The sequence below is a fragment of the Notolabrus celidotus genome, chromosome 10, assembly GCF_009762535.1.
Source record: "Notolabrus celidotus isolate fNotCel1 chromosome 10, fNotCel1.pri, whole genome shotgun sequence".
Classification (NCBI taxonomy): domain Eukaryota; kingdom Metazoa; phylum Chordata; class Actinopteri; order Labriformes; family Labridae; genus Notolabrus; species Notolabrus celidotus.
The window spans coordinates 2,716,409-2,860,587 of NC_048281.1; the positions used below are offsets into that span (position 1 = coordinate 2,716,409).

General features: G+C 40.5%; 2 protein-coding genes across 3 annotated transcripts in view; one reads left to right on the forward strand and one right to left on the reverse strand.

Moving 5' to 3' along the window:
- The first annotated feature begins 4,159 nt into the window (after positions 1 to 4,159).
- Positions 4,160 to 84,055, forward strand: ube2f (ubiquitin-conjugating enzyme E2F (putative)). Its single transcript, XM_034694123.1, has 10 exons — positions 4,160 to 4,378; positions 9,812 to 9,998; positions 15,360 to 15,389; positions 19,914 to 19,979; positions 40,405 to 40,472; positions 49,714 to 49,784; positions 50,001 to 50,058; positions 59,364 to 59,396; positions 62,637 to 62,699; positions 83,163 to 84,055. Exons 2-10 carry the CDS (start codon positions 9,884 to 9,886, stop codon positions 83,211 to 83,213), a joined length of 555 nt encoding a protein of 184 aa, XP_034550014.1. The 5' UTR covers positions 4,160 to 4,378; positions 9,812 to 9,883; the 3' UTR covers positions 83,214 to 84,055.
- A 44,236-nt stretch (positions 84,056 to 128,291) lies between these two features.
- ramp1 (receptor activity modifying protein 1) overlaps positions 128,292 to 144,179 on the reverse strand; it is a 119,929-nt gene continuing 104,041 nt past the window's right edge. For both annotated transcript variants that reach the window (XM_034693288.1, XM_034693287.1), the window contains exon 3: positions 128,292 to 129,236. In XM_034693288.1, the coding sequence (XP_034549179.1) occupies positions 128,981 to 129,236 (256 nt within the window). In that variant the 3' untranslated portion in view covers positions 128,292 to 128,980. The remainder of the gene's footprint in view (positions 129,237 to 144,179) is intronic.

A 144,179-nucleotide genomic window follows, 5' to 3' on the forward strand; every position in this document is an offset into this window, starting at 1 on the left:
GACCTGGAGTATCTATACTTTGACTTAAAGCTGCTATGAGGAACTTTTGATTTATATCAATTTTGGCGCCCCATTGTGGACAAAGTGATACCTCTTATCTCTAGTTCTGTACATGAAAAAGTAGTGTTTTCAACAAAAACCTCACCCTGCTGTCTTTTAACAGCCAGGTGTACCACTCAATGTGATTATTTGCCATGAAAACAGCCGAAAAAGGGTGTTTCTAAAGCCAAATGTCAATCTTGTGGTCTGACACCTACCCCCTCTGAGTGGTTTAAGGCATTAAAAATGACAACAGAAAAGATATCAGTGTTGTTGTTTATGGTTTGGTTTGCTTTTGAAAGTCATAAAGGGGCATCAGTGTTGGTTTCAGTCTGTTTCTTAGCTGGTGAAAAACTCCTCATAGTGCCTTTAAGTAATGAAGATGTGTACTTTGTCCACCACTGGTTATATGCAGAAATCTGCTGTGTGCTATTTTCAGAGAAGTTTCCTTTCTCCCTCGAAATCTTGATTCCATCTGGATTTCTGTTCTTTGTTTTCCTTTCCTTAAAAAGACAGTCTTTCTTGTTTATTTATAAAAATCCATTTGTTAAGGTTTCCATTGAATTCAGTTGAGCAACATGTTATTTCAGCTGCTCGTTTTACTCCAAAACACTGTATACCTCTCACATCAATACATGCCAATATATCTTTTGTGCTCAGTCTAGGAGTGAATGAACATAACATAATCCACAGCAGAGCCCCTGATGGCCAACACCTGTCTAAACAGATGTAGCTAGTTAAAAAACAACACAATCAACTGTTCCAAGATCAATACCCTGATATTTTTGAAACCTCCATGTGACCGAGCAGGTCAATTGAGAACATGTTCTTGACAACCCCCATACCTCATGGGTCTCTTACAACTGGCAGAGTGAATCACGGCTGTGGAAACACACAGACTGTATCCTAACGTGTTCGTCTGGAGGTTAAACCAAAGTAACATCAGAAGACGTAAATCAGCCTCAGAGCAAAGTAACGGTCATGTTTTCAATGTTTCTAATGCTGTGCAGAGTCACTGAGTGTAGTTATACTTTTAATAAAGACTGATGTACGACGCACACGGTGTGCAGAGACACGGCCCCGGCTTCTTCATCACATCTTCATCACCTGCATGTGTTTACTGTGTTAATGAGAAAAGTGTGGAGTAAAGCCATGACCGGTTCTCACAGTTATTATCTTACATATCATAATCAGTCAAAGCGCAGGCCAAGCTGCCCTTGATGAAACCAGCACATTAAAACTTAAATCCACGGATCAAAATTCTGTCAGATAATATCAGAGAGGAGATCTCTGAAGGACGTGAGCTCTCTGTAGTGTGAAATAAAAGTGTGTGTCCTGTGAATATGAAACACTGCAGTGAGACCTGTGCGTAATGATGAATGATGGATGCTCTGGCAAAACAGGCAAAAACTGGTGCTTAGAAAAATTAGTTCTGTTCAACAATTAGGCATATTAGCACCCTTTCTAGGACCAGGACAGTATACATTTTGTTCTTAATATTCAAATGATTGTCTTGCATCCCATTCGATTGTAAAGAGCTCGTTTTGAACCTAAGGTATGGCCTGTCAAACATGCTGGGTGAAGATGGAGAATATCCTCTGGGCTCTATGGAAACGTGAACGTTGTTTTTTCTTGTAAGGCATATGTGTTATTGTGACACAGTTGAAAAATGAAAATAAAATAAATTATTATGCTGAAAAGTTTTCAATGTATGATTTTTTACAACTTGCAAAAAAAGAAATAATCTAGAACAGTGTGGAACTTACTGACTCGTATTGCATTCACATGAGAAAAAAATTCTGCTCTGTTTTTATAAATTAACGAGTGAATCATCTCAGAATTTCTGAATTAATGAGTTAATCATCTCAGAATTTCTGAATTAATGAGTTAATCATCTCAGAATTTATGAATTAATGAGTTAATCATCTCAGAATTATGAGAAAGGTGTTCTGTTTTGCTGAATTATAAAAAATCAATTTGCTTTCTTTTTCTGCCCCCGCTCACATGCAGGGGCGCCACTGATTCACGACCATATGATGGTGACTGATTCCAAACCGGTCCTCAGCACATGGTTTGTGTTTTGCACTACGGCAACTCATGTCTCACTCAGCGTAGGAAAACACCAAAACATTCTCATAGTGAAAGTTAAAAACACAAACAAACTTGAAATGTACGCTCTGCAGGAGGCGGGCAGAACGGCAGGACAGGATTTGATTGGTTTCATCATTTGGCTCTTGATGGCAGGGATTGGTTGGTGTTTTCCCAGGCTTACTCCGGCTGTAGATAGCAGCTTTTTTTACCTCTTTTTTAAGAACACATTATGTATTGATTACCATCGGGACATATAGATCATTTTAACCAGTATAACAAAAAGTGGATCTAAATCTTCTTCTTCTTCTAATGAGATTCCGGCAGGCTGTACACTGGGGAGTGTAATGCTGCCCTCCACAGGCTAGGTAAGAACCGTAGCACCGCCCGACAAACTAGCGGAGACTGCGCACCATCGGCAAATATGGTTCTACAGGAAAAGGGAGAGACCTCCAGGTCCGACAATTCTCTGTACAGAATCCGCCTTTCATGCCCATACCTTATACACGAGAAGAGTACATGCTGAACTGTTTCGGGCGTCCCGCACTGACATAACCCATCAGGATGTTTCCCTATGATTTTACGGTACTGGGCCAGCCCACAGTGCTCCAGTTTAAAGGTGACATATCATGCAAAATTGACTTTTTAATGGTTCTCTCCCTGAAATATGTTTCCCTGGCATGTCTACAAACCCCCCGAGAATGAAAAGAATCCATTCTGCCCCTGTTTTGATTTCTCCACCTTTCTGTAAATGTGTGCTGAAACGAGCCATTTCAGACTTCCGTGTTTTTGTTACGTAACAACAATATCCGGTCTGTCACGGAGTCAAAGCTCGGAGCTTGTTCAGCCCATAGACTGTATAAAATAATACTGAACCCCTCCTCCGTTTTTCATTACCTGCACAAATGTGTGCTAACAAGGAGCTTAGGAGGGAGGCATGCTAGTTGTAGGCTGTCTTAATAAACACAAAGGTCGGTTTTACTCCCCACGTCTGCAGATTTGAAGATCTAGTGGATGATTTTTATTCATCATGGATAAGTGCTAGCGCTAGTTAGCATAGCTACATAGCTACATGTTGTAGCTGTAGCTGTGTACCAAGACACACGTCAACATACTGACAAATAAAACAACAAAAAACACAGAATCTGTGACCAATCCTTCAGAAAAGGTCCCCCTGCCTTTCTGGCAGAGGTCGGTTTTACTCCCCACGTCTGCAGATTTGAAGATCTAGTGGATGATTTTGATTTGTCATGGATAAGTACTAGCGCTAATTGGCATAGCCACATAGCTACATGTTCATAGCTGTAGCTGTAGCTGTAGCTGTGTACCAAGACACACGTCTACATACTGATAAATAAAACAACAAGAAACACTAAATCTATGACCAATCGTTCAGAAAGGTCCTGCTGCAGGCGCCTCTCCGTCAGGATCAGATTCTGGATCAGATTCAGAGGGTTGAAGTAACGCGATCTCTGAGCAGCCGTGTATATTCAGCCAACATGTAAACATTGGATCAACGTGCTGGAGAGCCAAGGCACATCCACTTCCTGAGGGGGCGTGGTCAGAGGGAAAACAGAGTGTTCTGAGGAGGACTGAAGAAGAGGACTTTTCAGGCAGACCAAAATCTAATTTCAAAGTGTTTTTTTGAGCATAAACTTTAAAGACATGTTTTGGGGACCTCTTAGACCAATATATATTGATGAAAAAAGCGTGATATGTCCCCTTTAAGCCTGGTTAGGACCACCTCATCCCTCCACCCAGTCTTCAACCCCATCCTTTTCCATTTAATAGATGGCTGTACAGAGAAGATATCTAAATCTGACTACCAACCCCAGATTTAAGTCAGAAAAACAGAGCAGATTTTGTATTTATAAAAAAAAACAAAAAACCTTTTCTAATAATTCCCAGATAATTAACTCGTTCATTCAGAAAAACCGAGCAGAATTGTTGTTCTCACGTGAGCACAATACGCTTCAGTAGGAACTTTACTTCTGTGGAACTTTTTATCTGCCGCAATGTCGACCCGGACATGAATAACGACCGGCATTCACTGCGTTTCCGTTGCCCATGACACCGGAACGAAGTTCTGACAGCTGATTCTCCACTCAGTTTCTATCCACTCTGAGAGCCAGAAGAATCTTTCTAGAAGTGATTTACAGTTGGACCTGCCCCAGAGAAGAGCTGCAGAGCCCGGCTCACACAGGAGGACAGCAGAGTATGGTGTAGACCGGAGCTAGCTCTGAGACAGCAGGTAACAACAACGAGAACACACAGGCTAACATGGGCTAGCATGGAGACTTTCTTACCAACTTCTGAGAGCAACTCTGTGCTATTTAATAATGTGTTAGTGTTGGTGTACTCCTGTGTGAGGAACACGCCTGAGCTGGGAAGGAGCTGAAGCTTCCATAGTGTCTCTAGCTAGCTGTGTTCAGCAGTGTTAGCGCTTTATTAACACGGTTAGTTCACGAGTTAAAGTTAGTTTATTGACGAGGCTGTGACTCAACCTTCAAATATATAGAAGTTGGCAGTCGCTTCAATAATTCCCACTTGCTTTTAGCACCACAAGAAGTCTTATCTGGTGGTGAAAGCGCCTGCTTATATTTATTAAGAAGCCAAGTTAGCTGGACTCAGTGAGTTTTACTTGATCGGGAGATTTTAAAACCAAACACACTCTCTGTCCTGAACAGGGACACTTATACCATATCAGTTACTGTTTTAATACAGTCACACATCAGCTTGCTACACTAAGAAAACAATCCTGCTTATTCCAACAATAAGAACATATCAGATACTGTCTCCTTGTGCATATGACATTTCTCCACCAACTATAATGTGTGCTGCTGAATGGTTCTATGTCTGTTTGACTGCCATCCAGGTAGTGTGAGTGAGTGAGTGAGCAACGCCAGGGCGCAGTGACTGACAGCAGGGGCAGGTGTGTGAGAGTCAGACTCAGTGACACACATTTTAAGGGATCAGTGATACCAGACACCTTTTGGTCCCTGCTGCTGCTGCCCCCAACTGTGTCCCCTGAGTGCTCAGACTAGGCATAGATTGCACTGATGCTAGTGTACTGATCTCTAGGTGAGGTTATCTGCAGACCCTCTTCAATTGTACAACAAGGAACGTGTGTTATTAGACTTTGCCAGAGAACTAGGGGACACTGAGCAGTCTTAGAGCCTGAATGAACTGTATTTGATGAAGTTGTCTTGGGATGCTTCACCAGGCAAGGTGGTTGTGTTGAATTTTGTGAATGCTTGACTTGTTACATTTCTTGGTTTATGTCATGTATTTGTCTTTCTTATGACTGAAGTTTATGTTTAGAAAAGTTACTGATTTTTCTTCCACTGTTAACAACAAGCTCACTCTCTGTTGCAGAAATCTATAACATTAAATATGATGTAATTATAAAAAAACTCCTTTATAATAAATGCCTAATTGTCTTCAGTTAAAGGTAGGGATGTAAGGATATATCGCAAGACGGTGAAGAATCTATACAAATAAGAGTGGATTAAATCGAGTCAAAATTTGCATCTGGATATTATTTTTAAACAGTAGAAGGCGCTATCTGCATTATACTCCGCTTGTTCAACATCATGAAGTCTCTTGCTGCTCTCTCGTCACTCACTGAGTGGAGGTGTTTGAAGTTTAAAGCATGTTTCAGAATCAGCTGACTGAAGGTGTTGCTCACAGCGGAGACGCTCAGCTGGGGGCTGCAGCTGAGTGACAGGTCTCCACGAGCGCTTTTTTCTCCACCGCCACCGGACTGATTCTGACTCGGATGCACTCCCGGCTGACACCTGACCACGTTTAAATGCTTATTTTTCTCAATAAGAAGGAGAAAACTAGACACCGAGTCCAAAATCTGATCCTGTTCAGTTGTCCTGTTGCAGTAAATCCACATGTTGTAGTCTGAGTCTTCACTCTATGACCATGCGTCCACAGAGATTATTTATAAGCCTGCTCCTCATGTTGATATTCAGCGTGTTAACATGTTGAACACCTCAATATGATCTGTAGCTGTTTGATACCGTCAGTAATATACACTGCGTCATAAAGGAACATTTGATTCAGGGGAAAAAACACATTTGTCATTATTGTTGACATGGAAAAAATTCACATTTTTTTAATGATTAAACAATAATTGATCGTTAACATTTCCAAAGATCGATCACAGAAAATACTTGAAATGTACATCCCTAATTTAAAGAGATTGACCTTATTTGTTTTAATATTTAATACTTTTATTTGGGAATCGTTCACTTTCCATTTCTCTATAATTGTTCTGAAATTTTCCAACAAGGTATTTTTGTACGGTGATTTTAGAATTTTTTCAAGGTGCTGAAAAAAAGTGTGCAGTGGTTTTATTTGAGTTACAACACACCTTAAAAATGAAAAAGGATGACTTTGTTTACAAAGAAATATAAGAGAACAAACATATATTGCAGCTGTCCTTATCAGAGTATTGAAATAAAATAATAGTTATTTAAATTTTCAGTTCAATCCAGTTTTCTTGAACATCGTTAGAGAATCGTGAGTGAATTGTATCGTTAACCAAAAATCGGGATTCAAATCGAATCATGGATTGAGTGTATCCTTACATCCCTAGTTAAAGGTGAACATTGAACACAACAAACCCAAGGAGTAAATAAACAACAGCACATGCAAAAACCTCCTCCAGTGATGCACTGTGACAAAGCATGGACTATCACCAGATGATGTGTTTACAAGGAGTGAATGCATTTCTCTCTGAGTGTTACGCTGTTATATCATGGACAAGTGCTTCCTGCTGCAGCATCATTAGTAGGAGAGTTGGCAGTGGCAGGATGTTGGTGTTCTCTTGTCTTCTTGTAAGTTTGTTGAGTCTAATCAGCAGTTTTTTAGCGGTGCAAAAACATGGCTCTCTCTCACACTGAGGGTTGAAGCTCGTCTCTGTAGGATCTGTTTGCTACACTCACTTTGTCATAATTAAAACAGAGTAATGTGTGTTTGGGTGCCCCATTACTAAATAAGCACTAATGATAATCACAACAGATACTGTATTGTTTTGGCAGCTTTCAGCAGTGATTAATTAACTCATTAACTTCAATCTCTCAGACAGCAAGCCTGAACTAATTATGAATGTTTATGGTTGAAAGATGAAAGTTAGCCCTTTAGCTTTACATCACCTCAATCTGTCAACTGAACTTTCACTTAACGCTGAGAATAATAAGCCACTTCAAAGCCCCCTGCTAATTCAAGAAGGGTAGTCTTCTTTAGGGTTTACAAAGGGGTGGAGCATTTCCAGTACATTTCTGGAAAGTTTAAGTTTAAGTGCTTAACAATAACAGAATAAAAAGCAAGACACAGCAAGAACTACATACAATGAGACAAAATACTCAAACAGACAGGTCAAGCAAATTATTGTCTAAACAAATGGGTCTTAAACTTCTTTTTGACAACCTCCACAGTTCTAAACGTCCACAGGTCTCAGTTCCAGAGGAAAACTCTTCCAAAGTTGTGGAGCAACAAACTTGAAAGCAAAGTCACCTTTTGTTTTTAGGGAGAGCCAGCAAACCCTGATTAGAGGACCTCAGAGTCCTGCTGGAGTTGTTTGGCTTCAGCAGTTCTGGAGCCTGACCATGTGTTGCTTTACACAGAGTCACCAGAGTTTTGAACTGGATTCCAAACTTAATGGGGAGCCAATGCAGAGACTCTAGGATGGGTGTGACATGGGAGCATCTGGATGATTTTGTGAGGAGCTTAGCTGCAGCGTTTTGGACCACTTGTAGGCGGCTCAAAGACATGCTACTGAGACAATTGAATAAACGAATTACAATAGTCATGATGAAATAAAAACATGGAAATCAATTCGTATCATGATTCGTGGTTGCCGATACGATTTAAGTATGATATTGGTTAATTTAGAACGATACGATCTGAAACCTTTCAGTAACTTTTTAGCCAAAAATTCATCCAGTGTGACTGTGAAATAAATCCCTTGATACTGGACAGTCCTAGATTCCTGTTGTTGTCGTGATGATTTTGGGCTGAGCCCAGTTTTGTCCTAGTCTCTGACTAAACATGCTGGAGAGGCCTGAGGCTTCAGCAGAGCTGATGTTACCTTGATGAACGCTGCAAGAGGTGCCTGGACGGTCAGCGTTGTGTGACATCCCATGGTGCCTTAGTAGGTGGTTGGATAGATTAGTGGTCTTGCCATGGTACTTTACTTGACCTTTACATATCCTACAAACAGAGAGCGACTTATTTAGAACATCTCTGTCTTTGAAAAAGCCAAAGTGTTTCCACACACTGGACCGCAATGGTGGCTTGATCATTTCTGGCTCGCTGGCTTCTCCTTTGTCATCCGTCATGCTATGTTTTGTTGTCTGCTGGCGCGTGGCGATGATGTCACAGACAGGCAGCCTGAATTGAGTAACGCTTAACATCTTTATCATTAAAAGTGTAAAAAAAACACATCCATATAAAGTCTGCCGTGCTTAAATCCAATGTGTTATTTCCTAGTATGGATACAATCGATTTATTACCTTTTAAAACGATGTTAGATCCATGTATGTCGTCTGGAAGGCTAACTTGCCGAGCACAGATCGATGTAGTCGGATCATAGGAATATAAATTGATACATGGATGTAGTAGATGAATCATTAAACCCCTAATGGAAAATTATCTCAAGATCAACTTTGGACACAATGGGCCTGATTTATGCAATATTTCTAAATGGTGAAATGAGTTTAGGAAGAAGGACGAGCACTCTGTGAAGAAACTCATCCCATTACGCCCTGTACTGATACGTAACATAGCGCACCACATGACTTCTCATGTCCCCCACAGCCCAAGATAGATGGGACAGATGGGCAGCGACATCCAATGCATCACCAGGTTATCAAGAGGGCATCTCCCTTCATCTGTGTTTCATTAAGTTAGACCCACGACACAGAGGAGAGGCCCAGCAGTTAGCCCTGGCATCTCAGAGCCACCCCCGTCCCCCTCTGACACTTCTTGATTATTATGGTGTTATAACACAACCGGCATTGCCACTTAATCAACAGACACAGTCTCTGTTCATGATTCTACCTGCCCTATCACATGGCTCACAGTGGCCCTCACAACCTGAAACACAGCAATAAGGAGAGTGTGTATCAAAGAAGACAGGGTAGCCTGTTTGGGCTAGAGCTCCTCTGCTGGATTAGGCTGTTTGCTCTACTGATTTCATACTCTTCCATACTCTACAGTTTGCTCTTATTTTAGTTTTGCACCAGCACTGTCATCATTTCTTATCAGCTGACTTGTCTTGACTGCTTCGTCTGGAATAAACTTGGCTTAGAATTATATTTTTTCAAATATTGGATTAAGTATTATCAACGTGATCTGACAGAGCTGAGCTTTGGGTTCAAATAAAAATAACATTAACAGATCCTTCCTGTCGCCCCCCCTCTCATCCAACCAGCCTGTCATTATCTATATTTGCTTAAACTGCGTAGCAATGTGGGGGAGTAGAGACTGTTTGCAGCACACTGGGCTGAGCCGTCTAGACAGCCGACCGTTCACATTCACAGCTGCAAGAGTTTCAGAGTTGCAAGTTAGGGTTTGCATGAAGAGATGTGTCCAGTTCTGTGTGCGTTTTCCTTTTGCACTCCGGTATGATGACATTGGTTTTGACATTCTCTCTGGTCTGTGTGATCGTCAGGCATTCGAGCAGCAGTGCAGTCCAGCACAGTGCAGCGTGGGGCAGACCGAGGCAGACCACAGCAGCAGAGCCATGCTTACGTTGGCCAGTAAGCTGAAGAGGGAGGAAGGAGGAAAGACGGGCCGTGCCTCAGGAGCCTCAGACTCCACCCATAGGGTCTCCATCAGGGACCGCCTCCTTACCAAAGGTAACTGGACCTTAGTCCACTTCATCATCCTGTATTTCTTGTGTTCAGAGCATGTTTTTTATTTAGCAGTGAAACAAACTAGCAGAGTAGCAAACCAGAGACACGTTTTCTTTGTTTCCTCCTGATCTGTTCATACTCCTCTTCCTCATAGATGTTTTATCTTATCTTCCACTACTTTTCACACTTTCTACCCTCCTCTCTGTTCCCTCTTTTACCCTCTGCATTATTTCTGCGTCCTGGTCCTTTGTGTTGTTTAATGCCACCTTTCATTACCTTTTAGAGGCAGCTTCCAGACACCTGCCTCCTCTCTCCTTTGAATTTCAAGAAATGATTGAGTGCCCTCAAACTACTGTATTAATCCAACATGATGCAAAAACATATGAACACAGAAACATGCAAACAAAAAGTCAGCTATGGAAAGATCTGTCTTCTTCTCACCCGTTCCTTTTGCTATTTTCCAGAATTTTGTCTGCATTCTTATGTCCTTACCCTTTTGCTTGACTATTAAAGAATATATTTTAAATTGAGTAAAGGCATGCTTTAATGTGACTGGATCTACTCATGAACCTGGATTATTAGGCCTGCAGGTTCAGGTTGTAGCCTATGAGAATAGGACTTGAGTAATCCATAAATTATTTTAACAATTCTTACAAAAAACTATAAAAACAAGGCACTGTTGGCTTAGTGGTCTAATAGCAAAATTCCACCAGATCTGTCTCCGGTCCTTCTCCGATCCGTCCCAGCACCGGATCTGATAGGTTTCTATTCTAGTCAATGTGTTAACTTCCACTGGATCCGCTCCGTTGCGTTCCGGCTGCATCTCTGATCTGGCAGGTCGGAGTCCTCCGGATCAGATACACAAGACTTCTATTTTTGCCGGATGCCGGAGCACGACGCATCAATCTCAACAGAGCAGATGGAGCGGGACAGGAAGTCAGGTTTCACCAAAACAAAATGAAAACATCCGGTTAATTTTCAAAATAAAACACTCTATGTTATCACCAGATCTTATTTCACTTAACTACAACAACAAACCGTCATAATGAGCGGAGCCAGGCCTGGAGTCAACAGGTCAGAGGTTTTCAGAGGACCAGAAAGACAACATGGATGAGGAGAGGAGGAGGAGAATCCTTGATTTAGTAATTACTGTGGGAAAACCTCGGTCACATGACTCCGGCTGTCCGGAGGTCCTGCTCTGTGTTGCGTTCTGAAAAACACAACCGGTGGGTGTTGACGGACGAGAGAGCACAGAGCCGGACCACAGTGGATCGGAGATGGACAGGACACGGATCTGGTGGAAGTCCTGTGTAAGTGTGCGCGCCACATATACAGAGGCTATAGCCCTCGTCTCAGTGGTTGAAGGTCGATTCCAGCCTCGACCATTTGCTGCATTTCCTACCCCTCTCTCTGCTCCCCACATTTCCTGTCTCTCTTCAGATGTCCTGTCCATTAAAGGCAAAATGCCCAAAAATATATTAAACAAAATATACATAGGGGAGAACGGGGTTGGTTGTCACACTTTTTACTTTTTTGATGATTGCTCATCATCAAACCATCTTTCAATAGTCATTGCTACATTAAATTGAAGCTTAATATGTATCCCTCTCATTTTCCAACTCATTGTAACAAAGAGGCAATTAATTATCAAAGACACTCTGACACATTGTGACAACCAACCCCGTCACGGGGATGGTTGTCAAACACTATGGGGTTGGTTGACACACACTATGGGGATGGTTGTCACACACTATGGGGTTGGTTGACACACACTATGGGGATGGTTGTCACACACTATGGGGATGGTTGTCACACACTATGGGGTTGGTTGTCACACACTATGGGGTTGGTTGTCACACACTATGGGGTTAGTTGTCACAAACTATGGGGTTGGTTGTCACACACTATGGGGATGGTTGTCACACACTATGGGGATAGTTGTCACACACTATGGGGATGGTTGTCACACACTATGGGGTTGGTTGTCACACACTATGGGGATGGTTGTCACACACTATGGGGTTAGTTGTCACACACTATGAGGATGGTTGTCACACACTATGGGGTTGGTTGTCACACACTATGGGGATGGTTGTCACACACTATGGGGTTGGTTGTCACACACTATGGGGTTGGTTGTCACACACTATGGGGTTGGTTGTCACACACTATGGGGTTGGTTGTCACACACTATGGTGTTGGTTGTCACACACTATGGGGTTGGTTGTCACACACTATGGGGATGGTTGTCACACACTATGGGGTTGGTTGTCACACACTATGGGGTTGGTTGTCACACACTATGGGGTTGGTTGTCACACACTATGGGGTTGGTTGTCACACACTATGGGGTTGGTTGTCACACACTATGGGGTTGGTTGTCACACACTATGGGGTTGGTTGTCACAATGGTATTTCAATGGGAAAAATCTTTTAAAAAAGGCAAGAAGGCAGAACTAAATTTGAAAGTTTAATTGCACTGACAAGTGATAGGCCTAAATAACTTCATGCATTTTAACATAAAATGAGCAAGGAACATGAACAGGAAACACATCTTTAGGCCAGCCTATATATCAACATAAAGAACAAAACAAATAGACCGAACAATAATGGACTACTCAACTAGGCTACATGCAGTCACTGTCTGAGTTACAGTGATGGCAAATGTAGGGTCTGCACTCAACTCATTTCACCATGCATGATTTTGCCAACACATTGGCGAAGAGAATGTGACGACCAACCCCAACTGGGTTTTTTGCCAGCATCTAGGCTAACAATCATCTAACAACTAGTTAGCTAGCTAATAAAAATCTAAACCGCAATGGTGGCTTGATCATCTCTCGCTCGCCAGCTTCTCCTCTGCCATCCGCCATGCTATGTTTTGTTGTCTGCTGGCGTGTGGCGATGACGTCACAGACAGGCAGCCTGAACTGAGTAACATTTAACGTCTTTATCATTAAAAGTGTAAAAAAAACACATCCATATAAAGTCTGCCGTACTTAAATCCAATGTGTTATTTCCTAGTATGGATACAATCGATTTATTACCTTTTAAAACGATGTTAGATCAATATATGTCGTCCGGAAGGCCAACTTGTCGAGCACAGATCGATGTAGTTGGATGAATTGTTACACCACTAGTTAATAGTTTATAATAGTTATCCTCAAGGTTGGTGTACAAAATCATGTAAACACCTGTCAGTATAATGTCCCTGCAGTAAAATGTGTGAGAGACTGACTTCTCTCTGTCAGGGATTGTGAATTCTTTAAGTTTATTGTCTCTCCAGGCCCTGTAGTGTTGTCGTTATGCCAGATGAGCTGGCTAAGGACTCAGAGGACACAATGTTCTAACTGAGGTTGTCTGAGGTTCTTAAACTCATTTAGGACTTTAACTTGTTCCACATTGTTAATGGAAGAAAGCTCTTCCTTCATGATGTTTAATTATTAGCTGTATTTTTGTTCTTGCAGGGAAAGTGTGTTTTTTATTATCTTGTTCTGCCTCAACTGTCAACACTTATTGATTGCTATGTTCAAAGGAACAACATTACAACAGGTATTATCACTGTTCAACACCATCAGCCAGACATGCAGACTCTTACTAACTCCTCATCACTCGTATAAAATGTGGATTGGTTTTAGGGAGACATTTTTATTCGAATATGTGAAGAGCCCTGACATGAGGGCGTTTGAAAAGAGTACTTGATGTAATTAGAAGGAGTTGTTAGCCAAACAGTAACACTGTGCTAACTCTGAGAGAGCTGTTCAATAGCTGACCTTATGCTCTGACCTCCATGTGGAGGAGTAGACAATAAAGTAAGTACCTAACTATTACATCCTGCACATTTTAAAGAGTACCTCTGTATTATGGATGTATATTTCAAGTATTTTCTGTGATGGATCTTTGAAAATATTAACGATCAATTATCGAATAATCATTAAAAAACAGAATCGTATTTCAGACTCACAGTGTCCAGTTTTCTGTCTACTCCTTCTTATTGAGAAAAATAAGCGTGTGAACGTGGTCAGGTGTCAGCCGGGAGCAAAACCGGGTCAGAATCAGTCCAGCGGCGGAGAAAAAAAGCGCTCGTGGAGACCTGTCACTCAGCTGCAGCCCCAAGCTGAGCGTCTCCGCTGTGAGCAACACCTTCAGTCAGCTTATTCTGAAACATTCTTTAAACTTAAAACACCTCCCTGATAGCTGAACCAAATATGAGACCACATGATGTTTGTTCCACGTGATAGAAAATCAAAACAAATAAACGTGTTCGAGTAAGTTCTTAACAATCAATTAATCCATACTTGATTAATTGTTGACATCCCTACTCTGAATGCATCACTATGCAAAAATTGTGCATGACTCACCGGAACAACAAAGTGCCCAGAGAGACAGTCCCTTCCTCTCGCCTCTGTTTGTGAATTGTGAAAAAGCTGACTCAAATAAACAATGGAAAGTGTGTAAGTTTGAGAGAACTAAACTCAGGAATAGGTGCTTTAAAAAAACGTGTGCACACTTATGCCAGAAGCAATGCAAGCTAAACAACTCTCTACTGTTCATGTCAGTCTTTTGGTGCTCCCTCTCTCTCCCTCTTTCTTTTCCCTCCTCATTTTGTAACCCACAAGTACTCTCTTTCCCACTTCATCACATAAGACCGTTAATTTTACAACCAGCATTTAGAAATTATGTTTCCATGCAGAGGCAATTTTCTTAATTGATCAGGTGAAGGGTTGCAAAGGGTTGGAAAGTTTCCGGTAAATTTCCATGGGAAGTTAATCTGGAGAATTTTGGAAATATTCCAAATTGGGAACTTTCCATCGGAATTATGGGAATTAACTGGGAATTGAGGGTAATTTAATGGAAAGGTGTCATATCCAAGCATATTTGTTTTGTTACAAGCAGACATCCATCCAAAATAGAAATCATGTGTGCATGTGATGGAGGAATGCACAGTGCATGTAGGGGGCGTGGTCTCAATAGCCCTGCAGCAAGCAGTGTGCTATGTGCATGTGATTGAGGAATAGCAGAGATATTCAACTGTACTTGCATGAAATCTGGTTGTTTTTGTCAGGATTATGCTCAAATATATTTTCCCCAACTATATTTAAGTTCCTTACTGAGAACCAACCTTCAATTTAGTAAATTCCTGGTTTATTCCCATAAATTCCTGTTAATTCCCATGGACAAATTCCAACTTTGAAAATTCCCAGAGTTTTGCAACCCTAATCACGTTGCATTTCAGTGCCTGGTTTAATGATTGTGGCGGAGTCAGCTGTCGGTGTTTATGGATCTTGGTTATTTCTGGGCATGTGTGTGTGTGTGACTCTCTGTTAGTCCGTCGTTGTTTATTTTTCTCTTTCCTCTCAACAGAAGTTGCAGAACTTGAAGCCAACCTCCCTAGTAAGTATGCATCACTCTCCCACACACACTGATCTTATTCAGTTAGTTAAACCAGACTCTTGGAGTTCATTACTCTTTCCTTTTCCATGTTTGCATTGACTCGGCACCACTTCTTTTTTCCTGCCAAAACATCTTAAATTGGCTGAGTAACCTAATTATATTTCCATAAAGGCAAAACCTCTATTTGTCACAACACTTTAAACTGATTTTCAGCCAGACTCTTATTCTTTTACTCTCTGTCCTTTTTTTCCTTTTATGAGTCTGATATGCTATACATTTATGTTATTATGGGCTTTATTATGTTATGATATCCCCTAGTGTTGATGTTTGAATGCTGCTTCGTTAAGCTGGAAATGATTCATAATCCTGAGTATAAACAAATGCACTGTGAGCCTGGGATTAATGTCATGCTTGTTTTATGTCTTGCCTGGGGATTTAGTTATTCAAACAGTGAGCCTGACTGGTCTTGGTCCTGGCTTTAATGTTAAGAATTTAAACAACAGTATATTAGACCATTGTTTAGTAGTCATCTGGTTATTGTTATGCATGAGTAGAATCATTTTGATTGTTTGGCTGAATGAAGCATGCCCGTTTTGTGGTCTGATGAGTTTCTCCTCACAGCTGAGGACCATGATAGCCGGACAAAACAACTTAAAACACAGTGTTGACGAGAAGCTCAGCCAACTGGTCTGCTGGGAAATATTCAGTGTCACACATATACGAGAAGAAACAATCTTAAACAACTGATTGAACTTAAAACCTACACAGCAATAAAAAAAGAGGAGACATGAGTTTGTGTATATTCTGAAATCAAAGATGAAGTTTGCACAAGCGGTAACCTCCGGCCGCGAGAATGGAAGCCCATGCGGAAGTGTTAAAAACTGCAGTTCATCGACTGTCCACTTGAGGAAACCACATACACACCAATTCAAAGAAGACGATCTTTACAGCAGAAATAAACATGTTTACAGCCTGGTTCAAAAGATGAGTGTAGTCTGGATGGCTCATTTCTCTATCGGCACCATAGACTGTAAATAAAAATGGACAGCGTTGCTCCGCCTCTTCCCGTTGTACAGTTCTGAAGCCAAAAAATCCCGCTCCTGGGCGCAGCCATTGTGCAGCCAGAGCCTGTAAAGCCACTGTAACGAGCTCTACCCTACAGCGTAGCGTCATAAGACGCTGTGTGTCCTTTGAAGTTTCCCTCTACGGCAGCTGTCAATCAAAGTAAACCCGGATGTAAAACACTGTTTTTTAAACTCTAATAACTAACGAAAAAGAAACTTTTCAGAAAAAGAGGCCTTGAACACAAAACAGTCAAATACTAACTACATATCACCACAGCATACGGATGTGACAAACATTCGTACGACGTGTATTTATTTTTTAAAGTTTGACTGCTCCCCCATTCAAATGAATGGGGAGACAGATTTTTTTACCTATACTGCAGCCAGCCACCAGGGGGCAGACACACTGCTGAAAGCCTCACCACCAGCCACCGGAACCTCTCCCTTGATCGGCACACACTGTACGGGGGGTGAAATTTGTCATAACTTGGCAATTTCAAAGATATTGAGATTACGAGTCTTCCAATGAGAGGCAGAGCTGAGTTGATTGACAGGCGGGAACACTGTAGCTGTTGGCTAGTAGGCTCAAAGCCCGCCTCTTTACCTCGCAATCGCTCGACAGCAGCAATATGGCTCCCAACGACAATTGGCATCAAAACACTAAGCTAGTCGGTTAGTCTGAGTTTAAATTTCCACTTGAACAAGTAGGAAATAAGTTGACACAATGCAAACCCATAGACTGTATAAATAATGTACATAGTATCAGTGACGTCACCCATCTGTTTCTGAAGCGCTGTTTTGAGGCCAATCATCGGCGGGAGCCATATTGGAAATGTTGAACACAACATAACTTCTGTCGAGCGAGTGTGAGGTAAAGAGGCGGGGTTTAAGCCTCCAAGCCAACAGCTGCAGTGTTCCCGCCGGTCAATCAAGTCAGCTGTGTCTCTCATTGGAAGACTTGTAATCTCAATATCTTTGAAATCGCTGCCTTATGACAAAATTCACCCCCGTACAGTGTGTACTGATAGAGAAATGAGCTATCCAGACTACACTCGTCTTTTGAACCAGGCTGTAAACATGTTTATTTCTGCTGTAAAGATCAGCTTTTTCCCATTCATGTGTCTTTGACTTCCGGCACTTCCGGAGCCAGCCTCAAGCGGACAGTCGATGAACTGCAGTTTTTAACACTTCTGCATTGGCTTCAATTCTCGCGTCCCGGGTTACCGCTTGTGTATTTAGATCACTTGGGAGGAGCACCATCCTGTCATGATTACTTGACAACCGTTTATGTTGAGTGAGCTGGCCTGTGTGTTCGAGCAGAGTGCAGTGGGGCCATGTTGTGGGTTACAAGGTCTGCTGACAGATGGGTTGAAATCACCCTGTCTGTTATGTTTGGACTTGGCGTGCAGTCAGATTGGGTTTGATATATGATCCGGCAATCTGGCATCAGACAAACCATACTAAACGTCCAAATTTATATGTGATCGATATTCCCAATAAAGCTCCTTGACCCTGCAAAGTTTCTCTGCCTGAACAGAAACTAGGAGGGTGCTGGAGTATGACATCTAAATGTATGTTGTAAGGTCTGCCTGGTACAGAACTCACACAGCTTCATCTATAATGTGTAGGGATGTAAGGATATAATGCAAGACGGTAAAAAGTCCATACAAATAAGGGTGGATTAAAATCGATTCTACACCATTTGTATCTGGATATTATTTTTAAACAGTAGAGGGCGCTATCTGCATTATACTCCGCTTGTTCAACATCATGAAGTCTCTTGCTGCTCTCTGGTCACTCACTGAGTGGAGGTGTTTGAAGTTTAAAGCATGTTTCAGAATCAGCTGACTGAAGGTGTAGCTCACAGCGGAGACGCTCAGCTGGGGGCTGAGCTGAGTGACAGGTCTCCACAGGCGCTTTTTTTCTGTACAGGCTGTGCTCCCGGCTGACACCTGACCGCGTTTCAATGTTTATTTTTCTAAATAAGAAGGAGAAAACTGGACACTGAGTTCAAAATCTGATCCTCTTCAGTTGTCCTGTTGCAGTAAATCCACATGTTGTAGTCTGAGTCTTCACTCTATGACCATGCGTCTACAGAGATTATTTATAAGCCTGCTCCTCACGTTGATATTCAGAGTGTTAACATGTTGAACACCTCAATATGATCCAAAGCTGTTTGATACTGTCAGTAATATACACTGTCAGGAAGGAACATTTGATTCAGGGGGAAAAAAACACATTTGTCATTATTTTTGACATGGAAAACATTCATGTTTTTTTAATGATTAAACAATAATTGATCGTTAACATTTCCAAAGATCGATCATGGAAAATACTTGAAATTTACATCCCCAATTTAAAGAGATTGACCTTATTTGTTTTAATATTTAATACTTTGATTTGGGAATCGTTCACTTTCCATTTCTCTGTAATTGTTCTGAAATTTTCCAACAAGGTATTTTTGTACGGTGATTTTAGATTTTTTACAAGGTGCTGAAAAAAAGTGTGCAGTGGTTTTATTTGAGTTCCAACACACCTTAAAAATGAAAAAGGATGACTTTGTTTACAAAGAAATATAAGAGGAAAAAACGAAACAACTGTCCATATCTGAGAATTGAAATAAAATAATAGTTATTTACATTTTGAGTTCAATTCAGTTTTCTAGAAAATTGTTAGACAATCGTGAGTGAATCGTATCTTGAACCAAAAATCTGGATTTGAATTGCGGGTTGAGTTTATCCTTACATCCCTAATAATGTGTTTTTAACATTACATAGTTATACTTAGATTATCAGCTGTGACTTACTTGTGCTATTTTTAGTCTTTTTTCGTATGTGCCATGTTTTTGGGGGAGCATGATGCTTCTAACACATGATGAAGAATCTTAAATGTTTGCATTCACTCCATCTTTCATCAGTCCGGACCACGTCGGCATAAATCATCAAAGAGCTCGCTGGAGAGAGTTTGAAAAGGATGAATTCACTTTGTAAACTGATCATCAGTTAATTGTGGAGCACCGTTATGCCTGCAGATTATCATCTGCACTTGATATCAAAGCAGTTAAACTGCTGCTTTTGATTCAGTGTTATCACAGAAAGTACAAAAAGAATGAAACACTTAGTATGTTATTTCTTAGAAAAAAGTTTGAGTGATACTGAAACAGCTGATGTGATGTTACGCTTCAATTACAAGTTATTGTGTTGGTTAAAAAAATCTCAGGTGATGTCAGTCGTTTTGAGTGCAGTACGCTTCTGTGAACATCAGGGGGAAACGTGGTAACACAGGGAGTCCTGAGGCTGAACTCCTGTAGTCTAAAAGTGAAAGTATGAATAGAATTGAATGGCTTTATCTGAGCTACACTCAAGTTCTGAAATGCAACAGTAGAATCACATGCTGCTGCCTCTGACATCATCTTTTGACTACAATGACTCATACTTGTCCCCGATTTTGCCTCCATCAGGTACATGCAAAGCCAATTTCCCAGATGAGGATAAGCTGCATCATTTTCACCTGGCAGTGTCTCCCGGTAAGAGAGAAAAACCCTTTCTGTGTCTGTTCTTCTGTGATTGGTCCATTTTATGATGAAACACTTTAAAGAAAGGTCACAACTAATGTCATTTTAACTTCCAGCCTTTCAATACTAACAATGTACTCAGTTTTGTTGATTGCATCTCGCTTTCAACTCATTTGAGAAAACACTCAGGTAGTTTCTGAATAAAAGAATCACTGTTAACATTTGCTGCAGTAGTGTAAGAGATTCAGGCGGGGTTGTGATTTTATTGACTAGATATGAAAGCCTCAGGAAATACAGCAACTGAACAGCTGATGGAGTCTGCTTTAAAATTGTAATGGGGGTCAAGAGTCAGGGGGAGGCAGAAGAAAGAAAGGGCCTTCCGTTCACACTGATGTAGGGGTGTAAATTTCAAGTATTTTTCGTGACCGGTCTTTGGAAATGTTAACGATCAATTATTGATTAATCAAAACAAATGTAAATTGTCTAAAACAATGACACGTGTTTTTCCAAGGGGTGTAACGATTCTTTTTAACAAGGATTTGATTTGTATCACGATTCATGGTTGCGACTAAAGGGGAGCCGAGTTTTGTCCTAGTCTCTGACTAAACATGCTGGAGAGGCCTGAAGCTTCTGCAGAGCTGATGTTACCTTGATGAACGCTGCAAGAGGTGCCTGGACGGTCGGCGTTGTGTGAAATCCCATGGCGCCTTAGTAGGTGGTTGGATAGATTTGTGGTGTTGCCGTGGTAACTTTACTTGACCTTTACATATCCTACAAACAGAGAGCGACTTATTTAGAACATCTGCGTCTTTGCAAAAGCCAAAGTGTTTCCTCTCACTGGACCACAATGGTGGCTTGATCATTTCTGGCTCGCCGGCTTCTCCTCTGTCATCCGCCATGCTATGTTTTGTTGTCTGCTGGCGTGTGGTGATGATGTCACAGACAGGCAGCCTGAATTGAGCAACGTTTAACGTCTTTATCATTAAAAGTATAAAAAAACCACATCCATATAAAGTCTGCCGTGCTTAAATCCAATGTGTTATTTCCTAGTATGGATACAATCGATTAATTAACTAACTATGTTAGATTGATATATGTCGTCTGGAAGGCCAACTTGCTGAGCACAGATCGATGTAGTAGATGAATCGTTACACCCCTAGTTTTTCCTTATCCACACAATGTATTTAACTGACTGTATTGAATAGCTACAAATCGTATTGAGGTGTCCATAATGTTAAACGCTATGTGGAGTAGGCTCATAATCTCTGCGGACATACATCCATAAAAATGAAGGCTCAGAATCAGTCTGTGGCAGAGACAAAAAGCGCTCGTGGAGACCTGTCACTCAGCTGCAGCCCCCAGCTGAGCGTCTCCACTGTGAGCAACACCTTCAGTCAGCTGATTCTGAAACATGCTTTAAAGTTAAAACACCTCCCTGATAGCTGAACCAAATATGAGACCACATGATGTTTGTTCCACGTGATAGAAAATCCAAACAAATAATGTGTTCGAGTAAATTCTAAACAATCAATTAATCAATACTCGATTCATTGTTTACATCCTGCAAAAATGGATGATTATATTTCTTCAAAAGACAACAAACTTTGTGGTGGTTTTCTGCTCCTCTCCTGTATTCTCCAGACGTCGCTGTCCCCAGGGCTGTGCAGAAGCTACAGTACAGCAGGCTCTTGATTTTACAGTAGATGATGATGATGCACCTTATTACAGCATCAACTCTGTAAGCCTAATTCAGGGCCAGGCCGGATGCTTAGTGAGAAACACTCAAATTCAGATAGTGATCTTAACGTGACAATCTCAGCTCTCTAAATACAACGAGCAAATCAAACTGAGTCTTCACCTGCAGTTAGGATACACAGCCACCACCACCGCTCGCTCACAGCTGTCCTACTCCTGAAACATGCAGGGTTTGTATGAGTGGATGTTTGGTGATATGTTGAGTGTGATGAAATGGGGGACTGTGACTTTGAACGGCTCCAGTACGTGTGTCTCAAAGTGTTTCTTCAAAAAAAGTACTGCGGCCTTCAGAGTATCTCTCATTCATTATTCCATAAGTTCAATCTGTTTGCTCAGCACTGTTTCCAGCTAAGTGTCCTACCTGTCAAATATTTTGCTGGTGTGGAATTACCTCCTCCCCTTGGTCTCTTGGGGCTCTTTTACCGCTCATTTCCTTTTCTGTCCGTCACACACACACACACACACACACACACACACACACACACACACACACACACACACACACACACACACACACACACACACACACACACACACACACATACTTACTCCCTGTCATCAAGCCCAATGTCTCCTGTCTTTTATAGAATGTGAAAATCGTATCTCCATCCCGAGTTTGAAGATACATGACAGGGAGAACAAAAGCCAGAGACGGAGAGGAAGGGAAAAATAAGATCTCTGCGTTTTTGTGGGGAGGGAGAGAGAGAGAAATCTCTGGCAAACGGGAGAGTGAAATGTGGTCAGATTATTTCAAACAGTACTTTGGACAGACTACATTCAAAGTCAGCAGAATAATGCGTGTCATGGAAAAATGTGCAATATTGTTGACTTATTTCAAACATTAAATCCACATTTGTACTGTTTTCTTAAATATAAGTAAAGTTTAGTGTTTCTGCGTCTGTGTGTCAGCTTTGTGATTGACAACGGCTGCACCGGCTCTAGACCTCCAGGACTTACAGAAGTGGAACAATGTAGTAACACACCAGCCTGCTGCATTAGGATGTTTGGTGGCATTTTGTGATTCTCAAAAGCACAGTAGCATGTTGACACCGTGATCAAAACAAATGTAGTAGATCCAGATCTATGTTTACTGCTGTGTTCATCACACATGGACCATCATTTTCCTTTCGCCTAAGTATATATGTCCTGACTCCTGACCAGTTTAACATTGTCTTTTTTTTTTTCTTAATCAAATCGTCATCCCAGAGAGAGAGGGAGAAATGTAGGTGTGACTTCTTGTGAAATAAGGACCGTTTTGTGTTGTTGTTGTTATATTTTTCTGCAACTTGTTGCTGTTATTCTGCACTCTTAGTTTTAGTTACATTTGATACACTACATCATAAACAACAAGCCTGGTCTATGTCCACTCTTGTTTTTATAACAGAATATCAAGTGATACCTGTCATAACACAAGGGCTGTTTTCGAAGCAGCCTGCTACATACTACCTACAAATGTTGTAGGTAGTATGTACAGCTGATACTTGTCACTGTTTATCATACAGACATGATTACATGAGGAATAGAGAGGAGGAGATGAAATACACGGCCGATGTGCGGCCTATGTCCGGGATCCCGGAAGTGCTGTAAATCAGGGTTCCCACGCGTCCTGGAAAAACTGGAAAACCTGGAAAACAGTTGACCAGTTTTCCAGTACTGGAAAACACCTGAAAAATGGGAGAAAAAGTAAAATGTACTGGAAAATGATTCCAACATGACTGTGTGCGATCTAACAAGGTTAAAAAAACATATCCCCATTCAACATTTGTGGCCATTTTGTCATTCAGATCTATTTAGGTCATTCTATGCTCTGATCCTCTTATTATTATTATTATTATTATTATTATTATTATTATTATTATTATTATTATTATTATTATTATTCCTTTATTTCAGTAAGGCAGCTTCCAGAGTCCTTTGCTGGCTCTTTTGTTTTTTTCTTAGCTAATTTAATATTTTTTGAGAAGAGAGAAAGCTGAGATGAGAGTTGCCTATCATTGTTGCTTGGTTGCACTAATAAAGTGAAGCGCTTTACATCTGCGGTTGCATTGTTCTATAATCAATTTGCCATAACTTTTAAGCATGTAAGAGATGATTTCATGGATAGCCATAGACTGCATGTCTTCAATGTAGACTTCCACTGAGAGGAACATATTAGACTATTTAGGAACTAAATTAGGAACTCAGTTTAGACTGTCATACCAGCTTGATCATCACTGAAAATGTCCTTGAAATGTCCTGGAAAATGATCTCTGGAAAAGAGTGGGAACCCTGTAAATGCAGTTACATTTTGGAGGAGGTGCATGTCAGCTACGTGCGTAGGCCACAGCGTAGTTACGGGAGCTACACAGACCCCCGGCGTAGGCTACGCCATCGATTCAACGCAGAATTAAAAATCGGCCTATAGCCCCAAAACAGCATTATTTTGTGGCAAACACTGCATTGTGTTGTTTTGTTATACCGCTGTCATTTTCGAACACTTCAGATACTATGACGGTTTACTTAAAGGTGACATATCATGTAAAATGGACGTTTTAATGGTTCTCTACCTGAAATATGTGTCCCTGGCATGTTTACAAACCCCCCGGAGAATGAAAAAAATCCATTCTGCCCCTGTTCTGATTTCTCCACCTTTCTGTAAATGTGTGTGAAACGAGCCGTTTCAGACTTCAGTGTTTTTGTTACGTAACAACAATATCCGGTCTGTAACGGAGTCAGAGCTCGGAGCTTGTTCAGCCCATAGACTGTATAAAATAATACTGAATCCCTCCCCCGTTTTTCATTACCTGCACAAATGTGTGCTAACAAGGAGCTTAGGAGGGAGGCATGCTAGTTGTAGGCTGTCTTAATAAACACAAAGGTCGGTTTTACTCCCCACGTCTGCAGATTTGAAGATCTAGTGGATGATTTGTATTTATCATGGATAAGTGCTAGCGCTAGTTAGCATAGCCACATAGCTACCTGTTCATAGCTGTGTACCAAGACACACGTCTACATACTGATAAATAAAACCACAAGAAACACTAAATCTGTGACCAATCCTTCAGAAAGGTCCTGCTGCAGGCGCCTCTCCGTCAGGATCAGATTCTGGATCAGATTCAGAGGGTTGAAGTAACGTGATCTCTGAGCAGCCGTGTATATTCAGCCAACATGTAAACATTAGATCAACGTGCTGGACAGCCGAGGCACATCCACTTCCTGAGGGGGCGTGGTCAGAGGGAAAACAGACTGTGAAGTGTTTTTTTGAGCATAAACTTTAAAGACATGTTTTGGGGACCTCTTAGACCAATATATATTGATGAAAAAAGCGTGATATGTCACCTTTAAAAGATAATAAAAATCATAACTTATCACACGGCTGACAGTGTTACACCTTATGGCAGTATATTTTATTGCAGCACTATTACCTAAATGCATTTCCCTTGGATCAGATAGTTCAGCACTACTGGTTTTTGTGCTCATACATTTATTTTTGAAAACTTCTTTGCACTAAGGTAGAATTAAAAGCTTCATCTCAAAGATGTCACTTATGAATACATTACCACATCATGTTGGAAGTTGCTGCATCAATCTCTGTCAGCCATAAATTAGATTTCTTTAAATTTTGAAGGTGCTGTGTGTGTTTATTTTTTTCCAGCTGTTCCAAGCCTTGTGTGTGTGTGCGTGTGTGTTCTACTGCAATTAAGTGCAAGTGTATGTGTGTAAGCCTGTGATCCATCCATCTCCCTGTCACCTGAGTAGGCAGTGTAACTCCAGCTAAGTTTCCACAAAGGCCTTTGTAAGCAAAATCTGCAGAGAAAAGCGAAGATCAGCAATTAGAGGCGAGCTCTGGTATCATGTCCTGTAAGAGGCGTGAAAAAGGAGATTGAGTTTTCAGATTAAGACTCGTTCAATTATTAAAAACCTTAGTCTCCCCTGTTAAACACAAACACACATGTACAACAGGACACACATGTCACTTCTTTTCACTTGCTCATCTCTCTCTCGTTTTCTACTCCTTGTGCTGCTGCTGCTGCTCGGCTACATGCACCTGTTCTTACACTCTGACAATCACATTTGAGGCCTCATTAATGAAAGATATGATGCACATTCTCCTGTCTCTTTATGTGTGGAAACTCATGTATACTTGGTTTTGCATATACATCAGTTTAGGAGGTGTAACTAGCAGGGAACTCGTGTTCAAACATTTTTCAGTCTACACAGGCTGCTGTGTAATGTTAGTCATAATTGCAGTTATAAACTCCACTTTAAAGCTGGGGTTGGTGGTCATTGAAAACTAGCATGAATTTGGATGTAGCATTTCCCCAGGACTCCGTCTAACCCCCTCGCCTTGGAGCTCCTCCAAAACGACGCCCCCGCTCACATGCACGAGCGCCGCTGATTGGAGACCATATGATGGTGACTGATTCAAAACCGGTCCTCAGCACATGGTTTGTGTTTTGCACTACATCAACTCATGTCTCTCTCAGCGGTAAGAAAACACCAAAACACTCTCATAGTGAAAGTTAAAAACACAAACAAACATGAAATGTACGCTCTGCAGGAGGCGGGCAGAACGGCAGGACAGGATTTGATTGGTTTCATCATTTGTCTCCTGATGGCAGGGATTGGTTGGTGTTTTCCCAGGTTTACTCCGGCTGTACAGTCATGGCCAAAAGTTTTGAGAATGACTCAACTATTAATTTTCACAAAGTCTGCTGTTTCAGTTTTTATAATGGCAATTTGCATATACTCCAGAATGTTATGAGGAGTGATCAGCTCAACTGCAATTAATTGCAAAGTCCCTCTTTGCCTTGAAAATGAACTTTATCACCAAAAACACATTTCCACTGCATTTCAGCCCTGCCACAAAAGGACCAGCTAACATCATTTCAATGACACACAGGTGTCACACACATTAACACAGGTGTGGGTGTTGATGAGGACAAGGCTGGCGATCAATCTGTCATGATTGAGTGACTGGACACTTTAAAAGGAAGATGGTGCATGACACCATTGTTCCTCATCTGTTAGCCATGGTTACCTGCAAGGAAACACGTGCAGCCATCGTTGCATTGCACAAAAAGGGCCTAACAGGGAAGTTTATAGGTGCGAGTAAGATTGCACCTCAGTCAACCGTCTATCCAATTATCAAGAACTTCAAGGAGAGAGGTTCAATTGTTGCCAAACAGTCTCCAGGGCGCCCAAGAAAGTCCAGCAAGCGCCAGGACCGTCTCCTGAAGGTGTTACAGCTGCGGGATCGGGCCACCACCAGTGCAGAGCTTGCTCAGGAATGGCAGCAGGCAGGTGTGAGTGCATCTGCATGCACAGTGAGGCGAAGACTTTTGGAGGAAGGCCTGGTGTCAAGGAGGGCAGCAAAGAAGCCACTTCTCTCCAGTAAAAACATCAGGGACAGACTGATATTCTGCAGAAGGTACAGGGACTGGACTGCTGAGGACTGGGGTAAAGTCATTTTCTCTGATCAATCCCCTTTCCGATTGTTTGGGGCATCTGGAGGAAGGCTTGTTCGGAGAAGACCAGGTGAGCGCTACCATCAGTCCTGTCTCTTGCCAACAGTGAAGCATCCTGGGACCATTCATGTGTGGGGTTGCTTTGCCTAAAAACACAGCCATGAATAAAGAATGGTACCAGAACGTCCTCCGAGAGCAACTTCTCCCAACCATCCAAGGGCAGTTTGGTGATGAAGAATGCCTTTTCCAGCGTGATGGAGCACCTTGCCATAAAGCAAAAGTCATAACAAAATGGCTCGGGGAACAAAACATTAAGATTTTGGGCCCTTGGCCAGGAAACTCCCCAGATCTTAATCCCATTGAGAACTTGTGGTCAATCCTCAAGAGGCGGGTGGACAATCAAAAACCCACAAATTCTGACAAACTCCAAGCATTGATTATGCAAGAATGGACTGCCATCAGTCAGGATTTGGTCCAAAAGTTGATTGACAGCATGCCAGGGAGAATTGCAGAGGTCTTGAAAAAGAAGGGTCAACACTGCAAATATTGACTTATTGCATGAATTCTGTGTAATTCTCAATAAAAGCTTTTGATACTTATGAAATGCTTCTAATTGTATTTCATTATACCATAGAAACATCTGACAAAAACACCTAAAAACCCTGAAGCAGCAGACTTTGTGAAAATGTAATATTTGTGTCATTCTCAAAACTTTTGGCCATGACTGTAGATAGCAGCTTTTTTTTAACCTTTTTTTTAAGAACACATTATGTATTGATTGCCATCGGGACATAAAGATAATTTTAACCAGTATAACAAAAAGTGGATCTGAATCTTATTACCAACCCCAGCTTTAAAAATATTTCATGATTGAATAATAAGTGATGATCCCTTTATTGCATTTGAGCCAGAACTCCCCCATGGCGTTTCTTGTCTTACTCTGAGTGTTAAAGCACTTTGTAAATTCTGTCTAACATCAGTTTGATAAATTATTAATCATTACTAATCCCACTGTTAATTATATTTACAAGTCCATGTAATGAATTAATGTAATGAATAACAATGAATGATAATTAATTTCTCTCAAGGGGAATCTGAAGATCAGGAGTTGCATTTTCAGCCCCTCCAGATTCAGAGAACTATATGTGTCCTTATCAGCCAGCACCCTCCATCACATTTTTTTGAATGGATGTGAATGACTGAATGTTGAGCTGTTGTATTAAAGGCTTTGAGCAGATAAAAGACCGCTAATAAGTGGAGCTCCGCGAGAACCATTTGCAAATACACTACCATGCAAAAGTTTGGAAACACCTTCTCATTCAAGGGTTTGTATTTATTTTTATTAAATTAATTAATTGAATGAACAAAAAAGTGTTAAACAAAGCAGAATCTGTTTTATATTTTAGATTCTGTAAAGTAGCCCCCTTTTTCCTTCATGTCAGCTTTGCACACTCTTGGTATTCTCTCAGTCTGCTTCATGAAGTGGTCTCCTGGAATGGTTTCTAATGAACATGAGCCTTGTCAAGAGTTCATTTGTAGAATGACTTGCCTTCTTAATGTGTTTGAGACCATCAGTTGTGTTGTTCAGAGGTACAATGGAGAGTCCTATTTGACTACTGTTGTAATCCAGATTATGACAAAACCAGATTATTTCATAGTTTTGATGTCTTCAGTCTTAATCTACAATGTTGAAAATAATTAAAATAAATAAAAAGTATTGAATGAGGATGTGTGTCCAAACATTTGACTGGTAGTGTACATGTGTCAAATGTAGCAAGAATATTAATCAGTATATAGTGAAGCATAAGTAAACAAAATGCTGTCATACAAGCCAATCTCTGTTATCTCTACAAAGCTTGCATTGAAAGGGAAACTTTGTGAACTTATTTTGTTGTGTTTCAGCCTTCATTCCCTGACTTTCTGAATGTACCTCAAGGAAATAAGAAATATGATTTCATGCCTCATTTTCAGGGAAACAAATCATAGAAGTTTGGTAACCATGCTGCTTCAAAGTTTGTAAGATGCTAATTGGTAGAGATGTTTCTTTTACATTGCCCTCGTGCTGTAATTACTAAAATATCCGAAGAGAATTGTAGTATACTACTTCCATAAATCACACACAAACTTTAATTTGCACTATGGATTTAAGTGATGTTTGTCAGGCAGGAAAAAGGAATCTTACCTCACCATGCTGGTTGTCCACTTTCTCCTCTACCCCGACTATTTGAAGGTAAAATCATCTTGAGTTGTTGTTGGAGGATTTTGATCTCAAGGCTCACACTAGTCCTAAGATCCTTCCTTTTCTTCTTTGTGTTTTCACATGTTTTTGTTATTTTTGAAGTTACTCAGGGGAATGGGAATCATCAACTGGTTTATTCTGGATGAACACTACTTATGATGCAGATAATGTCTCCAAACACACCACTTTACATATTGCTCCAAAAACAAAACAAACTTTAATCTGCCCAGCTTTAAGGGATTAGAGGAACACGTTCTCACTCCTTTTTCGCTGAAACTTTTGTAATAGCCTCATTTCATGCTCAGTGTTTGTACTTTTGTCCTTAAGTGCTTATTGAACATTTTGTAACTGCAGATGCAGATTTACAGAGCAAAAATAATGTAAATTAAAGCCGCAAACGGCGATGAACGGGCCCTTGCACACCTGCAACCACTGCCTTATGTGTGCCACCGCCTGCAGCAGATGTTGCTGTGCTGCACTTTATGAGGCCTAGGCTGAAACTGTGAGCATACGTGTGCAGTTATCAGCATAGTGTACATTGCAGTACTGCCTGTCACCAGTAGATGGTGCTGTGACTTTAATGAAGGTGTGTTCTGAAGGATTGTTTGTCACATATCATTATAGAAAGAGTTGTGATCACAAGCATGGTAAAAGCAGGATCTGAGAGTAAATACCGCTTGTGTCCATTAGGTGGTGCTAATGTTTCAAGTTTATGGCAGATTGCCAAGAGAACCTCCAGCTTTGACTGTCTGCCACACCCCCAATTTAGATCTTTCTGATAACCTTGAATCGTCAATGTGTCTACTATAGAATGTGCCTTGTTGGGACTGAATGGTAGAAAAACCCTAGGACTAGGTCGTAAAAGTATGCACTCTTATTTGGGCGCCATTTTTCACATTCAAAGCTAGGTGGTGATCTTCCTGTTGGTTTTAGGACATGGGTGCAAGAGGCTTTTTTGTGCGTCCTGATGCCTTGAATATGCATGTACGAAATCGTGCACATAGCTCATAAAAACCTCTATGGGGAGGAATATTTTATACTTTATCTCAACCCTTTAAGGGGCGCTTTAGAGCAGATTTTTGAATTTTTTTGGACAGGAAATATATAAATGTGATGCGTTGCAGATGCGTGTGTCTGATTTGGTGAGATTTCATGCATTTTAAAGCCCCCAAAAATCAATTTCCTGTTTATGGCGAGACACGTGCGTTTGACACATCGCCTGAAAGTCTGCTACGCCCACAATTTTTAGATTTCACAAAATGTTTCTGATCACTTTGTAAGGTTAATGTGTGTGGTTTGGACTTGATCGGAGAAAAGGCCTAGGGCAAGATCGCACCCTTGTGAATTAGGTGAAAAACTGGGAAAAAAAAGATGGTCGACTTCCTGTTGGGATTTCACCATGACATTAGGAATCTTTTTTGTAGGTCTTGGCCTGATAGATACAGGAAAAAAATTCATGCATGTAGGTTGAACCGTGTTTAAGGGTTGCCCAGTTGGAAAGAAGGGGGCGCTATTGTGCCATTTTTGGGACTTTTTGCACAGGACCAAAAGAATATTGAAATTTTCACCAGGCCCGATGAGTGTGTCAAGTTTGGTGAGTTTTTGGGCATGTTGAAGGCTCCAAAAAGGCAATTTATTAAATTATAACTATTAAATAATTAATAACTAAAAACACAGATGTATTTCATTTGCACATGAAAAAATGTGTCTGTCAGTCTTTTTAAAGTTCAGATAGTTAGATTGTTATTTAGTTTCTGTTTCCCATGCAGCCTGTGCGCTGTGACCCCATGTCCCCGGACCCCTGTGTCTCTGAGGAATGGGGACAACAGCAACACCCTGGGGTGAACACATTCTCACATGTTATTTTTGGGTTAGGTTATCAAATTAAAACAATGAAGAAAAAGGACACAAATAATCCATTGTGCCTGCGCTTCAGACGCTCCCCTTTCCTCCTAAATTTGCATAAGTAATTAAAGTAAATCGTGTAAAAAGATGAGGAACTGTTGGGCTTACTGCTGCAAAACAAGAACAAGCTTTGAGTTCTATTCTGCTTTAACAGTGGCTGAAGTTCAGGGTCAGAGAGAGGTTATAGTGAGCTTAAAAATGCATTTGTATTGCAAAAGCTAAACCCCCCCCTTACTGCAGAAATAGGAACAGGTTTTACAGAGTGATTTGAATTCTCTGGTCAGGACTTTGTAGATGGACAGTTTACAGCACACATACTGTACCAACTGTTTTATCGATATGTCCTTCCTCATTCATTTTATTAAGGTTGGCGCTGAGTTAATAGCATTTCAATTCTGTCCGGCCAAATCTCACAGTCCAATGATTAGGTTAAATGCCCTTGGTAATTTGGTTTTATTTATTGAGCCAATAAAAGAGCTTGCTGGTGCTTCTCCTGAAGTTTATACACACAATAATCAGAGGATGAAGTTAGCAGCAAATGTGAGAGGTTCTTTTGGTGATTAACAGAGTACTTTTTCTCTTTGTTGGTGGGTGTCCAAGAAGAAACTCTGTTGGGGTCTAAGGTTCAGCTCTATAGGGTATGCATGTCATAGATTCATACAACTACAGCGTCTTGGATGACCAGCTTTATAGCAAACTCGGTTCTTTCAGATTAAAACTGTAACAAATCCCCAGGCTGTGCATCCAAACATGATAGTAGAACTGTGGAATCATCATTGTGACAGTATTTGTGTGTTAGTTAGATTGTGATGATCATGGTGATGGGTAGTGAACTTCATAAGCTAAGCATGACATGTGATTCATTGTTTTAAAACAGGGCAGACATGATCATAATGAAAATATACCATGCAGGGACGTGTTGTAGCAAAAATCAGCATTTTACTAGTGGCTGTGTTCCCAAGGGTGCAAGAGCAGATTTCAGCCAAGCCTTCTACTTCCACTTAGTAGTAATGTGTAGAAATGAAGAGGACAAATGTGTATCGAAAACGCTTCTCATGGGAGCATTTTTCTCTTATTTTTCAGATAAGTCATTTCTCACTTTTGTCCTTGATGTCTTTTAGAGCTCTTGGAATAAAAACAAGCAGACTGGTAGGTACAGAGCAGAATCAGTATTCACTCTAACAGTAAAAATCACAAGTCTTAAAGGTGCAGTGTGTAGACTTTAGACTTATAGTAGCACAGAATGGACAAACTTTACATTGTGCATGTTGTAAGAGTAAGAAGAAAAAAAAGAAGAAAGCGTATATTGTCATGCGTGAACATGCCGCAGGTGTCGCAGACGGTTTTGTGTTTGTTGTGCTTTCGCTTTCAGTGGAATAATATGTTCCTAGAGAGTTGCCTTAGCTGCCATAAAACAGTTGTTTTTGCTGAAATCTGACTCGTTGTGTTCTAAAGCTGAAGCCGTGGCCGGAGAAGTCAAACGTTTATATCTTGTTAATTATTTTCCTACCTAGTATATTCAGTTAGGCGAAAACAAAAAGCACATGGTCACACATGTAACGCTGTATGATTTCAAGTTATCTTGCCAGGTGCGCGAGTAACAAAATGCTATTCAAATAATGGGGTCAACGGCGAGTACTCGAGTAATCGTACCCATCCCTAATTCAGAATCAGAAAAATCCCTGTGACTGTCGCTAATGTTTTCTTCTTATTTTGCTATTTATTGCAGTTAACATTCTTCTTCTTCTGTTACTTAATGCGGTTAGAAAACAGCTTCTAGATGCTCTATAGCCACCGTCTGGAGGGAATACCGTATTACAACCAGGCACCGGTAAAAACAAGGAAAAATTGTACTTTTAAAATGAAGAATATTCAAAGTAACACTTTGATTTAGTGAACAAATATTCGAATATTCAGAAATCATTGCCCATCCCTAGTAAAGACAAGCTACGCTAGCTTCTGCTTAGCACGTAACAACTACGGTATTCCGACAGATAAACATACGACACAAACGTCATAGTAACGTTTAGTATTTATATTTAAGGCAGCTGACTAAAGCACAAAGTAAACAGTAATTGAAAATGAAAGATGTACGAGCTATCAATGTAACTCGCAGCCCACCCATTTGAGGTATTTGAAGACGTAATTGATTATGTCGACTAATCGCTGCAGCCCTAGTGAAATGTTTACAGTATTTCACAGCCACTAGTCATCCCTTACAGTCAACATTTTCATACAGCCAGAATTACAAATGAATTAGAGTCAGACATTTCTGGACAGATTCAGTCATTAATCTAAACCAACCAAGTGTCTTCCAGGCATTCACAATGATTTATGCAGAAGATTTGGAGTTTGGGTGTTAGGTTGTGTGTGTGTGTGAGTGTATGTTTGTGTGTGCACAGTGTCTTGTGACAGCACAGACTGATGGTTCCAGTTCACTGAAGACTGTAATGAATAATTCAGGACCTCTGACTGCAGCTGTTTGTCAGTAGATTTCTTCCATGTGTTGACTTTTCGTCGTTGGTATTTTCTGTCTCATTTCACCTCCGTGCATATCTTTGTTTTGAAACTCCTTTTTTTCTGACTACACTCACTCTAAGTGTGGCTCTCAGGTCCTCACAGTGTTTTTCTCCTTCTGTCTATTCTCATTTATTATACAGGGGAGACTGTTTGTGCGGTCTAATTAAATTGTAGCTCTGTCTTTGTCATAGGGAACGAGATCTGCGGTGGTTTAGAAGGCCCTTTTGTTGAGACCCTTATCTCAGATTGCTCAGTTACTCAGTGTGAGCACACAGAGAGATGAAGGGAGGGAGAGTTGAAGAGATACTAGTAGAATGAGTGTGTGAAAAGCCTTCTACTTTTAACCATGATTTATGTCTGTTTTTATTACCGGGCTGTGCAAAATACTTGATTCTGATTGGTCAAAAATCCATAACAATGGGGAAAATCTCAACAGCAAAAGTGACACCAGAGACAACCTAACCTAACCTTAATTGATTGTTAAGAACTTACTGGACACACACATTTTTGTTTTTGATTTTCCGTCACGTGGAACAAGCATCATGTGGTCTTATATTACGCTCAGCTATCAGGGAGGTGTTTTAAGTTTGAAGCATGTTTCAAAGTGAATCAGCAGTTAAAAGTGTTGCACACAGCGGAGATGCTCAGCTGGCAGCTGAGGCTGGTCTCCATGAGCGCTTTTCAAAGAGGATCAATACACAACTGCTGCCAACAACGACACTGACACAAAGGTTGATAACTTTAAACAGGACATTTCCACCTTTAGATACAAACTCAACAGACTGGTGGGAGTTGCAGAGCAGCAACATCAGAGCTGTCTGGGCTTTTCTGCAGCTGGACTGATTATGACCCAGTTGCACTCCCGGCTGACACCTGACCGCGTACACATGTTTATTTTTCTCAATAAGAACAAGTAGACAGAAAACTGGACACTGTGAGTCTGAAGAACTTTTCTGTTAGTATTATGAGCCTTCACTTTATAAGACTATGTCCACAGAGAATATTTTTATGAGTCTGATCGTTGATAATCAGTGTTAAACATGTCCCCGTATTCAATACCGTCAGTTAGATGCATTTTGTTGCTGTTGTAAATATGATTCAGGAGAAAAACAATGTATTTGGCATTGTTTTTGACATAAGAAAACTCAATGTTTTTTTAATTGATTAACCAATAAATGATCATTAACATTTCCAAAAATCGATCACGGAGAATACCTAAAATTTACATCAATACTTCATTCTGTGGAAAGGAGTCTGGGATATTGAACCTCTGCTTGTTGACACTGTTGCAAACACATTAATTTCAGGTAGCATCAGATTGGTAAACTCTATGTTACTGGTGATAATTGAAACAATGTTAAAAGTTGTTGGAAATGTAAACATTAAGTCTCATACACATTGTCTAACTTTACCATTGATGGAAATGTGATCTAGAATAAATAAGGAGGCTAATGGAAGTGCTACCAGCCATGGAAATGGAGGGATTATTCATTTGTTTACATAAAACATTTGTAAATCAACACAGTCGTCTTTAAGTTACCCAGCTACTAACAACAAACATGTTGTTTAAAACATTGCTTAAAGATGATTTTATTGATTTAAATGATTTATGTTTACAGTTTTTAAAAATAGTCCCAGTGATTCCTCGTCAGTGATCGTTCCATGGTGATGGATTCATCTCTGCCTGTTGTGGTGGATTGAACATGAAACTGTCCTCATTCAGCTCTCCTTCTTCTCTGAGCTCTGTGGTTCACACACCTTTAAAAAGAAACTAATGTCACAACTTTGAACCCTGCTGCTATCATCACCACCGCTCATGGTTTAACTTTCTTTGAAGAGATCACTAACCTAAAGTTTCTCTCTCCTGCTCTGCTCCTTCATCATATTGATGGACAGGATCCATTATGTAAACATCCGTAGCCTGCAGATTTAGCAAGCTAACCGAATCTAACGGTTTAGCCACATTGTTTACCAATATGATGCTAACAGAAGCTAACGGTTTCCCCTCACCTTACGGTCTGTGGTGTAAACAAGCAGAAGCTAAATGTGTCTGAACTCTTTTCTGTGGATTGATTAAACATGACGTGTGATCAGTTTGTCTCTGGTGTTGCTCATGTTAGTGAAAGGTAATAACCGCTGTCAAGGGGTTTGGACCAATCAGAATCAGGTATCTTACACAACCGGAAGATCAGTAAGACAGCCGGGAAATAAATCAATATTATGTGTCAGCTTGTTTGTTAGTCAGGTATGAACTGGAATTATGTGAAGTGAGCAGGTGGTTCTGCAAATTAGTATCCCAACAGGGTGAGCAGGACCTCATAGCATCTGGGTCTTGCGCACCTTGTAAATATTCCAATTTGCATAACCAACTGCTCACTGTATATTTTCCCCTTACTTACATTGGGTCAGGCTGGCAATGAAATAACTCATCCTTTATTAATCTGAATTGCATTAATAGATATATTATAATGCAAGGTTTCACAAACACATTTAAGCATCCATTAGTGAGATTGTTCAAATATTCTGTGGAGGCGTTGTTGGTACTGGTCCATGTACAACTGCTGAGCAAGACATTTGTAGATAAATCTGTATTCTCACTGCCTAGTCAATTGAGCACACAGTTAAATGATAACTTAGTTTGTTACAAAGTTCAGTCCTTTTTCTAAATCTCTCACTTTCTTGGGGTCCATCATACGTATCAGAAGCAAACAAACAAACAAAGAGGTAGTCCAACCGAGTGAGCTGTAGCAGGATATGAGCTCCAGAAGAATAATGATCCAATTTTGTAGATTCCAAAACATCAAGATAATACTTTCTCAAAATGTTGAACCCATGTTTATATTGTGAAGATTAGAATGAAACCACACACACACACACACACACACACACACACACACACACACACACACACACACACACACACACACACACACACACACACACACACAAATGGGGGTACTCAACTTCCCTGGGGCCCACTCAAACAAGAATCCCAGGACCTATTGCTCCCTGCGATGCACAAAATTGGAAATCCATCATAATCACTGAATGTTAACCAACTAATTAGACACAGATTTCATGTCCTAAACAAGCTTGTAATTGGCCTTAAATGCAAGATAGAGATAGAGAGAGAGATAGATAGATAGAGAGAGAGAGAGAGAGAGAGAGATAGAGAGTGAGAGATTGAGTAGTTTAAAAAATGACCCAACAGATACCACACAGTGGATTTATTATAGAATATTGAATTTGTGATTTTTATATTCTACACAAATGAACAAATACTCCTCTCTACATTTGACAATCATGCCGGTGTGATGTTTAATTAGGCTTGGGCCTAATTCCTGATTAGGTATCCTGCAGTAAAAACATTAGCAAAGGTATCCGTTTGATTACCATGAAGAGCACTGCTGTCAACACCATAGACTGTATATATAATGGACAACGTTGCTCCGCCTTTTCTCATTGTACGGTTTTGAAGCCAAAATATCCCGTTCCAGAACGCTGCCATCTTGTAAATTTTTTTGCAGCCAGAGTCTGCGCAGTAGGGAATGTGTGTGTTTCCACGGTAACAAGCTCCGCCCTAGAGCAGCTGTCAATCAGCCAGCCACTAGGGGGAGCAGTTTTTGTGGCAGCCTCACTTTGAGCCGAGTGAGATGACGTCTATTTTATATACAGTCTATGGTGCAAACTCATTGCACGTGTGAGCTGTTTTTATGAGACAGCATCACTCTTATCACTGATTCTCCAGTCTGAAACGTTGTTCACACACTTCTCCGGCCAACTGAGTTACATGAGGACATCCACATAAACTTTTGGTTTCTTTCCCTCCATTTATGAGTGTAACGTCATGCTCCTTTCTTCTCACTCATTAATCTGAGCTCTCACTCTCCCTCACTCTCTCTTCTAGTAGTTATTTTAAAGTTATTCAGATTCAAGATTCAAAGGTTTTTATTGTCAATTTTCACTGTATATACGAGACATACAGGAAAAACGAGATGCTGTTTCTCTCTTCCAGCTTTGAAATATCTAAAATTTAAATATAAAATACAATAAAATATAATAAAATACAGTTTTATAAAAACAGCCTATGTACACAGGGAGGTAGTGAGTGGAGTTCAGCATCCTGACAGCCTGGTGGAAAAAGCGGTTCAACAGTCTGGTGGAGCGGGCCAGGAGGCTCTGGTACCTTTTCCCTGAAGGCAGGAGACTGAAGAGGGAGTGGTAGGGGTGGGAGGTGTCACCAGCGATGCTGATGGCTCTGCTGGTGAGGCGGGTGTGGAAAATGCCTGTGAGGGGGGGCAGAGGAGCACCGATGATCCTAATGGCTGTGTCTTTTGGCAGGAGGCAGTGCAGCCACCAAACCACACAGCGACGCAGCCAGTGAGGACGCTCTCGATAGTACCTCTGTAAAAGGCGAACATGATGGGGGGTGGGACGTTTTTGAGCCTTCTTGGCCAGCGATGCGGTGTTGTTAGTCCAGGAGAGGTCATCAGAGATGTGCAGTCTCAGGAACTTGGTACTGCTCACCCTCTCCACAGCAGCGCCGTTGATGGTCAGTGGGAGGTGCTGCTGTCGGCCTCTCCTGAAGTCCACGACAATCTCTTTGGTTTTCCCCACGTTGAGGAAGAGGTTGTTGTCGCTGCACCACTGGACCAGTTGGCTCGTCTCTTTTCTGTAGTTGGCCTCATCGTTGTTGGTGATGAGGCCCACCACTGTAGTGTTGTCCTCAAATTTGATGATGTGGTTGGTGCTGTAGGTGGGCACACAGTCGTGGGTCAGCAGGGTAAAGAGCAGCGGGCTGAGCACACATCCTTGAGGGGCCTCTGTGCTCAGTGAGATGGTTTTGGAGGAGTTGCTGCCGACTCTCAGTGTGTGTATTGAAAGAATAAGCAAAAACCTACTGTAGACAGGATCGCATGTGTATTGACGCTCAGTGTGCTTCAAATCAGAGGACATATTTTTTATTATGGTTTCAGTATTATGTTGAGAGCATGACTACTGAATTGATTTATTATGTAGGCAGCTCCTTTGAAGCTCCACAATGTGATTTTTAATTAGTAACAGAGGAATAATAGGGAGGGTGGCGATGTGCAGCGTCGGAGCAGTCAGGGTGGAACAGCATTGTGTGTATGTGTATGTCTGAGTGTGTGTATGTATTGTAACGCTGGTTGGTGTGGGTGGAGAGAGCCAGCGGTCATAGCAGGTAGCAATTGACCCAAGATAGCGAGTAGCATCAGATGAAAGAGGACAGAGTGGGGATTTCCACACGGCAGTTTATTAAACAGAAATTAACAGTCGACCTTATAAAGCCAGGTCTCCACAGCACTACATTCAATTATCACACATGACAGACAGAAAAATAGGCACAGCTTACACCAGCTCGTCACTGGAGTGAGAGTCATTCTCTTGGTTGGAAAGTAACAACAACTCTGCGGGCTCAGAGGGGAGCAACTTCTCTGTATGTAACAGACTGACACAGAAAGGTGGCGTCACCATGTGGTCTCATATTTGGTTCAGCTATCAGGGAGGTGTTTTAGTTTAAAGCATGTTTCATGTGAATCAGCTGACTGAAGGTGTTGCTCACAGCGGAGACGCTCAGCTGGGGGCTGCGGCTGAGTGACAGGTCTCCACGAGCGCTTTTTTCTCCGTCACCGGACTGATTCTGAACCAGTTGTGCTCCTGGCTGACACCTGACCACGTTCACATGCTTATTTTTCTCAATAAGAACGAGTAGACAGAAAACCGGACACTGTGAGTCTGAACTATGTTTCTGTTCAGTTCCCTTGTTGAAGTCTGAGCCTTCACTTTATATGACTGTATGTCCGCGGAGGTTATTTATGAACCTGCTCCACACGTTGATATTCAGCATGTTTAACATTTTGAACATCACCAAGATCTGTAGCTATTAAATACTGTCAGGAAAATTTGATTTGAGGGGAAAAAACGCATTTGTCATTGTTTTTGACATGGAAAACGTTCCCATTTTTTTAGGGATTAATCTATAATTGATCGTTAACATTTTCAAAAATCGATCAGTCTGAAAATACTGGAAATGTTCATTTCCAGTTTTTTCAGACTGATGCACCTGCACCTTTGCATCCCTAAGTGTCGCACTAACACCTGAGGCTTTGCTTTTGTTTTTTTTGTATGTGTCATGGAAGAGAAGGATGACACCTTGCAGATAACAAATGCACTTTCTCACCTGTCCTCTTTTCAGGAAGCACTCTTGCACTCTCTGCTAAAGCATTTTTAGAGGTGTTGAGGCATGACATTCAAGTGAAAATCGACTGGTCTGCTGTGTTTTTGTATTAAAATTTGAGTCAATAATCACACTGAAATCTTTGTTTGAAATTGTAGTAGGTTGTGAAAGTTGAGGCCTGTAATGTTTGCTTTATATGTGACTAGTTTGAACCAAGAAGGTTTTAATTACACACTGCTCAATCCTGATCAGCAGTATGTGGCACTTACTGAGGACCATTGTTCCTGCATGAAATGCAGAAAACTGGATGTCATGCACCTTATTGTAGATGTATTATTGAATCAATTTTCTCCCTTCTCTATGTGCTTCCAGACGAGGGTTACTACCAAAGTGGAAGGTTTCAGTTTGAAATCGATGTCCCTGAAGCCTACAACATGGTGGTAAGTGGTTCCCTTTCCCGACTCTGGGAGTGTGTTCATGTACCTGTGTGTTTGTGCTGTCAGTGTTGGGTGATAGTGTCCTGGTTTTGGCCTTGATTAATAAGAACCCTTCCAGGTTTGCTGACAGACTGTGCTCTGTTCTGACTGTCCTGTTCAGTCTCCAGCAGAGACGGCACGCCTTCAGATTATTAATTGCAGGCTACAACAAAAAATGTGAGCATGTGGTATTTTTTTATCATTTATGCATGTGTCTGCAGATGTTTTATTTAAATATAACTCATGCTGTTTTTCTGGAGGTATTTGTTGTGAGGCTGTTGTATGCGTCTGCTATTTGTGTATTGTCTATTTGTAACTCTGTAACTGTACTGCTGCCTATCTTGGCCAGGAATCTCTTGGAAAAGAGATTTTTAATCTCAATGAGCATTTCCTGATTAAATAAAGTTTATATATATATATCCTGTCCTGCTCAAGAATGATAAATAATGAACATTCATCATGAAATGTTAATCGATTTATAAAGTTCTGTCTTGTAGCGTTCAGGTGGAAAATTCCTCCTGTGAGGAGTCTTAGATGAAAAGCAGTGTGATAAGGAAGATTACTTTTGGGAAGGGGCTCTGTTATCACTCTGTTGCCTCTGATTAAGTCAAGTAACATTCATTATAAAGTTAAATTGCAAACTGTGGCAGGAACAAGCCAGGAGAGTGATGCTCATGACTCAGTAATCATGGAGAGTAATTATAACAGCAGGTGGGTCTTATTTTTATACCTTTTAGTCTGCACATCAGGTGAATTGAAAGAAGCTGTGTTCAGCCTGGTTCCGTCATACCATGGTCTATTCAGACTCTGTGAAAAGCCTCTCAGGGATTTTTCTTCATACACACAGGCTCTTGGTATGACCGTGGTTTAAAGGGCTTTCTGTCCATCAGGTTAACCGCAAGAAAAGGAAGTATTATATAAAGCTGCTCTTAGCCGTATCAGCAGTGCTAAGAGCTGACAACGCCCTTTAAAATCAAAGAGGGCCATTAAAAGTGACTTTCATTACTGACAGAACAACAGGTAGGAATGATTTGCACCTGGGGAGAAATTTGAAATGTGTGCCAAACACAGCTGAAATAACTGTGTTAACAAAGTGACAAATCATTGAAAAAGCTTCTGTCCCTATTTCCCCAATAACTTTTATCTGACTAAAATAAATAGAATGAAGTCAGAGTATCAGCTCTAAACAGACTGATCAACACTTACCCCCAATTTACACAGGGTGCGCAGCGTCGCGTTACGTCTGAGCCGCGCACGTCGCAGCCAAGACGTTCCCATTCTAGTCAGTGCTCATGTTCACACAGGGAGGCAACCACATACAGCTCTGGAAAAAATTAAGAGACCACTGCACATTTTTCTGAAATCAGCATCTCTACATGTATGACAGCCATTCCATTCCAGTGTATGTTGAATTCCAACACAAGCACACCTCATTCTACTTAATGAGGTACTGATTAGGTGATCACCTGAAACAAATCTTAATTAATGAGGAAAAGTATAAAAACCACTGCTGAGGTCATCACTATTCTCTTGCAATAGGACCAGCTGGATGGCAAAAACAGTGCTAGTAGTACCTCTAAAGTAATTGGAATCAAAAAATAACTATTTACCATGCCAAAAGAGTTGAAAAGAAAAGTTTTGACTGAGGAAAAGAAGGGTTCAATTCTGGCTTTACTGGCAGAGGGATACAGTGAGCGTCAGGTTGCTTCCATCCTTAAAATTTCTAAGACGGCTGTTCATAAGAACAAGGTCAAGCAGCAGACATTGGGGACAACAAAGCTACAGACCGGCAGAGGGTGAAAACGACTCTCCACTGACCGGGATGACCGTCAACTCATTTGAATGTCACTCAACAACCGTTGGATGACATCAAGTGACCTACAAAAAGAATGGCAAACGGCAGCTGGGGTGAAGTGCACGGCAAGAACGGTTCGAAACAGGCTCCTAGGGGCAGGGCTCAAGTCGTGTAAAGCAAGAAAAAAGCCCTTCATCAATGAGAAGCAGAGGAGAGCCAGGCTGGGGTTTGCAAAAGACCATAAAGGATTGGGCCATAGAGGACTGGAGTAAGGTCATCTTCTCTGATGAGTCCAATTTTCAGCTTTGCCCAACACCTGGTCGTCTAATGGTTAGACGGACACCTGGAGAGGCCTACAAGCCACAGTGTCTCGCACCCACTGTGAAATTTGGTGGAGGATCGGTGATGATCTAGGGGTGCTTCAGCAAGGCTGGAATCAGGCAGATGCGTCTTTGCGAAGGACGCCTGAATCAAGCCACGAACAAGGTTATCCTGGAAGAAAACTTGCTTCCTTCTGCTCTGAAAATGTTCCCCAACTCTGAGGATTGGTTTTTCCAGCAGGACAATGCTCCATGCCACAAAGCTAGGTCAATCAAGGTGTGGATGAAGGACCACCAGATCAAGACCCTGTCATGGCCGGCCCAATCTCCAGACCTGAACCCCATTGAAAACCTCTGGAATGTGATCAAGAGGAAGATGGATGGTCATAAACCATCAAACAAAGCTGAGCTGCTTGAATTTTTGCGCCAGGAGTGGCATAAAGTCACCCAACAGCAATGTGAAAGACTGGTGGAGAGCATGCCAAGAAGCATGAAAGCTGTGATTAAAAATCAGGGTTATTCCACCAAATATTGATTTCTGAACTCTTCCTAAGTTAAAACATTAGTATTGTGTTGTTTAAAAATGAATATGAACTTGTTTTCTTTGCATTATTTGACGTCTGAAAACACTGCATCTTTTTTGTTATTTTGACCGTCTGTCATTTTCTGCAAATAAATGCTCTAAATGACAATATTTTTATTTAGAATTTGGGAGAAATGTTGTCAGTAGTTTATAGAATAAAACAAAAATGTTCATTTTACTCAGACACATACCTAAAGTAAAATTAGAGCAACTGTTAATTTTGCAGTGGTCTCTTAATTTTTTCCAGAGCTGTATATGTGATCGATCGGTCGACTACAACATGACTTTAAAGGTGACATATCACGCTTTTTTCATCAATATATATTGGTCTAAGAGGTCCCCAAAACATGTCTTTAAAGTTTATGCTCAAAAAAACACTTTGAAATCAGATTTTGGCATGCCTGAAAAGCCCTCTTCTTCAGTCCTCCTCAGAACAGTCTGTTTTCTCTCTGACCACGCCCCCTCAGGAAGTGGATGTGCCCTCGGCTCTCCAGCACGTTGATCTAATGTTTACATGTTGGCTGAATATACACGGCTGCTCAGAGATCACGTTACTTCAACCCTCTGAATCTGATCCAGAATCTGATCCTGACGGAGAGGCGCCTGTAGCAGGACCTTTCTGAAGGATTGGTCACAGATTTAGTGTTTCTTGTTGTTTTATTTGTCAGTATGTAGACGTGTGTCTTGGTACACAGCTACGAACATGTAGCTATGTGGCTATGCTAACTAGCGCTAGCACGTATCCATGATAAATAAAGATCATCCACTAGATCTTCAAATCTGCAGATGTGGGGAGTAAAACCGACTTTTGCCAGAAAGGCAGCGGGACCTTTTCTGAAGGATTGGTCACAGATTTAGTGTTTCTTGTTGTTTTATTTGTCAGTATGTAGACGTGTGTCTTGGTACACAGCTACAGCTACAGCTATGGACATGTAGCTATGTGGCTATGCTAATTAGCTCTAGCACTTATCCATGACAAATAAAAATCATCCACTAGATCTTCAAATCTGCAGACGTGGGGAGTAAAACCGACCTTTGTGTTTATTAAGACAGCCTACAACTAGCATGCCTCCCTCCTAAGCTCCTTGTTAGCACACATTTGTGCAGGTAATGAAAAACGGGCGAGGGATTCAGTATTATTTTATACAGTCTATGGACTGAACAAGCTCCGAGCTCTGACTCCGTGACAGACCGGATATTGTTGTTACGTAACAAAAACTCTGAAAACTGACACGGCTGGTTTCACACACATTTACAGAAAGGTGGAGAAATCAGAACAGGGGCAGAATGGATTTTTTTCATTCTCGGGGGGTTTGTAGACATGCCAGGGACACATATTTCAGGTAGAGAACCATTAAAAAGTCCATTTTGCATGATATGTCACCTTTAAGATGATAACTGTGTCAGAAGGTAACAGGAAAACTAAGTCTATTAATTTTCATGGTTTTTTTGTAATATTTTTGGGCTTCTTTGCTTTTATGGATAGGACAGCTGAAGAGAGTCAGGAAATGTGGGGAGTAGAGAGAGGGGGAAGACATGCAGCACATGGTCGCGGACAGGAGTCGAACCGGTGACCTCTGCGACGAGGACTATAGGAAGATTAAATAGGCAAGGCCACCAGCGCCCCGCATTCATTGTATTTTATTTATTTTATTCATTTGTAAAGGGACCATGTACAATATTTAACATAAATGTCACAATTTGATGCATTGTACCAGAGTTAGCTTAAAGCTAATTTACATCTGCAGTACATTGGCAGGTCACAATTAAAACATCACATTGTTAAAATCCTCGCAAACACACACACACACACACACACACACACACACACACACACACACACACACACACACACACACACACACACACACACACAAAATACTGTATTTCAAGTTAAATGGCAACTACTTTAAGGCAACTACAACGGTTTATCTACTGGCTTTTAGTTTTAAGTCAAATAGCCTCAATCTGCATTCAATTGCTAAAATTTGGTCAGTTGAATAAATTATGTTACATTCAGATGTAACTTAGAAATGACATTCTTTTTATATGTCATATTTATTTAATTTAACCTTTATTTAACCTGGAATAAACCTCATTGAGATTAAAAAATCTCTTTTTCAAGAGTGTCGTGATGAGCAGCAGCAAAGTTTACAAAGTGTCTGAGGGACAAAGAGCAGCCATACATGCAAACATAGTACTAAGTAAATGTCCATGATGCATGCAAATATATTTTAACAATAAGCACAGAAAAAATATATATATCATACTAAATACTCATTGTAGTTTTACAAAAAAAATAAAAATAAAAATAAAGATTCAGGGATTATCCGCTTTGGTTATCGCTTATCTGCCATTTGAGAAGGTGTGTATATTTAATTGAACTTTGAGAATGTTTGCATCAGGTAAACAAGCATACTAACCTTCATTTTAAACTAACTTTAATGTAAACTTGGTTGTTAATGTTCAGGGATTTTTTTATGTGAGCTAATATTGCATATTGGGATAACGTCAAACGTACAAACACTTTCAGATTAACTTTTTAATGTAATTGTATAGACAGTTTTTCTTAAAGCTAGGGTTGGTAGTCACATAAAACTAGCATGAATTTGGATGTAGCATTTCCTCAGGACTCCTTCTAACCCCTCCCCCCCTCCCCTCGGAGCTCCTCCAAAACGATGCCCCCGCTCACATCCACGAGCGCCGCTGATTCACGACCATATGATGGTGACTGATTCAAAACCGGAACTCAGCACATGGTTTGTGTTTTGCACTACTTCAACTCATGTCTCACTCAGCGGTAAGAAAACACCAAAACATTCTCATAGTGAAAGTTAAAAACACAAACAAACATGAAATGTACGCTCTGCAGGAGGCGGGCAGAACGGCAGGACGGGATTTGATTGGTTTGATCATTTGGCTCCTGATGGCAGGGATTGGTTGGTGTTTTCCCAGGTTTACTCCGGCTGTAGATAGCGGCTTTTTTTTACCTCTTTTTTAAGAACACATTATGTATTGATTACCATCAGGACAAAGATCATTTTAACCAGTATAACAAAAAGTGGATCTAAATCTGAAAACCAACCCCAGCTTTAAGTGTAATCAGACTGTTATTTCCAACTCTCAAACTGAGCACAAATAAGAAACCCTGCGTGGCTGGACAAACTGTAAAAGTCACAGAGGGGAATAGATCCTCACAGACACAGACCGCACAGGAGCGTCCATGTTGACCAAACACATCAAACACACCATCTGTCAACACTGGAGTTTTGAGGACTACTGTATCTATCACGACTGAACGGTCAGAAAAACATACAACAAAACAGTTAAGGAGGGAAACACACTTCAAAAAGACAAATATTTGCAGCACATCACCACAGAGTGATATGCTGTATGTGATGAATATGTTTGGAGAGATCCAGGCAGCGTCAGTGCTGTAACAGCTGAACATCCCACCCACTGCTAAGGTTTCTGCCTGCTTTAAAGAAGTCATTTGATGCATATATTTCTTCTCATTGTCCCTGAATCCTATTTAAGCCATTTGCTCCAGAACTTAGTCAGAGCCATCTACTACAGTCATCGGAGCTAGGGCTTTATTTATTTTCAAATTTCATCCCCCTGTTCCATTTTCTTTCCTTCTTTGTATGAGTTGTGTATCTTTATAGAAAAAATGTGCAAAAAATGTTTGGAATGAATTGCTGCAGCCAATCATTGAAAATACCACTGAAGTGTATGTGAGAGCACTTCTGCAGAATACCTACGATGGGAAGACAAGTTTTACCTTGGAGAGGCTCTTTAAAACACTCTGAGCAAGTCAGAAATCTTGGTGTAATTTTAGACTCCGAATTCAACTTTGAGTACCACATTACCAATATAACAAGAGCATCATTTTACCATTTGAAAAAGATCTCCAAACTATGATCATTCATATTCCAAACTGATGCAGAGAAATTAGTCCATGCATTCATTTCAACCCGGCTAGATTATTGTACCGCACTGTACGCAGGTCTATCCAAACACTCCATAGCACGGCTCCAGCTCCTTCAGAACACAGCGGCTAGAATCCTGACACACACAAGAGCATTTAAACATACAGTATCACCCCGGTTCTCAAAGCACTTCATTGGCTCCCAGTTCAATACAGAATCACTTTCAAAATCATACCACTAGTCCATAAAGCACTCAATGGTTCAGCTCCCCAGTACATCTCTGACTTGCTCACAGTGTATAACCCGACCTGGATCCTTAGGTCAGCAGGTGGAAGACTTTTAACAATACCCAGAGTCAAATCAAAGTCTGGTGGAGGGGCCTTTAGTTACTGTGGTCCTTCTCTCTGGAACAAACTGCCTGCTGACCTCAAGTCCATCACTACTGTCTCCACTTTAAAAAAAATGACTCAAAACATATTTATTTTCTGAAGCGTATGAATGATTTAATGAGTGTTGTGACTGGCTGCATGTGTTTTATGTATGTTGGGTATATTGTTTTTATTAGGGATGTAAGGATATATCGCAAGATGGTAAAAAATCCATTCAAATAAGGGTGGATTAAAATCAATTCAACAAAATTTGCATCTGGATATTATTTTTAAACATTAGAAGGCGCTATCTGTATTATACTCCGCTTGTTCAACATCATGAAGTCTCTTGCTGCTCTCTCGTCACTCACTGAGTGGAGGTGTTTTAAGTTTAAACAAGCGGCAAACTCCGGTCTCAAACGATGAAGCCAATGCGGAAGTGATATAAACTGCAATACATCGAAAATCCGCTTGAGGCTGGCTGCAGAAACACCGGAAACCACATAGATATGAATGGGAAAAAGACGATCTTTGCAGCATTAATAAACATGTTTACAGCCTGGTTCAAAAAACGGCTTGGCCCTACAACGCTAATCTCTCTAATGGCATACACTGTACGGGGGGTGAATTTTTTTCTAACGTGACGGTTAAGAAGATATTAAGATTATGAGTTTTGCCCAAATAAGGACATGACTGACGTGACTCCCGGTCGGGAACACACAGCCATTGGCTAAGAGACTCACACTACGTCACACTCTGCCTAGTTGAGTTCCGCATTACCAATATGGCTGCTGCCGTCGATTTGCTTCAAAACAGCTCTCAGGAACAGATGGGTGACGTCACGGATACTACGTCCATATTTTTTACAGTCTATGAGTTTAAAGCATGTTTCAGAATCAGCTGACTGAAGGTGTTGCTCACAGCGGAGACGCTCAGCTGGGGGCTGAGCTGAGTGACAGGTCTCCACGAGCACTTTTTTTCTGTACAGGCTGTGCTCCCGGGTGACACCTGACCGCGTTTCAATGTTTATTTTTCTAAATAAGAAGGAGAAAACTGGACACTGAGTTCAAAATCTGATCCTGTTCAGGTGTCCTGTTGCAGTAAATCCACATGTTGTAATCTGAGTCTTCACTCTATGACCATGCGTCCACAGAGATTATTTATAAGCCTGCTCCTCACGTTGATATTCAGCCTGTTAACATTTTGAACACCTCAATATGATGGTAGCTGTTTAATACTGTCAGTAATATACACTGTGTCATGAAGGAACATTTGATTCAGGGGGAAAAAACACATTTGGGCAGTATTTTTGACGTTCACGTTTTTTTAATGATTAAATGATAATTGATCGTTAAAATTTCCAAAGATTGATCACAGAAAATACTTGAGATGTACATCCCTAATTTAAAGAGATTGACCTTATTTGTTTTAATATTTAATACTTTCATTTGGGATTGTTCACTTTCCATTTCTCTATAATTGTTATGAAATTTTCCAACAAGGTATTTTTGTACGGGGATTTCAGTATGTAAGTTAATGAAAAAAAAAGTGTGCAGTGGTTTTATTTGAGTTACAACACACCTTAAAAATGAAAAAGGATGACTTTGTTTACAAAGAAATATAAGAGAACAAATATATATACCAACTCTCCATATCTGAGAATTGAAATAAAGTAATAGTTATTTAAATTTTGAGTTCAATCCAGTTTTCTTGAACATCGTTAGAGAATCGTATCGTGAACCAAAATTCGGGATTTGAATCGAATCGTGGGTTGAGTGTATCCTTACATCCCTTTTTAATTCTCTGTGTAAAGCACATTGAGCTTACGTTTAATGAAATGTGCTTCATAAATAAAATTGCTACTGCTAAATTGCTCCTCTGCCTGTTCGATCATTATGTACTTTTTGAAGAATGCTGTTTTAAAACATCAGAGAAATAATCCCATGAATGTTTTATGATGGAGTAGTTCACCTGTTTATGTTTTAGTTATAGTGTTACCTTGTCTGCCTACATAGCTACATGATAGGAGATACCAGCACAGAGTTGAAAACTTTTACCTTGATGATGAGCACTTCATGTTAAAAGCTCAGCTTGTGATTTCAGTTGTTTGCAACAGCATCAAAGGCACAGTTATCTTTATTCATCTCTCTCTCTCTCTCTCTCTCTCTCTCTCTCTCTCTCTCTCTTTTCTTTGTTTCTTAAATTTCCAGCCTCCAAAAGTGAGATGTCTGACCAGAATATGGCATCCTAATATCACAGAGAATGGAGAGATCTGTTTGAGGTAATATGGACTGCACTTTCTTCAGATCCTTTTATAACACAACTTCTTCTCTTTCTCTCAAATGTTTCTATTTTCAGTTTATGCAACAGCATCAATTTCCTGCTGATTTACTGGAAATAGGAGAAAGTACTCCAATCAGCAGAAATGTATTCACTCACAAAGTTTAAAAAAAAGTGATGGGAAATCAAATGTAATGAGTGCATTGTTTTCATGCAGCTTATTGCGGGAACATTCTATTGACGGCACAGGCTGGGCCCCCACCAGAACACTAAAGGTAATACAAATGTTTGTTAATTAATGAATGTGCCATCATAACATAAAATATTCACTTTTTTTTTTACAGCTGTCTGTCAGATGTTTTGAAGATTTATTCTACCTCTGCTTATTCTGATAATACAAGCATGAGTCTCAGTATTTATCTTGATTTTTTCTGTCTAAATTTTGGATGGTTTATTGAATCTAAAAGGATAATTCGAAGTTACCTTTTGTGTAATAGTGATGGTTTGAATTGTTATTACAGCACCTATAACCTTTCTCTCAGAATCAACAACAGTAGCATGTCACAATGATCAAATCTCACTAAAACAAAGAAGCCGTCTCAAACATCGTCACATTGTTTCACTCTTGTACTCTGATTATCTTTAGTGCTGAATGAATGAAACCAACTGATTCAAAAACCTTGAACACAAAAACACAAAAGATATTATTCCTTGACCCATGTTGTGACCAAGAAGCAAACTCCGGCACTGAGAATTGAAGCCAATGCAAAAGTGTTAAAAATGCAGTTCATCGAGTGTCCGCTTGAGGCTGGCTCCGGAAGTACAGGAAACCACATACACATCCATTCAACAAAGACGATCTTTACAGCAGAAATAAACATGTTTACAGCCTGGTTCAAAAAACAAGTGTAGCATGGATAGCTCATTTCTCTATCGGCACACACTGTACGGGGGGTGAATTATTTCATAACGCAGCAATTTCTAAGATATTAAGATTACAAGGTTTCCATTACGAGAGGCACAGCTGACTTGATTGACAGGCGGGAACACTGTAGCTGTTGACTAGGAGGCTCAAAGTCCACCTCTTTACCTCACATTCGTTCAACAGCAGGTATGTTGTGTTCAACATTTCCAATATGGCTCCCGCCACCGATTGGTCTCAAAACAGTGCTTCAGAAACAGATGGGTGATGTCACGGATACTACGTCCATATTCATACAGTCTATGGTTGTGACCCTGCAAACAGACTGAAGCGTCATCTCTGTCATAAAGTACATTGTATTCCCAAGCTTTTGAATAAACCAATGTCTGCATAAAGCTCCTTAAAGTAACAGAAACCTGTGACCCTGACTTAAATTGGCTGTAATCTTGTAAGAAAGCCTACTTTCTGTTTAAATCTTGAAGTTGTTGTTTGCAACAGGAGAAATAGATCAGTTTTCACACATTGGGTCATTTAAAGCACAAACAAGCATGGCAATCTCTGACATTAAACCTCCTTAAAATTCCACCTCTTTCTTCCCCTTCTTAAACTCAAAAAATGGTGGTTCAAGACATACAGCCAATTGCTGCTGAACAAACACTGTGAAATCCTCTTTGGACGCAATGAATAATCTTTCGCAGAGCCATGCTAGATAAACTTCCCAACAAAAGGCTTTCAGCTGTACATAAAAGAGTGCCTTGACTTCTTAAGCTGTATCCTTCGCTCAGTTCAGAACGATTTGCAAGTGATGTGTGAAGAATAAAGCAAGGACGTCCTCTGCTATACCTATTCAAGATGTTCTCTGAAATTATACTTGAGAGAAACTAAGGGCTTGATTCACAGAAGACTTGCGTTACACTTGTGCATTTGAGGCAAAGTGACTCGACCTAATTCAAAAAGTGTGCAATAAGCACCACAAACTGCGCTGTGCCACAAACAGGGTCTCTGTGCACCAGTGCTGTTTGCACCATAGACTGTATAAATAATGTAGTATCTGTGACATCACACATCTGTTTCTGAAGCACTGTTTTGAGGCCAATTGTCGGCGGAAGCCATATTGAAAATGTTGAACACAACATAACTTCTGTTGAGAGTGTGACGTATAGAGGCGGGCTTTGAACCTCCTTGCCAACAGCTACAGTGTTCCCGCCTGTCAATCAAGTCAGCTGTACCTCTCGTAATGGAAAACTTGGAATCTTAATATCTTTAAAATTGCAGCGTTATGAAATAATTCACCCCCCGTACAGTGTGTGCTGATCGAGAAATGCACTATCCAGACTACACTCCTTATTTGAACCAGGCTGTAACATGTTTATTTCTTCTGTAAAGATGGTCTTTGTTGAATGGGTGTGTATGTGGTTTCTGATACTTCCAGGGCCAGCCTCAAGAGGACACTCGATGAACTGCAATTTTTAGCACTTCCGCATGGGCTTCAATTCTCGCAGCAACTGGAACCGAATGGAAGCTAGGCTATCATCTGCTACAGATGGGGCTAAAAGTGCGAATATATGTAGTGCATGTATAAATATGTGCATATTGCTAGTACTTTCCTGTATAATTGGAATCTTTTTCTGAGGATTGATGGCCCTCCTTCCCCCAGCACCAGATTTACAGGTTTAAAGAGCCATCCAGTAAATCCTCTTTGAGTACCTCTTTTGTTTTCTTCCAGCACCTCTCTTGAGGTTGTTGTCAGGATTTCTCTCATCCTTCAGAGTTCTCCTTCTACTTATGAGTTAGTGTCAGTCCAGACTCTTCTTCTTCTTCTTCTGCCTCATTTCTTGTGCTGTTTTGCACATGTCGTCTTCCTCCGTTTTCAGAGAAAGCCATATCCTGCTGTTCCTTTTTGCACAGATAGAAGAACATCGTCTACATAATGGAAACAGTCAAACTGCATTTTCAATGCAATGTCATCTTGACACATTTAGTCTCCACATGACTGAACACATTATGTTTCACTCTGCATGATTTCAATCACATGATACATCAAGAAGAAAATGTCTTTTCTAGGAAAACATGGAAAAAACAAATTGTTTTTTCATATCCGTTTCCTTTATTTGAAGTAAAAAGAAGCTCCAATGTGATTGCATTCTGTCTGTGGTGAGACCTAATATGCTTCCATTGTATAACACATCTGAAATCCTAATTTGATTCAACACAGCCTTAAGAACCTACTCAGAAATCGTATTGAGCCAGCAAAAAGTGTTTTGAATTCCCTCCACCTTCGACATAAACATACAGCATTAGACATCTTAAAGGCAGCACACTTGGTTTATCTGTTTAACACATAATTACTCAGCAGTGTATTCAGTTATGATCATTTAATAAAACTTAGAAAGAAAGTGAACTTTCAGGTTGTTTTTATCGTTCCTATAGGTACAGTGATGGAGTTAACTCTTCAACTTAATCACTCTAAAACTGCAGTCAAAGTATTCACATGCAGGATCCTAACTTTTCAAATATCTGAGTTTATTGAAGAGTTATTGTTGCTGTCCGGATGCAAATGTAACTTCTGAATAAAAGGCCTTATGAGCGCTTGTTTTTAAAGAAGCACACTTTTTGGGCCATTTTAATCAATTTGACTGATAATTGCTTTGATCAGAGAACTAGCTTGAGGGCATGAAATTAATCAGTGAAAATGTTCCACAGAGAGTTCAACTGTGGAGAACTCTGGTGAACTTTGGTTTATTCAAAGGAGCATCATTCATCACTCGCAAGCTGTCTCATGTGAGCTAATTTTAAGAGGACACAGAGACCTAAACTTCAGTTTATTAATGTAATGATAGGCCATATTTACAATGATATCATTATCCGTGAAGAATGAATCTGCTTCAGCTGAGCCATTTTGATTTCACAAATGACCGTCAACAGCAAGGACTCGATCAAAAAGAAGCCCACATTAGACTCCAGGCAAAGACACGTTATATTTGGAGTGACGGGGAGATTGTATCTTTGTACTTCACAGGCTTTCTGAAATTCTCAGAGCTACGTGGACCCCGGCATAGGCTACTTTGTCGATTCGACACAGAAGTATAAATCAGCCTTTAGGGGAGGGCAAAACTTCACCTCATGTTATTTGTCGTGGTTTGACACCAAGATTTAGTTGTGAATTTATTATAAAGACATGCAACAAATATTCACCCTGATATATTGTGACAAAAGCTGTCATGTTTGGGTTTATAACACACACCAACAGCAAACTTAACGTACTGAATTTCACTCCCTTCTTCAGAAACGGTCTAAATTCCTTTGTTTGCTGGATTCAGTCGCAAAAGTGAGTGAAAGGAGGTTTTAAAAAAACCTCATGATGCTGATATGAATGTTTGTTAACCTCAGAAGTTTTGCAGAAGTTTCTTGGGGAAATGATTTGCTCATATAAAGAGACTATGACAGAAAAAACACCTTTTGTTCTGATTATACAAACATCATTATTTTTTTTAAGATTCACTCCGATTCCCTCACAAACTGCACAACAAGCCACTGATATCTACTGTGAACCTCTGAATAAATTTACCTTACATCTGCTTAGAGCAGAAGCAAAATACAAGAGACAGGAGGGTTATCAACTCTGGTCACTGTTGTCACGTTGCAGTCTTATTATCAGTTTTTTTAACACCTTATGCAGCCGATGTGGCAGCGGATTGTGACAGGCGTGTAGAAGCCATTTCATCACCTGTGAGATTTGGTAACTTTTTTTCCCCTCTCGCTGCTGAAGTTGGAGACATTGCACTTGCAAACCAAGTCCCAAATTTTATTTTTCTGCTTTCTGTTACTGAAATTTACCATTTTTACTCTGTAAGAGTAAATCTGCTCAACTCTGTACATGTGTAGTTGATTTGAAAAACAGTTGGGACCAAGCGTAGAAATCGTGTGTTGTTTTTTGTAGGACATGCATATAAAAGATGTGAGTGCTAACCCCGTAAAGTCAGCATGTGTTATTATGTGGGGTTACTTTTATATAACTATTTTTCTCTGACACATATACTGCATATCAGACAAATATAGACACATTTCTTTCATGATGTTCTTCAGCATCAACTGTGTACACTTGCTGTTTTAAATCCTTCAAATACTTTCTGTGGTTCTAAATTCTAAGAAGGCACAGCGGGAAAGTAGCTTTGCATGCTGATTAGGTTCTTATCTGTGTGCATGTTTGTATTTGTTGAAGCAATAATAACCAATGAGCACACAGTCAGGCTTACAGAACACACTCTGGTGTTACAGATTACATGTCATTGGCATGAATTCATTTCTTATGTTTTATTGTCCACATACATGAATTGAAGCTGCTGTATGTGCTCACTGTAAAGCTGAGATGAAAGCACAGCAAGCTTGGGAAGGCTTACAGCTTAGGCATGGGGAGGGGGGGTATTGTGGTGGAAACTTGGATGTTTTTGTGTGTCAGGGAGTGTCACTGTAGGTGCACACAATATGTGAGAAAAGGTAAGTACTGTAGCTGTGAGTCAGAAAGGATTGTGTTAGTGTTTGAGTGGGTGATGATGTCCCTCTTTGCTGGTCACCACTTGTCTCCTCTTCAGCCCACACACACCCCCACACACTGTATCATGCAAAATACCATTTCCAAACAGACTTATATGGTCAATTCAACACAAATTTCATCTGCAAAACATTAAATACAAAATAAGTTTAAAAAGTACAGCTTTGACTGATTTGATCATTTGCTGTTATATACATAAAAAACTTAGTTCCACTTTTTCTCTGAATTATGACAGGTAAACTTTTTCAATGTATGTCCGTAGCTTGTGTATATGTGTCCGCATATTCTTTAGAAGAGAACAAACCCATCGCTGAAGGACTGTGATAATATCAGCTTAAAAACACATTATTTTATTGTAGGACTAAAAAACTTTTCAAACAAATTTTGTGTTAGAAACTGAACTCCCAAAAAGAAGTGTGAATCCACAGAGTGTTGAAACTGAATAGGGTCAGTTTTTCACTTTGTTGTTAATGCAGACCTCCATGATGCATTGCATAAAAGGGGAAAGTGCAAAGTATAGTATAGTATGGTATTGTGTATCGTATAGTTCCTTATAGTATATCATATCGTATCATTTCATATCGTTTCCTTTCTTATCATATTGTTTTGCATTGATCATATCCTATCCTATCTAACATATCGTTTCTTGTCGTATTGTATCAATCATATTGTACCCTGTCATATAATTTTGTATCATATCATATAATTCGTTATCATTTCGTATAATCTATTATCATTTCGTATCGTATTGTATAATATCATATCATTTCTTATCATTTCATATCGTATTGTATAATATCATATCATTTCTTATCATTTCATATCGTATTGTATCGTATAATTTATTATCATTTCGTATTGTATCATATCATTTATTATCATTTCGTTTCGTATTGTTTCGTATAATTTCTTATCATTTCATATCGTATTGTATCGTATCATAATTTATTATAATTTTGTATCGTATCATATAATTTATTATAATTTTGTATCGTATCATATAATTTATTATAATTTCGTATCGTATCATATAATTTATTATCATTTTGTATCGTATCATATAATTTATTATCATTTTGCATCGTATCATATAATTTATTATCATTTCGTATCGTATCATATAATTTATTATCATTTTGTATCGTATCATATAATTTATTATCATTTCGTATCGTATCATATAATTTATTATCATTTCGCATCGTATCATATAATTTATTATCATTTTGTATTGTATTGTTTCGTATAATTTATTATCATTTCATATCATATAATTTATTTATTATCATTTCTTATTGTATCATATAATTTATTATCATTTTGTATTGTATCATATCATTTATTATCATTTCGTTTCGTATTGTTTCGTATAATTTCTTATCATTTCATATCGTATTGTATCGTATCATAATTTATTATCATTTTGTATCGTATCATATAATTTATTATAATTTCGTATCGTATCATATAATTTATTATCATTTTGCATCGTATCATATAATTTATTATCATTTTGCATCGTATCATATAATTTATTATCATTTTGTATCGTATCATATAATTTATTATCATTTTGTATCGTATCATATAATTTATTATCATTTCGTATCGTATCATATAATTTATTATCATTTTGTATCGTATCATATAATTTATTATCATTTCGCATCGTATCATATAATTTATTGTCATTTTGTATTGTATTGTTTCGTATAATTTATTATCATTTCATATCATATAATTTATTTATTATCATTTCGTATTGTATCATATAATTTATTATCATTTTGTATCGTATCATATAATTTATTATCATTTCGCATCGTATCATATAATTTATTGTCATTTTGTATTGTATTGTTTCGTATAATTTATTATCATTTCATATCATATAATTTATTTATTATCATTTCGTATTGTATCATATAATTTATTATCATTTTGTATTGTATCATATAATTTAGTATCATTTCGTATCGTATTGTTTCGTATAATTTATTATCATTTCATATCGTATTGTATCGTATCATAATTTATTATCATTTCATATCGTATTGTATCGTATCATAATTTATTATCATTTCATATCGTATTGTATCGTATCATAATTTATTATCATTTCGTATCCTATCATATAATTTATTATCATTTCGTATCGTATTGTATCGTATAATTTATTATCATTTCGTATCATATAATTTATTATCATTTCATTTCGTATTGTATCGTATCATAATTTATCATCATTTCGTATCCTATCATATAATTTATTATCATTTCGTATCGTATTGTATCGTATAATTTATTATCACTTCGTATCATATAATTTATTATCATTTCATATCGTATTGTATCGTATCATAATTTACTATCATTTCGTATCCTATCATATAATTTGTTATCATTTCGTATCGGTTCGTATAATCTATTATCATTTCATATCGTATTGTATAATATCATATAATTTATTATCATTTCGTATGGTATTGTATCATATAATTTATTATCATTTTGTGTTGTATCATATCATTTATTATCATTTCGTATCGTATTGTTTCGTACAATTTCTTATCATTTCATATCGTATTGTATCGTATCATAATTTATTATCATTTTGTATCGTATCATATAATTTATTATCATTTCATATTGTATCATAATTTATTATCATTTCGTATCGTATTGTATCGTATCATATAATCTATTATCATTTCGTATCGTATTGTATCGTATCATATAATCTATTTTCATTTCGTATCGTATTGTATAGTATCATATAATTTAATATCATTTTGTATCGTATTGTATAGTATCATATAATTTAATATCATTTTGTATCGTATTGTATAGTATCATATAATCTATTATCATTTTGTATCGTATTGTATAGTATCATATAATTTAATATCATTTTGTGTCGTATCGTGTGAAACTGTTCCAAAAAGTTTTTGCGTACTCTAAAGTAAAAGTCTACAAAACATTCTGAGGATTTACTGTAAAGTTTCAGCAGTTACTTTCCAAAGTTGCAGTTTGTCTCACATTCACTGTCAGGTTTGTTGCATAATTTAGTTTCAATTTGAAATTAAAATGTGTGCCAAAACAAAATAGCATGACTAGGGTGTAGAGAATTAGGATGTTTGGTTAAATTAACAAAAAAATCAACATCATAAACTTTACCTCTGGCATGCAAGATCAAGTCTGTTCTTTTAAATGTCTCTTGGAAGAACACCAAATTTGACTTTGTGTAAAACATTCTGTAGTCATTACAAATGATGCTTCTCAGGACAGGCTGATTCAACCAGTGGATTGATTTACTTCAGCCATAATCAGACATATACAAACTTTGTTTTTTTAGATTAGTCCATACAACACTACAAAAGACGATGACATATAACAGCCAAGATTAGTATAATTTAATATTATGTCACGCAGTCGGAAAAACGAACGTTTTCCTTGTTGCTGTTTATCCAAATACCCAAAGTCCAAAGCTTCTTTTCATTACAGAATTGAATGAAGTACAAGTGTGTTGAATGAATGGAATATAATTGAATGGAAGCCCAGAAAACATTAACATGAAATTGTCAATCTAACAGTACTTTGTAGCAGCTTCCAGTGAATTACAGCTCCCATTTTCAGTCATTTGTACTATGTCTTCAGCATGGCCCTGCTGGAGTCTTCCTCTAAGCAGAGTGAGGGATAGTGAAGGCTGTAATCTGCAGTGGTTAAAGGCCATTATGAGGCTGCCTCTGTTTTTCCAAACACAGAGCTGTCAGACCTGCTCTAGGCTCTTAGCCTATATGCTCAAGCTTTACAGGAGGGGCTATTTTTATCTTGATTTTAAATGTTCATAATGTTGGGGAGGTGTTTCGGGCATGGCCGTCCATCTGGGAGGAGGCCACGGGGGAAGACCCAGGACACGCTGGCGAGAGTTTATCTCTCAGCTGGACTGGGAAGGCCTTGGTATCCTCCCAGAAGAGCTGGTGGAAGTGACCGGGGAGAGGAGTGTCTGGGCTCTGATGTATTGTGCTTGTGCTGAGTCTTAACTGTAACAATATTTGACTTCTTGTGCTGATGAGTGTCTTTCTTTTCTCTCTCTCTCTCTCCAGGATGTCGTGTGGGGTCTGAACTCCTTATTCACTGTGAGTTCTGCTTGTTTTGACTTTATAAAGTGGATATGTTGTTAGAAATAAAACAACCTCACTTCTTATTTTTCCTTTGCTTGTCAAAGCCCAGTTTCTAGGTGAGATCTAACAAGGTTTAATTGTTATCAGGCAAGGGAAGGCAAGTTTATTTATACTGCATATTTCATTAAAAAGGGGAATTCAAAGTGCTTCACACACCATAAACAACGACATTTAAAAATCATGAAAACAGAGTCAGGGTTCCCACGCGTCCTGGAAAACCTGGAAAACCTGGAAAACCTGGAAAACCTGGAAAACCTGGAAAACAGTTTTCCAGTACTGGAAAACACCTGGAAATGGGAGAAAAAGTGAAATGTCCTGGAAAATCCCATATAGTCCTGGAAAATTATTCCAACATGGCTGCGTGCGACCTGACCCGATTAACAAAACACATCCCCATTCATTGAAAGCTGAGCGCACGCTGTGCTGGAAAAGACAGACACTGCACAACTTTTTTCACATCTTTTCTCCTTCACTTCATAATCATGCATTCACAGAAAACGGGGGTATAGTGTTTATGTTTTATGGTACATTTGGCTCAATTACTGTACTCTAGCTCAGTTGTTCTCAAAGTGGGGTCCTGGGACCCCTGGGGGTCTGCGAACCATAGCGTTCGGGTGTGAAATAATTTGAATACATTTCTAATAAATTATAAAATTGTGCTGTGTCATTACGAAACAGCATACACCATTGTTATACCATTTGGTGTCTGAAGGGATATGTGAGTCTTGTTACTGTTAATTTTCTGAAAGTGTTTAACATCAGTTACTTGAAAAGTATAAATGTTGTCATGTTGAGTCCACAAGGAATGAAATGTCCCTCTGTTTTAAAGTATACAAGTGGGATTTACTTGATTCAAATTAAAGTGTTATCTGTTTATCACTATGGTACAGGTCTGAAGTATTTACATTGATACGTTTTACAATACAAATAGTTCCAAGGGCATCTAAGAGTGCAAATGGTAGTAAGCATGTGCTTTAGTGATGGGAAGTTGGGCTCTTTTCAGAGAGCCGGCTCTTTTGACTCGGCCCCCAAAGAAGAGCCGGCTCTTTCGACTCTCGAACGGCTCTTAATTTAGGATCTTTTGTAGCCGTATGTTTAACCTTAACTTTGAAAAAACTAATGGTTTGTTTTGAAAACCCTTTTACGTAAGTTTTTTTATGAGAAGACTTATAATTGACCAATTGTGTGCATTTATTCTGTTACAAAATCATTCTCACCCTGATCCTAGGGTTAGGGTTGTGATTAGGGTTAGGGTTGTGATTAGGGTTAGGGTTATGATTAGGGTTAGGGTTGTGATTAGGGTTAGGGTTATGATTAGGGTTAGGGTTATGATTAGGGTTAGGGTTGTGATTAGGGTTAGGGTTATGATTAGGGTTAGGGTTATGATTAGGGTAGGGTTGTGATTAGGGTTAGGGTTGTGATTAGGGTTAGGGTTATGATTAGGGTTAGGGTTATGATTAGGGTTAGGGTTGTGATTAGGGTTAGGGTTAGGGTTAGGATTAGGATTAGGGTTAGGATTAGGGTTAGGAGTATGATTAGGGTTGGGGTTAGGGTTAGGATTAGGGTTAGGATAAGGGTTAGGGTTAGGATAAGGGTTAGGGTTGTGATTAGGGTTAGGGTTGTGATTAGGGTTAGGGTTATGATCAGGGTTAAGGTTAGGGGTAGGTTTAGAACCAGAACTAAACTTAAGCATACAGAACCAGAACCAAACTCATGCAAACAGAACCGGAATCAAACTCAACCAAAACCGAACCAGAACCGAACTAGACCCGTACCAGAACCGAACCAGAACCCTACCAGAACTGAACCAGAACCAAACCAGAGCCGAACCAGAACAAAACCGAACCAGAACCGAAGCAGAACCAAACCAAATCGAACCAGAACCGAACCACAACCGTACCAGAACTGAACCAGAACCAAACCAGAACCGGAACCGAACCAGAACCGAACCAGAACCGTACCAGAACCGTACCAGGACCGAACCAGAACCAAACCAGACTTGAACCAGAACCAAACCAGAACCAAACAAGACCCGAACCAGAACTGAACCAGAACCATACCAGAACTGAACCAGAACCGAAGAAGAACCGTACCAGAACCGAACCAGGACAATACCAGAACCGAACCGAATCAGAACCGAACCAGAACCGTACCAGAACCGAACCAGAACCGAGTTGGCTCAGACTACAACAAGTGGATTTACTGCAACAAGAGAACTGAACAGAAACCCATTTTAGACTCAGTGTCTCAGACCTGTCACTCAGCTACAGCCCCCAGCTGAGCGTCTCCACTGTGAGCAACACCTTCAGTCAGCTGATTCTGAAACATGCTTTAAACGTCAAACACCTCCCTGATAGCTGAGTATATAAGAGACCACTAAATGTTTGTTCCATGTGATATAAAACCTAAACAGAAAAATGTGTTCCAGTAAGTTCTTAACAACCAATTCATCGATAGTCGATTAATTGTTGACATCCCTAGTGTGAATACATCGACTTGTTTTTGCTAAAGAACATCAAATACAAGAGATGCTCAGAGGACTGCATATTGTGAATAGAATGAAACATTGCTTTCAGATATCAAAATAATGAGTGTCAGGTCAGATGTTAAAAAAAGGCAGAAGTAAAGACAAATTTATCAGCATTTTGGATTCAGAGTAAGAAGTTTAAAGTCCTCAGATTAATTAGTGCAGTAGTTGAAAGTTCAATCTTGCATGGATACATCATCGATTTCTTTTTTAGAAACTTCCCCGGGTCAGAACTGTGTTCATGAAGATAATGGTGATGTTAATCTGCATCGATGTGTGGTCCTGCCCTGAATCTTACCTCTTAATCAGGAAACAACCTCTCGGGCCATCCTCCTATTATCTCTCCAAAAACACTTTTCTTCTTGTTGTGCACAGCCTCTCTAACAGAGCTGCATAATTAGGCCTTTGTGTTTGCTGCAGTTGCAGAATCCGGGGTGACATTGCAGACAGCAAATAGTGCTGAAGTTGGAAGATTAGCTTTTTCTTATTGGAAAACAAGATTTGAACCACGGGAAAAAAGTATTGCACCCTGGAAAGTTGTCCGATACAATGAGCAAGCATTTGAGATGCAGCCAAAATCAATCATGTTTTCTCCCTTCACTTTTACAACCATTACCTGAAGTCTTATCTTCTCTCTTTCTCTGCCTCTGCCTCTGCCTCTTCTCCAGGACCTTTTGAACTTTGACGACCCGTTGAATATCGATGCAGCAGAACATCATCTGAGAGACAAGGTAAATCACTTTGGCTTTAATTCTTTTTACCATCAGACAAAGTTTCAGTGCAAACAGAAACTTTCTTCATTGGCATGATGATGATTTAATTTTGAAGTCCCCATAGAGTCTAAGATTTGCTCTCCATAATCTAATTCACACTCGAGCTGCTGTACAGAAAATGTATTTGGCAAAGATTCCCGATTCCTGCAGTAACTACATTTCCTGAGGTGAGATTACGTTTTGATTATCAGATGAGAGTGCTTTAATCTGGTGTGATGGGCTGAAGACAAAGAGCACACAGCTGCCTTCCTGCAGTGGATGGCTGTTGTGTTATATTGAAGGGCTCTATATGGAACAGGTGCATATAGTGTTTCTATTAAAAAAAGCACTTCACCTGTTTATTCTGAGCCTCTGCAGCAGACAGCAGCGCTACATCATTTGTAAGTCAAATCAGCAAACTAAACCAGAACTCTGAATTCCCACAGTCCTCTGCACTCCCCCTCGGTGATGTTTTTATTACGCGTGTGGGTGATTGTGTATGTATTTGTACACATCTACATTCCTGAGTGACTTTGTGAATGTATTTCTTCAAACTTGAACTCCAGTTTTACTTTACCAAGGACTCTCCATTCAGCCTTTTTTACATAAACAATGACAGACGTTGAGCCGGCGTGGTAGCTGTTGAATGCCAGCCTTCCTTTGAGCAAAAACATTCAAGCTGTTTCACAAAGATTGGCACTCTTTCTAATTGATTGCTGATGCCTTATTCCCTCTATTCCTCAGTGTTTTTCTCCCCCACTAATTTCTATCTCATGCATCATTAGGGTTGAAAAAATTCCAGGGAATTATCAAAGTTGGAAACTTTCCATGGGAATTTATGGGAATAAACGTGAATAAATCAGGAATTGACTAAATTGAAGGTTGGCTCTTAATAGAGAACTTAGATATAGTTGGGGAAAATATATTTCAGCTTAATCCTGACTAAAACAAACAGATTTCATGTAAGTACAGTTGAATATCTCTGCTATTCCTCAATCACATGCACATAGCACACTGCTTACTGCAGGGCTATTGAGACCACGCCCCCTACATGCACTGTGCATTCCTCCATCACATGCACACATGATTTCTAGAATCCTGCAGAGGCTTGAGAAGCTTGAGGGAAGATGCTTTTTGATTTGCATGTTGAATGGGACTTTGTTGGAGGGAGAGGGGCTCTTTTCATTTAACATTTTGAATGGGACTTTGTTGGGGGGAGAGGGGCTCTTTTCATTTAACATTTTGAATGGGACTTTGCTGGGATTGCATTTTTGAAAATTTTTGAATGGGTTGGGTCGGAGGGATGAGTAATATTAAACTCAACATTCATGTTTTTGTTCTTCAATGAACTAATTGATTGTTCAATAAAATATTTAACACTTGATGAAGTTCTACTTACAAATATATCTGTTTTAATTGTATTATTTTGGATGGATGTCTGCTTATAACAAAACAAATATTTACGCTTGGATATGACACCTTTCCATTAAAATACCCTCAATTCCCAGTTAATTCCCAGTTAATTCCCAGTTAATTCCCATAATTCCCATGGAAAGTTTCCAATTTGGAATATTTCCGCAATTCCCCAGCTTAACTTCCCATGGAAATTAACCTGAAATTTTCCACCACTTTGCGACCCTATGCATCACCTATCTTTCATTCAGCTCTCTCTCAGTGCATCAGATGGTGTCAAAAAGCAGTGAGAATCTGACATTCTCAGTGTTTTCCTTTCCCAGTGTGTCAGCTGAGATAATGTATCTCAGAAGGGGGGCCTCTGACCAGAGACGCAGCTGTTAGGAGCAGTTTGAATTGACTTGAGAGACGCTTAAAGCATTTTAAAGCACAATATTTGACCTTTGGCATTCTGCAAGCACCCATTCCCATGATGCATTGGGGTGTGCCCAGCAGTGTGTGATAATGGCTGCCATGTGACCCCATTAGATGTGAGAGCGCGTTTCTGTTTTTGTGAGGGGAGAGAATGAAAAAGTGCGTGTGAGAGAAATGATTGCTGCTTTTTGGCAGAGGTTAGGATTGTTTAGATGAGTCAGGAGGATGTAGGATGACGGTGTCAATTTGGAGCCTTTGATGAAGTCAATACAAAGAGGTTCTTGTCTTTCGGTGTCAGAAACACACATTAATATGTCAGGCTGTGTATACACTGTAATTTTGTATAAATGTCATGGTGGGATGTCGGCTCACACTGCAAAAGTGATTCATTGTAATGCACAACCAAGGCTAACGAATGATCTGCTCTCACTGAGCTGTCTGTCAGGCCCGACCTTAGTGCTCACAAAGTTTGTGTCAAACCAGGACAGAGCATTGACAGGTGTCAACAAAGTCAGTGTTTCCCCTTGTTTCACAGGCACCGTGGCAAGAGGACAAAAGAGGTTATTTATAGAAAAACATTTAAATCCTAACAAATGTTATCTCAAGATGCTTTTACAAACATAGCAGGTCTAGACCAGGGGTGTCACACATACAGCCTGCGGGCCAAAACCGGCCTACCAGAGGTGTCAATCTGGCCTGCGGGACAGCTTTGCAAGGTCCAAAAATTACAGAGAAGACACTAACTGCTATTTTTCAGTAAAAGTAACTAATATTTAAAACTAGTCCCCTGTAGGTCGCCTAAAATCATAGTGCTGACATAGCGCACTAGACTTTTTTTTACCCTAAGTGAGAAAATAGATTACTTGCACTTTGCATAATCTGGTTGAAATTCATGGAGACCTTTTAGAGTGTTTCATGATCCAATCAACACTAAAGTTAACGTATATGTAAATATTAGGGGTGCAACGATACTCAAAATCCACGTTTCGGTTCAGTTCGATACGTTTTTGTCACGGTTCAATATGTTTACGATACAGAAAAAGAGAAATGTCCATGCCTTTTTTTTTTACTTGTAGTTTATTGAAATTTCCAACATTTGTTTCAGCTCAAAAGCAGTTTTTAAATTAAATTAAATGTATCAGGGGCAGCTATACCTGACACATGTTCTGCTGTGCATGGGGGGGTTGCGTGTGTGTGTGTGTGTGTGTGTGTGTGTGTGTGTGTGTGTGTGTGTGTGTGTGTGTGTGTGTGTGTGTGTGTGTGTGAATCTGTCTGTCTGCGTGTCTGTCTGTCTGTCTGTCTGCGTGCGCATTTGCCGTGTGCGATAGAGTGCAGAGGAGAATTGTGAATGCGCGACCATGTAGAGACAGAAATGACATCCCGTCATGTAAATAAGATAAATAACATAAGGATATTTAGTCTGTTAAATAAAAGAACAAGGTATAGACCTGATCTATGAGAGAGGGAACCTTAAATCACTTCTGCTTTGACTTCCAAGGGGGGGCAGAACCCGACGGGTGCGCGCCCGATGTAACGGCAGGAAAACACTGTCCGGTATCAGGCTGAAGTCTAACACAGCATGCAGTATAAGACCACAAGTAATGCATATACACACTTTAAAAACAGATCATCCAGACTAGCATCACTACAGGACCACGGAATCACTCTGCTCTGCAACCAAAGCGGATCACTTGTGCTTCCCTCTCGTTCGGGCGCGCGCTCACACACACATACGTGAACATATGAACCCAGCAGACTGTCGTATGGTGAAATATATATTTCCAGATGAAGCACAGTTAAAACAAACGTGACCAGCTTGGACTGAATGAATGAGGGAGGAGCGCGCAGTTCAGTGGACCTGCGCTCGACAATGCATCCGCTGAACTTTCAGCACAGAGCGCCTCGCCAGACGTTGATTAAATAAATATAAAATTGCGTATCGTTCGGTTCATAGGGCGTACCGAACTGTGACCACTGTATCGAACGGTTCGATACAGATACACGTATTGTTGCACCCCTAGTAAATATGTCAGATTTGAATGGTGTATCCACAATCTTTGAAAGGGCCCTTATATTGTACGCATGCTTACCATACATGTGCATTGCAGGCCCTGCCCCCCGAAAGCCCCGGGACCTTTGAAAAGTACTACCCCCCTAGCAGGGGCTGTTTAGGGGGGAGATTATGTCCTCCTGAACTAAATTCAGACCCTGGGTCCACCGGTCGAAACGCACGTAGTTCAGGGATAAAGTTCCTCCGGTCGAAAAACACCTTTCCATGTAAAGGTGAAAAAAAAAAACAGGGAGAGCATGATGATGTATTTATTGAACACAGAACACCACCAAATATATATAAATACAGTATATCCACATATTGAAATATCAAATAATATAATTTTAACACTCTTAAGTTGGTTCGGACTGTTTGTGAGTGTAATGTGCATGTCTTCATGCTGCACTTAATTTTTCTTGGCTTTAGGCATCATTTGCTCTCAGATAATTACTTACTGATCAGTCATGTCACCTTTACTGATAAACTGTGACATGGTCTCAAATATTAAAAGTGCAAATGAGACAAACACAGTGACATTGCAGTTTCAAGAGATGAATCCATAAATGTTAATTAGAAATGTCACACACACCAAACCACACGCACATACTGCAGGTACATTAAATTTAGCATGTTTATACAAAGTGATTTTTCCTGCTTGGACTCACTCTTTCTCGTCCTTGTAACTGCTTATTGCATGAACTATTGGATGTCTTGAATGCAGGGAGTTGTGAATAATAGAGTGATTATAGACTCAGTCTGTTGGTTTGCTGCTGTTTCTTGACCCAGAGTCTTGTACGAAATAGATTTGCAAGACCCAGTTGCTGGTCCTTGTTTATAGGTTAATACCTAAGGCACACTGCTGTGTTATATCATCAGACCTCAGCTGTGCTGCTGCTGAAAAGCAACTTTAAAGGCTGTTTGTTTTTTAGTAAGTAACAGAAAATGAGGGTTATATGGAAAGTTTTGAATTTGTTTCTAACACGCCAGTTCAGAAAATGTTAAGATTATGAGTTTTGACCTAATAAGGATATGACTGACTTGGCTGACAGGTGGGAACCATAGCTGTTGGCGAGGAAGCTCAAACTCCGCCTCTTTACCTCACACCAAAAGCTGATTTATACTTCTGCATCGAATCGATGGCGTAGCCTACACCGGGGGTCTGCGTAGCTCCCATACCTGTGCAGAGGCCTACACACGTAGCTGATGTGCACCTCCTCCAAAATATAACAACCTGTAGAAGCGACACGGACCACAAGCCCTGTGATTGGTCCGCTCGGCACTAGGTTGCCCTCATTTACTGCACTTCCAGAATCCCGGACATCAGCCGTGTATTTCATTTCCTCTTCTTTATTTTTCATGTAATCATGTCTGCATGATAAACAGCAACATGTATCAGCTGTAGATTAACATAACACAGCAGTTGAGCTCAGCATATCCAATATGGCTGCCGCAGTCAATTGGCTTCAAAACAGTGCTCAGAAACAGATGGGTGACGTCACGGATACTATGTCCATTATTTATACAGTCTATGGTCTATGTCTTTAACCCTGAAATATTGAACCTGAACCTGCCCTATTTTATTATTCATTATTTATATTTAAAATATTTTCATGAAAAATCTAATCATTTTTTTCCACTATGGAATGTTAACACTGTAAATAAAAGAGAAGCAGAAAAAAAAACATCAATTTTGCCGTTGACTTGTGTAAATACATTTTCTGGATGTTTCCGTGCCGCCTCACTGATCTGTTGTAATTCTCTGGGCTTCCAACAACTGAAAACACAAAGCCATCCATCCATGACCCACTCCCACTGAGTCTCAGCCTGCTGCAATCAACTTCCGCAGCGAGTGGGTGGAACTGAGGGAGAGTGTGTCTCAGCTCACGTGTATGCTTTTGTGCTTGGATGTGTGTGTGTGTGTGTGTGTGTGTGTGTGTGTGTGTGTGTGTGTGTGTGTGTGTGTTAAGGTTTTTCGAGTGGAACTCCTCATGTGGCTGCTCTCTGAATACATTTCCTGCTTGAAGTGGCTGAAAGGGAACATCCACACGGGCAATTTAAAGGCTGATTTATACTTCTGCGTCTCCCCTACGCAGCAGGGGCTGACGCGGACATGAGCCCCACATACTTGTGCGTCGGTGTGTCTGTGTCGCGCAGCAATTCTCCGCCGAAACGCCTGAGGGCAGTGCGGTCTCTCTGATAGCCGGCCGCCTGCTTGCGGTCCAGCTACGATCTCTGTTTACTTTTCCACAGAGTTTCAGAGCGTGTTATGTAAATCTACAGCTGATACATGTTGCTGTTTATCATACAGACATGATTACATGAAGAATAGAGAGGAGGAGATGAAATACACGGCCGATGTGCGGCCGATGTCCGGGATCCCGGAAGTGTTGTAAATGCGGGAAAGACAAAGCCGCCGAGCGGACCAATCACAGAGCTTGCGGTCCGCGTCGGCTCTACGGGGAGTTACATTTTGGAGGTGGGGGCCTACGTCAGCTACGTGCGTAGGCCTGTGCGTAGGTACGGGAGCTACGCGGACCCCCAGCGTAGGGTACGCCATTGATTCAACGCAGAAGTATAAATCAGCCTTAAGAGTGTGTGTTGGAGTGTGTAGTATATGTGTGTGTCGATTATCAGTCCTGTTCATTTGTGGCAGGTTGATGGAATGTGGGTTTGTGTGTGTGTACTAGCATAGACACCTGTGTAACAAGTAAGGGATAATGTATGGTTAGCAGGTTGTTATGGGAAAAACAATCCCGACAGGTTCAGACAAGACCCTGATGCGAAGCTAACTATACATTATCCCGCTTATTACCCGGCTACTAACTTAAAATACAAACACGTTGTCAAAAATATTTATTAAAAGATTGTTTATTGATTTAAAGTGATTTCTGTACACAGTTTTAAAAAAAATAGTCCCAGTGATTCGACGTAAGCATTGAATCCTTATGTGTACATAAATCACTTTAAATCAATGAAATATTCTTTTAATAAATATTTCTGACAACATGTTTGTACTTTAAGTTAGTAGCTGGTTAATAAGCCAGATAATGTATGGTTAGCTTCGCATCAGGGTCTTGTCTCACCCTGTCGGGATTCTTTTTCCCATAACAACCTGATAACCATACATTATCCCTTACTTACAGTGGGGCAGAAGTATTTAGTCAGCCACTGATTTTGCAAGTTCTCCCACATAGAAAGATGAAAGAGGTCTGTAATTTTCATCAGAGGTACACTTCAACTATGAGAGACAAAATGAGAAAAGAAAATCCAAGAAATCACATTGTAGGATTTTTAAAGAATTTATTTGTAAATGATGGTGGAAAATAAGTATTTGGTCACCATCAAACAAGCAAGATTTCTGTCTCTCACAGACCTGTAACTTCTTCTTTAAGAAGCTCTTCTGTCCTCCACTCGTTACCTGTATTAATGGCTCCTGTTTGAACTGGTTATCTGTATAAAAGACACCTGTCCACAGCCTCAAACACTCAGACTCCAAACTCAACCATGGCCAAGACCAAAGAGCTGTCCAAGGACACCAGGAAGAAAATTGTGGACCTGCACCAGGCTGGGAAGAGAGAATCTACAATAGGCAAGCAGGTTGGTGTGAATAAATCAACTGTGGGAGCAATTGTAAGAAAATGGAAGACATACAAGACCATTGATAATCTCCCTCGATCTGGGGCCCCACGCAAGATCTCATCCCGTGGAGTCAAATGATCATGAGAACGGTGAGCAACAATCCCAGAACTACACGGAGGGACCTGATGAATGACCTGCAGAGAGCTGGGACCAAAGTAACAAAGGCTACCATCAGTAACACACTACGCCCAGAGGGACTCAAATCCTGCAGCGCCAGGCGTGTCCCCCTGCTTAAGCCAGTACATGTCCAGGCCCGTCTGAAGTTTGCCAGAGAGCATATGGATGATCCAGAAGAGGATTGGGAGAATATCATGTGGTCAGATGAAACCAAAATAGAACTTCTGGTGAAGACTTACAGGAAACGTTTGACCTCTGTCATTGCCAACAAAGGTTATGTTACGAAGTATTGAGTTGAACTTTTGTTATTGACCAAATACTTATTTTCTACCAATAATTTACAAATGAATTCTTTAAAAATCTTACAATGTGATTTCCTGGATTTTTTTTTCTCATTTTGTCTCTCATAGTTGAAGTGTACCTCTGATGAAAATTACAGACCTCTCTCATCTTTCTAAGTGGGAGAACTTGCAAAATCAGTGGCTGACTAAACACTTTTTTGCCCCACTGTACTTGGCATTCAGGTGGACAATATTAGAAATACAAGCCGGAAGCTGAGGATTATAAACACCATTTAATGTGAAGTCTAATGCAAGGGCTTAGAAAAGGACCATAACATGTAGTCAATACTTCTCATTGATGTACAATCAAAAACATTCTGCACACTTTTCTCAAACTTCAAAGAAAAACTGAAGGGTTGTTTTTCTTTTTTTTAAATGAGTTCGTATGTACATTTTTAAAGGGGACCAAATAACCTGGTAGCACATTGCTTTGGTGCATCAAAATATGCACTGTATGTGTTTAGAAACACATACAGATGAGGATTAATTTCCCTAAAAAAAATGTTGATATTCATCAATATGTATAGTCTTAAAGGCAGCAGAGAGGGAAACTGTCCAAGCAGTGAGAGCCAAAGTGCAAAGGCTCTTACCCTTTCACTCACTACCCAGCAGCCACTGCCATTGTTTTAATGTCAGAAGTCTCTGAAATGGCAAAAGGATGAACTGCCAGCAAACAGAAGAGTTCAAAAACCTGCAGTGCAAAAGACGAGCATCAGCAGTTTAACAGGAAGTAAAATATGGATGCCAGTGTATCTCCAACACACTGCACTATTTTGTGCTGTGTGCTATAAATTGATATTGACTTCTACTTAAGCACACGGAGTGACAGGGGGGGACCTTGAAGGGTGTGTGAGTGGTTAAGTTCCAAAGTTCATGCGTTCCCTTGTCCTCCTCTGCATACTAAATCCTCTATATCCACACTAATTGCTACTCAGCAACATGACAGACCACCTGTCTCTTCCTCTCCCTGTTTTACATGACCATGCTCCTCAGGTACCTCAAGTGGCTTAGCCTCTTCAATCAATAGCCAGTCAGATCAAGGAACACACAGAGAGAGGGGCACACACACACACACACACACACACACACACACACACACACACACACACACACACACACACTGCATCCTTAACTAGCTTCTGTGCTTGTTATTAGCTCTCTGCCCTGAGCATCGATCCCGGTGGCCCTGTAGGTCTCATTAAAGTACCAGAGGAGGGAAATATAAGATATCAAGGTTGACTTTGAGCCCCACAGGATTTAGTTTAGAAACAGGAACCCTTGTGTTCACTTTTTTGTCAATATGACTGGATTTTCTGAAGCTTTAAATGTTCACTTGTCACAGTCTGAACCCTGATAATTCTATATGATTGAGGCAGATTTAACAAGAGGCTAGATAACGTCATGAAGTGTACTAGTCATGCTTTTAAAGGCTGAACTGTTGAACTCTAAAATATGTATTGTTTATGAAGGCAGGTATATAAGATTTGAGACCTTTAGTGTCTCATGCATCCTGGTCTTTTGTGAAACATGTCAGGCCATGTGGAAAAGAAACTCAAAAATAGAGTACAAAGTGATTCAAGATTAATGTCATATCCATTGAGGTTTGATTATAAATGATATAATCAAATATAACACCAGTCTACAGTCATGGCCAAAAGTTTTGAGAATGACACAAATATTACATTTTCACAAAGTCTGCTGCTTCAGGGTTTTTAGGTGTTTTTGTCAGATGTTTCTATGGTATAATGAAATACAATTAGAAGCATTTCAGAAGTATCAAAAGCTTTTATTGAGAATTACACAGAATTCATGCAATAAGTCAATATTTGCAGTGTTGACCCTTCTTTTTCAAGACCTCTGCAATTCTCCCTGGCATGCTGTCAATCAACTTCTGGACCAAATCCTGACTGATGGCAGTCCATTCTTGCATAATCAATGCTTGGAGTTTGTCAGAATTTGTGGGTTTTTGATTGTCCACCCGCCTCTTGAGGATTGACCACAAGTTCTCAATGAGATTAAGATCTGGGGAGTTTCCTGGCCAAGGGCCCAAAATCTTAATGTTTTGTTCCCCGAGCCATTTTGTTATGACTTTTGCTTTATGGCAAGGTGCTCCATCATGCTGGAAAAGGCGTTCTTCATCACCAAACTGCCCTTGGATGGTTGGGAGAAGTTGCTCTCGGAGGACGTTCTGGTACCATTCTTTATTCATGGTTGTGTTTTTAGGCAAGATTGTGAGAGAGCCCACTCCCTTGACCGAAAAGCAACCCCACACATGAATGGTCTCAGGATGCTTCACTGTTGGCAAGAGACAGGACTGATGGTAGCGCTCACCTCGTCTTCTCCGAACAAGCCTTCCTCCAGATGCCCCAAACAATCGGAAAGGGGATTCATCAGAGAAAATGACTTTACCCCAGTCCTCAGCAGTCCAGTCCCTGTACCTTCTGCAGAATATCAGTCTGTCCCTGATGTTTTTACTGGAGAGAAGTGGCTTCTTTGCTGCCCTCCTTGACACCAGGCCTTCCTCCAAAAGTCTTCGCCTCACTGTGCGTGCAGATGCACTCACACCTGCCTGCTGCCATTCCTGAGCAAGCTCTGCACTGGTGGTGGCCCGATCCCGCAGCTGTAACACCTTCAGGAGACGGTCCTAGTGCTTGCTGGACTTTCTTGGGCGCCCTGGAGCCTGTTTGGCAACAATTGAACCTCTCTCCTTGAAGTTCTTGATAATTGGATAGACGGTTGACTGAGGTGCAATCTTACTCGCTGCTATAAACTTCCCTGTTAGGCCCTTTTTGTGCAATGCAATGATGGCTGCACGTGTTTCCTTGCAGGTAACCATGGCTAACAGATGAGGAACAATGGTGTCATGCACCATTTTCCTTTTAAAGTGTCCAGTCACTCAATCATGACAGATTGATCGCCAGCCTCGTCCTCATCAACACCCACACCTGTGTTAATGTGTGTGACACCTGTGTGTCATTGAAATGATGTTAGCTGGTCCTTTTGTGGCAGGGCTGAAATGCAGTGGAAATGTGTTTTGGTGATAAAGTTCATTTTCAAGGCAAAGAGGGACTTTGCAATTAATTGCAGTTGAGCTGATCACTCCTCATAACATTCTGGAGTATATGCAAATTGCCATTATAAAAACTGAAACAGCAGACTTTGTGAAAATTAATAGTTGTGTCATTCTCAAAACTTTTGGCCATGACTGTATGTGTTGTGTGTCTCTTCTGTCAAGCCGTTGCCAAAGTTGCGTTTTGACATTGTATGTCTACTTCGGCGTGCTGAGCACAGTCTACTTTTCTCCTGCAGTTTGTCTTACTATTTTTTTAGAAAGCAGCAGCTTCACTATTGTGCTGCTGTGTTTATGGTTGTTGACAAAACAGGCTGGTGATTGTAAGAAGTCTTATTTAAGATTTTCTTTTTCATGATCTGTATTGATTTGTTTGAATTTGTCTGTCTAGTCTTCCTCTCGGTGAGCCAGGTTCCTGACTACACCAACACTGACTCAGCTTCTCTTGATGAGGTGGATGGCAAACAAATTCATTTCTCAAAGAGACAGGCTCCATGACTATTTATGCAAATGATGACTGAGAGCAATGCAAATTATGGAGGCAGGTGAGGCTCATAGTAACTAGTTGTCATCATAACCTTCTCAAACTTTCTCCAGTCTGTTGCTGTAAGTTTCAATCTAAGATCCAGTTGTATTGTGGAAGCTCTGTTGCCTTTTAGGTTTTGAAAGTCAATGGAAAGAAAGAAAGAAAGAAAGAAAGAAAGAAAGAAAGAAAGAAAGAAAGAAAGAAAGAAAGAAAGAAAGAAAGAAAGAAAGAAAGACAATAATTAATGACAGTGCTCACCAACAATCTTCAAAATAGCAGAGACTGTTATGGAAAAACTAGCAAGTGAAATTATCAACCAATACCGAAAGTGAAAATCTGTCATCCCTTTTAAAAACCTCTGGTGATAAAAGGCTCACAGCTGCAATAAGGTCAAACTTCCTTCAACTATTTATACACAGGCAATAACTTAATAACTGGAGGTAAGGTAATGGCACCATTTGGTTCTCCAGACAATGATTTTTAAATGAGAAAATTATTAAAAAGGTTCAATAAGAGAAGTACTTTGAAAGAGAATTATTCCATCAAGAAGTTTCATCTCTTCTGTATGACTTATTTAAAACGTAAAGTTAAACTTCACAGAAGTTTGACGTGGAAGCATTTTTCTGGACAGCATCCAGAAGTATCAAAGATTTCACCATTTTACTAAACGTACAAAATTCTCTAAAACACCGTCAGCCAGTGTGTGAAAACTCCTGGGACTGTTCTCACTGATCTCCTGGCTACCCCACCTCTGGATCCCTTTTAATTTCTCTCTTCTCCATTCAATTTTGTCCTTTCTTGTTGCATCCTTTCATCCTGTCCTTCCTATCATTCACAGTCTGTTTAATTTATATATCCCTGGGCTTACCAGAGCTTAGCTTGACAATTTTAACAGATTTAAAAGTAGCTGTATGTTCCCACAGGGTTTCATTTGTGTCCTCTTTCCCCTGACGGAGGTACCTGTACAGAATCGCTGAAGGAGAGGAGAGTTAATTGCCTTCCACAGTTGAAGGAGAGCCAGAAACTGTAAGCTGTAGCCTAACAGTGTTTTAATCGACTGCTGGGTAAACTAGGCGCCTTCGAGCCAATGAACTGCAGAGTAATATGCAGTCTCAGCTAGTTTCTGCTCAGTGAGAGGAAGGAGGAACAAAGTAAGAAAGTAGGGTGTATAGGATAAAGAAAGTCTTTGAATATGTGTGAGGCAGCATTATATTCATTGTTAGCATCTGTGATGGAACTCTTCGACTGCTCATTCAAAGACATTTTGAGATTTCATTAAACTCATTAAGTAACGTTTTGAGGATTTTTATCACATAACAACCTGCTCAGAATAAATGATTCCACTTATACGTAAAGAGGCGGGCTTTGAGCCTCCTAGCCAACAGCTACAGTGCTCCCGCCTGTCAATCAAGTCAGCTGTGCCTCTCATTGGAAGACTTGTAATCTTAATATCTTTGAAATTGCAGCATTATTTAAACATTCCCCCCCCCCTACAGTGTGTGCTGAGCGAGAAATGAGCCATCCAGACTACACTGGTTTTTTGAACCAGGCTGTAAACATGTTTATTTCTGCTGTAAAGATCGTCTTCTTTGAATGGGTGTGTATGTGGTTTCTGGTACTTCCAGAGCCAGCCTCAAGTGGACAGTTGATAAACTGCAGCTTTTAGCACATCTGCATTGGACTCATATTATTAGACCGGAGGTTGCCGCTTGGTCAGTATTGACACATATTCAACATACTTTGATGTATTGTAGCCTGTTTGAGATCCTCTCAACACGTTTAACCCTGGTTTATTATTTTCCTCTGAGCTTATTGCTTGAGGCTAACAGTGGCATGAATCATATTTCAAAATGTAACCAGCTCAATAAAAACAGAGGCTTGTAATATGATGATACACTGCAATCCATTACAAGCTATTTGTTTGTTGCCTCGGGCTTTATTGTGAGGAATGTTAGACGGTATTTGAATTTAACTCTGCTGCTTTGCACATTGCTTATTGCTTGGGCTTGACGCCTGGCCTCTGAGCCCAAAGATTATAAAGATAATAGAACTATTTGAATCACTGGCCTTTCAAAGTGCATCAAATCAGATTGTTAGAAGCTTAAAAATGAAGAGAGCATCTGGGAGGTCCCAGTGGTAGTGTTAGTTTAAGCTTTAGTCTTATCTCTTCATTTGGAAAGCCTTGTTTTTTTGCTCATAGTGCTACAGCCCTGACACCAACCAAAATATCATGAGCAATGAGAGACACCCTCACTGTCTGTGCAAGCAAAACTCAGCTCACCGTGCTGGTGTAGGCCACTCATCCAAGAGGGAGAAATCCCTCCGCAGCAAGTGGCCAATCCATCATCTCTCAGTGGACAGATACTCACACTGCTGTCATCACTGCTGAAGTTTTTGTCGCTGGCAGCTTTTCAGCATTCCTGTCCGTCATTTGTGTTTCTACACACACACACACACACACACACACACACACACACACACACACACACACACACACACACACACACACACACACACACACACACACACACACACACCATGTCCCTGTCCCATCGCTCTCCTTCTCTTCCTTCTGACTCGTGTCTTTTCTCACGTCCTCTCACACAGTAGCACCAGAAATGCACGTATGACTTACTGACCACTGGGGTTATGGCATAAATCAGTTGCTGATGTCAGAGTGGGACACTTGGATGGAACATTTCATGTTGCACTGCAGTACAATGGGAGCATGACACTATTTTTATTAATTTTTTTTACTCTTATATTTTATTGTTTTTCATTTAAATCAAAACATTACAAAAATACAAAATAAAATACACACAAATAACCCTACACACACTCATGTGTACACATTTACATGAACATAGACCGTGGCAGTGGGATACATGGTTTGTTTTTTAAATCAACTTAGAATGACTCCTTCTTTAGCAGTGAGTCTCCGTGGTGACTCTGTGAGAGGACTCATAGGCGGTCCATTTCTCCCACTTTTTTTTAATTCCGTATGTTGCATCCTCAAAACATGTGAGTCTTTCCATGTTATTTATTTCCTCCACAATGTTCAGCCAGTTTCTCAGGGGTGGAGGGTCCTCTTTGTACCACTTCTTGGTAATCGCCATCTTAGTTGCTGCAAGCAATATTTTAATCAAGTATCTGTCCTCAAACTGAACAACCTTCCCAGTCAGGTTACCAAGATACAATACCAAAAATGTCTTCAGTATTTCATACCCCAGAATCCTTTTCAACTCCATCCACACATCTTCACAGTATTTTTCCAATTTTGTACATTTCCAGAAAAGATGTGTGTGATCAACGTTTACTTCCCCACACAGTCTCCTGTTTGTTGTTCAGCTGAAAATGAACTTTTGATCTTTGGTGTAATGAAAAATCTAACAATGTTTTTTTCAACAAAACTCCTTCCACATCCTGGAGCTGGTGGTTGTTTGCTGTATGTTACATACATAATCCCTATCATCAGTTGATAACTGCAACTTTCTTTTCCCCATTTGTCTCTAATATAGTGTGTCAGATGACCTTTACTCATGGCTAATCCTTGATATAGCGTTGAAATCACTGTTTATATTGTTCTAATGTGCTTTCCACAGAGTCACAGTTACTTTATTTAGTTCCTTTGGGAAATCTGGTTAAATGTCTTCAGCATGACACTATTTAATAGCCTAGAGCAGGCATGTCCAAAGTACGGCCCGGGGGCCAATCGCGGCCCAAGGTCCATTTATTTATGGCCCCAAGCTTCCATCTTAAATTGTGTTATTTATGGTACAGAAATTAATCACATTCTGAATCATCTGTACATTTGCAGTTTCTTTCAAGCACACAAACAAAAATAAAGTCAATCCAGAAACGTCTCAAAAAGCTTCATATGGACTTCTTGTATAAAAGCCAAAACACTGGGAATTCTACAAGACGGCAATGAAGAAGAAACACAAAACATCTAAAGCTGACAGGTTTTCAAATGAATGTTTTTATCATGATGTGAAATGTTCTTGATGAACACTAAAAGTTCAGAAGACACAAAAGAGGACACAAGACAAAGCCAAAATTATGAAACTGCACAGAAAAGGCAGAATTTGATGTTCAGAACGCAGGAAAATAATTATTTAGTTACAAAATGTTGTCTGCTGGTCAGAAAGACTTAAAAACAACATGAAAAAGAAGTGTGATGAAATCCAGATCGTGATCCTGCCATAGAAAAATAATGATACAATATTTTTTCCCTGCATTGCCCGACCCGAATGAAAAACATTTTCCTCCAGAAGAAGATACAGTTTGCTCATGTTTACGTGGCTTGTGGAGAACTGAGGACTTCCTATTTACTGTTTTATTGAGAACAAATTTAAAATAATTGTTATTAAATAGATATTTCATATATAACTCTTATGATTACTAAGTCTCAGTAGGAGCCTCTGGCCCTGAGGTATTCTGACAACATCATATATGGCCCTCTTTAAAAAAAGGTTTTGACACCACTGGCCTAGAGCATGGTGGTGATGGATAGAGAGTAGTGCTGCACAATATATCTAAAATTCACCGTCATCGCCATATCAACATGCGCGATATACACATTGCAAAATACTGCTTGAACTGCAATAAATTGTACTCCTGATTGTACTCAGTGTGCCATGCATTCACCCTCTGCATGACAATGTATTTGGCCAATCAGATGGAGCCCTATACTGCCCTATATGCCTGCCCCCTACGCCAACAATTATAAATGTTCATCAACAACTCATTTTTTCAAGACGAAAACGAGACTATGACGAGCTAAAGTGCATCACTGATAATAAAAACCCTGACGTACATATGTTTAGTTTATGTTGACGAGACGAAAACTTTAGTGTTGGACCGTCGGACATTAAGAATCCATGTTTCCCTCTGTGCTGTGCGTCTTTAAAGATAAAAGTGATGACTTCCTGTGACAGGCTGAGTTATTATCTGAGGGGCTCAGTGTTAGCTTGGTCTCTACCTGCAGCAGGTGTGCTTTATGAACCAGCTCTCCTCACCTCCATGCATCTGTCTCATCTTCATTGAGGATTTTTACCCCTGGTGTGCGTTAGTGACAAAGACACAACCGGGGGACGTCTGGTTAATATTTGATGTTTGACATTTTTACCGCTCTCACTGTAAAAAGCTCTGCGTCTAGAACTTGATTTGTTCCAGTTTGGTGAAACATCAGACACATTTAGTAAGTTTGGATCAACTCTTTGTCATCAAAGATGCAGATGCATTTCAGAGTGCCGTGAACTAACTGTCTGTCCAGTGCACCTGTCACTGCAGGTGCATTCAGGGACCATCGTAAATGTGCCATACAGCCCTTATATTGTGTTCATGGCATTTTTCTGTGAATCAAGAGAATCAAAATACAGTTAGAGTGGTCACATCAAGAATGTTTTCTTTTGACTTTTTAGCAGGGACAGGCTGAATTATTTCATTTAAGATATTAAACAAGCAAAAGTGTTTAAAAGAGTGAAATGTTGACTATTTGAACACTTGGTAGCACTGATACTGATATCTGATCGACTACATGAATTATTTTAAAGAAAGAAAATGTTCTTCAGAAATCAAAAACTAAAATGTTTTGAGTATTTTGGACTAAAACTATAAAGGGCTGAAAGACTAAAATCTGACTAAATCTAACAGGCATATTCGTCTAAAGACTAAGACTAAGTTGATTAATTGTTAATGTAGCAGCTGTAGCCAGGTGGAATGTTTTCAATAAAGCCATGTCGTTTGAATTGAAATAATGCTTATCTTTTTTTCCCCAGTGTCTGTATAAGATACTCACTGTCTGGGGTCTATGTTAGTAACAAATCCAAAGCAGAAATACTTTAACATTGTATACTTAAGTATTTGTTTATTTATTGCAAGTCATATCATCATCGCAATATTCAACTACGTTATCGCGTATCGCTTGCTTTCCTAATATCGTGCAGCCCTAATGGAGAGGGCTGACTAGTTTAGCACAGGACCAGAGAGAGGAGCCAAGAAGGGGGGGCTGGCTTTAGAAGAACACTGCAAAGCTTTACGTCTAAGACTGGTAGCTCACTTGCAGCGATGCTTATTAAAGTACAGCTTTAAGTGGTTAAAAGTCAGGTTTATTGTAGTGTATGTGTGGTGCAGTGAATAATCGATTGAGATGTGGGAAGCTGGTAAACAATAAAATATGCATGAGTGAAGCCATTCAGCTAAGTTTCCTGGACTGTCTTTGCTGTGTCCTTGCTAGAAGAATATCCAACATTTCATCATAAACTACTTTTTAAAGCTTTAGTTCAAACAGACATTAAAAGACTGAATGAGCTGCTCTTCCATTTTTGCTAATTGCTATCTCAGATTAAAACTGGTCTGCAGCCTTTAACCAAATATTGTATGTCTGCTGTAAGCATGCAGCTTGTATCAGGAGAAGTAGACTGACATATAAGGAAGATGTTGAAAGAAGTAAACTGGGTTAAATAAAACCAAAAACAGCCCAAGTGGTTGAGAAGATGGACTCAGAGGGCTTTAAATGATCTCCATTTCAAGAGATGATGAAGAGCCAGAGAAGAGGAGAGAGAGTAAAGTTCACACAGAACGTGATCTGCCAAGATGCACTCAAAAGAGTTGGGTCGATGGAGCGACCAAGTGGAGGTTATAGGCTGGCTGGCTGGATGGATGAAGGGTGGGTGGAGATGGAAAGAAGCCAGACAAAGTCAGGATGGTGTGATCAAGAGAAGGAAAATGGAGCAGTGTGCACATGACCTACAGAGATGTGAACAAGTGAAGTCAGCTCATATGATAGACGTATAAATAAGATGAATTCTTGTTCTATTCCTTTTAGTAAATTTAAAATGTACTGAATCAAATAAAACAAAGAGGGACAAATAAACCATGAAGAACTGAAGTTAAAGCAGTGGAAAAATCTCAGCTTTATATTTGTTAAGATTATGGAAAAACACAAAATGTATGATTTGACATAGACGGGTTGAAACACCTCTCATCCAGTCCAGATTGTAACCAAAGACGTTAGACATGTAGCAGGCTGGCCACACACTACACAATCTATAGAGCTCAACCGGTTGAAAAACAGTGGGAGAACACAATCATAAGGACAGTTCTGGATCCATTTTTAACATGAAATCCTTTCAACACAAACACTAGATGATCCCATAAGACCAATAGATCACACACGGAGCATGTGGAACGATCTCACAGAGATCGAACGTAACTTAAGTAGATAAGAACAGAATGAAAAAGAAAGAATTTGGGTAAATAACACAACCTGGTCTCCTTTTTTAATACTCCATTTGGCTCGGAGAACAGCTGATGACGCTTCCCAGCCTGCTCCTCTCATTGGTTAGGGCAGGTATTCTGTTGGAGGCAGTCCAACCTGGAATCGTAAATATCAAACATGTTTGATTTGTAGGACCCCAGGTCAGGGAGGCTAACGGCCAAATTCCACCAGATCTGTGTCCGGCCCGTCTCCGATCCGTCACGGCATCAGATCTGATAGGTTTCTATTCTAGTCAATGTGTTAACTTCCACTGGATCCACTCCGTTTCGTTCCTGCTGCGTCTCTCAAGTCAGAACACAACGGATCAGATACGCAAGACTTCTATTTTTACCGGATGCCGGAGCACAACGCATCAATCAGCACAGAGTAGATGGAGCGGGACAGGAAGTCAGGCACCAAAACAAAATGAAAACATCCGCTTAATTTTCAGAATAAAACCCTCTGTGTTATCGTTAGATTGTTTTTAAGTTAAAGCTGGGGTTGGTAGTCAGATTCAGATCCACTTTTTGTTATACTGGTTAAATGATCTTTCTGTCCCGATGGTAATCAATACATAATGTGTTCTTAAAAAAGAGGTAAAAAAAAAGCTGCTATCTACAGCCGGAGTAAACCTGGGAAAACATCAACCAATCCCTGCCATCAGGAGACAAATGATGAAACCAATCAAATCCCGTGCTGCCGTTCTGCCCGCCTCCTGCAGAGCGTACATTTCATGTTTGTTTGTGTTTTTAACTTTCACTATGAGAATGTTTTGGTGTTTTCTTACCGCTGAGTGAGACATGAGTTGACGTAGTGCAAAACACAAACCATGTGCTGAGGACCGGTTTTGAATCAGTCACCATCATATGGTCGTGAATCAGCGGCGCTCGTGCATGTGAGCGGGGGCGTCGTTTTGGAGGAGCTCCGAGGGGAGGGGGGGAGGGGTTAGACGGAGTCCTGAGGAAATGCTACATTCAAATTCATGCTAGTTCTCCATGACTACCAACCCTAGCTTTAACTATGAAAACAAAATATCATTTTGAGCAGAGCCAGGTCTGGAGTCAACAGGCCAGAGGCTTTCAGAGGACCAGAAAGACAACATGGATGAGGAGAGGAGGAGAATCCTTGATTCAGTGATTACTGCAGGAAAACCTCGGTCACATGACTCCAGCTATCTGGTGGTCCTGCTCCGTGCTGCGCTCCGAAAACACAACCGGTGGGTGTTGACAGACAAGAGAGCACGGAACAGGACCGCAGCGGATTGGAGACGGACTGAACACGGATCTGGTGGAAGTCCTGTGTTAGACTCTGTTGGGAGCAGTAAAATATTCATATTGACACCATACACCTGAGGATTAAAAACTAATTGCTTTCGACAAGCCCTGAATCAGGTCACGCCTACCCCATCACTGTGGGTGGCAAATCAGGCCCTAAATTGAGCCTAGAATCAGGTCCAGAATTCAGATGCACTGTATATTGTAGATTAATTGTTTCGTGTTTATTGTCTTCTTTGCTTTATGGGTAGGTTTGTTTCTCTTCTTCTTCTCTAAAATATGTCTTTTCCACCTAACTCTCATACTCTTTCTCTCCCCCTCTCTGTCTCCAATCCAGGAGGATTTCCGAAATAAGGTTCAAGAATACATCAAGCACTACGCCAGATGATAGGAGCACCGGCTACGTACGCCAGCCTGCACCAACCAACCAAACTGCTCTACCTTGCCTCTGCTAACCTTGGCCAACTCCCCCACGTGTGTGAATCAACAGCTGACTCTCTGACTCTTACCGACCCCCTCCTCTCGACACAGCTCTGCCCATGACCTGCTGTTCACCTGATTGCAATAAAATCCACATTGAAGGAACAAAATAAAAACGAGAGAAAAAATAATGAGGAAGGGCTTGCATACAAAAGAAAATTGTGCTTTAATTATACTAATCAATGAGTGTTACAATGACCACAATGTCTGTCCATTGTGGCGAGATGATTGAATGACGCCGCTCACTCGGGTGTCCCTGAGCCGGACAAAAACGAGCCATGGCGACAAATGGCGAGGGATGAGATCGAGTGATTCAACGGCGGGGAAAAAAAAACAACGAAAGGAAATGACATTCAGATGTTTTAAAAATGGATGAATCAAGAGACAGAATATCTGTTGCTATCAGTTCTCTGTTCCAGTGCCTGCCATGTTTGTGTCGCTAAAGAGAAAATGCATGTCCACAAAGACACACATACACACACTTACACACACACACACAGCGTAACATCCTTGTAGTGAAAGGTTAACATAAACACACACACAGGTTGCTGAACACTTGCCTATTAATGAAACACACAATGCAGACGGAGAGGCTACGGCCCCACCAGACAGCATGTGAATGACCACATTGTCCCGTTCTGTGTTTATTCTCCTTGCATGTGCACACACACACACACACAAATCTCAAACCCTCAGTGTGTGTTTGTCATCTCCAGTGGGAGACGTTCGACTACTAAAACCACAGCCAAGCTTATTGTACTGTGTTCAGTTTTACCTCCGAGTCCATGTTTCTCCTCTCTTTACTGTCCTTTTTTCCCTTCCTCCATCTGTCTCTCTGTTACACACAAACACAAAAACAACATAACCTTTTTTCATTGAGGATGGAGAGGTTTATTCATGCTCTCAGTGCATTCATAAAATAATGTAACAGTGACACATTTTCTCTGCAGGAAGCAATGACTGCGAGTTTAAAGGACTCATTAAGATTTAATTCTACAACCCAGCAAAACAGTGTTGTGTTTTGTCCCACTGGTTTAAAGGACAAAATGTTACTCAGCATACCAAATTAAATCCACTACAATCTACCATTATATCAAAAATGTCCCAAACAAATCTGTTAGCCTACAGTGAATAATCACCTGCATTTGAGTCCCAGTCCCCCCACCTTGGCTTAATGGGGCTTTATAGATCGTTTTGGCTCTTTGTTTAGCGACTCTGCCCGAGACTTCATTGTTCTGGTTCACTGGATAGTATCATTTCCAGCCATAACTGTCAGGAAACGGATCCAAAAACCCAAATCTGCTCAGTACTGAACAGCAGGGAGACACAGTTAGAGACAAGCTGGTGAACACAGTGCAGTATGAAAGCCAGATTCTTTTTACAGGACTAGGTCGAATCCAAAACAGTGCAGAAAAAATGAGTAGTCATTGGTGTTGCACTTATAAGTCGGACAGAAACGTGTTGGAAAATGTGTTATGACCATAGACTGTATAAATAATGGACGTAGTATCTGTGACATCATCCATCTGTTTCTGAAGCGCTGCTTTGAGGCCAATCATCGGCGGGAGCCATATTGGAAATGTTGAACTCAACTTAACTGCTGTTGAGCTAGTGTGAGGTAAAGAGGCGGGCTTTGAGCCTCCTAGCCAACAGCTACAGTGTTCCCACCTGTCAATCAAGTCAGCTGTGCCTCTCATTGGAAGACTTGTAATCTTTATAGCTTTCAAATTGCCCCGTTAGAAAAAAATTCACCCCCCGTTCAGTGTGTGCTGATCGAGAAATGATCTATCCAGACTACACTCGTCTTTTGAACCAGGCTGTAACATGTTTATTTCTGCTGTAAACATCGGCTTCTTTGAATTGGTGTGTATGTGGTTTCTGGTTCTTCCTGAGCCAGCCTCAAGTGGACACTCAATGAACTGCAGTTTTTAACACTTCTGCATCGGACTCATATTTTTAGACTGGAGGTTGCCGCTTGGTTCTGACTCTACTTTAAAATACTCCCCAAACATAGAAAAATAAATTGGCTGACAGGTCTGCCATTATACAACATGATACATCATATCAAGGCTGAGTGGGCGTGTGCAGGGATGGCCCCTCTTGAAATCTGATTGGCCATGCCTCAAAGTCCTAGACAATGATTGGCTATTTGCCTCATCATAGCTGGGACTTGATTTAAAATAGACTATTTGGGCTCCGTTGCCTTAGTCTGGATGTTAGCTTTGCAAGAATTTGGGATTGCATACTGAAGGACCTCAGAGTCCTGCACTGTTCAGCCAACATGGATGGAATAACCAGAAAGTACCCGAAATCTGAAAGTCAGATCTTTAACCTTGCAGTCATTGTTTCACTTCACTGCTGCAGTAAAAAGTTAGACATTTTACTGTCCCAAGATTTTATGAGTGCATTGTTCACCCATCATGCTGTTTACTGGGGAGTTACCGCAAGCTAACATACTAAGTACGTCTTTCTTGTAGACCGTACGCATTCTCTCTCTTTGCGAGTGTCAGGACTGTTTTATACGTTTTCAGTGTCTGGATGTGTTCTGAAAAGTAAACAGCAGAGGTTCCTGAAGACGTTTTGATTGCAAAGTTACTAGCTAACAAGCAAGCTAGTTAGGTAACATGCAAGTTATTGAGCTAGCTATTTAATATCTTGGTTGACTTTAGTCCTTTTAAGGAAGTCTTTGTTTTTCAGAGGTGGGAAGTCAACACAGTATGGCAGAATAACCTCCAGTAGGCTAACCAAGGCTAACTCACTGTCTGTTTAGCATGCTAGAGAACCTGTAGGCCTCTGTGTGCAGCTGTTCCACTGCTAACATGACTCGAGTAGAGGTTGAGGAGCACTGAACCTCGTCCAAACAAGTCAGCCAACAGGAAAACATCAAACAGTTTTTGTGAACCTCTGCTGTTGTTGATGCTGGCCATAAAATGTATGTTTATTTCGTGTATGTGTGAGAGAAAGACGGAGAGCCCATCAGTTAGCCACTGAGGGTGTAGTGTGTGGGTGGGTGTGTTCTGCTTCAGCCTGGGTAGCATTGTGCCTCCAGTTGGAGTGGTATCTCTGAACATCATGACCAGTCTCACTCCATTCAGCTCTGTGTTCACACGTCTGCATGAGGCAAAGTCTATGTGATCTGCCAGTGGTGCATTTTACTAAGGATGTCACAAAATGTAGTTTTACATTGGAGGTGTGTGTGTGTGTGTGTGTGTGAGTGTGTGCGAGCATGTTCAAAAGTTGAATTTTTGTGCTTGTTGAGTGTGTGTGTGTGTGTGTGTGAGCGCAGTTCCAGTATGATGATGTGACTTGTTAGCATGCTCTGGTTCCCTGTACCCCTCTTTCTGTTATTCTGGCCCGGGGTAAACAGCTCAGATTATTATTGTTTTCCAAGAGAAGGAAGCAGAACAGCAGAAGACACTGGATTCTGCCAAAATAAAGGACCTGACCATGTTCCAAACACCAGGACTACTGAAGTAATAAGTGAATGTGAGTGCTCCATGGCATTTTCAAACAGGGTTTTGGGCCGTTAAAGCTTCTGGGCTCGCTGTGAGAGTCTATAGCCATGGAAGTAGTTGCATCCTGGATATTGTAGTCCAGTACTTTGTACTGATTCATAGCCTTACTTGTACACCGGCTTTAACTTTCCATTGGACTCGCTGCAATACGTCCTTTATTTTGCGAGTAAGCAGTGTTTTGTGTTTCCCAGGATGTGCTTGGAAAATGTTTCTGCTCGGGCTGACTCCATCTTTGGGCCGGAGGAGGAGATTAACAGCCTGTTCTTCAAATCCTCAACCTTTTCTTTCTCAGATTGTATATTCATTTTTTAAGATATATTAAAGAGAATATGAATAAAACTTGCCTGCCTTGTTTCTGTAATCATCCACTTGTTTCACAATTGTAATTACGGTAACATTTTACAATAAGGGTCCCCTAATTAGCATTAGTTAATGCATTATTAAGCATTAATTAACAGTTTAGTAATATTTTAACAATCATTATAATGTATTACCTAACATTAACTAACACATTAGTTAATGCATTAATAAGCAGTTGATTAATGTCTACTGCTCAGAGTTAATTAATACATTATTAAGCATTAATAAAGTTACAAAACTTAATTAGTTAACCATTAGTGAATGCTTTTTGGACCCTTATTGTAAAGTGTAACACATGTATCCTTTAGGTAACACATACGCTAAAGCAAAATGAGTTGAAATGTAGTTGAAGCAACACATATAAAGAATTAAAAACATTTTATTTAGAATAAAACAGATGATCACAGATAACATCTCAACTGGCACAGAGAAGTACGGTGGCCCTGAGAGCTCACAGCACTGCAACTGAAGAAAACACATGCAAAAAGACAAAACACAAGCAAATTAAGAAAACATCTTCATCAATTTGACAACACATGCGCAGCATTTAGAAAACGCGATGCAAAGACACAATACATTAGAAAAACGTGCTGCAAATAGACAGCAACACAACACAAGTGTTTCCAGAGGACACTTAAAAGTGATGCACACGCTTATGCTTATGCTTATGAGGCAGTTTAGCATTTATAATGTGTTACTTAAGTGATGCTCTAAATAAAATGTGTTTAATTCTTTATATGTGTTGCTTCAACTACATTTCAACTCATTTTGCTTTAGCGTATGTGTTACCTAAGAGATACATGTGTTACACTTTACAATAAGGGTCCAGAAAGCATTCACTAATGGTTAACTAATTAAGTTTTGTAACTTTTATTAATGCTTAATAATGTATTAATTAACTCTGAGCAGTGGACATTAATTAACTGCTTGTTAATGCACTAACTAATGTGTTAGTTAATGTTAGGTAATACATTATAATTATTATTAAACTATTATTAAACTGTTAATTAATGCTTCATAATGCATTAACTAACGCTAATTAGGGGACCCTTATTGTAAAGTGTTACCGTAATGGCTATGATTGACTAATAGCTTCTCTATTATTAATTCATTTATTTAAATCCTCCTGGCAAAAGCCCTTCTTCAAATTGCTTATTTGTTCTACCGCCACTCAAATCCTCACGATATCCTGCAGGATTATCGATGAGGAAGGAAATCTGCTGCATGTGCTCAGTATGGATTTATTTATTGAACACTCATCAGCATTCTGTCTCTTTCCTCTCTGGGGATATTTCAGCCACTAAAGTGTAAAGAGAATGTAAATGCTTCTTTCAGTATTCAAGGTACCAAAACCATCAATCTTTTAAATGTTCCCAAACCAGGCTTTCATCACCACTGCAACAGGAGAGGTGGACTCTGTAGGTACATCAATAAAGAAGACCAAGGTGAGAGAAGTATAGTCACATAAACGATCTTGATGTGTGAAGAGTGTTTATGACAGGCAGCAACTTTTTTTATTGAATTAAAGAATAACTAAGCAAAATGTCCGCTACCAGGGAGAGATACGAAAGGCCGACTTCCAGGAAATCAAACTCTTGCTGAATTGGAATGGTTCTGAGGAGTTTGACCACAAAGTCTGGTTTATGTGCAGGTATATGTGACACAGGTCTATGTTAGGTACCCATCAACGAAATCCTGAATAATTGACTAAGGGACAAGAGGTAAATGGTCACGATTATGCAACACTCTTTCAGTGAATGTGCAAAAAGCACAACGATTTAGCATACCTGCTAACATTGGACTGTGAGAAATAGGGAGATTTTCTGGAGTATGGTAAAATCAGCCTTTACCCAGCAACCCTGTCCATATATATCCCTGAACCGCAGATTAATACATTTAATAAGCAGGTATGTAAGTCATTACTTTAAATGTCTCCTTATTTCAAGGTCTGCAGTAAAATATAGCAAAACATACAACATTTAAAAAATCCATGTCTTCCAAATATGACAAAATTCATCAACATGTTTTAGAGTGAGAGTAGAGTGAGTCACTGCAGTGAGGAGTAACACACACATATTCCAGGTAAGTTTGTGTTGACACCATATTTTGATGTTAATACCATTATAGTATTATTTCAATGAAGGAGTCTGTGTAACATGAATCTACATCTCTATGTGCTTTTTAAAGTCATTTATCTGGGTCCTTCAAATCCTATTTATTACCTACAGCTAAATGTGATCTGACCTACAGTAACCTCTGCATCCTCGGCCTCTGCTGCTTTCTGCTCTTTATTTAAAGAAGGAAGAGATTTCCTCTGCATCTCCACCTGAGGTTATCAGGTAGAGTTTAGTGATGTCATAACTTCACCTGTGATATTGTGATAGTGACACTGTCAGCACTCAGCTCAGATTCACACAGCTCTAAACTCTCCTGATGAACTTTAAAGAGGATGCTGAGTTATTGCACATCATAACTTAAGTTAGCTATAAGAACAGGGCTGACCCACTTTAATGAGGGATGGATCAAATCTTTAAACAGTGCAGAAGTTTGTTGAACTCAGAACAATTCATCTAATGAACACTTCAGCTACCGGTGTCACAGATCTACCTGTTGCTCTGTGTCTGTGTGTCTGTGTTTACCTGCTGTCACAAACCATCTCATGCAGCATCTTTTGGATCAAACCATCTACAGGGAGAGGAGGGGTGGATGTTTTTGGGGGTTTGAATGTAAGGCTCAAGTAGAGGACTTCTTGAAAAATAGTTAGAGATTAGAGGATCCTATTAAAAAATATAGTATATAAATTAAATTAAGGCTTTTTAAAAAATGTAGGTATTAAAATATCTGATGGGGCACGTGCCATATAAGTTGAGGGACACTCATTTTATTGACATCAACGTGAAATAGGGAGATTATCGGGAGAAATAACAACTCGGGAGCACAGCGGGAGAATAAGTTAAAAAGCAAGCGGGAGTCTCCAGCCTAAATCGGGAGTGTTGGCAGGTCTGATTTAGACTTAAGTAAGAGCCTTTGTAATTTATAACTGAGGAGCCAGGGGACTGCTATGCACTCTCACTTCTCAGGCAAAATCTTGATGCAATGCCCCAATCTATCACGAAGATCACAGCAACAAGCTGCACCAACACTTTATGGTAAGTTATAAATAGTACTTAAGCTAGGTTGCATGCTTAAATTCCTCACCTGTCTTTTTCCCCTTTGACATATTCTTTGTTTCAGTGAGGATACGTACGTACTAGAATTAGCTGATCATGTTTCAGCAGGCTTTGGTGTATGAAGAAAAACTGTCAATGTGGCGAGAAACAGCAGGTGGGATACAGCGCTGCAACGGTACCGGGCTCCCATCAGCAGTAATCTGAAAATGCATTTGTCTCTATCAACAGACACCTTAATGCAAGTGCAGCTGACAAACTATTGAAGATCAATCATCTCAACAATCTGCTCAGTGCTGTGTTGCAAAAGACCAACAGTGGTTACATTTCCCAGCTACCTGGAATGCATCAGAATTGATCAATCCAACCTTTGTTCAACAAACATTTTAAAAGTTGTTTTCTGCCCCCTTTAAAGACAGGTGGATGAAGCTTCTCATATCATAATGTTGTAAACTTAAGACCCATGAATTGTGAGAAAATCATAAGAAAACGGTTTCTTTTTCAGGTTTACACCACTAAAATAATAAATAAATAATAAATAAAATAAATACACACAAGGGACCGTTCTGGCTCCATTCCTGTTCACACTGTACACAGTGGACTTAAAATACAACTCTGAGTCCTGCCACATCCAGAAATACTCAGAAGATACTGCTATTGTGGCGTGTATCCGGAATGGACAGGAATCTGAATACAGGGATCTGACAAAAGCCTTCAGTGACTGGGGTCACAAAAACTGCCTCCTACTGAACACCTCAAAGACAAAGGAAATGATAGATTTCTGAAGATCCAGGCTCTGCAACATTCAAGGGGAGGACATCGAGTTGGTGCCAACCTACAAATATCTAGGTGTACACCTGGACAACAAGTTGGACTGGTCCCTTAACAAAGATGCACTCTACAGGAAGGGGCAGAGCCACCTCTTTTTCTTAAGGAGGCTCAGATCCTTAGATATCTGCAGTAAGATGCTGCAGATGTTTTATAAGTCTGTGGTGGCGAGTGTGTTCTTCTATGCTGCAGTCTGCTGGGGAAGCAGTATAAAACACAAGGATGTGAGGCAACTGGACAAACTAGTGAGAAGATCTGGCACTGTGATTTGAACCAGGTTGGACTCACTGGGGGCTGTGGTGGAGAGATGCACACAGAAGAAGCTAGAGGCCATTCTAAATTACACAGATCATCCACTTCACAACTTATCTGTGGATCAGAGAAACAGCGGCAGTGGGCGGCTCACCTCTCTGTGCTGCAAGACTGAGAGATACAGAAAATCATTCATCCCTGCAGACATTAGGCTTCATAACTCTCTAGCCAATAGGAGATGAGCTGACAGACACCTGGATTACTAACTTTTATGTGATTTTATAATTTTATCTGCAAGACACCTGAATTTCCCTTCGGGATAAATAAAGTACATTCTATTCTATTCTATTCTATTCTATTCTATTCTATTCTAAAGCAAGCCAGAGTGAAGCACCTACGTCTACTGTTGAACTGAGACCTAGCGTTGTTGAAACAGATGACCAGGCAGGATGTAATGGACCAAGAAATAACAGTAGTTACATGGCAGTGATATATGCAGCACAGAAATAGAACATCTTGGCTGGAAGTTGTTATCGTGACCACTGGCCTACTCTGGGATAACTGAAAGGATGGCATCTATTCCCAGAGGCATGTATCCTCTGTCATCCTCAGATGATGATTGATGATGATTGCCAGTGGGTTCTGACATTGGAATAATACTGGCTTTAATGTCGCTACAAGAAGATAGGAACTGTTTTTTCACTCTCTTTTTTCTAACATTAGGTACACTGATTTCATTGGCTCCATGTTTCACGCCATAGATTTGTAAAGCAGCTGGCACAGACAAGATCTACATGAAACCAAGTTTGAAAACACACTTGGTCCTGAACACTCTGGGGCAAAATTCTGCTTTTATCACACCAGAGACAAACTGATCACGTCATGTCAAATCAATCCATGAAAAGAGTTCAGACACATTCAGCTTCTTCTTGTTGACACCATAGACCGTAAGGTGAGGGGAAACCATTAGCTTCTGTTAGCATCATATTGGTAAACAATGTGGTTAAAACGTTAGCTTCTGTTAGCATGCTAAATCAGCAGGCTACAGATTGTTTCATATTGGATCCTGTCCATCAATATGATGAAGGAGTGGAGCAGGAGAGAGAAACTTTAGGTTAGTGATCTCTACAAAGAAAGTTAAACCATGAGCGGTGGTGATGATAGCAGCAGGGTTGGACTCAAGTGCAATATTTTCCCAATCCAGTTCATCCTTCTCTTCTTACATGTGCAATACGTCTTTCTACCCATCTTCCCAGTGTCTGTTCTGTACATTGTTTATACCAAGGGTACAAGTCTGTGCACATCTTCACTGCGTCATTGGTTTTGGAAATATTTGTAAATGTACTTATTTAGTTGTGTATATAAGTTGCATATATATCTTGTAAGATATGCTTATGTTTACTTCTTTAATTTGAAGTTCTAATAACTTTTTAATAATTGCTATTTTATAGGCTACTGTTCGCTGTTCTACTTTGCTGCTGTAACACTTAAATGTCCCCGTTGTTGGACAAATAAAGGATATCTTATCTTATCTTATCTTATCTTATCTTATCAAAGTTGTGACTTTAGTTTCTTTTTAAAGTTGTGTGAACCACAGAGCTCAGAGAAGAAGGAGAGCTGAATGAGGACAGTTTCATGTTCAATCCACCACAACAGGCAGAGAAGAATCCATCACCATGGAACGATCACTGACGAGGAATCACTGGGACTATTTTTAAAAACTGCAAACATAAATCATTTAAATCAATACGATCATCTTTAATCAATGTTTTTAACAACGTGTTAGTAGTTTAAGTTAGTAGCTGGGTAATAAGCAGGATAATGTATGGTTAGCAGGTAGTTATGGGAAAAAGAATCCCTTCAGGGGGGTCAAGACTTGTCTCACCCTGTCGGGATTATTTTTCTCATAATAACCTCCTAACCATACATTATCCCTTACATGAACAATTACTTTCTTTAATATTGTGCAAAACATATAAATATGGAAATGTGTAATGAACAGTTTCATATTTGGGGGCAGTAGAAGGTCTTGATGCTGGTTGCAAAATGCCAGAAATAAGGGGGAGGACACATTCACTGAAATGATCATCACATCAAATATTAAAGTTTTATGGAGAACAGAAAAGATTACTAAGAACAACTCTGAGCATCTGGTGGTGTTTCTTGGTCAACAAAAGCTTTGAGTTTTAACCGTTTCATAACACACACTGACAGTGCATTGCAATTTTTAGCATTTTCAGGACGTGCTGCTATTTTATTCATTTGTGTTTCCTGGATGCTTTTTGTAGCTGCACAGTGACTGACCGAGTGTGGTCAATGTGCCTGCATGCTCGAATGCACATCATGTGTCCCTCCATCTGACAACTGCCTGACATTTACACAGTGATGGCAGAGGGAGGCAGGCAGGCAGGCAGGCAATCAGGCAGGCAATCAGGCAGACACACACACACACACACACACACACACAAACACACACACACACACACACACACACACACACACATATACACGTATACACAATGCCAACATCTGCCAGTCACCAACACACCCAGTTAATACACCAGGTTTTGTAGGAAGCACAATCATACTGTACGCTGGCCCTGTGGCTATACTACCATATGATTGTTCTATGTCTGTGTGTGTGTGTGTGTGTGTGTGTGTGTGTGTGTGTGTGTGTGTGTGTGTGTGTGTGTGTGTGTGTGTGTGTGTGTGTGTGTGTGTGTGTGTGTGTGTTAACCGTGACAGGAGACAGCCACAGCCAGGTAATGAGATGGTTGAGTGCCATAAATCATCCCTCTCCAGCTTTTTAAAAGTCCTCGTCACATCACACCTACCTGCAGAAATAGACGTAGTCTTAATCAAAGCGTCTTTACCTCTCCTTGATTATTTTAAAGCACATATTTCCACTTTTATTAAAAGCCTGCGGGAGAAAGTGTTGTGAAAATAATGAGGAGCAACAGAAATCATATCCCTGCGGAGTTTCTGTTGACAGCACACCTGCCAGGGATATTAAGCTGGTGATTAATGGGTTTAAGTGACGGGTCATTTGTCACACAAATTGGCTGCCAGGGAGCTGATGTTGATCTGTGAGAGAGGATAAAGTTGGACTCTGAATCTTAATATGTCTTCTGTTAGTGTTCAAATCAAATCTACAGCTGTGAATTGAAAATGTGTTGTTATGGGACAAGAGAGTGAAGAGAGATGCAGTTTGATAAACAAGTTGGAAGAAATAGAGTGTAAGATTAAACCATATATTAAGTGTTCTACATTTCTGTATCTGCAGACTGAGGCTCTGTTCATTGTTAAATGTATTTCGTTTTGCTCTCACTGACAGTTCTTAAACTCATTTACCCGGATGACTTACTTTCTTCTTTTGTCTCTTCTATGACTCATCTCCTGAGTCATATCCTCCCATCATCTCACGGGGTGATCAAAGGGAAGTAATTCATGGTGGAAATGTATGTTTGTGGGGTTTCTCTTGCAGGTCGACAGGTAATAGTTTGCTTCAGGTAGCTTTTGAGGAATGCTGCATCTTCAAACTGTTTTATCTTTCTTTTCTTCTTTTGTCGTGCCTGACCTTAATGTTGTGATTGTCTCATATTCATGGTTTGATAACGCTGTTATCATTGCACTTTGTTGAATTTGACTTGCAATTCACTCCATACAGCCTCTCAGCCGTGTAAAACCATTTTTGTTTTTTTGAAACATTCATAGCATTACTAGTTGTTTTTCAAGTACATAGAGTTGAAAGTAGAAACAAAAACGGTCACTAATGCAGTTTGTTTATTAGGAAATGTTATCAATGTGTCTTGGACTCTTCAAAATACCATGAAGAAAACGTAAGTACTGAGAGCACTGTAGAACAAGAAACAAACTTTGAAGTTAGAGTTTAGTAAAGACGCTTCAATTTTAGTTTCCTGACTCAAAAGCCAAAAATTGCGAAGAGACAAAAATTGTGCACTTGGTTATTTCATACTTTTCAAGACTAAAGGCTGATTTATACTTCTGCATCGAATCGACGGCGTAGCCTATGCAGAGGCCTACGCACAGAGCTGACGTGCACCTCCTCCAAAGTGTAACTACCCATAGAATCAACACGGACTGCAAGCCCTGTGATTGGTCCGCTCAGCATCATTGTGTTTCCCACATTTACAGCACTTCCTGGATCCCCGCTCATCGGCCGCACATCGGCCGTGTATTTCATCTCCTCCTCTCTGTTCTTCATGTAATCATGTCTGTATGATAAACAGCAACATGTATCAGCTGTAGATTAACAGAACACGCTCTGAATCTCTGTGGAAAAGTAAACAGAGATTGTAGCAGGACCGGAAGCAGGCGACCGGCTATCAGAGAGACCACACTGCCCTCAGGTGTTTAGGCAGAGAATTGCTACGTGACACAGACACAACGACGCACAAGTATGTAGGGCTCATGTCCACGTCAGCCCCTGCTGTGTAGGGGCAACGCAGAAATATAAATCAGCTTTTAGATGTAATTATTATTGTTTCTATTATCATCCAGTGATACGACTGTTACTGTTAAAATAAATGTTACAATGTTACAATGTTACAATGTCATTTAGCAGACGCTTTTATCCAAAGCGACGTACATACGAGAACAAGAACAACACAAGCAAAGATCTAGACAAGAGGAAACAAGATCAGAAAGAGTAACAAAGTGCTTCAAGTCCATTTGGGTGCAGGTACTGCCAAGCAGTGTAAAGGTAATGCACAAAAATAAGCAAGTTTTTTTTTTTTTTTTTTTTTCAAAATAAGGAACATCTACAATGAAGCAGCCAAACAATTTAAGACCTTCCATTATCATCATCAACAATTAACATCACGACATTAAAAAGCCAAAGTACCAAGTGCTGGGTCACTCAGATTCCCAGAGTAGAGCAGGACAGTGTGAGTCAACTGTAGCTGGACGACATGATCTGCCACTGGGGACAACAGTGGAGAACAGTCTAGCTAAGTGCATAGTGCTTCCTAAAGAGCTGGGTCTTTAGCTGTCTTTTGAAAGTAGAGAGGGACTCTGCAGATCGAATGGAGTTGGACAATTCATTCCACCATTTAGGGGCAACAGAAGAGAAGAGTCCAGCTAGTGATTTTGATTTTGAGGCCTTGTGTGCTGGAAGCACTAGGCCCTTTTCAGAGGCTGAGCGTAGCGGGCGAGAAGGGCAGTAGACCTGGATGAGGGGTTCCAGGTAAGCTGGAGCGGTTTTGGTGACTGCTTTGTAAGTCATAAATGTTTGTTTAAAGAATTGGATCATGCAGCAAACTGTTAGTAAGCTAAACTTTAGCGGGTTAATTGGCTGACTTCTTTGACAGAAACAAGTCACGGACACGAAAGGGACACATCTTCCTGTCTGCTCTTCTTTCAGGTTCTTACCAACCCCTATCTGATAGGAACATATCTGTCCTTTAAGCTGCTTCTCTAAGATGACGCTTCCTTTTCATTGCTGTCACGTTTTAGCTACATTCCTGGCGGGTGAGGGCGTGGAAGAAGGACAGTCGTCTGCGGAGGAAGAGGTCACAGTGCAGAGCAGAGATGCCAGCGGTTACTAATTGGCTTGCTTTGTGTTGTGTGACTCAGTCTGAGCCACTTTATTTGTTTCACATTTACAGAACTATGCTGTGCAGAAACATTGAAATGATCAGCATGCACATATAAAGGTTAACTGGTGTGTTCTAAAGAGATACATCTGTTAAATACATTTCAAAGCACTTTTACACTAGTCATAATATTCACCCATTCACACTCATTCACTCACTGATGGCAGAGGTTACTATATAGTCTGGACCATCAGTATTAGCTGATCTCATTCATACACCTCTGAACAACAGAGGGAGCAGTTTGGGGTTTAGTGTCTTGCTCAAGGACACTTTGGCATGTGACTGCTGGAGCTGGGATCGAACCGCCAACCGTCTGATTGACAGACGACCAACTCTACCCACTGAGCCACAGCCGCCCCTGTATTCAAATGATCAAATAAAACCATCTTGAACTCAGAGCAGTGACATTGTCAACGACATATTACTATATGACAGTATATGTTTATACCAAGCTGCAACCTCTGGTGTTGAAAAATGAAGCCAAAGCAGAAGTGAAAAAAACTGCAGTTCCTTGAGTGGAAGAAATGGTTCAATTTTCTGTCTATACCTCAATACCAAATGTTTTCAGCCTCATCATTTTGTATCATGCTAAGGCTAAGAGTTATCCATGATAAGGCTAAAGTAGAGGTATGGCTGATTTGACTGACAGGAAGGTGAATCATGGCTGATGCAAGGCAGCAAGGCGATGGCCTTAACTCCAATCTTGTCAGGATTCAGAAAATGACAAAGATAAGGACCCAAATTCATACGAACAATGACACATCTTATTCACAACAAGGAAAAACAAAAGGTTGCACTTACAGAATCCAGGCATCAAAATCCAATCCACAAGAGGAAGAAGGAGCCAAGACGAACACTGGGTTGAAGGTAAAAATGAAAAGTTCAAAGAAATATTAACAAGTCAAAAACAACAACACTTCCACAGAGTGCATTAAAGGAAAACAAACACGTGACTGACAAAATGAACTGGAACACTACACAGACAACTACACACAGGCTAATCAAACACAGGTGAGAGTCATTAGACACAGGTGGGAACAATAAGGGCAGAGCACCCAATCAGAGTGGAGGGAAAACACATGAAGGCAGGAAGTCAGAAACACAAGAGATGATTTAAGAGAAGAATACAACAGGAAAAATAGAAACAACCAAATATAAAGAATATATTTAACTCTACAAAAATCTCCTGGCTGGGGCCTGGACAATGAAGTAGGATTTATGCTTTTCAGGATAAGAGATCATCCTCTGAAACACTCCACCCACTGACCGATCACTTCCCTTTATCGTGTAGCCCTGTGAGCTGATCAAGAGAGGGGAGAGAGTGTGACAGGACGCTTTGCCGGAGGAACTGGCGCACTGACACAGTGGGATCCTATCTCACCCCCTTCCCCCCAACCCCACCATCACTTACTTTAACTCTCCTGTCCCATTAAAGTTACTAACCATAGACCTTTCTGGAGTCCCTGAGCTCCCTTGTCTCGTAGGTTCCTCTGAGCTGCCGTAGACGTCCGTCTGCTGTGGACGTTCCAGACTCCAGCTGATACGGACGTGCTGGACTCCAGCGGCAACAGCTACTACTACTCGTCTCATCACTATCACCACTCCCTCTCTCTCTTATTCTCCTCTATCCCTCTTTCCAGACCCAACACGGTCGAGGCAGATGGATGTGTAACCAAGCTAGGGCTGGAAAGGGATTTCTGGATTTAGAAGATAAAATACCAACAACGCCACCTTGGGACTTTCACCCAAAGAGTTTTAACAATATACTTATTTTTAGTTACCGACCCTTTAACAGAGGGTTTCCCCTTTAACAATACACAGGTGAGTTCACAAATGAATACAAAGGCATGGTTTAAGAAAAATATATATACACAAGCTTTATTTAATTTAGACAAAGTAGTTTTTAAAACACAACAATTACTTTAACACTGTTACTGAGTAGAGTCTTTAAATCACACTGTTACTGAGTAGAGTCTTTAAATCACACTGTTACTGAGTAGAGTCTTTAAATCACACTGTTACAGAGCAGAGTCTTTAAATCACACTGTTACTGAGCAGAGTCTTTAAATCACACTGTTACTGAGCAGAGTCTTTAAATCACACTGTTACTGAGCAGAGTCTTTAAATCACACTGTTACTGAGTAGAGTCTTTAAATCACACTGTTACTGAGCAGAGTCTTTAAATCACACTGTTACTGAGCAGAGTCTTTAAATCACACTGTTACTGAGCAGATTCTTTAAATCACACTGTTACTGAGCAAAGTCTTCAAATCAAGACAAAAAGACACAAAAAGACAAGCAAAAAGAGACAAAAAGACACTAAAAGACAAAAAGACAAGGCAAAAGTGGCAATCTCGGCCGTCCGCGACCCGATCACGTCACTACCTCACGCTCGTACCGCGTACTATATGCGCTTCCAGGACAACGATCCGCCAACCCGAAAGGAACACCGTCCTGCTCTCAACCCGGAGCTCTGCAGAGACTGAAGGGAGCTCCGTCACTCAATTTTATCCCCGCAAACAACCAGGTAACCGCAGGTGATTGGTTCCCATCCAGCTGTGGGGCATGAGCGCTAATCAGCCGGTTACAGATGTCTAACATGAGTCTGGTTCTGCTCGAGGTTTCTGCCTGTTAAAGGAAGTTTGTCCTCTCCTCTGTAACTAGCTAAATACTGTGAGGTGCAATGCGCATGGTGGATTAAGGTGGGGTCAGACTGAGTCTTACCCTGTCTTGGTGTTGGGTCTCTGTTCATAATTTGACATAGAGTGGTCTAGACCTGCTCTGTTTGTAAAAGAGTCTTGAGATAACGTTTGTTGTGATTTGGTGTTATACAAATAAAGATTGATTGATTGATTTGTCTTCCCCTATGATTTTACATATGAAATGTATTAATTAGAGTTACTTATTGCCCTTCCCTGATGTCATCCTTTAATAACAGACTCTAAAATAGTCCAACACTGGAGCCTTGAAGGTGTTGTACTAATTAGATGTGAAATGATGTTGTCATACATGCCATCAGAGTAAATCAGAGCTACAAGTTAGTCCAAGGTAATACATGTGAGTTGTTCTGTGATGATGGGAAAGTGATATCATTAGTCTTCTTCTATGCATCCACTCTGCAATCTTTCTTTCTTCTGTCTGTTCTTCTTTCATTCTGCAAACGCAGAACGTCTTGAAGCCAGATAACCACAAGAGATACTTGGAGTATATTGACCTCACTTCATCTCCTCCAGGCTCGATTACTGCAATGCCCTCCTCATCGGGACCCCCATCAAAAATCTCCACAAACTCCAACTAATTCAGAACACCGCAGCCAGGATCCTACTCAGAGTCAGAAAACACGAACACATCACCCCAGTACTCCGCACACTTCACTGGCTTCCCGTCACCGCAAGAATCAACTACAAAATCGCACTCATCACCCATCAGTGCATCTATGGAAACGCCCCACTCTACCTAAAAGAACTCCTCACCCAGCAAACCCCAACCCGGAACTCACGCACTCCACATCAGAACCTCCTCCACCCTCCCAGAACCAAGCTCCGGACCATGGGAGATCGGGCCTTTTGTGCTGCTGCACCACGTCTGTGGAATTCCCTGCCCAGCCACCTCAGAACCCCACAGACTGTGGATGCTTTTAAAAAACATTTAAAGACCTTCCTCTTTAAAGAGGCTTTTAACTGATTTTAAGTACTGCTTTTAAAAGTTTGTTTTTACTGTGTGCCTGTAGCACTTTGAGATTTCTAGAAATGAAAAGTGCGTTATAAATAAAATGTATTATTACTTCGTAGTGGAGGCTGTGTTTCTTCAGTAGTGAGAAGTTAGTTGGAGCCAGCACCTAACACAACTTTAGAAACCTAAAGCCACTGAAACTACGTTCATGTTTGGTCAGCGTATGGTTCATATGTGGAGGGAAAATCAAAGCTGATGGATTCATCTCAACTGAAACTGAAAGTTGAGCCTACGTAGAAGTTGAGATATCTTGCTTTTCCCTCCTCATTCCTCTCTCCTTTTCTCCGTACACAAAGTAATCACAAGCCAGTGTAGCTCAAAAGCTAATCAGAGCAGTGATTTGTGCTCTTCACCATCATTATCTGCTCTGATTAAACTGAGTGTGTGTGTGTGTGTGTGTGTGTGTGTGTGTGTGTGTGTGTGTGTGTGTGTGTGTGTGTGTGTGTGTGTGTGTGTGTGTGTGAGAGAATGTGGTGGAGGGTGACAGATCACAGCAAGAGCACTTTCATTTTGAAGAAATGTGAAGTGCACCACAAATTGGAGATCAGTCTCAGGAGGATCATTATCTACCTGTACTTACCTACCTGAGGGTTCAAACTTCAGCTGACATGTCAGGTAATTAGGGCAGCGACACTTCTCGTTATTCTTTCCTTTTATTTCCTTCCTTTTTCATGTTCTTTCCCATCATCTTGAAAGAGGCTCTTTAGTCTACTCAGTTTTCTTCTACAACCCATTAACGGTGTATTCGGTTTTCTGATAGAGTCAAATGAAAGAAGATATATAAAATCAAAAGGAAAAAAATAAATCATTCAACTCATGAATGTACTAGAATAAACCATAGACTGTATAAAATATGGACGTAGTATCCGTGATGTCATCCATCTGTTTCTGAAGCGCTGTTTTGAGGCCAATCATCGGCGGGAGCCTTTTTGAAATGTTGAACTCAACATAACTGCTGTTCAGTGAGTGTAACGTCAAGAGGTGGACTTTGAGCCTCCTAGCCAACAGTTACAGTGTTCCTGCCTGTCAATCAAGTCAGCTGTGCCTCTCATAATGAAAAACTCGTAATCTTAATATCTTTAAAATTGAAGCGTTATGAAAAAATTCACCCCCCGTACAGTGTGTGCCGTTAGAGACATGAGCTATCCAGACTACACTTGTTTTTTGAACCAGGCTGTAATCATGTTTATTTCCTCTGTAAAGTTTGTCTTCTTTGAATGTGTGTGTATGTGGTTACTGGTACTTTCGGAGCCAGCCTCAAGTGGATCCTCAATGAACTGCAGTTTTTAACACTTCCGCATTGGCTTCAATTCTCGTGGCCAGAGGTTGTCGCTTGGAATAAACACATACAGTGGGGCAGAAAAGTATTTAGTCAGCCACTGATTTTGCAAGTGCTCCCACTTAGAAAGATGAGAGAGGTCTGTCATTTTCTTCAGAGGTACACTTCAACTATGAGAGACACAATGAGAAAAAAAATCCAGGAAATCACATTGTAGGATTTTTAAAGAATTTATTTGTAAATGATGGTGGAAAATAAGTATTTGGTCAATAACAAAAGTTCAACTCAATACTTTGTAACATAACCTTTGTTGGCAATGACAGAGGTCAAACGTTTCCTGTAAGTCTTCACCAGGTCTGCACACACTGCAGCTGGTATTTTGGCCCATTCCTCCATGCAGATCTCCTCTAGAGCAGTGATGTTTTGGGGCTGTCGCTGGGCAACACGGACTTTCAACTCCCTCCACAAATGTTCTATGGGGTTGAGGTCTGGAGACTGGCTAGGCCACTCCAGGACCTTGAAATGCTTTTTACGGAGCCACTCCTTCGTTGCCCGAGCGGTGTGTTTGGGATCATTGTCATGCTGGAAGACCCAGCCACGTTCCATCTTCAATGCTCTCACTGATGGAAGGAGGTTTTGGGTTAAAATCTCACGATACATGGTCCCGTTCATTCTTCCCTTAACACGGATCAGTCGTCCTGTCCCCTTTGCAGAAAAACAGCCCCAAAGCATGAGGTTTCCACCCCCATGCTTCACAGTAGGTCTGGTGTTCTTGGGATGCAACTCAGCATTCTTCTTCCTCCAAACACGACAAGTTGAGTTTTTACCAAAAAGTTCTATTTTGGTTTCATCTGACCACATGATATTCTCCCAATCCTCTTCTGGATCATCCATATGCTCTCCGGCAAACTTCAGACAGGCCTGGACATGTACTGGCTTAAGCAGGGGGACACGCCTGGCGCTGCAGGATTTGAGTCCCTCTCGGCGTAGTGTGTTACTGATGGTAGCCTTTGTTACTTTGGTCCCAGCTCTCTGCAGGTCATTCATCAGGTCCCTCCGTGTAGTTCTGGGATTTTTGCTCACCGTTCTCATGATCATTTTGACCCCACGGGATGAGATCTTGCGTGGGGCCCCAGATCGAGGGAGATTATCAATGGTCTTGTATGTCTTCCATTTTCTTACAATTGCTCCCACAGTTGATTTATTCACACCAACCTGCTTGCCTATTGTAGATTCACTCTTCCCAGCCTGGTGCAGGTCCACAATTTTCTTCCTGGTGTCCTTGGACAGCTCTTTGGTCTTGGCCATGGTTGAGTTTGGAGTCTGACTGTTTTAGGCTGTGGACAGGTGTCTTTATACAGATAACCAGTTCAAACAGGTTCCATTAATACAGGTAACGAGTGGAGGACAGAAGAGCTTCTTAAAGAAGAAGTTACAGGTCTGTGAGAGACAGAAATCTTGCTTGTTTGTGGGTGACCAAATACTTATTTTCCACCATCATTTACAAATAAATTCTTTAAAAATCCTACAATGTGATTTCCTGGATTTTTTTTTCTCATGTTGTCTCTCATAGTTGAAGTGTACCTCTGATTAAAATTACAGACCTCTCTCATCTTTCTAAGTGGGAGAACTTGCAAAATCAGTGGCTGACTAAATACTTTTTTGCCCCACTGTATATTTACAAAATTAGAGTTGAGAAGGGCAGTCAGCTGCCTGCACTAAAATGAGGAACATGAACCTCTGAGGACAAACAGAGGTTGCAGAAGTGTGTAAAAGCCGACTATTAGCCTGCCTTCCTTCAGATCTGTCAGAATCATTGGCTCAATCAATCATATCTAGTTATTTATGACACTTATACTAAGTCACAAGTACTCCATGTTTCTCATTTTTGTGCTGGCAGCTGGCTGCTCTTAATTCTGAACCTGCAGTCAAAATAACATCAGGATAACAAGAGATGCTTCTTGTAAATGAATGACTCCTTTGTAAAATTACAACTTTATTATCACAATGTCACTATTTAATCCTTGTAGATTAATGACTTTATTCTAGTTAAATGTATGCCTTTTGAATCATTCTTCTGTAACATGGCCCTAGTACATTGTTGTAGCTGTAATCATACAAGAAAAATGAGTGGCAGGTTAATGTGGGTGTTAGGTGAACAGATAAACTGTGTGGGGAGGGGATTCACGGATTATTAGCTTTGTCAGTTAGCGCTGAAGGCAGACAATAAGAGATGGATCACATGTCAAAGTTTATCTTTGTTCCATAATTCACTGTATTCATGTGGAAGCAGCGTGTGAGAGTCTGTCTGTCTGTCTGTCTGTCTGTCTGTCTGTCTGTCTGTCTGTCTGTCTGTCTGTCTGTCTGTCTGTCTGTCTGTCTGTCTGTCTGTCTGTCTGTCCGTCGTGTTGACCTGGTAGGCGTTTGGCTCCGGTTACTTATTCCTCGCCCGCCTCTCTTTTTCTCCTCTCCCATCGCTCAGCTGTGTGCAAACTTCATCTCATCTCCCCACGCTGGCTGATTCCAAGCTGGACCTCATGTCTGCAGAATATTACACACCTATTTGTTCTGACTAGATTTTCACGGGGGAGCCTTCACCCATGCAGCGTGCGCTTAAAGGCAGAGCGTTTTGAGTGAAAAAAACGAAGCTCAGGTCAGAAATTGCAGGGACGCACCTCAGTTCCCATCAGTGGGTGTTGAAGTGGCAGACAGCAGTTTCAGGATGTGATGGGGATTGAGGTCCTGCAGGTTAATTGCAGACAGAACCTGGCTGGATATGGCTTTAAAAAAAAGCAACCATTGTTATGATGATGATACAAACTGAACATCTATATCTCATGTTTTATTTTGTGCTCATGTTCTTTTCCAGACTAAAGAGCACTTGAGTTTTCTTATCCAGAGGCAGACACTTACCTGTTCTTTGCTTTCTCTGCCACAAGCCATTTTCTTTAAATCACAAGCTTTCTCACTCTCTCTATAACAGTGTTGGATTCCTGTCACTCAGACAGAACAGACTTTCACATTAAAGTTCTGAAAGACTTTATTTCAGACCTGCAGGATCTTGATCTTTGAACGTTGTATCCCTGCAAGACAAGAATATTGAGTACAGGATGATTACAGTATGCACATCCATGAACATAATAGGTGGCAGACAGTGGTGCACACATCCAGCAGCTGTATGTATATTGGATTATCATTTCATGACAGGGAAGGTGAATAATTGAATCCATGGCTGTCATAACATAAAGATTCCCATGTTAATGGATCGCACAGACCTCAATAAACCATTAGTAAGCTGCATCAAAGGAAACCACATTTCTTTCCTCAGTAAGAAAACATGAAGTATGACGTTCACTCTGCATCGCGTTATTGATTCAACAATGAAGCTTCAGTTGATCATTTGTAAACAGTAAGGATTGATAGGTTTCATTAAAGTTACTAACCATTGACCTTTCTGGAGTCCCTGAGCTCCCTTGTCTCGTAGGTAACCTCGCTGTCGTAGATGGCCTGCTGCTGTGGAGGTGCCAGACTCCTGCTGCTGTGGACCTGTCAGACTCCAGTGGCAACAACTACTACTATCCGTCTCATCACTATCATCTCTCTCTCTTATTCTCCTCCATCCCTCTTTCCAGACCCAACTCGGTCAAGGCAGATGTCTGTCTAACATGAGTCTGGTCCTGCTCGAGGTTTCTGCCTGTTAAAGGAAGTTTTTCCTCTCCTCTGTAACTAGCTAAATACTGCGAGGTGCAATGCTCATGGTGGATTGAGGTGGGGTCAGACTGGGGCTGTTTTCGAAATGGCCTGCTACATATTACTTACTAATGTAGTAGTCAGTAGGTACTGCCTACTACATACTGCGTTTGAATTTAGTATGTAGTCTGACTGTTCTGTTCGACCTGTGTTGCAGTATGCTGGGTCAGACATCACTGGATTCCCGGTTTCTGAAAGCGGAAGTAAACAATGACCAAGCTGATAGAGAAACTGCTTCTTAAGCATCACTGATGATTTAAAAAGTTAAGAAGTGGTTTATATGTAATTTAATAATTTTCCCAGCACCCAAAAGCGGATTTCCTCCTGTCAAAAAAGAAGGAAAAAGGAGAGGAGGAACGAGCGCTGTGCATTGTGGGAAACAGAACCCAAGACAGACTGGTCCGATGCATACTGGGTAATTTTCCAGAATCAGTACCACATCCGGGGAGTTTTGGCATACTGCAGATTTTGCTCTTGTTCACATACTACATACTGAATTTAGACCAAACCAGTACGTACTGCTAGTGTAGCAGGCGGTTTCAAAACAGCCTGAGTCTTATCCTGTCTTGGTGTTGGGTCTCTGTTCATAATTTGACATAGAGTGGTCTAGACCTGCTCTGTTTATAAAAGCGTCTTGAGATAACCTTTGTTGTGATTTGGCGCTATACAAATAAAGATTGATTGATTGATTGATTGATGACTACGTCAGTGAAGTCATTTTTAATGCCTGAAACCACTGCTGCAGGATACAGGTGTTACACAGACTTGTTACAGGTTTTTATACAGCTGATTGTGAAGAGAAAACTAGTGTTTAAAAAGCACAGTTTTTCAGTCACATAGATACAAGTACATTTGCACCTTATCATCAGCTGAGAACAGGAGAGAAGTAGAGCAGCTTTCTGGAGGAGTTAGGAGTGTTTGCCTTGTGTTTTGTGTAAATATTTTCTTCTCTATATATTTGTGCGTCTCCAGGTGTTTCTATCTTAACATGGTCAACAGAAAAACACACACTGCCTCACATATGTCCGTGTATGTTCCACACTGTGTGTCTGACAGTAAAGGCTATTTAACTTCCTTTGTACTGCATAAAAAGACGCCCACGTGCTCGTTCCAGTGGTGGGAGGCGTTTCATTGTGCAGTGAAATCAGCTTGGCAGCGCGCACACATAATACAATTAGTCATTCCAACTTTACAGAAGTCAAAACAATGACTACATCATGGTAATTAAATAAAGCTTCATCTCCTTTTCACTGCTTTCAGAACAATGTTCACATAAGCATGCTTTTTTGACATATGCATCAAACAGTGATGTCAGAGTGAAAATGTGAAACAGTGAACACAAACAGGCAGGATGTCGGATTACTTCGTGAACATTCAAACATATGGTTTTGTAAGCGCTGTGCAGCATTATGTATATCAAACACATGAGGTACACCAACAACATGATGCACATGTTAATGATGATAATGAGTGCAGAACAGCATTGCTTACATACACTGCAAAAAAGGGTAGCTGAAATATAGGGTAAAAAAAATTTCATTCAAGGTGAAGATTTCTTAAAACTAGTGAAATGATCTGTCACTGCAGCAAGTTCATTTTACTTGATAAGAAATCTTAAAATGAGATTGTTAAATGTAGAAATAAGCAGGCTCTGAAAAGTCTTAAAAAGGGTTGAAATAAGTAGAATATGAGGATTTTTAGCTCAAACTACTTGAAAACAAACTTCCTACAGCACAGTTAGAAGTGAAAAAAACTGAATATACAGTTGTGCTCATAAGTTTAAATACCCTGGAAGAATGTATGGTTTCTTGGGTAGTTTCTGTTGTCTCTATGATATAATAAATGTAAACACAGTTGTTTGATAACATTTTTGCTTCACCCGACCACCAGCCATGAGTAAAAAAAATGTTTTTCTCTCATCATTCATATTCTCTGAAAAATGGCCCAAAAAATCCCAAATTCTGCCAGGGTATGTAAACTTATGAGCACAACTATAAGTAAAGAAAAACTCATTTCTTTATTTTGAATACTTAATTTGAGCAAATGAAGGCCTGGGGAAGAAAAACATTAATTTAAGTAAAAATGACTCACTATTAGAAAACTATGATTACACTGTTTCTTGATATAAGCTGGCTCATCTTAAAATAAACCCTAATGCATCTTAAACTAAAACTAAAATCTTTAAACCAGGTCTTATTCTTAGAATATACCTCTGAAATGTTTCTACAGAAACCACAACAGCAAGCTGGATTACTGGCAACATTTAATACATGTCAGGATTAACAACATATAACATCAAGAACACTTTAATAGTGGCTCAGGGTTGATGCACACTTCAAGACCAAAACAAATATATCACCAAACAGCAGAACTCAATCAATAAGATACAAGCTGAACTGTGTCTTGAAGAGATGCCTTATGTGTTATTCTTAAATCAACTTGAAGTTGTTACTCAATCTTGACACAAGTTTTATTTTGATGAGACTTTAGGTGAGACAACCAATGTAGCTTATTTTAACAGTCATTCACTCAATTTAAGATTCCGACTAACTGAGACAAAAAGACATGTTCATAATCAATTTAAGATTCAACCATACATACAAAGATTAAAAACAAGTAAAGAACTCCAAAAAAAAAGGTCATTCATCTAACATGTCTCAATCTAAGAAGTCAAATCTTGGCAAGTGTTGAATTATTTGCAGTGTACAGCAGCATTATACACAGTGCGTTGATTTTTCTCATCACCTGTTGCTGAGAGACGCAGCCGGCTGCTGTGTGATTCAGAAGTAAACAAGCAAATGAAATGCAGCAAATCTGGAATGACTCACAGAAGAATCCCATCAACACTTAGTTATGTAAAACAGTTACGCGAAAAAGAATGTCATAAAACCAATCATGTGTACAAGTTACAATCAGGTGTCAGATTAAGGTGATCTTGAGTCTGTGTCACTAAACTTTCAATAGTGTGCTTTATTTCACAAACACTGTGTCTCACTGTTCTGTGAAATCAAACACAGCTGCATTGATTTTCGGTGAGCAGCACTGTACACCAACAGGAGCGATTTCCAAGCTTTTCAAATGCTGTTTGCTCTCTAATTAGTTTCAAAATGCAAAGCAGCCTCATTTGGCTCCTTCCAACACCCTCCCGCTGCACTCATTAACCTTTCTGAGTACACTGCCATCAGTAGAGATAATGTTTTGAGTGCATGAGAGATTAAATGAGCCAATAAAGTCATTGCCGAAGACACTGTTCATAATTCATGTCTACTTAATGAGCAGCTTATGTTTGATGGCATTGCTTCTCCTCCAAGTAGAGAACAGGATGGTGGATGGATATTACAGCTATACTGTATATATACAAGCACTGTGGTCACTTCTGGTTTACCCTTCATTTACCTGTAACATCATTTTGACCTCGACTCTACAGAAAGTACAGCACAAACTGGATTTTTCAGTCTGATTCATTCTTAAGAATAACTTTTTATTGTGTTTCTCTTTTTGATCTAACAGACATGAGGAATGCATTTCCTGCCTTTGTAACCCACTTGAGGTAACAGTGTACTCAATGTTATACTCTGTCCCCGATCTGCTGCACGGAGCAGGACCGCCGGACAGCTGGAGTCATGTGACCGAGGTTTTCCTGCGGCAATCACTGAATCAAGGATTCTCCTCCTCCTCTCCTCATCCATGTTGTCTTTCTGGTCCTCTGAAAACTTCTGACCTGTTGACTCCAGGCCTGGCTCCGCTCATCATGACGGTTTGTTGTTGTAATAAAGTGAAACTGATCCATTGCGTTCTGACCTGCCGGATCAGAGACGAAACCGGAACGCAACGGAGCGGATCCAGTGGAAGTTAACACATTGACTAGAATGGAAACCTATCAGATCCGGTGCTGTGACGGATCAGAGATAGACCGGACACGGATCTGGTGGAATTTGGCCATGAGTCTGAAAAGGAGGGGTTAAGAAAATGATTTGACAGATACAGTAAGTAGCTGGAGCTACAATGTATATTAAATGAAAATTTGTATTAAACACAAATAAAATTCTCTTTCACTTCAGCATTAAAGTGCTTCTTAAATGCTAAATACTATACAAGAGGTATTCCGTATCAGACCTTCTTCTTTATCTTCTTCTTCTTCTTGTAACGTGTACATTTCATACTGCAGCTTACTAAATACAAAAGTGCATATGGCCATTAATAGTTTGTCTGTGCTGTGCTGCTGTAGAAACATGGAAGGAAGTGGAAGGGGGCCTGCTCCTTATGTACTCCTTATTCTAAGTTTACAAAAAAATATATATATTCAACTGATAATACTCTGTTTTAAAAATACTATACTGATAATATTATATTCCAGTTCTACTAAGTCTGTTCTGCTCCATACTTCTAAATTCTACACACTGTGCCTTTAAAGCGGTCTCTCTTTGGGAACCATGAAGCTGCACAGTCATTTAACTGTACACTCAAAAAAAGCAACATGGGAGTCTGTTTTATCAACATACGTATAACATGTAGCTTCTATTATGTTAATTCATATTTAGTGGTTAAACATGTTTAAATCATGTAGTTTTAACATGACATACAAAATCCTTAAAACTACAAGATTGCTTTATGTCAACACAACCTATTGGGTTTAGGTAGGAATCCCATCTGCAATAACTCTCCAGAGCAGAAGGTGGCAGTAACGTGCGACAGGCCCTATTCATCAGCCAAGGTAGCGTGCTTATGGCAAAGAATAGCCATTACATGGAGTTGAGAGAGATCGCCTGTGACTGACTGCAGTTGGGGCGATGGTGGCCTAGCGGTCTAAGCGCCCCACGCATCGAGGCTATAGTCCTTGTCGCAGAGGTCGCCGGTTCGTCTCCCGGCCGGTTGACCATTTGCTGCATGTCTTCCCCCACTGTCTACTCCCCACGTTTCCTGTCTCTCTTCAGCTGTCCTGTCAATAAAGGTGAAAAAGTCCAAAAATATAACTTACAAAAAATAAAACAAGCTATCCATAATCATATTATACAAGTTATTGTGAGCCAAGACAATGAAGTCAGATCCTACCTTAGTAAATATGTTGAAACAACCTTTACAAATGAAGTTGGACCCAAACATTGCTGATAAGTAATGGTAACATCAATACTTTATGTTCACTCAACATATTTACAATTAGTTGGTTCAACAAAATTGTGTCTCGCTAAATGAAAGCATTTTAATTAGGTGGAAATTCTTTCCATAATTTATTACGTTCACCCAACAAATGATTTCTTTGAGTGTATGGCTCATGTTGAGATTGTCTCTGCATTGTTCATATTTCATCAAATACATTCACTTGACCCTTCAACCCTTCTTTCAGCCATTCTTTCCAATATTTTTCAAGCAATTGATTTCCCCCTCCATTCCATCTTCTCTCTCCCTCTCTCTCTCCCTCTCCTTCTCTACCTCTCCTGAGACTGTGTTGTAAGCCCCCTTAATGCAGGGCGTGAGACTGCTCTGATGAAACTGCTTAATGTGACTGAGAAGATAAATAAGCGTTGGATGGGGCCCAGATGCATCAATACTACACATGCACAGATCATTTGTGCTTGGCTCTTTATTGTTTGCAAGATTTTTTCAGAGCATACAACGTCCTTAGAATGAAATGATGAAGAATGAAGCCAATCAGCTAACTAATCGAAACCCACACTCTATCAGCCAAAGTCAGACTTTTTTTTCATTACTGAGGCCCCAGAAAACTTGGACCAGTTAATCTACTTGTTGGGCAGTTCTTGTTAAGGTCCAATATCCTGTGCTGCCTGTTGGCAGATTGAAATGTAGCTTGAGGTTCCGCTGGGAAATTGTGAACAAGACAGAAATACTCTGGATTCACTTGGGAACAGAGAGGGTTGGATTTTGACTCACACACAGAGCACTGGAAATAACATGTATTAGCATTAAGAGCAGACATCTGTGGAAAACATTATGGTGTTTCTTGTTAACCTGTGGGGACTTCAGGAGGAGGCGAGTGGGAGGGATCTCTGTCGTCACTCTGTCAGGATCTCTTTTATTTTTATCTCCAACATCCTCCAACTTCCGCGCATCACAGCTGGTGGCAGGATGAACCAAAGCTACACTTTTAATGATGCTCCACGTCAAGACATGTACTTTATTTCATTGTCATCCTGGAGGAACTTTTTCGTACCAGTGGTTCATAGAGACACACATATGGTCATGACATTACTGCAGATGGTGACATAACAGAAGCATTACAGTGCCACAGAAAAACAAGTGAAAACAACCAAATATATACACAACTACAGAAACTAAGTGGTCCAGCACTTTGTGATTTTGAGACCAAACTACAATGAGAGAAACATTTTAATCTCAGCAAACTTCTATTCAGAGCTGGGACTGAGTCATGTTTTATTTGTAGCGTTAGAGAATAAAAAAAGACTGCTGTGGTTGAAAATGAAGGAACACAATCCGAACAATGGGCCTCATTCACTAATGTCTTTCTTAAATGTAGTCTCAGTTCCTGTGAGAAGTCAGAGACAGATTCATCAACCTTTTCTTGAACGGAATTATTTGCACCTTTGTTCCCACCGGTTGGAAGTTAGTACTCCTTTTTCTTGATTAACCTGGGTAAACACCCATCATATGCCCATATATGGGCACGAGACTGCAGGGCCCGTGCACACCAAGCAAAAATCTCCAGTCTTGAGAAAAGAAGCCAATGCAGAGTGTCATAAATTGCAGTGCCACGTGCATCCACTTGAAGATGGCTGCAAAAGCACCAGAAGCCATAAACGCACCAATTAAAAAATATATATAGATATATGTTCTGAAACATTAAAGAGACACTAACCTAATATCTCTTCATATTCAGAATGAACATGATTTGACAGAACACTAATTCTAAAAGCTGCTGCTGTAACATGATGCAACGTGTGACAGATTTATCTGTTACATACATGTGTGCAAGGTTGGTCAATAATTCAAGTTAAGAATAAGTTTTCTCTTTAACATTTGTGATACATTTGTAAGTTCTGGGTTCTTGATCCAAGTTTAACATTTTGCAGACCACACATTGCATGATTGAAATAAAAGTAAATACATGAAATCATGTCATATCACAGAGGTCGCTTAATAATATAAAGGTGCAAAGTAATGAAAAACACAATATATTAGACACATTTTACCCAGACATATCAACACTCTAATGTGTGTCAGTATGCTCCTGAGTTTCATGATAGCCAAGATTTTCATGTTAGCCAAGAACAAAACACTGATAAGAAAACTTTGGTGGGTGATAGAATCGTCTTGAAAACTTCAAAAGTGTGAGTAAGAGTAAATTTCACCTTCAGAATGGCTGGTGAAGTAGACCCAATGTGAAAAGTGGAAAGAGCCCTAAAAACAGACAAGTTTAAACACAATATGATGTTAGCTTGGGATGTTTGTTCCTCTCCTCTGCTTCTTTTCTTTTACATTATTGACCTCACTCAGTCTATTGCAGAATCTTAGATGTCTTCAATTGATACTGTACAATGTTAAATAAATTGTGATTTTAAAAATGTTCATGATCATTGTTGTATTCCCTCCTAAGATGTCCTTAAACACATGTATGTGCTGCCACATAAAACTAGATGTCTTCTTTATAGATCTAAAATATGTCAGTGTGAAATATGCAGATACTTTTGTGGACTATGGGATTTGATAGATAGTCCTAGAATAGCTTCTTAAGACCATGTGGTGAGAAGGATCATGTGATATGGTTGTAATCACCAGAGCAGGTACCAAAACAGACTTTAATGGAATAAAAAAGTCATATTATATCTGGTTTATCAACTTCTGAAGTGAAAGGTACACAGAGAGCTCAAAGCCAATGACATTTATTGTGAAATTCGAATCTGGAATGTCTCTTGATGTTGTCGTAAAAGACATAGGGACTATAAAAGGAGAGACAGACAGAGAGAGAGAGAGAGAGGGAGTGAGTGGAGCTGGATTACCTACATCTAGCCCATCTTTCGCTGTAATGTCACATTTATGTAGCAGAGGTCCTATCTTCAAAGTAAGAGCCTCTGTTTTCTGTCACTGTACTGGTATAAATAAACCTGCTCTTGTGATTTGCAGCTGAGACGAGGTGTATTGGTTGCAATAGAGAAACTGTGAGGGAGGTAGAAATCCAGCAGAATGTCAGAGATGTGTGTGTGAGTATTCTTCAAAAACAAAACTCAATTAATTACAACCACAGTGTATCAGTGAGTTATCCTGTGCTTGGTTTGGACTGAGTATCTGCATGTAGTTAAGCGACTTTACTCAGAAGAGAGAGAGAACCCCTGAGAGCATGTGGGTGTCCTCCTATCAGGTAGTGCCATCTAATCTTCCAAACCACAGTAAACATTGTGCCCGGGTCAGTCTCACGGTCTGAGGCAGGTGATTTTGCTCCACAGGGACTCAGATCGCCTTCACTGCGGCTCATTACACATAAGACAGCAGTAAACACGAACCAGAGTGCCATTCATCTCCTTCTGAGGAGCAGCATGGGATAAACATCAGCTTCTTTGTACTGTAGGTTATCTCTGTTTACAGGTTCTACATGCAAATACAGAAGCTGTGGGGGTCTAGATTTTTAGCATGGGAGGCATTTAAAGTGCATTTGTAGTGTGAGCAGTTTTGACCAATTACACATCAGCAGTAAGAGTGTAACGATTCATCCACTACATCGATGTATCGATTTATATTCCTATGATCCGACTACATCGATCTGTGCTCGGTAAGTTGTCCTTCCAGACGACATATATGGATCTAACATCGTTTTAAAAGGTAATAAATCGATTGTATCCATACTAGGAAATAACACATTGGATTTAAGCACAGCAGACTTTATATGGATGAGTTTTTTTTTATCTTTTAATGATAAAGATGTTAAATGTTACTCAATTCAGGCTGTCTGTCTGTGATGTCATCACCACGCGCCAGAAATGATCAAGCCATCAACACTTTGGCTTTTTCAAAGACGGAGATGTTCTAAATAAGTCGCTCTTTGTTTGTAGGATATTTAAAGGTAAAGTAAAGTTACCACGGCAACACCACAAATCTATCCAACCACCTACTAAGGCGCCATGGGATTTCACACAATGTTTATATCCATAATGAATTTATACCTAACTCCCTTACAAGAAACAACAGGAATCAACAGGACTCTAGGACTGTTCAGTATCAAGGGATTTATCTCACAGTCACACTGGTTGAATTTTTGGCTAAAAAGTTACTGAATCGATTTCAAGTCACTGAATCGTTTCAGATCGTATCGTTCTAAATGAACCAATATCGTCCTTTAATCGTATCGGCAACCACGAATCATGATACGAATCGAATGGTTGTTAAAAAGAATCGTTACACCCCTAATCAGCAGGCTTTGGTGTATGCAGGAGAAACGGTCTCTACAGAGCAGACACAGCACCAGGACTTTTCTGCACCAATGAGATTAGTCTTTAGAGTTACTTTATGTGCAAGTTATTGTTTCTCAAACAAATACAACAATGGTAAAGATCACATTTAATACTAATATATTCTTCAAAATTTGCCCAAAAAATATTCAACAAAATCACTACAAGACTCAAACAACTGACCACAAGGTCAGGACAAAAGAGCTTTCCTGAAATGAAGGTGACAGACTTCAGCCCCCCAGTGACCAGCAACAATAATGTTTCAGTCCAAATGGCTACCCCAACATCAAAACTAAAACAATGAGTGAGTGGTGAAGAGATTTGAGACCTGGTTTCCAGCCCATCCTGCCACTTCCCTGGCTGTGTAGGCACCAAGGTCTTCATCATATACTCTGTTTTTGATGCACACTGTTTTAAAAATCACATATTTTTCATTAAAAAATATGAAAAAATACAAGATTGCCATAAAAGATATTATCTTTATTATGTTTCCAGCCAACAATTCATTTTCTATGGAAAGGTGTTACTATTATCGAGGGTCAAAGGTCAGTTCTGGTAATAATGAACATGTAAAACAACACAGCTAATAGTGTGCAGGCGTAAGCAGCCACCTCTTGCCTCATTAAGAAGTGGCTGCTTACCCCTGCACACTTCAGAGTAAATTTAGAGAAGAGTTCAGTACCACAGGTCAGTACTGTCTTATTTAACATTCATTTTGAACTAAGAAGCATATAGAAAAAAAGATTTCATGTATCTGAACAAAAAAAATAGGAAGACTTGGGGGAAAATGTTTTGGATACTTTACATCTCAGGCCTTGGTCTTTCTGACCTCAGCCCACACACTGTCCCTGGTTATTATATTTGCCAGATTTGTGCATCATTGTTCTGGTCACATTATCTGTTACCTGTGGCTGCAGCATCCTTATCTCCTCAGGTTACCTTTCTCCTCCATAAATAAATCACCAGGGAGACTCAAATCTTTAATAAGATGAGTAAGTGTAGGTGGGAAAGGTTAGGGCTGACGGCAAACCCTCCTGCAGACATCCTCTTTTTCATTGGAGCAGTTTTTAGAATGATGTTTTGTGCATTGTATACTTACTTTAACTCATGAGACCCCAAAGTATGAGTTTTTCTTCAGAAAAGACAGGAATAGTTGCTGTATCTGTTATCTACCTCGATGCTGATCAAACATCGTGCTAACAGTGGTTTAATAACTGAAGGCCAAGTCCCAGGAAGTTTACCCCCCCCCCCCCCCCAAAAAAAAAGTTATTCCCTGACACTAAAGAACAGTTCCAGACTTTACTAAATTAATCAAGAAGCTACTTCATCTACCATGAGCAAGCAATTCATTACAGCATCGATGAACAGCCTTCTTTTTAACAACCAAACCCCCTGCAGAACCAAACCAAGTACAGTCATGGCCAAAAGTTTTGAGAATGACAACTATAAATTTTCACAAAGTCTGCTGTTTCAGTTTTTATAATGGCAATTTGCATATACTCCAGAATGTTATGAGGAGTGATCAGCTCAACTGCAATTAATTGCAAAGTCCCTCTTTGCCTTGAAAATGAACTTTATCACCAAAAACACATTTCCACTGCATTTCAGCCCTGCCACAAAAGGACCAGCTAACATCATTTCAATGACACACAGGTGTCACACACATTAACACAGGTGTGGGTGTTGATGAGGACAAGGCTGGCGATCAATCTGTCATGATTGAGTGACTGGACACTTTAAAAGGAAGATGGTGCATGACACCATTGTTCCTCATCTGTTAGCCATGGTTACCTGCAAGGAAACACGTGCAGCCATCATTGCATTGCACAAAAAGGGCCTAACAGGGAAGTTTATAGCAGCGAGTAAGATTGCACCTCAGTCAACCGTCTATCGAATTATCAAGAACTTCAAGGAGAGAGGTTCAATTGTTGCCAAACAGGCTCCAGGGCGCCCAAGAAAGTCCAGCAAGCGCCAGGACCGTCTCCTGAAGGTGTTACAGCTGCGGGATCGGGCCACCACCAGTGCAGAGCTTGCTCAGGAATGGCAGCAGGCAGGTGTGAGTGCATCTGCACGCACAGTGAGGCGCAGACTTTTGGAGGAAGGCCTGGTGTCAAGGAGGGCAGCAAAGAAGCCACTTCTCTCCAGTAAAAACATCAGGGACAGACTGATATTCTGCAGAAGGTACAGGGACTGGACTGCTGAGGACTGGGGTAAAGTCATTTTCTCTGATGAATCCCCTTTCCGATTGTTTGGGGCATCTGGAGGAAGGCTTGTTCGGAGAAGACGAGGTGAGCGCTACCATCAGTCCTGTCTCTTGCCAACAGTGAAGCATCCTGAGACCATTCATGTGTGGGGTTGCTTTTCGGTCAAGGGAGTGGGCTCTCTCACAATCTTGCCTAAAAACACAGCCATGAATAAAGAATGGTACCAGAACGTCCTCCGAGAGCAACTTCTCCCAACCATCCAAGGGCAGTTTGGTGATGAAGAATGCCTTTTCCAGCATGATGGAGCACCTTGCCATAAAGCAAAAGTCATAACAAAATGGCTCGGGGAACAAAACATTAAGATTTTGGGCCCTTGGCCAGGAAACTCCCCAGATCTTAATCCCATTGAGAACTTGTGGTCAATCCTCAAGAGGCGGGTGGACAATCAAAAACCCACAAATTCTGACAAACTCCAAGCATTGATTATGCAAGAATGGACTGCCATCAGTCAGGATTTGGTCCAGAAGTTGATTGACAGCATGCCAGGGAGAATTGCAGAGGTCTTGAAAAAGAAGGGTCAACACTGCAAATATTGACTTATTGCATGAATTCTGTGTAATTCTCAATAAAAGCTTTTGATGCTTATGAAATGCTTCTAATTGTATTTCATTATACCATAGAAACATCTGACAAAAACACCTAAAAACCCTGAAGCAGCAGACTTTGTGAAAATTTAATATTTGTGTCATTCTCAAAACTTTTGGCCATGGCTGTACTTAACAATCATAGGTTGGTTAACTGGATGATGGAAAAGCACTTCTGTACCATTGGTATCACTGGTATCCAATGGTGAGCATATTAAAGCTGGAGGGAAATCGAAGCGTTCAACTGCTTCATCTATTTTTAATCACAAGTCCTCGAACTAACATGTCCACAAAGTGTGCATTTTTTTCCAGAGTGCACTGGTTAAGACATAAACACAGGGTGTTAACTGCTCTCGATGTACTTGCTGGCTCTGTGGAGGGGAGGGAGCTCTCTCATTAAATTTCCATGCACCAGGCTGTTTAAGGTTGCTTTTCTTAAACCAACATTTACAAACTGGCAGGTTCAAGAGAGTGTCCCTACCGCCTTACAAGGCCAATGCCATGGCAGGGCAGCAGTCATGCGATCTGAACAGAGGTGAGAATGGAGTTATGAGTTGGGTATGACAGCTGTGAGACAGCCTCAGTCCGTTCAGAGACAAACATACACAGTCTTAAACGGTGAAATCCTGGAACTATAAAAAATTTAACAGGACAGCATAAGGTAGGTGTTGCATAACCACACACTTTGAATATTTAATCTTCAGGCCTGTGCACTGGAGGACTTGTCAGGAAAAAAAAACACTTGCTGACCAAGACTCATTTTAAAACAGGAGATGATCTCACTCGGGTCACAATGATGTGCAGCACTGATGTGCAGCTTGTTGTCAGGCTTGGTACGATAGATTTAACTTACTTGACTTGGAAAACAAACCAGTCCAGGGCCCGTATGCACATCCAGCCATTACAAAAACGGGACCATTAGTCTTAATGTAATAATAATAATAATAATACATTTTATTTAGAAGCGCCTTTCAGAGCACTCAAGGTCGCTTTACAGACAGATAAAAAACACAATAAATAAAAGAACACGATAAGATAAATAAAAACAACAAGCAAAGTAACACCAAGTTAAAAATGAAGCAGTGGAAATTAATCAGGGAATGCAGTTTGAAACAGATGGGTTTTAAGTTTGGATTTGAAGAGGGGTAGTGAGTCACAGTTTCGGATGTCTGGTGGGAGTGAGTTCCAGAGTCGGGGAGCAGAGCGACTGTAAGCTCTGCTCCCCATGGTGCTGAGACGGGCAGGGGGCACAGAGAGGTGGAGGGAGGAGGAAGACCTGAGGGAGCGAGAGGGGGTGACGATGTGGAGGAGATCAGAGAGATACGGGGGGGAGAGGTTGTGGACGGCCTTGAATGTGTAAAGGAGGATTTTGAAATTGATTCTGAGTTTGACCGGTAGCCAGTGGAGCTGCTGGAGGATGGGGGTGATGTGGTGAAAGGAAGGGGTTCTAGTGATGATGCGGGCTGCAGAGTTTTGGACCAGTTGAAGTTTATGGAGGGATTTGTGAGGGACACTGAAGAGGAGTGAATTACAATAATCCATACGGGAGGTGACGAGACTGTGGACCAGGATAGCAGTGGTGTGAGGGGTGAGAGAGGGGCGGAGACGGTTGATGTTGCGGAGGTGGAAATATGCAGACCGGGTTATGCTATTGATGTGAGAGTTGAAAGAAAGCGAGCTGTCGAGGATGACACCCAGGCTCTTTACCTGAGGGGAGGGGGACACTGTTGAACTGTCGATGGAGAGGGAGAAACTGTCGGCTTTGGATAAGGTGGATTTGGTGCCTACAAGGAGGAGTTCTGTTTTATTGCTGTTGAGTTGAAGGAAGTTGGAGGTGAACCAGGACTTGATCTCAGAGAGGCAGAGGGTGAGGGAGGAGGGAGGGAGAGTGGAGTCGGGCTTGCTGGAGAGGTAGAGCTGGGTGTCATCCGCGAAGCAGTGGAAGTGTATGCCGAATTTGCGGAAGATATTGCCGAGTGAGAGAAGGTAGGTGATGAAGAGGAGGGGCCCCAGGATAGAGCCCTGGGGCACACCTGAAGTGACGGGGGAGGGTTGAGAAGTGAAGGATTTGAGTTGGATGAACTGAGTGCGGCCTGTGAGGTAGGAGTGAAACCAGTGCAGGGGGGTGTCAGTGATGCCTATGGAGGAGAGTCTATTGAGGAGTATGGGGTGAGAAATGGTGTCGAAGGCCGCACTCAGATCGAGGAGGATGAGGATGGAGATGAGACCGGAATCAGCTGCCATGAGGAGGTCGTTAGTTATCTTGAGGAGGGCTGTTTCTGTGCTGTGACGGGGACGGAAACCGGACTGGAATTTTTCATAGAGGTTATTGCTGGTGAGACGGGAGTGAAGTTGAGAGGCAACAGTTTTTTCTAGAATTTTGGAGATGAAAGGGAGGTGAGAAATGGGGCGCTATGGAATGGCACATCTGACCGTAGCGTTAGCTGCATGCACGACTGCAAATAATTAGCCAATTAACAAATTGCGCCATGAAAGCGAGGCTGGTGCAGGGAACCTCCTGTAAACCTCTATCCAACAAATTCAAACTGTGAATGCCTACTACGCATAAACAACAATAAACATGGCAAGAGGTGTGACTGAGAGAAAGAAAAAACATTTTCAGCAGAAGAAATTAACATTTAATTACAAGAATATAGAATGAACAAACAGCTGTTATCAGCAAGTCAATCAAAGTCAAAGATCACAAACAAGGAGAAGGGGAAAGTTTGGCTTCAGATCTTGAACCGGGTAAATGTGTGTGGTGTTTCTGAGCACACAGTAGAAGACCTACAAAATAAAATAAGCAACATGAAAGTGGCTTGATCAACCAACCTGGTCCAGGTGGAGGACCACCTGTCCCCCCATTGAAGGATGAGGACTTGTTAATGGAGTTGTTTGGGAAGGATTCACTTCACAGTGTAACTGGTAGGTTACCTAAGAATTATATTCTGATTCATTCTAATGCTGGGGTCTACCTCCATTAAATGTAATGCTTTGTTGGGGTGTTAGCCTGGCTCATGCATACCGCTAATCCCTTTTTTTTCACCATTAGTACAAGCGGCCCGTTTTCATCGCCAATGGCTGGACGTGCAAACGAGCCCTGGACTTGACATTTGAATCAGGCTTGAGACAAATGACTCTAAGCTTGACTTGGATTTGTCTCCAATTACTTGACTCTTGAATTACATTGATTAACAGATTATATCACAGCTGTGTTGTCTCTATAGACTGCTTCAAATTATAAGTGGTCCAACCTAGCTCATGTTTCACTTTACTTCTCATTCCTCCATTGTCTCTGCTTTGTCTTTCTCTGTTCTTCTGTTCCTCTTGTTTTCCTGCCACGCCACTTACCTTGATTCTTCTCACCTGCCTGCAATCTACTCTCCACATCTTCAGCCAGCACACCTAACATCTATTAGCTCATCAGGTCTCCAGCATACCAACCCCAGAGCTCACCCCACTCAAGGCCCAATTTCTGCTTCTGCTGTTTTAGTTTTTCTCCAGCTCATTACAAATTCTGTTATTCTCTCATTAGTCTGAGCACACTGCGAATTGAAACTGATTCTGACACGGCTTTTGAAATGCACGACTGATTTTGAACAATTTCAGTCTGATCCTGCATCATTTGCTGTGGAGTATGCAGGGCTGGGCATGAGAGCCAATGAAATTCATCTGGTTAGATGAATTTCTGACATTTCAGAAATTTTGGTTTACTGACTGCACACTAGTCGGGGGGTCATTCCTCAACTTCAGGGCTTTTTTTTTGCGCTATTGCGCTTGTGTAAAACATCAGACAGGATCTAAGAGCACCATGGCTGTAAGAGCCTAAATGCAAGTTCAGTCAGACAACTCACATTTGAATGGTTTATTGTAGCAGCAAATACATATTACATGTTTGGCGCCCAGGCTCAGGCCTCATCCCTCCCTACAGATATGTTTACATGGAGACATTGAGGAGTGATGAGCAAAACATACTGAACACACCTGGAGTCTGCAGGTGGATGCTGGAGGGGCGGTATGGATGAAGGAAAATTCAGCAATAGGAATGCAGCAGAGGTGTTGACAGGCAGAGGGAGAGATGGTAGTTTTCCCGGTTTAAATAGACCGCCAAATTGAGAGGCAGAGGGCGTGATTGGATGATGGTTATGAGAGTGGGTCATGTGACATGTTTATAGTAGGGATGCACAATAACTGTTTTTTTCTACCGATACCGATAACCGATAACTTCCTGCTTCTCCAAACCGATACCGATAACCGATATCAGTTTTTTAATAGTCTGTACTCGCCTGACGGAAAGAAAGGCTAGGATGTAGTGTACAAAGATGAATTCAACATCATGGCTTTTCCCTTGACCCAAACAAATTATGTATCTGATATTACTATAGCTGTAATCACAACAACAGCAGTTCAGTCTCCCAAAAAATAAAACATTTATTAGTTTAAAAAAAACGAATGCATCAGTCAATCCAAAAAATAAAGTGCTTAAGTCAATTCAAAATTCTAAGTTTTTTCCAAACAGCAGTCTGTGCAATAAAGTCCTGAAAAGTGCATCATGTGTGCAGCAGCAGAAAACATTGTTCCCGTCTGCCCCGGTCCTCTTTGCCTGCGGCTCATCTGTGGTACCTGAGTGAGGAGCAAAGGTTTTTAACTGTTTTTAAATGCCACAGGATATAAATCCCAGAATGTCCATAACAACTGTGATTGAAGATTAAAACTTTACCCCAAGATGAGTTCTCTTTTATTGTCATTCACTTTATTTAGCCAATTAATTTCCATTTTCTATTACTGACAGATAATAAGCAGCTACACTCTCATTTCACATTTCAAACAGCAGCATTATTAGAATTAGATTTTTTTACAGCCCCCATCAAATTTTGTAGATGCCCCCAACTTTTCAGACAGAAACAAATATTTAAATTCTCTTACCCTTTGATCCATGGTCCTCCTGGCTGCTCTCACTCTTCTCCCGTAGCCTTTCTGTTACTTCTCGTGTGGATGCAGCCGTCTCTGTCAAACTTCTTTGTCTTTTTAAATGCCTTGTTGATAGGTACAAGACCGGCCCCAGATGACTTCTTGCTCAAGGCTGGTGGTTAGGTAGAATTAGCTGCAGCAGATTTTCGTATTCCTTCCATACACTGTCATAGTGATGATGAAACTTTAGGTGACTTATGAGGTTTGATGTGTTGTATGTCACGCCCCTTTCCCTCCTCTCTGAACTTTGGCAGAACATTTATTGCAAATTGCAATCACGTTGTCTTTGTCGCAGGTAGTAATGAAAGCCCACACTGGTGCCATGTTTACCTGCAGGCGCAGTAGTATGACATCATGAAGCGACAACAGCATGCAGCCGTATTTATACAGTCTGTGCATGCAGCACAGGCAAGACGAGAGGGACCGTAATCAGAGCCATCTTGGTTTATTTGAGTCGGCTCTTGTTATCGGTAATTCTTTTCAATATCGGACTTATCGGTGTGACGTCATTTATTCCCAATATCGAACCGATAATTATCGACACCGATAATTATCGTGCATCCCTAGTTTATGGTAGTTCAGCTCAAGTTGTCTGCCTGAACTATAGCTCGCAGGCGTCGCTCCATTTCTGATGATGTAATCATTTAAGTTGATGTGCAAGATAATAATTTACAGAGGTAGTTCGTTCATAAGGATTAAGATACATATTTACATTCATGAAACCATGGTAAAAGTTAAAGTTCACTATGCTGTAAGTATTTTCTTATAATAGTTAAAATGTTTTTGGATTTGTGACATAGAATGTCATGTTGGGTGGAGCGCTGAGTCATTGCATGCTGTAACCCCGTTCCCTTGTGAAGGTTTGTTGATCTCTGTAGGAGACCTGTTTTTTGGAATTAATGAGGGGGCAGTTAGGCAAGGAGAGAGTGGAGCCACACACTTTTTGAACTGTGTCTCTCTCTCTGTCTCTGTCTCTGTCTCTCTCTCTCTCTCTTTCTCTCTGTCTCTCTCTCTCTCCCTCTCTCTCTCTCTTTAATTTCTTTTAGTGTTTTGTGGATAAACACATAGAAAATGGACATCTTGCTGTATTTGTTTTATTTTTATTTAAAGGTGACATATCATGCAAAATGGACTTTTTAATGGTTCTCTACCTGAAATATGTTTCCCTGGCATGTCTACAAACCCCCCGAAAATGAAAAAAATCCATTCTGCCCCTGTTCTGATTTCTCCACCTTTCTGTAAATGTGTGCTGAATGAGCCGTTTCAGTTTTCAGTGTTTTTGTTACGTCACAACAATAGTCAGGGCTCGGAGCTTGTTCAGCCCATAGACTGTATAAAATACAAGTCAACCCCTCCTCCGTTTTTCATTCCCTGCACACGTGTGTGCTAACAAGGAGCTTAGGAGGGAGGCATGCTAGTTGTAGGCTGTCTTAATAAACACAAAGGTCGGTTTTACTCCCCACGTCTGCAGATCTAGTGGATGATTTTTATTTATAATGGATAAGTGCTAGCACTAGTTAGCATAGCCACATAGCTACATGTTTGTAGCTGTGTACTAGGGATGTACATTTTAGTATTTTCCGTGATCGATTTTTGGAAATGTTAACGATCAATTGTCGATTAATTGATTAAAAAATACATTATTATTCTTACATCAAAAACAAGGCCAAATACGTTGTTTTCCCCCTAATTGTATTTTCTACAGCAACATAATGCAAATAGCTGACGGTATTGAATACGGGTAACATGTTTGACACGCAGAATATCAACGATCAGGCTCATTAAAATATTCTCAGCGGACATAGTCTAATAAAGTGAAGGCTCATAATACTAACAGGAACGTACTTCAGACTCACAGTGTCCAGTTTTCTGTCTACTGGTTCTTATTGAGAAAAATAAACGTGTGTATTCGATCAGGTGTCAGCCGGGAGCACAACCGGGTCATAATCAGTCCAGCGTCAGAAAAGCTCAGATGGCTCTGATGTTGCTGCTCTGCAAACATAGTGTACTAACATTTCCCACCTGTCTGTTACCTTCGTATCCAAAGGTGGGAAATGTCCTGTTTAAAGCTGTCAACTTTCGTGTCTGTGTCGTTGTTGGCAGCAGTTTTGTATTGATCCTCTTTAAAAAAAAGCGCACGTGGAGACCTGACGCACAGCCGCAGCCCCCAGCTGAGCGTCTCCGCTGTGCGCAACACCTTTAACAACTGATTCACATCGAAACATGCTTTAAACTTACAACACCTCCCTGATAGCTGAGTGTAATATGAGACTTTCCACATGACAGAGAATTGATAACAAAAATGCGTGTTTCGAGTAATTTCTTAACAATCAATTAATCGATAATCGATTAATTGTGGTCATCCCTACTGTGTACCAAGACACACGTCTACATACTGACAAATAAGACAACAAGAAACACTAAATCTGTGACCAATCCTTCAGAAAGGTCCTGCTGCAGGTGCCTCTCCTTCAGGATCAGATTCTGGATCAGTTTCAGAGGGACCTCTTAGACCAATATATTTTGATGAAAAAAGCGTGATATGTCACCTTTAAGTAAAAAGCTTAAACTGTTACTGAGTGGTCCTATTGAGTTCTTTTTGAAGGGAAATTCAAGAAAAGCATTTTGGAGAGCATCAAAGCTAAGTACTTGATAGTTATGATCAGTGCCGTATCTCTACCTTCAACTTCTGTAGGCAGAAGTATACAGAGTATCAGTGTATGGCCTGGCCTGGCCTTAGTTTGTGTTTTTAAAATCTACTTACGTATATTTGTCTCCATGCTTCAGGATCCCAGGCAGTCTGTCTTATTGCCTGCAGGTTACTCACTCTCCCTTGCTGTCTTGATCAAGCTGGCCGCCTGGTCATCTTCAATCCTGGTCGTCTTGAGTCATCTGAAGCCTCTCATCTCACTACAATAAATCTGTTCAACATCATCAGCTTCAGAGTCTGTGGAGAAGTGAACCTGCCAGATACTGGTCTCAGACATGGCATGGAACTTTACTTCAATTCGTCCCTTATGACTGGACATACAAATTTGTCTTGTCTTGAGCTACCTGAGTCTTGATTCAGACATTTTCTCTTACCATTACACTCGACTCCTAAGGTGAGTCTGCTTGAATGTATTCTAGACGGCAGTACTTGACATGTGAGTTTGAACCTAGTGCAATCACTCAATACCTTGTTCTGTAAGCCATGCATACATTAATGCAGGATTCATCATTCATATTTAACACATACAATCCATCAGCCTATTGCACTATCTCTCTTACTCTGAAGAACACAAACTCCAGTCCCCAGAGTAGCAGACATGTTAATCAGACTTTTTATTCAACTTCTCGTCATGATCACAGATTTTAGAATGCAACCATCTGAAGTCACTCCAACAGAAAATTAGACATTTAAAAGCAAACGTTACCCTCTGTTTACTCAAAGAGCTTTTGGCACATATAACAAAGTAAGATCATGTTGGGCAAGTGTGGGCGTTTTATAAAGAGTGTTTTTGCTGACAGGAAGGGTAGAGGTCAATGAATCTATAAAGAAAAAGAGAGCATTCAAAAATATCAATGAGGAAACAGTTCACACAGCACACTCTAACACACCTCGAGATTAAAATCAATGAAAAGATAAGGTCTAGGATTCACTGAGTGTGCTTTAGGCTATGACAAGAGAAGAGCGATGGCTAACCCACTGCTTTTTATTCTCTCTGTTGTTAGACTCCACTGAATTTTCTATTCCTTGTTCTCTATTTTTACTGAACCTCGTATTCTGGATGTCATAAATGTGGTAATTACTTGGATAAAGTATTTGGATAAGAATCAGAGATCTTGCTTTAGGAACATTATTATGAAGGTTATAATTTTGGTTATTTAACGGTCTGCAGCCCCCAAACCTGTGCCTTCAAGGTCTACAATACTTTCATGCACCTGCATGCTGACTGCCACTTCTTCATTTTAGTTACCTTGGTGATGGAGGACAGAAGCAGCAGAATACACTGTCATACCCCATCCAAATTGGGAAACCCCTGCAAAGAGATTCCCCTTTCTGTGTCGTGCTGTTCTTTACCTGTACCCCCCCCACATCTGTCATCCTTTCCTCTGTGGCCTCGTTATCTCTGACACTGTTCCTGCTGGTGCTGTGTGCATTGTGCTCTGGAATCACATCTCTGTTTCCCCTTCAGAGGAGAATTTGAACCACGTGTGCCAAGACATTGAGGACATGAGAAAAGGGTGTCTTGAGGCGTTTTTCGACTGGAGGAACTTTACCCTGGAACTATTTGCATTTCGACCGGTGGACCCAGGGTCTAAATTTAGTTCAGGGGTAGATAATCTCCCCCCTAAAAAGCCCCTGCAAGGGGGTAGTACTTTTCAAAGGTCCCGGGCAGGGGCTGCAATGCTGAACGTGTCTGATTGGTAGATTAACCGCAGGGTTTTTATTCAGCCACCATCCACAATAACATCACACACATCTGTGATTCACTTGATTTCTCTTTCTTTCATTAGTTTTTATTTGTTCTATCTTTTTTGTATGTGTGTGTACTTTTCAAAAGAAGAAGCTGTGATTCTCTTTATTTAGCAGCTTGTAACAGTAGTCTTCTCTCAGCCCACCGTGAATGCGTCTCTCCTCCCGGTGTTCCGGTTTTAAAAGTGACCCTGTAAACTGGAGACCTTCAGCTGAACGTGTCAGTGTTTGTGGAGTTTACACAGCTGTTGAAACACAGAGGGAGTTCCTGGGAATGCAAACTAGTTTAGTTTTTATTAAGATTTCAAAATATCCTCATCAGATATTTAATGATCGTCTAAAGACGTTTATGAGGGATGCATCCGGCTGAAAGTTTTCAGTTAACAGGGTCGCTGTTTAAACCAAAACACCGGTCGATCTCTGTCACGGATTTTTGAGTTCAAAAGGATTTTAAAGCCGTGTTGAAACGTCTTTGCTACTCGCGCTTATCTCCTCTCACGTGTTGATTCAGTGAATCCATCTGTGATGAAATATAGCACCATCTAAAACAGCGCCAGCTGAGTCTCTTCATGCTAACAGGCTAACTGTTGTGTTGCTCATAATGATACGTTCATCTGTGATGAATGGCATTCGTCTTTGTTTTACTGCCCTCTACTGGTCTGGTGGTGTAGTACATTTCCTTTTTTTCCCCTCCATACGTCACTGGCCTGATTTGCACAATCTACCTGGGACTTCAGCCCGCAGTCGAAACGCAGACAACAATGGGGGCACAGGAACCTTTTAGTTCAGGGTAAAGTAGTTCTGGGGGCTAAAAGACTCCGGAACTCTTGGTCGAAATGCACCTTTACATGAACAAAAGGGGGGAAATTTAACACAAGCACATTCTATTCCCTCTAAAGACAACGTTACAATAGGCATGACCAAGAGTATATGCTTAAATATAATACATAACAATATAATAAACCTGTTAGAATCAGTCATCTTTGAATCCAGAGAGAAATACATTTAGCAGACTGTTTTGTTGGGTAACATAGACACTCTGACGGTTCATCTCATATTGTACATATTGTCTACATGAACAGTTTGTCTGATATACCTGGGTTCCCTAACAGAGGTTGCAGTACCTGTGCTGTTTTTTCTGAGCCATGGTGTAAAACTGGTCTTTTTGACAGTTCAGCAATGAGTTTCATTCCTGTGTTGGTGTTGTCCATTGTAGGTAGAAGATAGCTTGTTGGTATAAGTTGTTGTGCAGTCCTTGTAGAATGGTCACCACAATGAAAATCCTTTGTACAAGTTATGTTTTCAGTAAAATAATTTGTATTCACAATCTTTCCACCGTCTTGCTTGATTCATGGGTTCTTTGAATCCTTGTCAGACTGTTTGTACAACAATGGATGGGAGCTGTACATAAATGTCACTGTCATTCACTTCGGCTCCTCCTCCAGGTAGGGGTTTGCAGTTCTTTTTTTCAAGCCCCCACCTCCTACACAATCCCCTCGCTGCGTTTGCTCCTCCACACCACCAGGGCAGTCATGAGCAGTGTGACCAGGATGGGCACAACGATGAAGGGACCAAGGATCCGGTTAGGCGGGTCCCTAAGAAGCCGTCCAGACATGGAGCAGTCGTGGAAGTACTGCTTGTGGACTCGGATGAAGAATTCGTCCACCAGCCTGTTGGGCCAGTAGCATGCCATGTTCTCCGCCACCAGGTATGTGCAGTTTGTCAGCTCGCCATAGAGTCTGCATGTAGGAAACACACAAAAATAGAGTGAGACAGTGAAACAAAATATAGTCACTGCTTGATCGCTCTCATTTCACTTAGTTACTTTAGTGTTGCCTGCCAAACTTTCATCATCATCTTGCGTATGCAGGTACCCCAAAACTTAAGCACACAGTCAAATCTATACAAGTGGAGTTAGTCAGACTGACGGTTTTGCAACTTAATCATAGAGGTTGGGTGGTGTTACATTGAAGAAAAGCAACTTTTTATTTACCTTCCAAATAAGTATTTCCAATTAGGGCTGAATGGTAAGTTGGGGAAAATGTAAAATATTCACACCTGTTATTTTGGTGATGTACTGTATATTTCTATATGACAAAAAAAGGACTTTTATCAGATAAATCCAGTGTGTCTTTAAGCAAACAATACTATGAAGTGTTATATACTGACTTCATGTTTTACACTATTTGGGTTTGCAACACATTAACAAATCAAACATCCCTCATAAATAAAAATCAATATAAAAAAATAGTGTTTTACATCATTAAAGCCGGGGTTGGTAGTCAAAAACTAACATGAATTTGAATGTAGCATTTCCTCAGGACTCCGTCTAACCCCCGTCTGTGTCCCTGTCATTACTGTGATAAGAGAGAACCCCTCTTTGTCAATTCATTCATTTTTTCCTCACCTATTACGGCCGTGACTTTTGCAGTGCTGAATGGAGACAGACGACAAGAGGAGAGACTGACAGAGATGTCTAAGTCGTTTAATTAAGCCATAAATAGACATTCAGTAACAGACTGTGGAGGCACACTGAGAGAAGGGCACAGCTAAATACCTGCCACAGGATTACCACAGTCTACACTTATAACCCATCAGATCAAAACACTACAAATATTAGAAAATAGAAGATGCACAAAACTAATGAGAAAAAAAGGTTAACAATATAATCCTGCTCAGTTAGCGCTACAACCTCCTACCTCTCCTGAGATCACAGGCAACAGAAAACACAGTTTAAACTCTGATCTAAAGCCAAAGTTAAACTAAAGACGACCAAAATGAAACTTAAGGAGTCAAAAGTCTCTCACAGCGCGTCAAAGAAAGACAACAAAGACAAACCAAACCTGGGTTGTTGCTGTTGATTGTATTTAAAGCAAACTTAAATAAAATAAACAGAAGTCTTTTATTTTGTTAACTCTAATAATGATTTTTCATTTATATATATGGTCTTGGTCTTGGGTCTTGCCCTGTCTTGGTCTTGGGTCTTGACTGGGTCATGATCCCTAAATATCTTGGTCTTGTCTTGGCCTCGGTGCACTCTGGTCTCGGACATGTTTTGGTCTTGGTTAATGTGGTCTTGACTACAACACTACCAAGAAGATAATTAAAGTTTTAACATATGTGCTATCTGTTGCAGAGATGTAACATGTCTTTGGCTGGCCTGGAGCTTGGCTGATTTGCAAATTAGGCCATCTGTTAAGTGTATTATCATCATTCAATAAGTACTTACAGTGGAAACTAATGAGTTGTAGTGTTCTTGTAATTTATGTGGTTTGCAGCACTTCGTATTTAATGCGCGACTATGATGAGCTCTGTCGCTCAAGCATTTATTGGAAGGCGTATAATAAGCACAGTACACATATAGTCTAACCATATTGGAGTTTGTTATACAACTGTTCTATCTTCCACAGGTCTTGCAGCACGCTATAAATACAACAGTAAGGCACCTCAGCTCCACCTTTGGAACACTCAGTGGATAAAGCACGCTAAAGTGACTGCAAGGCTATCGCAGGACCTTTTGACATATCGTGTATGTGGTAACCATTAGAAAGCCTGAAGAAATGTGGCTGGGTATTGTACAGACCAGAGTGTATTGTATAGATCTCATGTATGTATGTGTGTGCTGCTTCTCTCTAATGAGTCGAGTCATTGGGGTTCACACATAGTAGAAGTAATGACCCATGATTATGACTGGGCACACAGAGGACACTGCAACGGCAAATTAAGGGCAGATGCATAATAACACTTATAGTGTTTAAGGTCCAGTCAGCAACTAACACCTACAGCGCCCCCCCCCCCCCCCACACACACACACACACACACACACAGTGAGATTTGATTGGCTTTACTTAATTAATGTCACAGTCAGACTGCCCCTATTTTCAATGCATAAAATGTATAAATTCAAATAGACCATTACATTTAGTGAGAGTGATGGAAGTTGCTATTGTGTTGACAGAAATGTAAAACGGTGTAAGCTAATGTTCATATGGGGGGGTAATTAGCCTAAAATCAGCCCAAACTACATACAGTCATGGCCAAAAGTTTTGAGAATGACACAAATATTACATTTTCACAATGTCTGCTGCTTCAGGGTTTTTAGGTGTTTTTGTCAGATGTTTCTATGGTATAATGAAATACAATTAGAAGCATTTCATAATTCTCCCTGGCATGCTGTCAATCAACTTCTGGACCAAATCCTGACTGATGGCAGTCCATTCTTGCATAATCAATGCTTGGAGTTTGTCAGAATTTGTGGGTTTTTGATTGTCCACCCGCCTCTTGAGGACTGACCACAAGTTCTCAATGGGATTAAGATCTGGGGAGTTTCCTGGCCAAGGGCCCAAAATCTTAATGTTTTGTTCCCCAAGCCATTTTGTTATGACTTTTGCTTTATGGCAAGGTGCTCCATCATGCTGGAAAAGGCATTCTTCATCACCAAACTGCCCTTGGATGGTTGGGAGAAGTTGCTCTCGGAGGACGTTCTGGTACCATTCTTTATTCATGGCTGTGTTTTTAGGCAAGATTGTGAGAGAGCCCACTCCCTTGACCGAAAAGCAACCCCAAACATGAATGGTCTCAGGATGCTTCACTGTTGGCAAGAGACAGGACTGATGGTAGCGCTCACCTCGTCTTCTCCGAACAAGCCTTCCTCCAGATGCCCCAAACAATCGGGAAGGGGATTCATCAGAGAAAATGACTTTACCCCAGTCCTCATCAGTCCAGTCCCTGTACCTTCTGCAGAATATCAGTCTGTCCCTGATGTTTTTACTGGAGAGAAGTGGCTTCTTTGCTGCCCTTCTTCACACCAGGCCTTCCTCCAAAAGTCTTCGCCTCACTGTGCATGCACATGCACTCACACCTGCCTGCTGCCATTCCTGAGCAAGCTCTGCACTGGTGGTGGCCCAATCCTGCAGCTCTAACACCTTCAGGAGACGGTCCTGGCGCTTGCTGGACTTTCTTGGGCGCCCTGGAGCCTGTTTGGCAACAATTGAACCTCTCTCCTTGAAGTTCTTGATAATTGGATAGACGGTTGACTGAGGTGCAATCTTACTCGCTGCTATAAACTTCCCTGTTAGGCCCTTTTTGTGCAATTCAATGATGGCTGCACGTGTTTCCTTGCAGGTAACCATGGCTAACAGATGAGGAACAATGGTGTCATACACCATCTTCCTTTTAAAGTGTCCAGTCACTCAATCATGACAGATTGATCGCCAGCCTTGTCCTCATCAACACCCACACCTGTGTTAATGTGTGTGACATCTGTGTGTCATTGAAATTATGTTAGCTGGTCCTTTGGTGGCAGGGCTGAAATGCAGTGGAAATGTGTTTTTGGTGATAAAGTTCATTTTCAAGGCAAAGAGGGACTTTGCAATTAATTTCAGTTGAGCTGATCACTCCTCATAACATTCTGGAGTATATGCAAACTGCCATTATAAAAACTGAAACAGCAGACTTTGTGAAAATGTAATATTTGTGTCATTCTCAAAACTTTTGGCCATGACTGTACAATCTGATTGAACTACAGATTACTGGTTAGTGCTATTAGCAATTTTTTCATCTCAATCTAACTTTTTGTTTACATCTTTTAAGATTAACTTATATATATTAGCTCAGAACAAATGTAGCTCTAGCGAAAGTTCAGACAGGAAGACAGCAGGCAGCTGCATGCTCCGGAGCTGTCATTGGTTAATCAGCGGCGGCTGTCATGCAACAGCTCAGTGGCACGCCCTTATCGTCAGCCTATCAACTTTCTGCTGTATTTTAAATGTGTCTCTCTCTCCTGCTAGTTCCTTCTTACATTGAAGGTGCGCACCCCTCCACCTCTCCATCTCCACCTGGTCTCTGCAAGTCTTCAATTCCTAGAATTCATCAACCACCACCACCAGAGTGTGGACTCTAGGGGGATTTCTTCTGCTGCCAAATTCACTCATACTACACTCACAAAATGATCCCCATAGAGTCCTTACACCAAAGATTTCTGTGAAGAAATTCATTATGTTGTAATAAATAACCTTTAATATTCAAATTGTGTCTGTTGATTGAACTACTGCTTAGTTTCATAGAAAACATTTGCTAACTCACAAGGCTAACAATAGCATCCATTGAGAGTTTTGTTTCCAGAGCCTCATTAATTCACACCGATGTTATATCTCATGCTGTGTTTTAGTCTCTTAAGACATGCTGGGGGGAAATGTCGTTAGCAGCTAAATGGTCCCCTCTGTTTACCAGCTTGTCACTGACTTTGAATGCCTGCTGTTCAACTCTGGGCAGGTGGTGTACAATGGGTTTATCAGAGCTTGCCTGCTGTTGCTACAAAATGAGGTTAATGAGAGCACTACAAGAGTAAAAACATAAAATAAGCAAACTGTTAACACAAAAATATACTTTCACACTCTGTTAACCTGAGGGGAGCTGTAGAGTGTACAGTCTTTGAGAGTGTCTCACTTCAAATCACTGATTCTCATCGCATGTAATCATCTGACCCTTGTTTTTAAAGGTGACATATCATGCAAAATGGACTTTTTAATGGTTCTTTACCTGAAATATGTGTCCCTGGCATGTCTACAAACCCCCCGAGAATGAAAAAAATCCATTCTGCCCCTGTTTTGATTTCTCCACCTTTCTGTAAATGTGTGCTGAAACCAGCCGTTTCAGACTTCCGTGTTTTTGTTACGTAACAACAATATCCGGTCTGTCACGGAGTCAGAGCTCAGAGCTTGTTCAGCCCATAGACTGTATAAAATAATACTGAATCCCTCCCCCATTTTTCCTTACCTGCACAAATGTGTGCTAACAAGGAGCTTAGGAGGGAGGCATGCTAGTTGTAGGCTGTCTTAATAAACACAAAGGTCGGTTTTACTCCCCACGTCTGCAGATTTGAAGATCTAGTGGATGATTTTTATTTGTCATGGATAAGTGCTAGCGCTAGTTAGCATAGCTACCTAGCTACATGTCGTAGCTGTAGCTGTGTACCAAGACACACGTCGACATACTGACAAATAAAACAACAAGTAACACAGAATCTGTGACCAATCCTTCAGAAAAGGTCCCGCTGCCTCTCTGGCAGAGGTCGGTTTTACTCCCCACGTCTGCAGATTTGAAGATCTAGTGGATGATTTTTATTTGTCATGGATAAGTGCTAGCGCTAATTAGCATAGCCACATAGCTACATGTTCATAGCTGTAGCTGTAGCTGTAGCTGTGTACCAAGACACACGTCGACATACTGACAAATAAAACAACAAGTAACACAGAATCTGTGACCAATCCTTCAGAAAGGTCCCGCTGCCTTTCTGGCAGAGGTTGGTTTTACTCCCCACGTCTGCAGATTTGAAGATCTAGTGGATGATTTTTATTTATCATGGATAAGTGCTAGCGCTAGTTAGCATAGCCACATAGCTACATGTTCGTAGCTGTGTACCAAGACACACGTCGACATACTGATAAATAAAACAACAAGAAACACTAAATCTGTGACCAATCCTTCAGAAAGGTCCTGCTACAGGCGCCTCTCCGTCAGGATCAGATTCTGGATCAGATTCAGAGGGTTGAAGTAACGTGATCTCTGAGCAGCCGTGTATATTCAGCCAACATGTAAACATTAGATCAAAGTGCCGGAGAGCTGAGGCACATCCACTTCCTGAGGGGGCGTGGTCAGAGAGAAAACAGAGTGTTCTGAAGAGGACTGAAGAAGAGGGCTTTTCAGGCATGCCAAAATCTGATTTCAAAGTGTTTTTTTGAACATAAACTTTAAAGACATGTTTTGGGGACCTCTTAGACCAATTTATATTGATGAAAAAAGCGTGATATGTCACCTTTAAAGAAGAAAATATTAAAGCAGCTTTAATATCCAAACTTAGTCTCCAGTGAAATTTCTGCTCTGCTTGTCATCTCTCATCTGCACCGCTCACTTTGGTTAATATTTAAAGAGCTTCTGATGCAGCACCACGACAGCGGCTCTCTCTTTGTGGAAGTGTTCTGGATGTAAACAGCTCAGGGCGGCTTGGCATGGGACCGGCACTGCAGAACGCCGGGGTTTTCCGGGTGGCAAGTTCACTTTGTCTGAGTGTGTTCTTCCATCCTCTGCTTTTTTCCATGAAGTTCAACAAATTAGTTGTGGGGAGAAATAAAAAAAAGATCCTGGTCCCGCTGCTGGTCTAATGAGCCCTGAGGACACTGGGGATGCATATGAGTCATTCAGTCCAGGCAGGGGAGGTGAACACACAAAGAGGTGGTGCTGCTACATGAGGTGCTAACTCACCTCATGTAGCTTGAGTTAACGTCAAATGAAACCTGACAACATGAAGCTTCTAAGAGTGTGTGAACAGTTGTGGCCTGCTAAATAAAGAGAACAATGCTATTTTTAGGCTAAGCTACACTGAGCTGAAGCTACACACTAGACTAATGTAACAAGCTCACAAAAGTAGATTACAACAAAGCTATATACTCTACCTATACCAACTTTGCAGCTTTCCAATTTAATGTTATTATTAAGGGATAAAGTATGGTTAGCAGGTTGTTATGGGAAAAAGAATCCCGACAGGGTGAGACAAGACACCAACGTGAAGCAGAGGGCTTTTGACCACTCTTATTACCACTTATTACCCGGTTACTAACTTAAAATACAAACACGTTGTCAAAAACATTGATTAAAGATGATTTTATTGATTTAAAATGATTTATGTTTACAGTTTTTAATAATAGTCCCAGTGGTTCGTTGAATAATTTTGGACATGCCACTTTTTTGTCAAATGTGAATAAAAGCTGAGAAATATTTTTTTTCCACAATGATGCCTCTTGTACATCATCTTATTACCTTCTTGGAGACACCTGTGTCAATTCCAATCAAGAAAAACCTTACTGGTTGAATAAAAGTACATTTAAGTCAAAATTTGCCAGGGGTATAAATCATTTCAGGCATAACTTTAGATGAAACCTTTGACAACTATCTTAGCTGTGTTTCTTTTTTCATCCACTGCTGCTGTCTCTTCAGAGGGTGCTTATTCATTAAACAGTCTTTACTGTTGATTGTTTTTTTTTAGCTGTAAATCTGAAATGATACAATCAAGCAGAAGATTTCTTTGAATCCTTTTCAAAATAAAAGGCCTATTTGTTAGCAGAAATTATAGTCATGTAATAAATTGAATACACAATGCTGGGTTCATGATACAAAGTTATGTGCATTGCTAAATTTCCAGTGCTTTGTGCAAAGTATTGTTATTTAGCTCTTGCTGGTGCTACCCCACGACTTGATAAATGAAGGAGCTAAGCTACATGAAGCCCTTTGATTTAAAAAAAAAAACAACACAAGTTAATTTCTGCAATACTTGGAGCATCATACCGCCGAACACTTTGTAAAGACTTGGTAGTTATAATTAGATTTCTGTTGAATAAATATTAGTGGCTATATAATGCAGAAATATGCAGATGTCTCAGCTATATTTTCATTCCTCATTTCATAAATACATTCACTGTGCTGCTGTTAACTGTTCACCTGCTATTACCAAACACTGTCTCTGTGTGAGACCACAGGGTGAGTGTGTATATTTTTCAGACAGCAGGGACTTGCATGCATTATGCATGAATTGCCCATAATGAAGAAAGAAATACAGACAAACAGAGGTAAGACAGGAAAACCTAAATGAGGCAGTCAGGAGGAGTGTGTAAAATTTAATTTCCATTTCTGTCACTCACGCTGAGTTCTGGAGCTCATCTTCCCCAATCGAGGACCATGAACAGTAGCATTACCATACAAAGTCTACTTTAATTGCATACTAAAGGAGTCTAACTCGAGGGATGAAGTGTCAGAGTTGTTGTTGCAGAGACACAGAGCCTTTTTAAAGGTCTGTGTTCTATAAGCTTAAAACGAGGACAAGTTTCACTGAGCTCAGTAATGAAGACTCAGTTATACAGCACATTTCCTTAGTTATGTTCTCAGTGGGAACCAATTTACTGTAACAACAGGGTTGCTGCTGGCTGCTTAAGGTGCAATGATATTGAAGATGTGCATTCTTGCAGATGAGAGATGTAATCAGTTCGGAGGTTGGAAAGATAAAACTAGAAATGAAGGAATCATTACAAGGATTTCTTTTATGATAAGTGCAAAGGAACTTGATTCTAGTGGTCGACAACAACTGATACCAAAGTCGCAGATTCATCACTGGGCTTAATAAAGTTCACTTAGAAAGCTAGATGCTCTAATCCATTCTTACACTTAATGTTTATTTTCGCACCATTAATCTTTAGGTACCTCATTCTGCATTTTGTCTGCTCTCAAGCATCACTCCCTGAATGATCAATTCCTGGATTTTCCATCCATGAATCTTGAGATGAGACCGAGAGGCTGAGGTTTACACAGATGACTCATCTTCTTTCAACAAAGACGTGGCTCACCTTCATGCATGGTCTGCTTGTTCAAACACTGTCTTTATGCTTCACTTTCAATCTGATAACCCAAGTGGGCATTTATGTTTAAAGGCCAAAGCGTTCTCTTGTGCCAAAAAATATGGAGGTAGGCCAGAAAGGAAATGCAGACATTTTGAAGCTGACTGCAAGAAGAAGAAGGGAGCGGTCATATTTGGTTTTATCTGCAACATTGAAGGCATTCCACACTTGCCCCATGCCAAATCAATAGGGGTGTAACGATTCATCTACTACATCCATGTATTTATATTCCTATGATCTGACTACATCAATCTGTGCTCGGCAAGTTGTCCTTCCAGACGACATACATGGATCTAACATCGTTTTAAAAGGTAATAAATCGATTGTATCCATACTAGGAAATAACACATTGGATTTAAGCACTGCAGACTTTATATGGATGTGTTTTTTTTACACTTTTAATGATAAAGACGTTAAACGTTACTCAATTCAGGCTGCCTGTCTGTGACGTCATCGCCATGCGCCAGAAATGATCAAGCCATCAACACTTTGGCTTTTGCAAAGACGGAGATGTTCTAAATAAGTCGCTCTCTGTTTGTAGGATATGTAAAGGTCAAGTAAAGTTACCACAGCAACACCAAAAATCTATCCAACCACCTACTAAGGTGCCATGGGATTTCACACAACGCCGACCATCCAGGCACCTCTTGCAGCGATCATCAAGCTAACATCAGCTCTGCAGAAGCCTCAGACCTCACCAGCATGTTTAATCAGAGACTAGGACAAAACTCGGCTCAGGCCTAAAACATCACGTCAACAACAGGAATCTAGGACTGTCCAGTATCAAGGGATTTATTTCACAGTCACACTGGATGAATTTTGGGCTAAAAAGTTACTGAATCGATTTCAAGTCACTGAATCGTTTCAGATCGTATCGTTCTAAATGAACCAATATCGTCCTTTAATCGTATCGGCAACCAAGAATCATGAAATGAATCGAATCATTGTTAAAAAGAATCGTTACACCCCTTGAGATCAAGTAATGATATTTGAAGAGTATTATTATGTAGACATGTCTGTGATTAAAACATGGCCCTGACATGGATGTGTCTGGGTGGAGGGTGATTTTATTTCTGATATACAACATTCAAAACACAGCCTCATATCTCTGAGTAGATAAATGAGCTCATACAGCAAATCATCATATGATCATTTAACACAAACCTCTGTAGCCTGCCATAACCTGAATCCTCTATATGTGGCATTCTTTGTTGGAAGTTATGCAACTTTGATTCAGCAGCCTGCACAGCCCATCACACACTCATGCCCTCGCTGTATGTTTCACTTCTGCTGCTGTGATGAGATTCTTTTTTTTTTCATTTTATCGCTTTGCTATCTGAGTTGACGGATTGAACACAACAACAATATATGTGTGGTCGAGTGTGTGCGTGACTGTGTGCCCACTCTCACGTCAAGTGTTTTTGGATTTTGTTTTGTAAAAGTGTGTGGGAGATGAAGTACGCAACACCGCTCCTAAAAGTGGATGTAAAAGAGTTTGAGCTTGTGTAATGATATTTGGAATTGATTTCCCAGACTGCACTCACATTGATTTGAACATGTAACTTTATCACCAGATAGGACTTGCAAGTCTTTTCACAGCAATACTTTGTGTTTTTCTGTGTGTAATTAGAACATTAACTCATTCTTCCCTCATCATTTGGTGGCAGATGGAAAACAGAGAATATGACACAGAGGGAGACTCAAAGAAAGGCAAACATGCATGACAGATGGAGTTTATGTTATAAAACTACCTCATATACAAAAGATGACTGACAGGATGAAGCAGGGACAGGCTCTTATGAATAGTTTAATCTGTTGACTTTGCAGCACAGTTTGAATAAATAATACTCTATAATGAATAAACAAACAGACACTGAGTAGAGCTGCTCCAGTGACTTAAAAAAAGAGTCAGACTGTTTCGTGTTTCCACTGAAGGACACCCACAGAGCCAGGTGTGAAAGGTGGACAGGTGTGGAGGCAGATGGATGGGGTTACGTGTTATGTAATCCCCAGTTACATGTCTTTCATCGAACATTTAAAAGGTGGCAGAGGAAAATAATACAGATGGTTTTTTTGTACAAAGAAAAACATTCTAACCAGGGATGTGTGCATTTAGTGGATGTCACCCTCACTAGTTAGCAGTAGAATTACAAGTCAGTTAAAAAAATGTTTGTTTCATTTTTGTATTCACATATAACCTTATACACATGACACCAAAACAAGTAAACAATACAACAATAAAACACAGGGGACAACTAAATTAACAGTAACACAAAACAACAAACAAACAAAAACAAGATCCACAAACAGAATGGAAAAAAAGACTTCTACAGACATTAACTCACTCCTCACACAGACAGGCTCGACCTCTATAATTCCATCATTTATCTTCTTTAAATAAATGTTAGCTGTTAAAAATTAAATAATAAATAGATTGAAATAACAGAAAATCTTTTATTACAAATCAAATTTTGCAGTATTCTCACAATAACCTAGAACTAAGGGGCTGTACTACTTTACCCCATATATATTCAAAATGAAATATTTTGTTCTTTTCAAAGGCTGATGATTTTTCCAATTTCAAATAATATTGCAGTTTGTCACTCCAGTGTATAAGTGAGCAAGGACATGTAGCTTTCCAGTGTTTTAAAAGAACTTTCTTAAATACAATAGAGGAAAATAACCCAGAGTTGTGGATATCTGACTCTTACATGTGAGACATCTTGAAAGTTGCAAATATAAATATTTAAATTAATTTCAACTCCCAAAACCACAGACACCCAATGCTCTATTTCATGCCAAACCTTCTGAACTTTACTACAGCTCCAAAATGCATGAATCAGTGAATCTGAGTCTGCCTTTCAGACAGTTCCCTGAAGCATACTTTTTGATTTTATCCCTTGTACAGTAAATAAAAAAAAAAAAAATCATATTTGTATCATCATAAGCTTGAAATGACAGTTACATGTTGTGCCTGAGCTGTAGAGCAGCCATCCACCACTATCAGGTGCTTTAGCTCTGGTTAATGGCTTCTGCCAAAACAAGCACAGATAACAGATGATATGTAGTGTAGCAGCGTGGTTTGTCAGTGTTTTGATCTAAAAAATGTAGATAAAGTTGTCTGGAAGCTGTTTCTGGTTAAACTGGCATATAACCACTCGACTGGAGCAATGAGTAACCAGCACTGGCATGTGGACGTTGGCCTGCGAGGAGGATCAAAGACTGGGGAAGCTAGCATGCTAATGTTAGCTACACTTGGCATACAAATTCAACATTGTTTACCAACAGCCTCAGTGCTCCAGTTTAACTGTGCACTGCGCTCAGTTTTCACTGTTATCTGAGTCTTTTATGACTATTAGACTGGACTAGGGATGTACATTTCAAGTATTTTCCGTGATCGATCTTTGGAAATGTTAACAACAATTATCGACTAATTAATAAAAAAAACTTAAACGTTTTCCATGTCAAAAACAATGCCAAATGCGTTCTTTCCCCTGAATCCAATTTTCCTTCACGACACAATGTATATAACTGACAGTATTGAATATCTACGGATTATATTGAGGTGTTCAAAATGTTAAACATGCTGAATATCAACATGAGGAGCAGGCTCATAATCTCTGTGGACACACAGTTATAAAAGTAAAGGCTCAAGGCTGATTTATACTTCTGCGTTGAATCGACGGCGTACCCTACGCCGGGGGTCCGTGTAGCTCCCGTACCTACGCCGAGGCCTACGCACGTAGCTGACGTGCACCTCCTCCAAAATGTAACTCCCCGTAGAGCCGACACGGACCGCAAGCCCTGTGATTGGTCCGCTCGGCGGCTTTGTCTTTCCCGCATTTACAGCACTTCGGGGATCCCGGACATCGGCCGCACATCGGCCGTGTATTTCATCTCCTCCTCTCTATTCTTCATGTAATCATGTCTGTATGATAAACAGCAACATGTATCAGCTGTAGATTAACATAACACACTCTGAATCTCTGTGGAAAAGTAAACAGAGATCGTAGCGGGACCGGAAGCAGGTGACCGGCTACCAGAGAGACCACACTGCCCTCAGGCGTTTCGGCGGAGAATTGCTGCGAGACACGGACTCACCGTGTATGTGGTGCTCATGTCTGCGTCAGCCCCTGCTGCGTAGGGGGGACGCAGAAGTATAAATCAGCCTTCAGACTTCAACAAGAGCAAGAACAAGAACAGAACAGAAACATATTTCAGACTCACAGTGTCCAGTTTTCTGTCTACTCGTTCTTATTGAGAAAAATAAGCATGTGAACGTGGTCAGGTGTCAGCCAGGAGCGCAACTGGGTCAGAATCAGTCCGGTGGCGGAGACAAAAAGCGCTCCTGGAGACCTGTCACTCAGCTGCAGCCCCCAGCTGAGCGTCTCCACTGTGAGCAACACCTTCAGTCAGCTGATTCTGAAACATGCTTTAAACTTAAAACACCTCCCTGATAGCTGAACCAAATGAGACAATATGATGTTTGTTCCACGTGATAGAAAATCAAAACAAAAAATGTGTTCAAGTAAGTTCTTAACAATCAATTCATCAATACTTGATTAACCAGAGTATGAGTTTCTAATTTAGACTTTTTTTGCACATTCATGTTTTTCTAAATAACAAAAATTAAACACAGAAAAGACTGAAAAACAAATTCTGATGTAGATGAGTGTCGGCGGAAACCTTGAAAACTGTTACATAATGTTTTAAAAAAGGACTGATATGAAGTTTTCACCTTCCATCCCCTGCATGCTTTCATAAGTCATATTTTCCTGTAGGTCTATAACAGTTGGATTTCACTTGGGAGCCCCTTTAAAGTCTCGCATTGATGTTCTGTTTTCTATTGACCCCGTTACAACCTCTGAGTCATATTATATTTAAGAGCAGTTTATATTTAGCAGTGTTGAAACTCTCTTTGAGATTAGCATCTGAGTGGCGAACATCTCTGGGGCCGTGCTGTGCTGCTACGCCGTGGTAAGACTGTAACCCAGAGTGAAAAAAAGCAGTTCTCTCATTCATAAAAAAGGTCAGTTTTTTAAAATATTTGTCTTTTCAGATTGTATTTTGCTTTTAACGCCTTCATTCAAAGGAAAGGACCGTGGATAGAGTAGGAAACTTGGCAGACAGAGTGGAGAAAGACACACAGCAAAGGGCCAAATAATTCAGGGATATCATCACTCATCACTAGTGTCCACACATTCATAACAGACCACTAGCACACTTTGACCATGATATATTTTTTGTCCAATCAGAGCACTTAGGAAGTTGCAAAAGAGTTATATAAAACACCCACAGTAATGAATTCTTATCAAAATGCAATTTTAAAAGGAAGATGTTCAAGATATTAAAGGGATATTTCAGTTTCTTTGAGTGAGGTTGCATGAGTTTTAAATCACTAGTAATTGTAGGGGCCACAACAGATGCTGCTCAGCTCGGCCCCTGCAATGAGAAACTGCAGGGAGAAATGGAGACGATTGATGTTACGAAGATGGAAGTAGGCAGTCCGGGTGATGTTATTGATATGTGATTGAAAGGATAATGTGCTGTCAAGGATGACACCCAGACTCTTAACCTGGGGGAGGGTGAGACGGAGGAGTTATCAATGGTGAGTGAGAAACTATTGGATTTGGATAGAGTGGATTTGGTGCCAATGAGGAGCACCTCGGTTTTATTGCTGTTTAATGTAAGGAAATTTAGGGTGAACCAGGTTTTTATTTCAGAGATGCAATCAGTGAGGGAGGTGGGTGGGAGAGTGGACGAGGGGTTAGTGGTGAGGTAGAGCTGGGTGTCATCTGCGTAACAGTGGAAGTGAATGTTGAATTTGCGGAAGATATTACCGAGGGGAAGGAGGTAGATGATGAAGAGGAGGGGCCTCAGGACAGAGCCCTGGGGCACCCCTGTAGTGACGGATGAAGGAGTGGATTTAAAGGACTTCAGCTGAGTGAACTGTGTGCGGCCAGAGAGGTAAGATGTGAACCAGTCTAACGGAGTGTGGGTGATACCAATGGAGGATAGCCTAGTGAGGAGGGTGGTGTGACAGATGGTATCGAAGGCTGCACTTAGGTCGAGGAGGATGAGGATGGTGAGGAGTCCAGAATCAGCTGCCACAAGGAGGTCGTTAGTGATTTTAAGGAGTGCTGTTTCAGTGCTATGGAGTGGGCGGAAACCGGACTGGAACTGTTCATACAGGTTATTGTGGGTTAGGTGAGAGTGGAGTTGGGAGGCAACTGTTTT

Excerpts from the sequence above, each read along its gene's own strand:
- ube2f (XM_034694123.1), top strand. The coding sequence starts at position 9,884 with ATGCTTACGTTGGCCAGTAAGCTGAAGAGGGAGGAAGGAGGAAAGACG. Across the intron at positions 15,390-19,913 it reads ACTTGAAGCCAACCTCCCTA|GTACATGCAAAGCCAATTTC; the intron begins GTAAGTATGCAT and ends TGCCTCCATCAG. Across the intron at positions 59,397-62,636 it reads GTCTGAACTCCTTATTCACT|GACCTTTTGAACTTTGACGA; the intron begins GTGAGTTCTGCT and ends CCTCTTCTCCAG.